At 44.1% G+C, this 137,954-nt stretch overlaps 12 protein-coding genes and 4 long non-coding RNA genes across 29 annotated transcripts in view; 5 read left to right on the forward strand and 11 right to left on the reverse strand.

Annotated features, from left to right (window-relative positions):
- Positions 1 to 21,132: 21,132 nt before the first annotated feature.
- On the reverse strand, positions 21,133 to 22,499 carry LOC6503627. Its single transcript, XM_001964003.4, has one exon. The coding sequence runs from the start codon at positions 22,269 to 22,271 to the stop codon at positions 21,420 to 21,422; it is 852 nt and encodes a 283-aa protein (XP_001964039.1). The 5' UTR covers positions 22,272 to 22,499; the 3' UTR covers positions 21,133 to 21,419.
- Positions 22,500 to 36,975: 14,476 nt separating this feature from the next.
- On the reverse strand, positions 36,976 to 42,392 carry LOC6503626 (zinc finger CCCH domain-containing protein 18). Of its 5 annotated transcripts, none has more exons than XM_044716695.1 (7): positions 42,004 to 42,392; positions 41,422 to 41,886; positions 40,031 to 40,811; positions 38,367 to 39,963; positions 38,141 to 38,299; positions 37,835 to 37,969; positions 36,976 to 37,773 (listed from the first exon to the last, which is right to left on the reverse strand). In XM_044716695.1, exons 3-7 carry the CDS (start codon positions 40,775 to 40,777, stop codon positions 37,415 to 37,417), a joined length of 2,997 nt encoding a protein of 998 aa, XP_044572630.1. In that variant the 5' UTR covers positions 40,778 to 40,811; positions 41,422 to 41,886; positions 42,004 to 42,392; the 3' UTR covers positions 36,976 to 37,414. The 5 variants fall into 5 exon arrangements, with proteins under 5 accessions (XP_044572630.1, XP_044572629.1, XP_014760997.1 ...); XM_044716694.1 differs by having other exon boundaries at positions 41,422 to 41,937; XM_014905511.2 differs by lacking the exon at positions 41,422 to 41,886.
- A 685-nt stretch (positions 42,393 to 43,077) lies between these two features.
- On the reverse strand, positions 43,078 to 45,724 carry LOC6503625 (solute carrier family 35 member E1 homolog). Its single transcript, XM_001964005.4, has 4 exons — positions 45,151 to 45,724; positions 44,781 to 44,989; positions 44,589 to 44,714; positions 43,078 to 44,213 (listed from the first exon to the last, which is right to left on the reverse strand). Exons 1-4 carry the CDS (start codon positions 45,479 to 45,481, stop codon positions 43,746 to 43,748), a joined length of 1,134 nt encoding a protein of 377 aa, XP_001964041.1. The 5' UTR covers positions 45,482 to 45,724; the 3' UTR covers positions 43,078 to 43,745.
- Positions 45,725 to 46,044: 320 nt separating this feature from the next.
- Positions 46,045 to 48,011, reverse strand: LOC6503624 (tektin-3). The gene is made up of 3 exons (XM_001964006.4): positions 47,436 to 48,011; positions 46,752 to 47,339; positions 46,045 to 46,695 (listed from the first exon to the last, which is right to left on the reverse strand). Exons 1-3 carry the CDS (start codon positions 47,864 to 47,866, stop codon positions 46,158 to 46,160), a joined length of 1,557 nt encoding a protein of 518 aa, XP_001964042.2. The 5' UTR covers positions 47,867 to 48,011; the 3' UTR covers positions 46,045 to 46,157.
- Positions 48,012 to 49,011: 1,000 nt separating this feature from the next.
- LOC6503623 (NFU1 iron-sulfur cluster scaffold homolog, mitochondrial) lies at positions 49,012 to 50,190 on the reverse strand. Its single transcript, XM_001964007.4, has 3 exons — positions 50,035 to 50,190; positions 49,720 to 49,976; positions 49,012 to 49,668 (listed from the first exon to the last, which is right to left on the reverse strand). Exons 1-3 carry the CDS (start codon positions 50,100 to 50,102, stop codon positions 49,133 to 49,135), a joined length of 861 nt encoding a protein of 286 aa, XP_001964043.1. The 5' UTR covers positions 50,103 to 50,190; the 3' UTR covers positions 49,012 to 49,132.
- A 74-nt stretch (positions 50,191 to 50,264) lies between these two features.
- Positions 50,265 to 53,177, reverse strand: LOC6503622 (double-stranded RNA-specific editase 1). 2 transcript variants are annotated; one of them, XM_032452538.2, is made up of 5 exons: positions 53,007 to 53,165; positions 52,778 to 52,794; positions 51,598 to 51,976; positions 50,944 to 51,533; positions 50,265 to 50,881 (listed from the first exon to the last, which is right to left on the reverse strand). In XM_032452538.2, the coding sequence occupies exons 3-5, from the start codon at positions 51,767 to 51,769 to the stop codon at positions 50,684 to 50,686; spliced, it is 960 nt and encodes a 319-aa protein (XP_032308429.1). In that variant the 5' UTR covers positions 51,770 to 51,976; positions 52,778 to 52,794; positions 53,007 to 53,165; the 3' UTR covers positions 50,265 to 50,683. The 2 variants fall into 2 exon arrangements, with proteins under 2 accessions (XP_032308429.1, XP_032308428.1); XM_032452537.2 differs by lacking the exon at positions 52,778 to 52,794 and having other exon boundaries at positions 53,007 to 53,177.
- Positions 53,178 to 53,316: 139 nt separating this feature from the next.
- Positions 53,317 to 57,265, forward strand: LOC6504030 (neutral alpha-glucosidase AB). The gene is made up of 5 exons (XM_032452546.2): positions 53,317 to 53,458; positions 53,858 to 53,990; positions 54,053 to 54,802; positions 55,013 to 56,498; positions 56,558 to 57,265. The coding sequence occupies exons 2-5, from the start codon at positions 53,881 to 53,883 to the stop codon at positions 56,984 to 56,986; spliced, it is 2,775 nt and encodes a 924-aa protein (XP_032308437.1). The 5' UTR covers positions 53,317 to 53,458; positions 53,858 to 53,880; the 3' UTR covers positions 56,987 to 57,265.
- Positions 57,266 to 67,814: 10,549 nt separating this feature from the next.
- On the reverse strand, positions 67,815 to 68,693 carry LOC6503620 (protein FraH). Of its 2 annotated transcripts, none has more exons than XM_014905509.3 (3): positions 68,370 to 68,693; positions 67,932 to 68,316; positions 67,815 to 67,866 (listed from the first exon to the last, which is right to left on the reverse strand). In XM_014905509.3, exons 1-2 carry the CDS (start codon positions 68,503 to 68,505, stop codon positions 68,063 to 68,065), a joined length of 390 nt encoding a protein of 129 aa, XP_014760995.1. In that variant the 5' UTR covers positions 68,506 to 68,693; the 3' UTR covers positions 67,815 to 67,866; positions 67,932 to 68,062. The 2 variants fall into 2 exon arrangements, with proteins under 2 accessions (XP_014760995.1, XP_014760996.1); XM_014905510.3 differs by having other exon boundaries at positions 67,815 to 67,878.
- A 4,111-nt stretch (positions 68,694 to 72,804) lies between these two features.
- On the forward strand, positions 72,805 to 74,004 carry LOC6504031. Of its 2 annotated transcripts, none has more exons than XM_014905676.3 (2): positions 72,805 to 73,850; positions 73,904 to 74,004. In XM_014905676.3, exons 1-2 carry the CDS (start codon positions 72,953 to 72,955, stop codon positions 73,918 to 73,920), a joined length of 915 nt encoding a protein of 304 aa, XP_014761162.1. In that variant the 5' UTR covers positions 72,805 to 72,952; the 3' UTR covers positions 73,921 to 74,004. The 2 variants fall into 2 exon arrangements, with proteins under 2 accessions (XP_014761162.1, XP_001964047.2); XM_001964011.4 differs by having other exon boundaries at positions 73,910 to 74,004.
- Positions 74,005 to 75,184: 1,180 nt separating this feature from the next.
- Positions 75,185 to 75,821, reverse strand: LOC26514441. The gene is made up of 2 exons (XR_001408512.3): positions 75,463 to 75,821; positions 75,185 to 75,335 (listed from the first exon to the last, which is right to left on the reverse strand). It is a non-coding gene; the product is annotated as an uncharacterized LOC26514441 (long non-coding RNA).
- Positions 75,822 to 82,603: 6,782 nt separating this feature from the next.
- On the reverse strand, positions 82,604 to 86,910 carry LOC6503619 (stress response protein NST1). Its single transcript, XM_001964012.4, has 3 exons — positions 86,676 to 86,910; positions 86,437 to 86,616; positions 82,604 to 86,097 (listed from the first exon to the last, which is right to left on the reverse strand). The coding sequence occupies exons 1-3, from the start codon at positions 86,765 to 86,767 to the stop codon at positions 83,088 to 83,090; spliced, it is 3,282 nt and encodes a 1,093-aa protein (XP_001964048.3). The 5' UTR covers positions 86,768 to 86,910; the 3' UTR covers positions 82,604 to 83,087.
- Positions 86,911 to 96,153: 9,243 nt separating this feature from the next.
- On the forward strand, positions 96,154 to 119,253 carry LOC6504033. The gene is made up of 3 exons (XR_001408513.3): positions 96,154 to 96,313; positions 96,398 to 96,563; positions 118,811 to 119,253. It is a non-coding gene; the product is annotated as an uncharacterized LOC6504033 (long non-coding RNA).
- LOC6504032 lies at positions 103,259 to 104,805 on the forward strand. 4 transcript variants are annotated; one of them, XM_014905679.3, is made up of 6 exons: positions 103,259 to 103,398; positions 103,463 to 103,746; positions 103,811 to 104,073; positions 104,137 to 104,230; positions 104,300 to 104,536; positions 104,600 to 104,805. In XM_014905679.3, exons 2-5 carry the CDS (start codon positions 103,479 to 103,481, stop codon positions 104,317 to 104,319), a joined length of 645 nt encoding a protein of 214 aa, XP_014761165.1. In that variant the 5' UTR covers positions 103,259 to 103,398; positions 103,463 to 103,478; the 3' UTR covers positions 104,320 to 104,536; positions 104,600 to 104,805. The 4 variants fall into 4 exon arrangements, with proteins under 4 accessions (XP_014761165.1, XP_014761163.1, XP_014761164.1 ...); XM_014905678.3 differs by having other exon boundaries at positions 103,260 to 103,398; positions 103,811 to 104,081; XM_014905677.3 differs by having other exon boundaries at positions 104,137 to 104,536.
- Positions 119,254 to 119,601: 348 nt separating the features above from the next.
- The window catches only part of LOC116655165, a 57,078-nt gene continuing 38,725 nt past the window's right edge, over positions 119,602 to 137,954 (reverse strand). For 3 of the 4 annotated variants that reach the window (XR_004310310.2, XR_004310309.2, XR_004310311.2), the window contains 2 exons: positions 135,569 to 135,658; positions 119,602 to 119,914 (listed from right to left, as the gene is read on the reverse strand). This is a non-coding gene — a long non-coding RNA (uncharacterized LOC116655165). The remainder of the gene's footprint in view (positions 119,915 to 135,568; positions 135,659 to 137,954) is intronic. The other variant, XR_004310312.2, reaches the window with a different exon arrangement.
- LOC26513825 lies at positions 131,231 to 132,248 on the reverse strand. The gene is made up of 3 exons (XR_001408514.3): positions 131,992 to 132,248; positions 131,814 to 131,939; positions 131,231 to 131,746 (listed from the first exon to the last, which is right to left on the reverse strand). It is a non-coding gene; the product is annotated as an uncharacterized LOC26513825 (long non-coding RNA).
- The window catches only part of LOC6504034, a 789-nt gene continuing 45 nt past the window's right edge, over positions 137,211 to 137,954 (forward strand). The window contains exons 1-2 of the mRNA XM_001964015.4: positions 137,211 to 137,621; positions 137,686 to 137,954. The exon at positions 137,686 to 137,954 is cut by the window's right edge and continues 45 nt beyond it. Of these exons, the coding sequence (XP_001964051.2) occupies positions 137,351 to 137,621; positions 137,686 to 137,852 (438 nt within the window). The 5' untranslated portion in view covers positions 137,211 to 137,350 and the 3' untranslated portion in view covers positions 137,853 to 137,954. The remainder of the gene's footprint in view (positions 137,622 to 137,685) is intronic.

Here is a 137,954-nt window from a genome sequence, read left to right on the forward strand (position 1 = left end):
GCAGCACATGTTGAAATTTTTATGGCAACAGAAGAGTTGAGTCCTGCGATTTGCATAGCCGCACGTTGCATAGCCAGATCTCACCTGAGAAATCAGGCAAGGCAGGACGGGACCCTTTGCTAATTAAATTCCACACTTGGGATGTCACTCGAAGGTTTCTATTAAGTTTTCAATTTCAATTTAAAGGGTCCTGTTTCCCCTCCCCCTCTTTGAGGACATAACAATCACATATTTTCCACAAAATTATCCACTCTTTATCCACAATAAATTACCCATTTAATAAGCTTTTTTCAGAACAATACCATCCCCCTGGCAACGAGATGCTAATGATGCTGAGAGCATCATTGAAATAAAGGATCCAGGGGTCAACAGGTCGGTCGGACAATGTCCAGAAAAATAACTAGTTTTTAAGCCCATTTGGAGAGTGATGTTGCCACAGCTTCCGGCCGGAGATCGAGATCGAGATCATTGGGGTTAATTGGGATGATCTCTGAACCTCAGAGTGGCCTGGGTCACAGCCTCCCTCTGGACAGGACAGAAAAACCAGAAAATATCTACAAAATATTGGCCACTTTTTCCATGGAATAGTGGTAAAGTCAACCCTCTCTGGGGTGGGCAGGACACGAAGGACGATGCTGGAGGCTGCTAGCGGCTCTGGCTCTGGATCCGGTTGTGGTTGGATGCCTTTTTGCTAATGTCGCACTATTTATTAGCCCAAGGATTAATAAATTTTATTTGGTCACCGTCTTAATGAAATCAGCAGGGCCGGGCCAAAGGATCCTGCGGCAGGATGGGACTAGGATGGGGGGGAAAAAAGGACTTTAGTTTGAGGAAACCATTTCAATCTGCTGGCTGTTTTTTGGGCTGCCCAGGGGGCATGCCCCATGTGTCTGCCAGTGTTTGTTTGTATTCCTCACGCAATCGCACTGCCAAAGGATATTGTATCTTCACGCACTTGTGGACAAATAAGCCACACACACATAGACTAACACACCCACTAACACACAGACAGGCAGGACAGGACAGCAGCCTAGAAGAGCTCAGAAGTTGCCAATTTGCCTTTTTGAATTTACGCATAGCTAAGAGTATCCTTTCGGTAACCACAAATATTTACCCAGCTCAAGGTTTTGGTCCTGCGGTTTCCTCTCCACCAGCCAGTCAGCCATCCAGCCAGCCATCCAGCCAGCCAACCAGACGGATGTGTGGCTGTGGCTCTGGATGTCCTGTCCTGTGCTGTCCTTTTTCCTTCTCCATCCCCCCCTGGGGCAACTTGCAACTTCTGCCCGACGGCTGGTAATTTTGAAAATCTGTCGGACCATCATTTTCAATCTCTCCCCCAGAAGAACTTATTTTTCCATCACCATACTAGCCAACTTTAGACCAATGCTCATATTTACACACACACACTTGCCACAACCAATGTATATGTATGTATGTGTGGATGTGGCAAGGACTTTGGAAATGAGATTAAAAACGGTAAATTCCTGGCCGAAGGGAAGGCGAGAAGTGGCCCGGACTCTCTCTGGCCCGGCCAAGAGTAATGAATGTGGTTTCTGCCCAAGTCAAATTTTAGAAAGTGTTTTATTTGACTAGGTCTGTGCCGCACCACCCCACCACTCCCCCCTCTAAGGATAAAATAGAAAAAAAAAAAAACAAACATCTCACAACCAGATAGAACCCATACATATACGACATTTAGAGAACCACACACACGCTCACTTACACAAGAGCATGTGCAAGTTTCAAATTGAAAAGAAAATAATCACAAATGAATAAATAGTTTTGGTAATAAAATATGAATATTCAATAAGGAATGAGTACTACAATTTATCCATATAGATTAAAATAAAAATATGCATTCAAATAAGGATAAAATGAAGGAAGGAGTTGACCAGTTGAATTAAAAATTTCTTAGTTTCCGAGAGTCCATGGGACTATAAGGAACAATAAATATTTTGAAGATCAAAAAGAAATTTGTTTTTGAAATTAAATAAGTAAAGAAGGAGTTGACCCAACCGAATTAAAAATTTCTGAGTTTCCGAGAGTCCTTGGGATTTAAAAAAATTAAAATATAAATGATAGTGTTCAAAATAATATTAGAAAATTAGGAGGGACAGCAGAATTAAAAATTTCTGAGTTTCCGAAAGACCATAGGATAAAAAGGGAAAAAAATAGGTTGACAATTATAAATAGAATACAATTTTTAAAATGAAATAAGAAAATAAGATTAACAAAATAACCGATGAGCAACTTGATGTTGGAGAAGTTCCCACTCTCTTTTTTGTAAAATAAAAAATATGTTTGATAAAGTTTATAACTAAAAATAGGTTTCATTAATAATATAAAAAAAAATAAGAAGTTCACCCAGTTGAATTAAAAATTTCTGAGTTTCCGAAGGTCCATGGGATTATAGAAAAAATAAATAGATTTAAAGATTAAAAAGAAAAAGTTTTTAAAATTAAATAAGAAAAGAAGGAGTTGACCCAGCTGAATTAAAAATTTCTAAGTTTCCGATAGTCCATCGAATAATAAGCAAAAAAATTAAATTGAAGATTAAAAACAAATACAATTTTTAAAAATGAATAAGAAAACAAGAATTGCAACCATCCAATGAGCAACTTGATGTCGGAGGGCTTCCAACTATCTTTAATGGAAAATAAAAATAAAAAAATATATTGAGAAAATAAGATGTGAAGGAGTAGAACCCTTCGATGTAAGCCCGTGGCGCGGTGAACGTTGACTGGCCATCTTTTGGGAAAATCAGAGATCCATCATTTTTCGGACCAAGAAAAGCCTACTGGTTTGGAATTATTTCGAGCCACAGCCTACTTCACTTGCTTTCTTATATTTGAAGCAATATTAGTGTGACCTTTCACCAATTAACTAAATATTAGTGTGGCCTTTCCATCAAGAGGTTATGAGAAAGTAAGCTTTTAAAATAAAATAAAATAAGAAAATGAGAAGTACTGCCATGATGGCCATATTCCAACTTTGTTGATTGGAAAGCAAAAAACTCTAGGTTTCTGCGGAAAAAATAAAATAAGAAAATCAGGATGATCTGCTCTCGTTTCTATTCATCAACAAGAAGGATGGAAATACGTTTTTTAGCCTTAAAATAAGTTAATAAAATGAAAAATAAATTTAAATAAGGAAATAAGGAGGAGGTATCTTTGAAATCAGAACCGAGGCGCGTTCAAAGTTCATGAACTGCTTCGGGGCACTCTGCTATCGAAATGTTTATCGAGATGCGGCGGCACAATCGAAAACATTGAAACATTTTGTTGGCATTTATGCAGCTCATAATGATTTACGATGCGATTTGAAAAGGAGCACGTACATGCCACAAGCTGCTTCCCGTTCTGTTTTTGATTTAATTTTTTTTTTTGTGTTTTTTTTGGGCAAGGTCGCGAGTGGTAACCTTTAATCTCTGCGTGCGTGCCTCCAGTTTTCCTCCAGCAGGACACGAATCCTGTTTCTATGCCGATTTCCAAGCAGCTGAAGATCGAAACTTGTCCGCCATGGCGAGGAAACAAGTTTGCACAGGGGGTTGCAAACGCCGAAAGCGGCATCGAATGTCCTGCCAGAGGTCCTGCCAACTGTAAAGCCCTGGCTCGACGAATTACCAAAGGCCAAACGTGCCACGGCTGACCGGCCATCCTGACCGGCCAACGGGCCAACCCACCACCCCCCTGGCAACTGCCACAAGGACCAAGGACTAAGGACTGAGGCCTGGGTCCTTCCCTCTCCGCTGGAGAGTCCAGGCTTCTTGGTCGGTTGTGTGTAAATATTTTGAGGCATGCGTGTGTTTCTTGCTCTCATTATGAAATTAAAAAAGCAACCCCGGTTGTATGGAAAAATAATTAAAATAAAAACTAAACAAAATCAGAAAATCAGGAAGACTAGGACTCTGGATCTTCGACTTTAGCCAGCTGTGTGCCTTAAACTTCAAGGCTCCCCAATGGAAAATAATAAAATAAAATAAGTTTTAAGTTAGTAAATAGTTGCCTTGATTGTGACCTCGACTATGAGGATCCAGGAAATATTAGAAAACAATTAAAATAAGAAAAGAAGATACCATTTGTGGAAAGTCCTTGCGATTGTCCCACCACCTGTGAGACTCCACAGTTGTTTATAAAATATTTTAGAAATATATTTATTAAAATAAATAAAATAAAATAAAAGGATACAAGACTTTTTAATGAAAAGTCTGATGTTGGCCGCTGAAGCGGCGAACGGCGACTGACTATATTTTGGGAAACACTGAGGGACATCGTATTTAAAGGCTATCCACAGCCTACTTCGTTCGCTTTTAAATCAAAATTAGTGTGATCGAGTTATCTGGGATATTATTAGCCAAAATACCCAAAAAATATCGACTGGAATCGATTGGGCGCACTAATTAGTTGCCTAATCGGAACAAGTGCCTCATAAGCCCACAAATGAGATGTGTACAACGGGCCTCTCTAATTATTGGTAATCCTTCGGGCCAAAGGACATCTCGCAAGCCATTCAACATTCGTGGGTGAAGTCCTGCAGACAGAGAGGGAGACAGACGGAGAGAAAGAGACAAAGAACAATGGCGGTAGCGGGTGGATTTACGGTCTCAGAGGTCCATGTGTCCTTTTGTGTCCGTGTGTCCGTGTGGCCGCGTGTCCATGTGTCCGTTTGTCCGCTGAGGATAGCCGGTGGTGTTTGCTTGCCGGCAGCATTAACCCTTTTCCAACTTGTACACTTGAAAAAGGACTCGCACACACACACACACAAAGACACAACTCACACTCATACAAATGCAGAAAAGCCACCCACTTAGTGCGCCTGCCTGTCCGCCATCATCAGGACGCAGGACCCTTTCTCATTAAAAGATTCTGACCATTTGAAAGCGAATTTAACCTTTTGTTTTCCCAGGCATGTATGTCCTGAGAGACATCCTTCCTATGTCCTTCCTATGTGTGTATATACACGCATCCTTTCATGTGTGTGCCTTCGACTTTTTTGCCTTCTAATTGTCACTTGATGGCACTCGGGGTATCCCTGTATCCCTGTCTCCCTGTATCCTTGTGCGTTTGGGTGTAAATTAATTTGGGGACTACATGAAAAATATTTAAATAGGAAACTCGAAGGATGTGTGAGCGGATGATGGAAAAAGTATTCCAAACAAATCACAAACAGATATTCGGCCTTCATTGTCTCAGGTCTAGACAGCCCATTGCCATTGCCATTTCCATTTCCGTTCCAGCCGCCATTGCCCCGCCAGGATGCGACTTCAAGGATAATATTAATATATTTAAATATTTGAGGCATTCTTCTGGGATGGCATGCCTCTGCTGTTCCTTGTTAATTGAAAAATAACAAGGACATAACCCTTTGCGATAACCATCTTGTAAACTACATTGTAACCATTGGAAATGTTAATTTCAATTTGCGAACTCCCAGTGATCGTCTTTTGTTCACTTCCTGTAACTTAATCCGATTATGTAAATGCCCCACGATCTGAAAACTGAAAGGATATTCGGAGTCAGAGCCACCCCTTCGCCCAGCTATATAGTCATCTCTCTCCCGCCCGATGCGGCTAGGGGTGGATCAAGGATAACGATCGCCAGTCACCCTTAAGTCGTCGAGTCCTAGGTGCGATTGGTTGGCTGGAAATTCTGATCAGATCGGGGAGGTGACTATTCCGTGACCCCTACCTGGCCTGGGCCTGGGCTGGGGATCAATATTCGGGACACGACTGTCGAAAGGGTGGCGGAAAAGGGATCTTTTCGGGAACTGTAGGTTCCCGGAATCAGTTGAACATAAGGTACGATCCTGGTACGATCGGGGCAGCTGTTTCAATTTTTTGTGAGTTCGAGGGGTACAGTTTTGGACTTTATTTAAAAGTGAGGCTTTTTTTCAAACAAAAAGTTCTCAAAAAGAAGTTTAAAGAGTTGTCTGGCTTATTAGTGTGTGTTTTTGAAAGAGTACCCAGCCTTAAGACACTTTTTCATAAATGTATTTGTTTCTTCCGCAAGAACATCCCTTCCACTTTCCTCGCCTTAACCCTAGAAGTCCCTGGGCCATTTGAACTTTGGCTGAAGACTAATCAAGATGACCAGATGATCCTGGAACATTAAAGGCCAAGATGGCCATCAACCCCTCGTTAAGGAGGTGAGAACTGGTTCCTTGGGTCCTTGAGACAGCGCCGAAGGTGACCAGTGGTCAGTGAAAGGACCAAAGGACAGCCACAAGCCAGGGCCAAATGGCAGGAACCCCAATTAGGCTTTTCATTAGCCCCGGCTTTTCCGGCAGTGGAAAATTCAGATGATTGATCGCATTTATTCCACGACAGCCAGACAAATCAAAGTTTAAATTAATCATGTTAGGAGTGTTTCTGTGGAAAAATAGAAACTGAAAAGTTTGAGGTGACAGGACAACAGGACGCAGGGTTCGAGGTGTCGAGTTACAGTCCGCCAAAGGATGGAAGGATGGCAGTGTTATTGCTTTTTTATAAGCCATAAAAAAGCATAAAAATTGCAAATTTACTGGCCGACCATTTGCCAGATGTGGGCCGTGGCGGGCCGGGCCGGGCTGGGCCACTTGACGTCCAAGGGAATTCCCGGCGGGACCTGCCACTCCCTGGAACACCCGTAACCGTAACTGTAACTTTTCCGGGGCCATAACTCTCACGGATAATTGACAGATCGCAATTAGAAATCGATGCAGGAGAGCTGCCCAAGTATCAGGTTACACTTTCGGAGAGTACTTTTTTTCGGGGTGACCTAGCCTTGGAGTATCGATTGGAGTGTCCAGGTGTTGGGTCACTCCTTCCGGGTGTTCCTCCTACCTCCTCCCGAGTCCCTTTGGGCCTCTCAAAGTGCCATTTGATGTTTTCCAATATTTATGTGGCTTTTATATTTTGAAGCGGTTTTAGGATAATCGATTCCAAAGAGGTGTGAGGGGTTTTTATTCAAGAAATGGCTTAAAGACAGGGCAGTTATCGCTTAGAATTTAAAGGATTGGAGATTAAGTCCTTACAGATAGTAGTGAGTAGAAACTCAAACTCCTAATCCCCAATATCCTGGCAATAAAAAAGAACTTCCAATTGATTTAATTTGTGAGTGAAATTATATGAAATCACTTTCCGCTTGTTGCCAGAAATCGAAATGCGTATATCGAGTTACAGTTAATCACAAAATAAGCCCAATATCCCGGTTACTGCGTTACAATTCCTTTTCGCCTCAAAGGATCCTTCAATGATACAACAGAAGGACACAGAAGAGTAGAAAAAAAAAGGAGTAGACCCAGACATATATACGAATGTATGTAGGTAGTGGTAGAATGGACCCCAAATAGAAAATGGACGTGGGGCAGGGACTATTCAAATAAGTGAATGATGGGCAAGGATATGGAAAAAGGACACACTGAAAAGGGGATGTTGGGATTTGCAGTGGCCAAGGCAACGGCGATGAAATATCAAGAGGCGAGGGGCGAAAAAATGCTTGTTGCCGCAAAAAGCTTTAACAGTGGCCATAAAATAACCCCAACCAGTTTTCCAAAAACTGACATACCCACCCTCTCAGCAGGTCCTTCGACCCCTCTGTTTACCCCCCTCTGCTGCCAATTTCTTATATATTTTTTTGGGTTTATCCCTCGTCCAAACATGCCGGGGCCGTCCGAAGTGACCGTCCGAATCGTAAAAATGTAAGACGAAAACGAGCTCAAGAATAAAAACACATTAGATACAAGCAAATATCCTTTCCACAGTCGCATGTCCTTTACCAACACACCGACAGGGATGTCAGTGTGTATGAGTGTGTGTGTGTTTGCAAATTTATCTCCATTTGACCCTCTTCAAAGTGCTTTTTATAGTCATTTAGTGTTTTGGCCCTCCCGTCAAGTACTTTTATTATACACGTATAAATCCAATTCGGCATTCGGCGGCCCATATAGGGTCCAAGGATATGCCACACACACACATACAAGCAGATACACGAGTGTGTGAGTGTGTGAGTGGGCGAGGAAAAGGTAAACGAAACGAGAGTCCGACTAATGAAACGGAACCAAGTCGGTAAAGGACCCAGGACCCGGGACCAAGGACCAAGGGTCTCTCTCTGGACCGCGGCACCCAAAAGGACCACAAAACACATGCATACACAATGCCCCCCAGCAGCAGCAACAGCAACAACAACAGCAATTTGGTTGTCAAAACTACACCCAAAAAAGGCAACCCACACGCATACACTGACAGAAATTTATTCAAATATTCTTAAGGCCTTTATACCTTCAATAGAAACTTGGAAAGAATTTCTCTCTCTGCTTATATGCTAAGCAGATGCCAAGGTCCTTTGCCAGTTGGCGTGCCAGCCCCATCCCGTGTGTCCTTTTTAAAATTTTAAGACATGTAAATATAAAAGGTCCTGCAACGTCCTGCGCGGCGAGTTTGAGTTCGGCAGTTCCAGTTACACTGGCAACCCCCCAAAGGTCCAAGGATGGGTCCGTTCTCTGCCGTCCTTTGCCTCTGAATATGTATCACCCGACTCGATCTATAGTCCTGAATAGTCCTGCAAAGTCCTGCCACTGTATATGTGTGTGTGTGGGTGAGTTTATGGCCTTGTATGTTGCCAATGTTATGGGATTGGGTTTGGGGACTCGACTGGAGTCGGGGATATCTGTTCATTCGTTTGTTTGTTTGCTTCCCTGTGTCTATATGCGTTTGTCCTGTACTGTACTGTCCTGTCCGGCCTTTTCCAACCACCCCCTCTCCATCCCCATCCCCATACCCATCCCCACCCCCACCCCTGGGCTTTCCCACCCAACACCACCGCAACTCAAAAAAAGGGGAGAAGTATCTGCAAATGTTGTTTTCCTTTGGGTTGTTATTATTTTAAATTTCTGTTTTCGGTTGTATTTCCTTTTTTCTTTGTTTTCCCTTTGTTTTTTATTTTGCAGTCGTTTTTTGTCTTATGTTTTTTTGCATATGCTTTTCCCTCCTTTTTCGCCATCGCCATTCCGCCTCTAGTTTCATGTCCTCGCAAAGGATATTACAATTTTGGTCAGCAGCCCAGAATACGCAGTACTTTTCCCATACTTTCCCGTACTTGTCATAATTTTTAAAGGGGTCCCATGAAACATTCTTGTTTCTGTATTTTTTTGCCGATTCATGAAGAATTTGATGATCTAAGAATCAAGATAGAATCGGATTCCCAAGGAGGATATTTTGGCACTCCTCGATTTTCCCCATTTTTAAAGGGGGTCCATCAGAAAATTTTGAAAAATGGGGATGGAAAATTTTATTTTTAGGTTTCGATGCAGATCGATGGAGAATCGATCCAGAAATCGATTAAGACACTCCGCTTGGGGATCGGATGTATTTTCGATAAGTTAGAAATAAAACGCCTTGCATAAAGGATGTGTTTCGTCGGAAAACGAAAATAAAACTATGCCTATTGCTTTTAATTTATTTAAGGACGAGAAACCTCAGGGCAAATATTATCCATGTCGAATTGCGAAGCTACAAGACGCTAGGAGTGAAGCCGCAGGAATGCATGAGGCTGCTACCCCATGTCCTTAACAGCAAAATAAAAAAGGAGCAGCTTGGAAAAAAATGGAAACCCTTTAAAAAACAATACACGAGCTGTAACGGGGCCATTAATTTCCCAATTTACAGTCTATTCGCAAGCCGTTGCCAAAATTGTTTAAGGTTTTAAAACCCACACACACACACACACTGGCAAGAGATACAGATACGCATCCTGATAGATGTGTGTGGGTGCAGAATAATTTTGGGGGAGGGGGAGGAAGGATGGGAAGGAGGTATGGGCCAGGATATGTGTGAGCCAGTGGCCATATGTCCATTTTGAAGAAGAATTTTAAACGAGGTGAGCGTGTGGGTGTGTGGGTGTGTGAGTGTGCGCGGGTTGTCTTCAAGGACCAAGGACCAAAGCCCAAGGACCGCCTGCGAATTGCGAATGGGGTGGTAAATGCTGCCCAAGGGACTTGTAGCTGGATACCAACAAAGTTTTTCAAAAAAATAAATAAACGAAACGCAAAAGCAGGAGCAGAAGGAGAAGATGCCGCCAGGAGCGCAGCCAGGACATTCGGCCAGGATAGCATTGTCAGAAGCCCTACTGTACCAAAAAATCGGGAATTATTAGAGTTAAAATTTCAAGTTCTTAGAGAAGACTTGATATCCGTTAGTTCCCTTGGCATCTCAAGAGTTATCCTTTAAGGATATAAGTATAGGGGATTTGAAAATTCCATTCAACTTGAATATTCGTCGACCGGCAGATGAAACGCAAAAAGAAACGCCACCGCATGGTTTTATTATATTGTGAATGTGATTACCTTAAGGATATGCAATAAGCACACACCCACACACCCACACACACACACACACACAGCCAGAGAAAGAGAAAGAGATAGAGAGAGAGAGGTCCTGGGAATGATGTGTGGAGATAACCGCGTCGGTGGAGCAACAACAGGCAACCCATTTTGAGGCTGGACAGACGACGACCCATCTCCATCTCCATATCCTTTTCCATCTCCACTTCCACATCCTTTTTCCATTTCCATCTCGAGTCCATCCCCATCGTCCTTTTCAGCCGCATTGCATGCCCAACAATCAGAAGGAGGCTGGGCTGTGCTGGGCTGTGGGGCTGTGGGGCTGGGGGGCGTGGTGGCTGAATGAAAAGCCAGAGCCACAAAGATGCACGCGATACGAATGCAGAAAAAGTATCTCACAGATACAGATACTGCGCTGCGCTGAGCGCTGCATGAGCATTTTCAATTAGTGCAGACAACACAGCGGCCAACGGAGGTGTTCTATTCGAGTTGTAGCTGATTTGAAAGCTATTGGACAAGAAGTACTTCTCTACTAGTATATACTTCAAGGGTTTAAGGAGTTAAAAGTAAGATTTCAAAGACCAGTTAAGGTTAAGCAGGCCTAGAGCTACAAAGGACATCAAAAACTATACCATACCCGGTACTTCTCTGGTAGTTCTATCAAAATAAATAAAAATAAGAAAATAAGTACTTAAGAAAAGAGTTTAAAATACACAAAACCCTGGAGATAACTAAACTAAAATTAACATGAAGCTTCTCCCTTAAACTAAAAGCTTAAAAAAAAAAACTTTAAATTTGTTTACTTAAATTTTTAAACTCTTGAGGCCACCCTCGCTAATGGCGGAGTGCATGTGTGGGGAATGAGTTGCAGTTGAAGCGAAATATGGAAAGAAAGAAAGGAGGGGAGAAAAAAGGATACGAAGGATATGAGGGAAATATGCAGATGTCATGTGGACCGTGTGCATCACGTAGCATCTGTGGACGGTGGGCCCACCTTGGCGAGTCCTTCGTATCCTTTTTATTTTAACTTTTATTTCTTTTATTTTTTTTTTCGTCTCGTTTTGCACGTTCATGCTGCCAAATGCAACTCCGTGTCTCAGTGTTTGTATTTCGTATCTGCAAGATGTATCTGAAGCTGTATCTGAAGCTGTATCTGTATCTGTAGCTGAGAGATTCGCCGTCGTGTTGTGACTAAAAGGGTAAAAACCGAAAATCGAGGATAAGAACGGATAATCTAATGTTGCAAGTATCTGCCACTCAGGGCACGAATGGGTCGAGTCATGCCACACACACATATATCCTTGCACAGGATACAGGAGTCACACACACACACACACAGTGGCACAGTCAGGCCTATAAATAACTGCAAATAAATCAAAATCTATCAATGCGAACAATTCGATGTGTTACAATTGACTTCACCGATCAAAGCCGTCCTGCCTTCAGCCTTCAGCCTTCGTCCTGCCACTGCTGCATCCTTGCGGGTCCTTTCCCCCCGTCTTCTGCTTTGTGATTTTTTTTTTGTACCTTTTGTGTCGAGTACGCGACCAGTGAGTATCCTTTGTGTCAATATTATTAGCGAAAAAGAGAGTGAGAGTAAGAGTGTGTGAGTGTGAGTGGGACAGGATAATGGTCGAAAGGGTGACAGGGTTATGATATGGGATATCCTTCGCCCTCCAGCCACCACTCCCATCCTTTCCAGTGAGTGTGCGAAATTTTACAGTAATTTAAAAAAAGAAAACTGTTTCACCAATTTAATCAATATTACACACACAAATACACACACACACTCACACACTCACACTCTCACACACACACACAGACACAGACACCAGGCGTATCTGATATCGATGCGCTCCTAATGGACACTGCGCTCTAATTTTATTTATGATCTAATGTGCGAGGAGTGCCCTCACCAAATCCCCGCCAAAAAGAACGAGGGGTAGCTGCCGTTCGGAGTGCGAAAGGGCATGTATCTGCGGATTGATATCCCATTGTCCTTGGCCTGTGTATCTGTATCCTGTCACTGGGCGATGGGCAATTTTTTAAAATAACTCTCCTCCTCGCCACTCTTCTGTTGGCTCAGCTCACCGCAAAACAAACGTATTCGAGAACAAAAACCGTCCATAAAGACAAAAACAGTAGCAACAGGGGGCGCCCGAGGGGGCAGGGGGTGGTGCCAGCCAAAATAGTGAGGGCCATAAATTCTGGCCAAAAGGACCCTTTTGTTTGGAGGACCCTAAGGCCCAATAAGAAATCTATTGCAAGTATTCAAAATTAAGATTTAGATATTAAATAGTTTATAATAAATATTTAAACCATCAATTTGACTAAAAAACTATTAGTCCTTAGTCCTTTAATACTTAAACCTTCAATGTTGTTATTCAAAACCAATTAATAAACACAAACTGCGGAGGAAAATATCTATTATTCCTTCACGAGGACCTCAGCCCATATTAACTCGCGAGTAATTATAAAAATATTAAAAATCCCTGGCAGGAATACATAATTCCGAAGATTCCCCCAAGCCGGAATCCGCTTCATGAATGAAAACTAATCCAACTAAAGTGGATAGCCCCCTTGCCAAAAATTCGCACATATTACGAACAAGGATGCTCGCAAGGATACGTATGTGAGCTTGGTGAAATCATTTTACCTACCGGCTGGATAGCTGGCTGACTGGATGAAGGGCATGCTTAATCAGGAAACCCACAGGACACAGGAAGGACTTGGTAGGAAAAACCGAAAAGGCGAAACCAAAACCGAAAGAAGACCGATGGCAAGGATGTCGAGGATAACCCCGAAAAAGGGCCCCCCAAGGGCCGTTTTGCACTAATTAATAACTGTGGATGCCCCAGGACAGGGCTCGGGGCAGGGTGTTCCTGGCCCAGCCCCGGCCTGTTCCATTTAAGGACACTGTGGCAGTCGAGTGGCAATCCTGGCGACGGGTTACTTCCACACTGACAGTTAAAAATGTTGCATAGTTTTTTACGCCTTAACGAGTGTCAACCACCGGAGTCAGGACGTCAGGACTCCGGACACAGGACACAGAGCTAACGAATTCAAAATTCAGAACTCACGTGACTCAGAATGGGGGGGTCCTGCAGGACATGCGCATGTGTGTGATGTCCATCGCCAGCAGATTCTCCCTTTTAGTCAAATTGGCAAAATCCTATTCAACGATGACCCACCCAGCCACCCAGCCACCCAACCACCCACTCTAATACAGACAGACATACTCTCGAATATCCTTGGAAGTATCCTTGAATACCCCAAAACGAAACGATGCTAATTCATATTCAAATGAATGCGAAATAAACCCCAATCACAATTATTATGAGACATGTTAAATGGACCAAAAGTCCTGACAATACACACTACACTACACTACACTAGCCAGGATAACAGGACACAGGACACTCACACACAGACAGACACAGACACAGACAGGCAGAACATATGAGTGCAAGACGCGCATGTCCTGTCTGAAAGTTGTCGGACCAACGAGTGGACATGTGTGTGAATGTCCTGTGGGAGGGGGCGGTGGCCGGCGATGGCGGAGATAAAGGGGTGGGCCGCAGGACAATCCAGGTCCTGATTTGCATGAGACAGGACTTTGGACGAGAGTCCTGAGGAAAAACTACAATGATTCCGCTCAATTAAGTGCTTCAGATTGAATCTCCAGATTGTTTTTCAAAATATTGAGGGATATTTCCAAAAATAAAGTATTAGAAGGATTTTTAAATCATTTTTTTAATTCAGAGAACTAATTTCCCAACATTTTTAGGCAGGAAATTAGTCTCAATACTAAACTGGCTTTTCAAAATAAGTACTAATAGTATTAGTAATAATAATATTATCAAAAGCAGTAGTACTAATATCAAATTATTATATAAAATACTACAACTTTTATAAAGTTGATCACAATTTTTAAATGTGATTTTCGAAAAGCCTGTGGGTTGGGGAGATTTTCGTAAATTTCTGCCTTTTTTCGGCCGGGGTCTGAGGCAAACAAATAAACATGCTGTCAACTGCCGTATGACATCGCACGTTGCTGCCACCCTGCCTCCTGCCTCCTGCATCCTGCCTCCTGCCACGGCCTCCTTCCACATTTGCATACGTGCGGCCAATGTCCCAGGACACACACACACACACACACATCAGGACACTCTCACATACACCCACACTCCTTACGTGGGAAAAGCCGTAGAAAGTTTTTGGGAAAGAACTTTCATTAAACAATGCGACCGGGTACATTTGTGCCCAGCTCAGCCGCCAAAGGTCCAAAAATTGTGGAGCGCAGGACTCGGGATACAGGAGGCAGGAAACAGGACACAGGACATAGGACACAGGAAGCAGGACAGAGGACAGAGGACTCCGGACTCGGGCCCATTTATCGCTACGACCATTCGTCTGGCACTCCTTTTAAAAACACAAAGAAATAGTTTGTTTAAGGAGACTCAAGTTTAATTTTAAATGCAATTTATAAAAAATAAATTAAAATATTCATTCAACAATTATTATCCTAAAATATTGAAATAATAATAGAAATATTTGTCCTGCAACTATTTCTCGCAGTGTCCTTTTGTTGAGTGCGTGATTGTTGATTGTGCGTATGTGTATAATGTTTTTGGTTTGTTGTCTGTTTTGCCAAGGTCCTGCGGGGCAGGGGGGGCGTGGCAGGACTTGTTTGGACTTTGGGGGGCGTACGTCAGGGAGGAGGGGATCTGGAGGAGTTTTTTCCGCGGCTAGAGCTTCCAGCGCCACTCAGTCTGTGCCAGTCAGCCCCCCCACGAAAAAAAAAAATAATATACACAGATATGAAAATAAAAAGAGAATGATTTTAATATTAGCTAATGGATATCGCGCCAACACAAACAGGGCGCACACACATGTGTCCTGGCGTTCGTCCTTAGTTCCTGTACCCCCCTCCCCCCCTCCCAGGACTCTCCCGCATGACGGTATGATATTTCAAATGCTTAATAATAGCACTCGAAAAATAAGGAAGAAATGACACAGCCATTATTCCGTTCTGCTCTCTATTTATTTTTTATTCCATTTTTTCGCGTTTCACATTTTTAGATTCAGATTCAGATTCATATTCAAATCGCTGACAGCGTCGCTCCTGTTTCTGTTTGTGGCCCAATTATCCTGAAATTGTTGGCGTTTAGTTTCTGGGGCGAGAGCTGGGGGGGCTCCAGCTCCAGTCATCAGGACACTAAATAGAATATAATATTCGGGGGATAAGCTTCTGCAAATAATTCGCCACACGAAGAAAAACCTGTGGCCAACCGGCCGGAAAGGACACACACTCGAAATCCAATCGAGCGAATAAATTATGGCCAGTTAACCTGGCCCCAAAGTCAAACAGTCGCACTCAATCATGGTCAAATCCTGACAAAAGTATGTGCCCACATGCCCCCGAATTATGTTTATCCTGCATGCATATTTCATGGGTCTAATGGCCATCTTAGAGTCCTCCGGAAGGGTTCGAGGGACATATCAGGTAAATGGAATGCAAACAAACAGATGCCGGGACCAGAATGGACTCCCCACTCCACCCACTCACAAAAAATAAGGCATATATATCCGGGACAACTTATTCCGAATGCTAAATCGCTCGAATCCTTTTTCCGGCACACTCGAGCGAACAGAAGAATCACGCTCAATAGCACAAGGACAAATGCAACTGGCCCTTGTCCTGGCCTGTCCTGGCCTAGCCTGGCCTCACCAGGATCTACGGCATCCATTCAGCCATCGGCATTCCCAAGGACCTCCTCCAATGGCCCCCAACTCCGGCACATGTCCCATCCATCATCACACAATCACAAAATGAGTATCATGAGCCCAGTCCGGCCAGAAAGGTGTGAGGCGGCTCCTTGGGAGTCCTGTGTGTGTCCTGGCAGTCGCACACGTAGCATTCTAAGGGCATAAAGCGTACTTATCGGCTTTTCCCCGAGCTCGGCCCAGCCGAAGACCGAAGGACTAAACAGGACCTGAACAGCTCAAAATACCCAAAACCAAAATCTCGAATGTCCATTAGCATACGACGAATCTTCCATCTATACTGTTGATAGCAGGGGCGTGGCAGGGGTTTTCTTAAAGGGGGTTATCTCCTCTAAGGTTAAATAATTGGACTCTCCGTTTTTTGGAAATAATTTAGAACAACTAGGCTAGAAACAAGTTGGGTTTACAACGAAAGAGGAGTGCTTTTTATAGATCCTATCCTCTTGAAAATAAATCCCTGTTTTTAAATGAATTTGTTGCAGGATAAAGACCCCCCTTATTAACTAAAAGCTCCATCACTACGCCCCTGTCTTAACCCTCGAATTTATCCTGCCCACGTCTGAAGCCTTTGGCCTGAAGTTTCTTTTACTCCTTTTCGGCTTCGAACCACTCAGCAACTTACCACCCAAAATTGTGGCAACAGGGGGGGCTTTAAAGGGGTTAACAGGGGCGTAGGTGGAGGGGGGCTGGTCCTGGTCCGGCACAAGCACACCCACACACTCTGACACACACGGTCAGGGGAAAATCCACACCATCTGCTACACCTTACACCTAACCCAACAATCCAATTCCGAGCCAACAATATGCTTCCAAGTTTCTCCCAAAAAAGGGGGGGGTGGGGCTGGTGGCAGGGTCAGGGGTGTCGCCAGAGGGGTATGGCAGGGTAAGGGGGGGTGTAGGGGAGAGCAGCTGGTAAGCCGAAAGGGGCAGCCATATTGCAATGTATGGCCAAGAAGCTTTTGGCCAAGAAGCACGCAGCCCGATGTGAAGGCGAATGTGAACGTGATGCTCGAGCCAGCCGCAGACCTTTTGCTTTCGTTTTCAAAGCCAGTCCCCCCCTTCTCAGCCTCTGGCAGGCCCCCGCTCCCCCCTTACACCGCACACCCCTGACAGTGTCAGTGGCGGGCCACCCCCTTCATCATTTCAAATTTAAATTTAACCTTTTGTCTTAATACGAGGAAGCGAACAACGAGCACGAGCTTCTGTCCGGGGCATCATAAAACCATCGTCAAGTCGAAGGGATATAGTCCAGAGTCCTGGGGACCTCAGGTCCTGGATTGTCCTGGACGTATGTGCTGTGGAACTTGAAGTGCCAGCCGGCTTAGACCCGTATTATTTTTTCGGAGTGGGGGTTCGACTAATTTACGGATTTTCCGCCCACACCTGCGACTTAAATGGTGCCAAAGAGCTCAAGGAAGTGACCAAAAGGGTTAAGGATATAGATGAGTACATGGGGGAGAAGGGGTTAACTCCTCAAGGGGGTGGATGCTTAAATCGTTTCTTTAAAAATAGGAAGAAGTTTCAAATAATTTAGATTAGGAAATGAGACTTCAAGAAGTAAGGGGCTGTCTCTCCCTCTTTCCCCTTTATCTATTTGTTTATTATTTAATTTTAAAAAATATATACTCATGAAATTCGAATTTAATATTAAAATTCAAAATTAAATACATAGTTATACTATATTTTTTTCTCTGTATATCAGCGTCCTGGTCAACTGACTTTCCCGGGAAATTAACAAAACTGCGTTTACCTCAATCGATGGAATCCGCGGAAGAACCGAGGGAATCCGGAGGACCAGAAGACCACAGAGGAGAAAGTGGAGAAAGGGAAGAAAGAGGAGCTAGAGAAGTGATAGAGAAAGGAGGTGTGGGGGGCGGACTAAACGATGAAGGTGGAAGAAATGGCCAAAATTCAAAATGGCCACTCGAGGGATGAGAGCGAAAAGTCTGTAGTGGACAACTTGTACAAACACGGACACAAGCACAAATACACACACACACACCTACAGAGAGAGAGGGAAAGGGGGGAAGTGGTTAAGGAGGGGGAGTGGCAGGGTTAGAGGCAAGGGGTGGCCGACAACAGGAACAGGACGATGCAAAATACAGCAACAACGGAGTTATCAACACAAAAGTCAATCTGCTGAAGGGGGTTGAATGCTAAAAACAGTCCAAAAACCACGGCAAGAGGGGGGTAGGGGGGTGGTGAGGAGGGGGGGCGGTGTGCCGGCCAAGGGGGCTGTCCAAAAAGGGGTGGCTAACTGGCCAAGTAGTGGGGCATTCGCAGTCGTTAAGGCCCCCAGTATTGACCCCTTTGTTGGAACGCAAAAACGAAAACCAAAGATACACTGACAGAAAATACAAGAAATTACTAAAATCTATACTTAAATTTTAGTTCTAAATACTAATTTTAAAACTAATAATTCTAAAAACAAAAAATGTATAATCAAAAGCTAGAAATAAAATATTTCTGAAGAAAAGTAAACCCACTTCGCTCTGTGTTTCAACTGAAGGGTTTGGCTCTCGCGCTCCGGCTTCTGACCACCCCCGGCAGGAAGCAGGAAACAGGACGAAGGACACTGCTTGGGATGGTGATGGACGACGGCCCTTGGAGATTCTTGAGCTGGCGCTGGAGCTGGAGCTGTTGCTGTTTCTGGGAGTTGGTTTTCGGATTGAAATCGTACATATTTCACCTCCGTTGCACCGTCTCGCTCGCTCCGCTTGGCCGGGCATGTCCTGGCCGGGCATATCCTGGCCGAGCTGGCCGAGCTGGCCGGGCTGGCCATATTGCCAGCGCTTTGAATCGAAATCGAAATCGAAAAGTCCACCCCTAATGGCCAGTCGAGAGCGAAAAAGCTCCGGACATCGGCCATTGCCATTCAGCCCTATGCCAGCCAGTGGCCTTTAGAGTCCGTGTCCTTGGAACAGGACAGCCCACACTGCACCACCAGCTACAGGACACTGGCACGACCACTACCACTACCACTACCACCACCACCACCGCCACAATCACCACCCCTTCTCACACTGCCATTTGCACAATTACATTTATAAATGCCGCGCCAGGATATCAAACAGAAACTACCAGAACAGGACAATCGAGAGTCTCCAAGTTATTTGGTTTTCAAGGGGCACAGGACACCCCTTCACCTCCCACCCCTCCTCCGCCGAAAATAATGGCTAATTTCGAGGAATCAGAAGTGTATAAATTGGCGCTTATGGGGCCAGAAACTTTAAGATTTTCGTCCGAGAGGGATTTTATAAAAGCCATAGAAACTCCAATAAAATAAAAAGCAATATAATTAAGAGAAAAAAATATAGAAATTAGATGGAAAATATGGGAAATATATACTTTGTTTTGGTGGTTTTTAAGGGAAAGGGTTATAAAGACTAGATATCCTTGCTGACTTCTTAAGAGTTCTAAGTTTGAAAACTACTTGATGATTTAAACCAAAACAGGATTCAAAATAAGCTATCTGGATTATACCTTTCTAATAGATAACTTTTAGATAGATAGATAGATAATAGATAGTTTATAGATTGTAAGTTACAAATACTATTTATAAATGTTTATAAAAGTTAAGTCTGTTTAAAAGATTCCAGAAAATTACTATCATTTCTATTTGACAAGAATTCCGAATTTCTATTTCAATAATTTTTTTTTTAGTTTCGAGATTAAGAAAACTATCACAATCTGTTTAAAGCTCTCAGATCACAATGAGTATTTTTAAAAAATCTCTTACACTTCAACCTAATATACTTATTAAATATTTGTAAAGAGTTATAGATTTTGAAATTCCAATCTTAAAAAACACCGAAAGCCCACCAAGCTCTAATAGTAGAGCTATCTCCCCGTTGAGATCTCAAGGATGTGCCGGCGGCAGGGAAAAGGTCCTGTTTCCGGCTAGCAGGGCCGAGAACAAAGCCCGGTATTGGCTAATTGATGGCACTCCGGGCGAGGCCACTTGACTTGATCGGAGAGTCCGATCGGAGCCGAGTCCGTAATCCTCGAAAAACTCAAAAAGCGCAATAGCCGATCGAACAGGAGCGATAGGATGAGTGCCTTATAGGTGTTTGGGTGATAATTGCAGAGTTACGATAAAATCGCGTCCGATCTTGGCGGCAGTCGATCGAAATGTGAATGCTTCTGTCTGAGGATGAGAGTGCATCGAAATGACTCGCGGATTTGCCTACCGCGGTTTCAAATAATCCCGAAACCCTAAAAGGACGAGGGTTGGCTCCTGCTCTCGCTCCCGCTGCTGCTGCTGCTCCTGCAGATCCTGCCGGCAATTTGTAAGCACTTTCCCCTACCCCATCGAGTCGGTGGAAAAAAAAGGGTTTTCAGTTTTGCAGTTTCAACTACCATCCCCTACCGCGAATCGCGAATAAGTTCCCTTGCCCCGTCTACCTGGGAAATGGTAATGTGTCCTGTATACAGGACACACATTCTGTTATTGGGACATCCTGGATGCATGCGTAACCCTTTCGGGTAAAGCGAGTTAATCTCCGTCCCGGTGAAATTATCATTTTTCATTTCGTCCTGACATCTGGCTGGCATGGGTTAAGGGTTCGCCAGGACATTGCACAAGATCGCTGGCTCACAGGATCTGGCGGAGTTGGATCTGAAGATCTGAAGTGCCCACAAAGGAGCTGCCAAGGGGAAAATAATGTCAACGCAATCAAGTCCTTAAAGGGGGAAGTGGAAATGTCAGGGTTTACAGGATTCTTCGGGGCAAATCAAGGTGAGCCCTGTGACATGGGCATGGGCCGGTCAAAAAACTCTCCTTCTCTCTGACTTATTCAACTCGCCTAATTGAACGCGCCAGTCCTTTGTTTCGTCCTTTTCAAAAAGCGCCAAGTACGACCTGTCACATGTCACCAGGACACAATAATAAAAACGGAAGTAACTCCGAACAATACAGCATACTTGAGTTCTACATTTTCAGAAACTAATCCAAAAGCAGGGAGCTTTTAAAATTAAATATTAAATAAATACTGATCGTTTTTGTGATTGAATTGAAAGAAAAACCTCTTTAAAAATAAGGTAGAAATTTAATGCGTCCTAAGTGTTTATAATGCCATCATAAATTTGGATCGTTTTCCCAATTAGAAAGTCTTGCACTCATCCTTGAGATCAGTTTTCCTTTTGGTAACCATGCTGTGCTCTGGGAGGGAGATTCGAAAGGCGCTTCGAGCTCAAAAAGGTAACAAAAATGATGTCAGGACTAATTTGAATACTGGATCCTTGCAGTCTCCTTGCAGTTAATCTGCAGTAAGTCTGCAGGATGTTAACTGTATGTCCAAATGTATGTCCTGTCATCAGGACGATGCATGATACTGCTGTTGCTGTTGCTGTTGATTTTGTAGTTTGCGGCGTCGCGACTCCTCCAGCTGCTTCAAATACCTAGCGGCAATGGTCAGGATCGAGGGCTCCTCCACGTCGGAGAAGTCATCCTCGAGACTGTTGTTATCCATCGAGCTGAGGATTTGAGTGGGCGATATTGCCAGTGAAGGGGGCGGGGCGGAGGCCGAGGCCGAGAGTGGCACCTGATTCATATTCCCAGTCTTCGATGGGACATTCATGCCCTTGTCCTGATGCAGTTCCCGGTGAATGGGCTGAACGGTGACCCGCTGATGACGCGTCGTCCTAACCGACTTCCTCACGAGCTCACCCTCTGAGGCGGTCACGGCATCCTGGCCGGCCTTCTTATGCCGGCGACGTTGAGCCGATTCCAGGGGCACTGCCATGGCCACCTTTGATCTGGGCTCCTTGAGTTCCTTCCCCAGATCCTTGAGATCTTTGCGCTCCTTAGCGCTACTTCCGTCCTTGCCGTCGTTTTCCTTTTCCTTGTCCTTGACATCCTTGCGGCGCTGACAGCCCGGCGGCTGATACTGACCGCCGAAGCCCGATGCCTGGTTGCGTTGTCGCTGAACGCGACTCGGCTGCCGCCTCTCCAGTATCCTTTCCACCTTCTCGTCCACCATCCGGTTGAGGCTCTCGCTCATCTGCTGCAGCTTCTCGTCCACAACCTCGTTCACCGCCGTCCTGATGGCCGTGTATATCTCGTTCATGTAGCTGGATCGCACACTCTCCGACTGGGATCGGGGCCTCAGCTTGTCCAGGACATCCTCGGTGATCAGTGCGAACCGCAGTTTGGTAGCCTTCGACATTGCTTCGATATGACACTTACTTAGTACACTACTTACACTACCCGATTAAAAGCCGATTAAGGTCTGAAAATTTTTGGGGTCGAAAGTGGGGGGATTCTTGTTTGCGTTATTGCGTTGCGGAATTTTGGGCTTCTTTTTTCGGAAACAAAAATTATTACCGAACTTCTTCGTTGCTATCACACATCTGATTTTTTGGGCCGAACTATAGGGACTGAATGGGCCTTACTTTCATTTCCAGGACTACTATGCTTTGCATTTTTTATAAAATTATAAAATCTTCAAATAGAGTCTGAACTCTCCTCCATATATGTACTTGTATGAACTTCGATTTTCGATACTGCCTCGCCGATAAATGTGTCCAAAGACTAATCCTTGAAATATGTAAAGTGAAAAATTGAATCGCAGGCAATTGCTGAAAATTCGCAATCCTGGCTAACCGTTAGCCATAAGGACGGGGTGTCCTGGCAAGGGGGTTAAAGGGTAGCAGTGGCATAGTCTCTGCGGCTTATCGAAGGACTGCAGACAGGGCCGGGGCATCAATCAAGAGTTTCCAATGAATGGCTATCGACTGGATGGTCGGACCATCTAGCTTCTAGCCCTCTAGCCCTCTCTCTTTCTGGCCCTTCCTGGCACAGCCCTCTCTTTCTAGGTCCTTTCTGGACCACCACCCAAAAATAAAAGGCACTGGCACAGGGCGAAGGCAATATTTTTGCGGCTTAATATGTGTTTCAAAAAAAAAAAAAAGATGGCAAAAAATGGAAATAAATAAATGTGAATTTTTTTGCATGGCAATGCGGGTAAGGCGGGGGCGGGGGCGGGGTAGAGCGTCCTGGGGAGTGTCCTGGGAGGCTGTGGCTGGCTTATCGCTCGCCTTGTAGCCAGTGACAGGACATAACATAACCCCTGGTATCTCCAACAGGCCATGCGTGGGTGCTCCCTTTATTTTTTTCCTCTTACAAATATTTTCAACAAATGAGGCTGACAAACTAACTATATATTTTAATGAGAATATATATAAATATCTTAAATATTTATAGTATTTTTTATTTACAATTAAAGTCATGTGGGAAGTCCTTGCTTCAAATCCAAAAACATATCAAGTCTGGATTCTGAATGCTATTATTTTAGCCGCGACTGTGGAGCGTGTGTGTGGTCACCCTGCCTTGGGGATGGAGGGGAAGGCAGGGGGGACAGAGGGGGGAGGCTGCCACAGACAGCAGACAGGGGTGGAGACAGGGTCGGCTGGCTGCGGAAAAGGGGTTTCGGAAAACTTGCTGACTAAGTACTTTGGAAAATTGCTTACATGTCTTCTATCTTCTGGCCGTTGCCCGCCTTCGTTTAGCGGTAATACAATGTCATTTAAGGGGGAAGGGGGGCGTCCTTAAGGGGGGGGGAGGGGGGTGTGGAGTGGTTGCCCCACCACATCCTGCCGCGACAGAGGCTGATTTTCTCAATCCATTTGCCAGGCCAGTGGACAAGTGTTGGATGCCATGTTTATGTTTTTCCGTTGTCTATCATTCAGTTGTCCTTACAACAACAACAACAACAACAATAGCAAAAACAACAACAAAGAGTAGAGACACAAAAAAAACAAACAAGAATACCCCCAAAAAGCTTTACATTTTCCACGCTTCCAGGACATTTTCCTTTTGAAGCCAAGTTGGCGTTTGAGTTGTTTTTTTTTTTTCGTCCTTGTTGGTTCGGTAATATAAAATCCACAAACGCGAACAGAACTCCACATATGACAGCCGAAGGACAATCGAAGGAGGAGCAGCAGCCTGCCAGGACCTCCAAGGATCCAAGGAGGATGGCGGCGAGGGGGGCCAGGACTTGGCCGCTTCTTGGGATGTTTGTGATTTTTGAAGCGGAAAATCAAAGTTAAGGGCTCTCTGCACGAGGCAAACTATGTTTTAAAAATAAAATACAAATAGAAGCAAACTTAAAAAATAATAAATAAAATATTTAAAATTAAGATGAAGCTAAGAAAATTTTAGAATTATTTTTGAAAGAGTAGTAGTACTTCATAATTCAAGAATGTTTTAAAAACATCTACATACTCCCTGAAGAAAATTTCTTTTTTAAATTTTTCTTATAAGAGTCTTAAAAAAAAACCCCAAACCCTATATCCTTTTTCCATATGCTGGCAGGAGTGTGTGTGGGAATGTGTGTGCCTTCGTTCGAGTTTCAGAAAATTGCATTTTTTCATATCATTAGGTTTTATTGGTTTCTTCCTGTTAAATATTCTCCAGCCGGCCCACTCCCCACGCCCCACTCGCCATGTCCTGTGCCCCTGTCCTGTACTGTCAAAACAACAACCTGAACCGTATATAGACGCCATACTATATATAAGTATATATAATCATGTATACTAGATACTGATACACATGCGGCACGCATCATATCATTCGGAAGCGAGTCCTGCGACAAGGTCCTTGGCAGACCGACAGCTCCCTCTGAATTTTCCGCACACAGTTCCCACAAATGCAAGTTGGCGATTTCCCGCCTTCTCTCTGCCTTTGTTGTTTTTCCCCACCAACCAATGACAATGAGGTCCTGCAGGAGGTGGAAGGAGGTCCTTTCGCAGTTTCTCCACCTGTGTAGAACAATGCGAAATCGATTTGGCTCGAAACCGCCCCAATTAAGGACCATCAGTGGAGCGCAAAAAAGGTTTGAGGTCCTGCGGGGGTCACTCACTCGAATAAAAATGAATAGAATTTGCAAGGAGGGCTTAGTTCAAGGAATATGTGTGAAGGATCCATACGAAATGGATGGAAAATTCAATTTTGTTTTTCAGCTGACAGTTTCCGGTTGCAGTTCCTGAATCAGGACTCTTTCAATTCCATTCACCAACTTAGCCCACTAACTGACTGCGCAGAACAATATTTGTGTATTTGTCCAGGCAAACACATTAAAAAACGGTCAGGCAGCAAAAAAATTGCGGAGAAAAAATCTGATTTCCATCCACCACGGACCAATGCCTATGTAAATAAAGGTGCTTATGTACACACACACACACACAGTCAGGACACAGTCAGGACACACGCAGGACACATACGTGAGACATATGGGCTGGTGGGTGGAGGTGTTCGACAAAGGGATGTGGGTCCCACATCAAATGTCCTGGCCACGAAACCAACAATGCCAATGGCAGGCCACCTGCGTAAATCAGGATCTGCAGGACCTTTGATTGACTGGCTGACACTTTGAGGTGGGTGGGTGGGCAAAGGATAACTGGTCAAGAGGCGAAATCGAGACGAAAGTCCTCAGATGCTGTGTCAGCGCAATATGCCACCAAGTCACCGAATCCAAAACGGGCCAAAAAAAAGGCAACAGCACCTGCAGTGGCTTGGTTGGTCCTTTTCGTCCTTTTTGTTGCCACTTTTTTGGACCACTACACTGGCAGAATGTGTCTCGAGGAGAATATGCTTCGAGTATTCCCCGTCAAAGGGTTCGGCTTTAACTTTTCCGCTGTGTTCCTTGGGCTCTCCTTGGGGTCCTTTTTGCACATATGTGTGTGAGGTCCTTGTTGATGATGCGCTTCGGTGGACGCCGCCCAGCGGTAAAGGAAATGAAAATAAAAAAGAAAAATACATACACACACATATATGCAGATACATATAAAGGTATATCCTTTATGGAAACAGTCCGTTGTCCTGGCCGATTCCGCTCGGTTGGTTTGCAAAATTTTTGAATTGGATACTCTGGCTTCTTTTCTTCCCCTTCCCAGGCCTTTTATCCTGACCGTAGGACTACGTGTGCTTGTGTCTGTGTCTGTGTGTTTATGGCCATGTCCTGCGTACATACTTGTGTGTGTGTGTGTGTGAGTGTAGTATTCGAAATTTTGCATATTAAAATATTGTCGTGCATGCAAAGGTCGCTCGTTTGCCAGAAAAGGAAAAAGGCGCCCGGCGCCCGGCGCTGTGCGTTTCCCGCACAGTGGGCACTATTCTTAGATACTTGGCTTCAAAAATATATATATTTTTAAATTGGATCTAAAGTAGTATCCTTAATGAACAAAATTCAGGCCTTTAAGGACAGGATCTAGTTCAGACTCTCTAGTTTTTAGACTTAAATTTAAATATCTAGACAGACACCACTGTTTAGTGTGTTATTACTCGCAGAGACCTACGAATGTTGACGCGGCACTGAGTGAGGGATATGGGGCATGAGGCATGGTGATGTGGCAGCAACATTGGGACACAGACACATCGCCTGTGGTAACACAATAACGAATTTCCGTAGCAACTTCATCGCCAAGTCCTGCTCCTGTTTCTGCTTCTGCTTCTGCTGCTGCTGCTGCTGCTTCTCCCATGTCCTGTTTGGTCCTTTCCTGTGTCCTGCGTTCTTCGTCCTTTTCTGATCCTTGGCTGCCTGGATGCTGGATGTTGGATGGAGTAGTGCCTCCCGCTGAAATGTTATCCTACTTACATGGGGTCCTGCCTCATTTGAAACTTCTGCCAATGCGCTTTTATGTCCTTTTTTGCGTCTGTTTTCGGTTACATTTTAATGCAGGCACAAGGACACCCAAAGGAAATGAAATTATACACTTTTCCCAAGACAGCAGACCAATAATACAAATACCTATAATAGTAATAATACCGATGTTTTAAAAACAAACTGAAAATCAAACCACAAAACAAGTAACTAGGATGTATTGGTTTTCGAAGGACAGAATTTAATAAAAATAAAATGAAAAGGATATTTCTAGTTTCAGAAACTGCTAGGCAGCCTACAAGAATGTTTCTCTTTGGTCCTTGAAGCCTAAAATTATTATGAGAACCTTTAATAAGAAAATTCAACACAAATCCAACAGACAATACTTTTTCCAATTCTAAGAATGTCAAAGATTTCCCTTTCAGGGAGAAGGAGAAAGGCGAAAGAGGCTGAAGGGGAGTGAAAACCCGTTACATTCTTCTCCAGGATAACAAAGAATCATTCCCAAAGACATTCGACAGTTCGATCCGTTGTATTTAATGGATTTCCATTTTTTATTTGATGTCTTGGGCTCTCCTCGATGCCTACTCCTATTTTTTTCGGATCGTGAGAAAGTTGTTAACCCCTTCGAGGCCACACATCTATAATTTATAATTTATAATGATTAGGTACCGTTCGAGAGGGAAAAGGTAACAGTTGCTGCTGCCAAAAGACGATCCTTTGCGGGGTAGATCCTGCCAAGGATAAAAGCGGCTGAGGCGTCATCCCTTCTTCGCACGAGGAGGTCCTTCGCCGAGGCCAGCTGTGATCCGTATTTTCGCAGGTTTGCAGCATCTCCCAGGATAACAGTCCTCGAGCAGACAAAGGTCCTGCGGCAAGATCCCTAACGAGATGATTGATCCACAATCGGTTCGGTCGAGGGCAACCCCTTAAGGGATTTCTCCACAGGACCACGACACGTCGAAGGTCCTTAAAAGGGTAGCTCTTCGGGTTTCGTTCACTTTCCTTTTAAGGCTTCTTGGTCTTAAGCTATTGAGTTTAAGCTAAGTTTGTTGTTTAGTATTTGAGATCCCAAATATATATCATAAAATATACAAATTAAATATATTATGGGGAATAAAGCTATGGGTCCTCGCGAAGGCCATATCTCGGCCAATTCTCATCCGATTCTCAACCTGAGTGTCTTAAACGATTTCTGGATCGATTCTTCATCGATCTGCATAAAAATCCAAGAACAACATTTTCCATCCCATTTTTCCCAAATTTTCTGATGGACCCCCTTTAAAAATGGGGAAAATCGAAGAATGCCAAAATATCGTCCTTGGGGAGGACATATCTCGGCCAATTCTCATCCGATTCTCAAGCGGAGTACCTTAAACGATTTCTGGATCGATTCTCCGTCGATCTGCATCAAAACCTAAAAATAAAATTTTTCATCCCCATTTTTCAAAATTTTCTGATGGACCCCCTATGAAAATGGGGAAAATCGAAGAATGCCAAAATATCGTCCTTGGGAAGGACATATCTCGGCCAATACTCATCCGATTCTCAAGCGGAATGTCTTAAACGATTTCTGGATCGATTCTCCATCGATCTGCATCAAAACCTAAAAATAAAATTTTCCATCCCATTTTTTCAAAATTTTCTGATGGACCCCCTATGAAAATGGGGAAAATCGAAGAATGCCAAAATATCGTCCTTGGGAAGGACATATCTCGGCCAATACTCATCCGATTCTCAAGCGGAGTACCTTAAACGATTTCTGGATCGATTCTCCGTCGATCTGCATCAAAACCTAAAAATAAAATTTTCCATCCCATTTTTTCAAAATTTTCTGATGGACCCCCTATGAAAATAGGGAAAATCGAAGAATGCCAAAATATCGTCCTTGGGAAGCCCATATCTCGGCCAATTCTCATCCGATTCTCAAGCGGAGTACCTTAAACGATTTCTGGATCGATTCTCCGTCGATCTGCATCAAAACCTAAAAATAAAATTTTCCATCCCATTTTTTCAAAATTTTCTGATGGACCCCCTATGAAAATGGGGAAAATCGAAGAATGCCAAAATATCGTCCTTGGGAAGCCCATATATCGGCCAATTCTCATCCGATTCTCAAGCGGAGTACCTTAAACGATTTCTGGATCGATTCTCCGTCGATCCGCATCAAACCCTGAAAACAAAATTTTCCGTCCCCATTTTTCAAAATTTTCTGATGGACCCCCTTTGAAATGGGGGCAAATGCCAATTCCCCAGTACGCTGCTCCTAAATTCCTCAGCAAGGACACGAGTAGAGGGCTAATAGCACCCTCCCCCGCAACGTCAACTGACCCGCGTCCGTTAAGTGACCCCCCGTGGCCGAGTCCCTGCTCCGGCTAATTCATTAATCAAGCAATTAGTCAGGTTTAAGTAGCCGAGGATAAAAACACGCACACCCCGACTGGCGGGGAGGGGGAGGCCTAGTCCACGGTCCTTGCAGCTTCGTCCTTAGTCCTTATTATACCATAAACGTATAAATATCAATTTGATCTGTCAAATATTGACACATCAAACCCTAAACAAACCAATGACAGGCAGGGGCTACCCCCTGTGCCATTTAGCGGCAATTTATGAGCAACAAAACACCCAAAAAAAAGGACAAAAAATTGGTGGAAAAATAATAAATGAAAACAGAGAGAAGAGCCGAGGATGGATGGGGTAGCGACGAAAAAAAAGGGATTTTTTCAGATCATTTCAAGGGTCCTTGACTCTGAATGAAAATGAGAATGAAACGAAAATGATGCTGCCGGGCCGGGTCCCATGAGCCGGGCAATTATGTGTATTCTATAACATCATGTTTGCAGTTTAATGTCAAAAACTTTGTTTTTTACCCCAAAAAATAGCGATGGAATAGAATGGGAAGTGCCAAAGGTTAGGGATGCTGTGTGATCCGCATCCTGCAATCCTGTTTTTTTCTCTATTTTTTTGTTGTTGTTGCTTGTGGATCATAGGGTTCAAAGTGCGTGTGAATTGCTGGAGGATGCTGGGCAGGACTTTTTGTGTTATTTTCGGTTGCGGTATTGTTAAGGTGTGAATCGGACGATTAGGGCCACAAAAGGCACAGGTAATGCGATAAGGCGCCTCTCGGGTCAAACTCGGAAAAATGAAAATAAAATATAGGGGAAAATACGGGAAATTACATTTGAGTTATCCTTTAGCCCCGATGGCAGCTATCCTTTTTCTGGTAGCAATTAGTCAAGTGGTTAATGAGTTGAACAAAATCGGATCGGATAAGGATACAGCCCAGTACTGTACTGTTTACTGTACGGGGATTTCAGGATTTTAGGATTTCTATTTTTGGTTTCCCTTTCCCTTCGCTGCATTTTCCGGCACTGCATTCGCAAAATTTATTACAAATTTTTCGCAATGGCTGGCAGAAAAGGGTTAAGGGCTTAGGGGGTTAGTCAGCCCACCGAAGGGCAGGGGGGAGGTAAATGGACAAAAGGCGAAAAATTATAAAAAATTACACAACAGGCGAATTTTGAATTTTTTTTTGTTTTTAGAAAGGGTTGAAAAGAGTTGGGAGTTAAAGGATCTAACATTAAAGTCCCTACCTATCTATTTAGTCATTTAAGGCAACCTCTCGAAGTATCTGTTAGATACTTTTTAAATTCTGCTCATCCAGCTCATCAATTCAAATCAAACGAACTCCACAACCCCTTGCTGCCCGCATTTTTAATATAATTCCAAAGCTTGCGATTGAATTTCGGATAGCAACTGTCCGCAGATATCGCGGATATCGATTGCCAATCGATGGTGGCCAGGTGTGTTTGTATCTGTATCTGCGTTCGGGAATATTGGCACCAGCACCCCGCTTCTGGCCGCCCCTCTCTAACATTTATGGTATAAAAAAAAAAAAAAAAGGAGAAAACCGAAAAACCCTCAACCCCTAATACCCACATTGTATCTACATACATTTGCATGGCCTCATTTCTTTTCATCCATAATTTCAAATTGCGAGCAAATTTTCCCCGCTGCCGTGGCATAGTTTTTCCGAACACACACACACACACACTCACAGGGGGGGAGAGGAAAAAAAAAAAGGATTATTTATTTATTACGAAATTTTCGTCATTCGATGCGCGGCTGTGGCGCGTGGAAAGGTGGAAATCAAAGGTGGAAGGACTATGAAAAGGACTTCCCCCCCACCACATTACCCGAGAGCCGCAAATGTCGAATTATTCAAATGATGATTCCAACCCCCGAGCACCCCTTTTTCCCCAGTCCTGCCACTGTGATATGCAAAAAAAATTGAAATAGGTATATGTTGGAGGGAAAAAAATAACAGAGCGAGAGCAGGAAGAATAAAATACGCACAGGATTCAGGCTACAGGACATAGGAGATACCGAGCGCGTCGCGTTGATTTTGTGTGCACTTTTTTTTTTCTGCTTCAGCTCCTGCTCCTGCTCCTGCTCCTGCCTTACCTTGCGGCAATCTGGCGGCTCACACACACACACACACACACACATGCCCTAGCGAAAGGACACGCACGTGGTGTAGTGGAAATGGCCCTCATGTTCCTCCTGTTTTTGTTGTTATTGCTCGTCCTTTGTAGTTTGCATGTCCCGTTTCGTCATATGAGATCGCGAACGTTTACAAATTTTTCATTTTATTCCAAAAACAAGAAAGGCACGTCATTAAATTTCAGGCACAGACACACCGAACTGTCCATGCTCTAAGGATCATAAAGGATATTAATGGGGATTATATTATTTAGATATTTTGTTGAGTATCTATAGATACAGTAGGTCCTTCAATATTTAAGGCTTAGGAAGGTCTGATGATTAAATAATTATAGGAGAGTGTATAGTTCTTTTAGAAATTTGAATATTTAGGGATATTCTTAATTATATAATATTTATAATTAATTTTTAAAAGTCCTGAAAACATATCCCATCTATAAACCACATATACCCCTCTACAACACCTCTTCTCATATGGACAGAGAGGAACAGGACTCGTTTTGGAATGTGTCTGTGTGTTGTTTATGAAAAAAATCGCTTTTAAGGACATCTGCGTATTTTCGCCGTCCCATATGAGGACACGGGACATCCCATATCCATGGAACCCCCTCAGACAGTGGCCACCGCATTCAAAATTTCAATTCTTTAATTTGCACCTTGTTGGGCAATTTAAATTTATTATTTTTTTGGCTTTTGTTGGTAATTTTATATTTTATAGAGGCCCAGAAACATCTGTTCTTATTTAAAAATTATTTTAAAAAAAATATGTAAACAAAATGAAGTCTGGATAATATTTTCCAAGCAACTAAATCAGTTAGCATTTTATTTATTTTACTTTCAGTTGATTAACCATTTCGGGGAGACCTTCACAAATATTGAGGAAGAACCCAAATCGAATCGAAATCAAATTTGAGTAAAAGCCACCAAATAGACAAACACACCACCACCCACCCACTGCCCAGGCCCACTCCCACTCCCACTCCCACTCCCATTCCCCCGGAAATTGGCCAAAGAAATGCGAAAAGTTTGCATAAATGTCCACAAACATGTGGGCCAGTCCGCAGTTGCCTTCATTTTTTTTTCTTTTTTTTTTTTTGGGGGGGGGAAACTCCCATTGAAAATATACCCCAACCCTCCAATCATAAGGAACTCTTTTATTTTCCAGGGCATTTTTCTTTCTTTCTGCTTTCTTTTCTTTTGGGGACTTTATAAAAATGTTTGCCCTTCGGTTTGTTTGTTTGTTTGTTTGTTTGTTTGTCTATGCCTCGATTTGTTGGTCTGTCTATATATGTGTATGTGTGTGTGTGTGCGGGCGTGTTATTATTACACACACACACACACATATATATAGATCCTTTACATCAACTTGTTTGTTTGCCCGACTGCGTTTCGTGTCGTAAATTTAATGGGCAGTATGTGTAGCCGATTCGAAGGATTCCAAGGAATCGGAAAGGAATCGAAACGAATTGAACGGCAAACGGGAGCCATGCATAAAAAATTGCCAAAGCCAAAGCCATCTGGGGGTTGGGCCTGTTGGGGTTAAGACGCAGGCTTGGACGCAGCCAGCCAAGGGTTAACTTCGATTAGCCCGAAATGTTGTCATGGCCTGTGGTCGCACATATGTGCCTTATTTTTTCTCCTCAAAAGGGTGGTGTGTGTGTGTGTGTGTGTGTGTGTGGTCATGAGGCCAAAGCACAAATAATAACAGTCACGCGTTGTCCTTGTTGTCCCCATCGTCCTTTTCTCCTTATCCCTCCCCGCCCCTCATAGGCCGAGAAAAAAAGCAGCAGACGCGGCAAAAATAAATAATAAAAAAGCAAAGACCAAGACAAAGTTAGCCATTGCTGAAGAAAGTTGCGGGAAACATGAAAAAGGGATGCGACTGGCTGCTGCCCAGGACGTATGCAGAAATGTATGCTATGAAAATTGTGGAATGGGGGATGGCTAGTTAAATTGGGTTTAATTGATGTTTTTGATAGTTACCATCTAAGACTAGCATCTAAATTTATTTAGATAATTGGTAAGAAGCTTCTTAACCAAAGGTAACTATAATTACTCGGCATTTAAGCCTTGAAATGATGTAATTTTCATAATATTAAGATAATATTAAGAAGATCTTGGAAGAAAACAGGTGAGAGTGCATGGAAGGAACAGCAGGTGGCGCCAAAGATGACACTATCGATTGGAAAGCGATTTAATCCTCACTAGGGTCTTGGCGCGAATTTCAAACTAAAAGCCTGGCTTTCCATATCACCTAATCAGGAATAAATAAAATAGGTTCGGAGATAAACAATATTCTAATACCCCCTGAAGGACCATAACCAGAGCTTGAAGGACGAATCGAAGCCCCATTGTGACTACATACGAATGAATACGAAAGCGTGCCTCTCCCAGGACCTTTCGTCCTTTGGCGGACAGCGTCCCCACGCAAAAATAGGGCCATTGATCAAAATTGCTACAATAATGGCGCAAAAATCCACCCCATGTGCGCGACGGGCAACTGGACTCGACCTCCCACCACCGTCCGCCCACCACCCCCTTGAGCCGCCTCCTTTTATCACCACCCCCTCCTCCTCCACCACCGCCTCCTCTCTCTCGTCCTGCCACACACATTTCATTTCGTTTCATGGCGGAAAGGAAAGCAAATATCGCCATTGCTGTCCAACATGGCAACGTGGAAAAACGGACAAACGGACGCAAGGATGCAGGGACTTGGTGGGCGGGGTGGGCGGTGTGGACGGTGTGGGAAGTGGAAGGAGGGCGGCCAGGACCTCGTCTACCATTGAAAGCCTTTTTTGATGGCGGCCCTTATTGTTGTTGCTGTCGTTGCTACTTGTGGCAGCAGTGGTGGTGGTGCTGGCGAAAGGACCTCGGTGGTCCTCGGTGGGCGTTGGATTGCTGCTGGGCGGTGCTAGGTGGCAAGGTAGCAGGCGGTTGCCCGGAATACTCCTGCCCGGAATGTCCAAAAGGACCAAGGGACTCACAGCACTGTGAGAATTTCTTGCAAGAAGTTTGATTTTAAAGAAGTATGGAAGTCTATCAAGAAGGGACCCCTAATACCCTCTTAATTATTTCCTTTTAAGAAATATAGTGGAAGTAAAAGAAAACCCTCTAGTTTCTCGCAGTGTCCTCACATGTGTGTGTGTTCGTATCACATGCTTTGGCTTCGTAATGGCCACAGTTGTTGTTATGGCCAAAGTTCGTACGTGAGGGTCGAGTTGAGTCGCAGAAAGCGAAGAAGAAGACGATGGGGAGGGCAGGAGTGGCAGGAGGAGCAGGGGGAGCAGGGGGAGCAGGAGGAGAGCCGGCTCACAGGACAGCAGCCATTCGCATTTGGTCCTTTCTGGTGGCCGTTAGCTGGTCGGGTCGTTTGTACATATTGCATCAAAGAAAACTTTTGCCTGGGAAAAATAAAGCACACACACTCTATCACACACACACACACACACACACACATACGCAGTCGCAATGGAAATGGGGAAAAACCAGAAGGAAAACTCAGAGGAGGCGGTAGGGGCAGGGGAGAGGGGAGAGGGGGTGGGAGGTGGGAGACGGACAAACGGACAGGGGACAACGCCAAAGGACATGGCCAACTACGTGTGTGGCAACTAACACATGTACATCCTAAGGACTTTACACATACATATGGACAAAGTATATAGGAGCTATTAGGAGGAAATCTTAAAGACAGACACGCCTCCTTTCGGGAAGTAGAAATTAAGAGTTTATGCTTTTGAAAATTAAATAATATTTGAAAATTACAAAACCATTTCGAAGGAGAGCTGAGAAAACCACTAACACACACGCACACACACTAGAAATCCTTCCAGCCGAACCCCCCCAAACCGCAGCCCCAACTGCCAACCCCACCACACACACACCCTCACACCCACACCCCTTAAGCCCCAGCTCCACCACCCCCTTCTGGCCAAAAAAGCAGGCAATCAGAGAGTCCAGAAAAGAAGGCCAACACATCAGGAGCAGGGCCCCTGATCTCTGGGACAAAATATTAGTTCTGTCAAAATAAATTTCTTTGAGTAATGTAATCCCATTTTGCGGTCTTCGCCCACCGACACTGGGAGGGGCGGGGCGGGGCCATCCAAGGGGGGAGTCTCATTTTTTCAGGACCAGGACTCACCCCCCCGGGTCACATACATACGATTCTGAATATCGCATCAGCCTGAATATGAACGCGATAAATCTGTTCGCGATTGTTTTTTTTTTTCCTGGGCCTCCCCCTCTCAGGCGGTTGTGGTGTGTGTGGTTGGGTGGGTGGGTGGTTGGGCGAAGAAGGAGCAGGAGCAGGAGCAGGAGCAGGAGGTGTCCAACGCAAAAAAAATATAAAAAAATGGCAGCGGAATTCGCTAATCCCAAGCAAAGGGGTCTCCGGCTTCAGATTCAAAATTCAGCCGAATCTCAATCAGAATCTGAAGCTTCAGCTGTCCTTTATTACACTATTTTCTAAGCAGTCCGTGAGTTTAAAGCACTGAGAGAAATTTCTAAAGAAAAATTATACATCAAAGCTTAAAAATCATATATCTTTAATATTGGTTTGGGAATTAATATTTCAAAAGTAAAGTATTAAAGTAGGGCCTCTAAAAGGTGGTGTCTTAGGTGATTTTATTGTTAACTTTTAAGTAATAAAAAATATACTATTTATTTATGAAGCTTTTCTTTTCTTCCAGTGTAGACTGCGGCAAAATCAGAGTCGATTACGGACACATGTATTGTCGTTTCACGCACACGAGCGACGTGACCAGGTGGGTGGATGTGCCTCCACCCCCTCCAAGGACATGCCACATGGGGTGGGTGGCTAGCTGGCTGGCTGGCTCTTGACTTGGTCGCTGGATGATGACAATGTCTTCTGACAGCTTTTGCGGCCGCCTGTGATTGCCAAAAAAAAAAAAAAAAGAAACTGCGACACGATGACGAGAGATTGCAAAAAAAAAATACATATAATATATATATATTTTTTTTTGTCATGTATAAAAAATGAAACCCTGAAATGTAATACACTCAAAGCCATACACGCACGCACATTTTTTGATCCCGGGCCACCAGACATTGATGAGGCCAAATTTCTGTGATTCGTCATCTAAATAGGTTTTCACACACCACACACACACTGCGCGGAATTGCCAAGCATTACACACACACCCACCATACCCACTACACACACTCGTAAAAACAAGAGGGGGAAAATTGTCCAATCTATGGGAAAAATGGTCTGCAGCTGGGCAGGTCCTTGGGGAGAAGAGGATGACATTTCTGGCCTCGAATATCATCATTTAAATATTTATAGTATTTTTCATCCTTCAAATATTTTCCCACCTTGCCTCTCAAATGCATATATTTTTTAACGAATTTTTAAGATAGTCTGAAATTTAAATTCTATTTATTTAAGCCTCAAAGTTCAAACTATCATCTTTAAACGGTTCAAACGGGAAACGGTTTTTTGAATATCGTATTCCAATGAAATCAACGGTTAACAATTCCAATTAGAATTAAATGAGATTCCTCTGCCAGCCGATAGGTGGCTTTTCTCAGAATTAATTAAAACGTTATTTAAACTTATCCAAACAAATTAAAATAATCATTAAAAAATTCCACTCCTTTATATAGAATTCATTAGCTAAAAAATCAACCACTTATATTCAAAAGGCATTCCTAAATATATTTTTAATTTCAATTAAAATACGATAAAGTTTCTCCTGCCCTCCGCTAGATGGCTTCAAGCCCCACCGCTGCATAATTAAAAACAAATACATTTTATGTTTCTTGGCTTTTATTTATAGTCTATTATTATAAACAACTTGTTTTAATGCTCCATTGTTGGTGGTAAGTCAAGGTGGAGTCGGATGTGGTTGGGTAAAGGAAAAGCTGGGGTGTGGAAAAAAAAAAGTTTCGACAATATGATCATAATAGTCTACGTTTTCTGCAGTTTACTGCAGTTTTTTTTTTGGGGCACGGTGGAAATATGGAAATTTGCATGCTGCTGCCCCATCGAAATACGATGCGAATGTTATGTAACCACTAAGGTTGATTGGTGAGGCTATATCCGGAGAACCGGATACACTTAATCGAATCCAAAAGGGGTGGGGTGGTGGTGGTTTAGAGCTGGACAGTGGGGACTCAGTATGATGGAAGGGTGGATAGAATGGGTACGCGCTTGTTCTCGTAATAGGATGGATGGTTGTCTGGAATAATTAGGTCAGTTTGGAGCGCTTCTTGGCAATGGCATCCTCGACCGCACGGAGCTGCTTCAGAAGTTCTTCCCGGCGCGACTTCTTTCCATCCTTGTTGTCCTTATCCTTATTGTCCTTATCGTGCTCCTTGCTCTCCTTCTCCTTCTCCCGGTCCTTGTCCTTTTCTTTGTCTCTGCCGCCGCTGCCGCTGCTACTGCTGTTGTGCTCCTTCTCCTTGCTGTGGTTGTCCTTGCCGTGAGGATCCTTCTCCCTCTCGGAGTCGATTGAGTTGGGCGAGGCCAGCGCCGACACACCCACCATGTTCGACGTTTTCTTAATCTCAATGGAAATGGGCGAACGCTTCCTGGGCACCTCAGGGGCTGTAAACGGATTCCGATTGTGAGAAAATATTTTTAAATCTATCGATAGTAGTGGACTTACGCTTCTTGATCAGCTTACGCTCGTTCAGGGCCTTGTCGGTGGAGCGGACTCGCTTCTGGGGCGTCTGGGATCCCGACGAGCTGTCCGAGGAGGATGAGCCCGACTCTGATTCTGAGTACGAGGTGTCTGATGAATCTATTGAAATGTTCTTGATTTTAACCCAGTGTTGCAGTGTTACCCGGACTTAGAATTTAAAGCTACACCTCCTGAATAATAGAAACCCCAACCACGAGCCACCTAGCCATGCAATAAATCCCCCTCTACCAATCTAGGACTGTGTTTAACTGTGTGATCCGCTGAACTCACCTGAGTCCGATGAACTGGAGCTGTGCCGGCGCCTTAGCTTGTCGAACTTCTTCTGCGAAGGCGATGAGAGCTTCTTCCGCTTGGACGCGGGACTGTGACCTCCACTGTGCCGCTTGTGCTCCATGGCAGCTCGCTTGTACGACGGCGAGTGGCTGCCCTCTGGAAGATAAGCACAAAAGGACGGATATGAGTAACAAATACTACTACTGGGAAGCTTAGGACCCACTTGATGTGTGACGACGTCGGGCTGCCTGACTGGCGGAGCGCCCATGGCCCGAATGCCGGCGCGAAGAGGCGCCAGGGGCACCTGCTGCCTTGTGGGAACTGCCGCCATAGCGCCGCTTGTGCTCCGAGGGGCTGCTGGATCGCGAGGTGCTGTCGGAGGAGTCGCTCTGGGAGCTGTTCGTGGTGGAGTAGGACGAGTTGGTGCTGTAGCTGCGACGCTCCCTGCGTCGACGGTCTTCCCGCTCGTATGATCCCCGGCCCATGGACTTGGAACGCATCCAGGGATCGCTCCACTCGTCGCCGCGTCCGGCGGCCTCCACCCGCTGAACAATCACCTCGCGCGCCGGCCGCAATCGCCGGTCGTCCTCGTAGTGGGGCATCCGGTGCGGCGGCAGTTCGCGATACCGCGCCATCCTTCCATACACATCCACATCCTCGTACGGCTGATGCATGTACTGGCTGCGACCGTAGCGATCCGTCATGGGACCGTACACCGAGTACTGCATCGGAAGGAGGGCACGGGGATTGCCGTGGCTCAGGCCGGCGTGCGGGTGCATGGACATGGCCATGCCGTGGGGATTCATGGGCGGCTCCACGCCTCGGGAAGGCGGCGGCGGTGAGCTGGCCCCGGCACGCTCCTTGAGGTAGTACGGATCCTTCTCGAGCTCATCCGGCGAGAGGGTAAGGTTCATCTTCTTGTCCTCAAAGTCCATGTCCTGCTCCTTGCGTTTGTTCGCCTTGCGCATCATCTCCTTGGCAGTGCGCAGACCGCGCTCCCAGGCATTCTCCACAACGACAGGCCCTCCGTCCGGCAGCATACCGCCGCGGGATTCGTGCGCGTGGCCAGCGTAGACACTCGACGGGTGGTGCATGGCAGAGCGGTGGTGCAGAGCCGGACGCTCGTTCCTATAGTCATGGTAGTCCGCCACCGCTGCAGCATGGGCGGCACTGTAGGCACTCGCCGCTGAACGCGCAGCGGCAGCAGCAGCTGCGGCGGATGTAGACGACCCGCTCGCCGTGGATCCACTGGCGGCGCCACCCTGCATCGGCACGGAACGCACCAGACTCTCGAACATCGTATAGTTGCCCTTGTCGGTGACGCCCGGGTGCAGGAAGCGACAGCTCATGCCCCAGGTGCACTGGCCGCGGGTGTAGAACCGGCAGACTGGCTTGGGCTCCGTCTCTTCGGGGCGTTTCTCGTCTTCGTCAGACACCTCGCCTTCCTCCAGCTCCTCCTCGTCCTTCTTCTTCTTCGCCTTCTCTTTCTCCTTTTCCTTGCTGGTTTCTTCTCCCTCCTCCAGACTGCCATTTTCCTCGGCGGCGTTCTGGCCCTCCTTGCTCTTCTCTTCGCCCTCCTCGGCATCCACCTCGCCGTCGTCATCGTCGTCGTCGTCCTGTGCCGGCTTGGGCGTGCCCTTGGCCTGGTTTGATTCATTGGCTTTCGTGTCGTCTTTCGGCTGGTCTGCGGACTCCTTCGCTACCGGTTCTGCGCACTCGCCCTCCTCAGCTTCGAAGTCCAGGGCGTCGTCGTCGTGCGTCTTCACCAAGTCCTCTTCCAAGCCGCCTCCTGCTCGACCGTTCGACGCGGCATCTTCAGGCTGAAACGGATGAGACAGAGAGAGCCATGTTAGAACCATGATTTTGTTTGCTTAACACTTCACTCACTTTGGACTCCCTGGCGGTGGCGGATGTCCCCTTCTCATGTCCACCACTAACCGCAGCCTTGCCATTCAGCTTGGCCTCCTTCTCTCCGGGTCCTGGCAGTGAGTCATTGGATATGGCCCCGTCCTCCTCCTCATCGACTGGACGCGGCGATGAGTTCTTTGACGAGGCGCGCTTCTCCGTCTCCGCCTCGATGTCGCTGACATCGCTGAGATCCTCGTGGCTAATGTTGAGATCCACGGCGGCCTGGTTGTACAGCTGCTGATCCGCCGGACTGTTGCTCCGGCTGCGCACCGAAGACAGAAATGAGCTAGGCTGCGATTTGGCGCTGGGCGAAGGAACTGGCTGATCCTCTGAGACGGCAGCCTCTGGCTCGGGCTGATCCTGGTGGTCCAGTTTTTCCTGCGACTGCTGCTGCGGTGGCTGCGGCGGTGGCTCTTGGTCGGGTTCGTCCTCGCTGGAAGATCCGCTGGATGAGCTGCTGCCACTCCCGCTGCCGCTGCTGCTGGACGAGCTCTTCTTCATGTTCTTCGATATGGCGCTGCGGCTTGAGCTGGAGCTGGAGTTCGAGGAACTGGAGCTGGTGGAGACGGACCGCGCCGACCGGGCTGCGGCGATGGGAGGGCGCGCATCTGCCGCCGCTTCGTGTGAGGCGGCATCCTTGTTGTTGGCGGGCGAATTGGAGCGCGACTCCGAGGAGTTGGACGGAGAGCTGGCACGAGAATCGTCCGACTCCATGTCTAAGACCATGGGATCTCCTCCGGATTCCTCTCAAGTCGCGTTTCTGCAGGAGATTACGGAGCAAACGGTATGGCGGATTAGCGATTACAGCATTAGACAGTGGTCGTTACAAAACTGCAAGACAAACACCCTGGACAAACATCCTGGAGCATCTCGGCGGGATGGGGTGTAACCGAGATAAAGAGAGCTGGAGTGGTGTGGAGCAGGTCGATCATTTGTTGTGGGTTGTGGGTGGCGGGTGGCGAATCGCGGGTTGCGGGCAATGATTCAGATTCGGGACGGACAACTTAAGTTCTTGGGGGAGCGATATTAATATCGATAGATATCGATAATTTCATTGGAAAGAATCTCAAGACTGCGGAACTTCAGACTTTATGAATTAGTTTGGGCTTGCTACTGAAGGTTACTCATAACGAGGACAGGGAGGGACAAACAGAAGAGACAGAAGAGATGCAAGGGCAAGGTCAAGGACCCGGACTCAAGGACCCCAACAAATGTCGATGGGCTTTCGATTGCTCCGATAACACACTGCCAATCGGTATTAGTACATTCATTATTCGTATTATGGCAATGAGTGGTGGGTTGGGGGGAAAAAGAAAAGTTTTGATCGATCAATTTTTCATTTTCTGGTTGACTTTTTATGGGGTTCTTACCTTCATTTTTTATAAGCTTTAACTTTTTAATTTATTGATTATGTTCTGTGTGCTACTGTTACTTTTTACTCGCGGGAGAGAGAAAGCGAGGGAGAGAGAGAGTGGCGGAGAGTTAAGGTCGTGCACAGTGCTGTGCACCAACAACAACAAGAACAAGAACAACAATTGCAATTGCAATTACGGGACTTATCAAAAAATTGGGGGAGATCTGAGCACCACCACCTCCCGCTCTCGCTTTTCCTCTGGCAACTGAATGTACACACACAGGTAGGACACGAACACACAGACACAGAAACACGGGAGAGAGTTATTGTTCTTTAAATTTTTTTTTTCTTTTCTTTTTTTTTTTTCTTATTTTACAACTTTTCTTTTTTTTTTTTTTCTTTCTGCGGACTTTTGCGCACTTTTCGCGACCGACTACTTGACTGAAGAACTTGAACCACTTTTCACTTTGGGTGACTTTTACTTTTTACATTTTAGTTCGTTTTTCGTTTTGGAGGGGAATAGAATAGAATACTTGAAAATATCAATTTGTTGTTGTCTGGTTTTTTGCAATATGTAGATTTTGTCGTTGCCGCTTACCTATGGCTGAGTGGTTGCCTGATGCGAGAAGTAGAGAGATCCGAGTGGTGGAGTAAGAGGAGAGCTCCTGGAAGCCGCCGCCGCTTCGTTGATGCTTCTGCCGCCGCTGCCGCTGCCGATGTCGCTATCGGTGTCGCTGTCGCTGTCTATGCCACTGCCGCCCTTGCTTCGCTGTGTGAATCAATGCTTTTTCCCAGCCGGTTGCTTCTTTTTTCTAAGTTTTCCGATTTCCGTTTGTGGCAGGACGGGCGTAGGGCCTTTTACCTGCTTGGATGATCAAGTTATAGTTTCGTTTTTTTTCGATTTTTGTCTGGCGTTTGGAAAAACGCTATATCCGCTCGAAGAATGTGACCAGTGGTGGTGTGACATTCATCGAAATATCGAAGCTGGTGTATTTTTCTAGTATTTTTACTCTTTATTTTACTTTTACTTTTTTACCGCACTATCGCGCCGAAATATCGGTTAAATTGAAACGATACATGAGCATAAAATTGCTTACTTATATTATTTAAGAAAATTATATAAAAATATAGAGAACAAACCTTGTTTTATTCGTCTTACATTCAATTTTATTAGGTTTATGTATTAAAAATTATTTTTTGAAGGTCAGACACATATAAATAGATTTATTTTTCATACGTTTAAAATATTTATTAAAATAACGCTTTTAAACTGTTTTTGCCTTACTTCTGGAAAAAGTACATAACAATCAATCCATTTTAGGTCAAACAAAGAAAACGGGGGCACATAATGTAAAGTTTGTTGTATAAAAAATAAAAACCGTTGAGGCGCCAAGTTCAAATTCATCATAAACTATTAAACATATTTAAAAATCTATAATTTCTCTAGAAAACTATATATATATGAATTGCAAACTGGGCCCCAGACGTACATACATATCTCCCCCATCTGGACACCAGATTTTTGGCGCTTGAATAACTTTATCTTTAAAAAAATGCGTGAGAATGAGTGCTTCCGGAATTGCGATGGGAAAATGACAAGGATAAACATATGTATATTCCCATACGGAAACACATAGCACTACAAAATAATAGAAAAAAAAACATTGAATTGTTGGTTTTTCATTTGCCGGGCCTATGTACATGGTCAACAATTTTATTTTGGGTTTCAGAATACACTTTTCCGCTGATCAAATTCAGAAACAAGTTCGAAAACAGGTATAAGGTTGGGTTACAGGGCTGTAGGGATATGAAAAGTTACCCAAATAATTATTTACACACTCGCCTGGCATTGGACAATTTACAGTATTGCTTTGCATTTTGGGGAAGGGACAGGACTCCTACAATACAAACACTATAATAGGCTACAAGAGACTAACTTTTAACCCAAAAGGCACAACTCAAAATACTTGGTTTTCGAAGCTTTCGAACATTTCGTATGAAAAATCATTCATGTCAATATATTTAGTGTCATCTTTTTTTTTTGTTTGCAATGAAAAATATACAATCTTAGATAACTATTCTTCAATGCAATTGGAATCAAATTACTCTCTAAAATATAATACATAGCAACTCAAAAAGCTCCAATATCATAAACTCATTGTGTCTTAGTAATTTCCGAATTGCGCCTCTTTAGTTAAAAAATATAAGCTATATATTTACACGGCTAGGGGACACAGAGAGACAGGGGGTCGCGGGTCGCGGGTGTGGGCAAGTTGTCAGGGATTGGGAGGGACTGCCGACCCGCTTATTGGATTGATATACAGATTCTCTAACTACAAACTAGACAAAGAGCAGCCGCGTGGCCGTTCCGCTGGGCATCCCGCTTCCGTTCGCCAGCAGGCTGTTTCCCGTCGACTTTTGTTGCACGCCGTTGGTCAGCTTCCCGTTCACGGATCCCCGATAATAGGGATCACGATTATGATGCTGCTCCAGCGGGGCGTACTTCACATGGCTGGGTTGCGACAGGGGCAGCGTTGGCGGTTCTCTGCCCTTGGTGATCTGCTTGGCGCGATTATAGCAGAGTACGCCGACGATGGCCAGCGTCATGCCCACACAGTTGACCCATGTCACAGGGTTGCCCAGGATCAGCAGGGACACGGCGATGACGAAGATACGCTTCGAGGCGCTGGCCACCGCGTAGGTGAGCGGGGTGACCAGGGAGAGTACACTGAAGGCGATAATGTTCTGCAGCCAGTTGAGGACTCCATCGGCAAAGAGCAAGGCAATTACCCTGTAATCCAGGTTTTTCTACAAGAAAGGTAAATAAAATTTATGATTGAATTAAAAACAGTCGCTACTGGAATAGAAACTGAAACTTAAAGCGGTACTGTATCTAAAATGCTTTAAAACTACACCAAAACTTAGCCCCAAAATGCAAATACAAGTGTTTTTTATGTGACTAAACCAACAGCTCTCTATCTGGCCAAACAAATGACTCTTTTCGATAACGTGGAGTTTGGCAAAACATGAAATTAGTTGAACCGAAGTCGCCAATACTCTTTCTTCATCAGTGAAGGTTTCACAGTTCCGAGTTCTAGTTAATTTCCTATCAAGGTTTCTTCTTTATCAAGATTGGAGAAAATGTTCTCGAGATAAGATTGGTCTGCTGAGATCCCAACTTACGATGGCGGTGTGACGGAAAACAGCGAAGCTGTCCATGTACAGCCAGAGGGGCAGGAAAATAAACAGAGACAGCTTGCCGAGAAGGTGGAGCAGCCGCAGATGGTGGATGTTTGTGTCCTTGAGCACCTGTAGTAAGAAAAATATGTGTACATAGATTTTCAAGGGGGCTGGCCAAGCCTTCTTCTGACTCACCTTTTTAGAGAAGATGTTCTGCATGGAGAAGCCCATCGTAGAGATTAGGGCGCTGATCAGACCCATCATGTCGAAGGAGATCTCCGTCACGGTGGCAATGCCCACGCCCGTAATGATGGGCAGCAGGCTCAGGTACACGAGCGTTGGTTGCTTCTCTCCGAAGAAGAGACGGGTCAGGATGACGGTGAACAGTGGCATGGTGGCCTTGACTGAAAGGAACCAATTGAATTCAACACAAAACATTAATTACTTCATATAAATTATAGTATTATTAATAAATCATAGAGGATATCCCACTGTCGAACCTACTCCGCACTGCTGACGTGTTGAGGTAGGAACATTTGGCGGGGAAACTCCCATCACGACTCACCCGTGTGCGCGTAGGAAACTGGAACCTTCCACAGAGAGATGTGCGAGGTGACCGAGGCCAACAGCTTGCCCACGGCCAGCGGTACGATTAGGCGCCAATAGTAGGAGCGGGGGATCTCCTGATACTTTCGTATGCGCCACAAATTGAAGAACGGACCGCTGTAGAGCGTTATGCTGCACAGTTGCACCAATGTCACGGTCATTGGAAAGGGAAACTCGTTGAGGACCATCTTCCCGATTACATTGTTGCTGGAGGAGATCACGTACCAAAAAAGGCACATCATCAACACCACAGCCACATGCCGTGTACCAGTTCGTTTTCCACCCAGCATTGTGTTTCCTTTCCTTTGCTCGTTCTGGAATTCCCGGAATGCAGTCCGATCCCTCCGTTGTCCGGCTGCGGATTTCCGTGCGCCCTAGGTCTGGTGGCGGATGGGAGGTCTTTTTACCCGTCTGATGGGTCTGCTAGCTGTTAATCACACGGAAACTATTGCATTGCGCTTGGTTTTAAATAAAAAACGTCGTCTGTTTGTTTTCTACGTGTACCTAGTGTGACCAAATTTTCAGCAGCTCGAGATGACCCACATGGGCAGGGAAAGTCCCTATCGATGTTTTGGGAGTTATCGTTGAAAGACCATAGGTTTTTATTCAATATTTAATTAAATAATTAACCGCTAAACCGAAATCATGTTAAAATCGACTTAAAAAAAAACATGAAAAGCCAAATTTTATTCATCGTATGCCCTCTGATGCCCCTCTGTTTTCTATGCAGATTCAAAAATACCATCTCTAATGTGTACTATAGCTTTAAAACGGTTTTCTCAACTATAAAAAAACTTCCACTATTAAAATAAGTGAGTTTCTGGTTTATGTCAAAAAATGCACACAATTCTGATTTTTTATATTGACAATCTGTTTTATTCTGACATTCAGTGCTACGGATAAAAGCGGAAGCGACTGTGCGACTGTTACCTACAATTTAAAGATACCCGTCTCTTTTTACAAGGATTAGTACTTTATGAGGTTGCTGACGGGGAACGAGCGCCTTAAGCTCATGCACTTCTCGCGGTCGATGAACAGGGCATTGACCTTGTTGCGCAGATCCACCTCCAGACTGCAGCGGGTCTTCAGGAGGCCCTGGTGTGAGGCCTCCGCCTCCTGGAGCTTGTGATGAAGCGAGTCCACGGCACCCTGGATATCGAAGACCTCCTGCACCAGTCGATCTTGGGCATAGTCCTTGCACAACTCGATGCCCTCTCTATGGGAACGAGCCTCCAGACGGGTCTGGGCCACTTTCAAGGGTCCAGACTTATCCTGGATGGCCTTCTGCAGCAGGAACAGATGCTTCTCCATGTCAAACAGCTCCTGTTGCACCTTCTGCAGATGCAGCTGCACCCTATTCTTGGCCTCGGCCATTTCCTGGGAGCGTCGGTCGAAGGCGTTGTTTGTATTGCTCCAGAAGTCCCACACGGTGGTGGCCACAGCGTTGACCACGCTTTGGGAGTCGCTCCGGAGCTGCGACAGCTTTGCCCTCTCCGCCTGGGAGCTGTAGATCACAGGATGAACACATACTGTTTGTACAACAATCGGAAAAATACTCACCGCCGGACGTGCTCGCTGCTAGCCTGAGCCCAGGACTCCTGGGTGCTCACAGACGGATCAAACTTTTCGATGCCGCCGTAGTAGGTGATGCCACGACTATGGTTATTCAGCTGGTGACACATCGAGTCTATGCCCAGAGACGATTCCTTGTGGGCCACGTCGTCCTCGAGCAGATGCTGGGCACCGCGGCAGTCCAGAGCCTGTTTCGCAATCTTCTCGTGAAGTCCGCCCAATTTGTCCCGAGAATTGCGCAGATTGTTGATCTCCACGAGCAGCGCCTTCTCGACGATGTCGTGCACCTTCTCAGTGCCCTGACGTGACTCCCGATGGAACAGGCACTCCTGGGCAATGTGCAGGGGGATCTCAAGGTCGAGCAGGGCCTTGCCGCACTGCCGCTGCAGTTCATTGATGTCGGACATCTCGGCGATCAGCTTCTCCAGCTCGGCGTTCAGCTCGTTACGCCAAAATGTGAGGTCGGTGATACGTTCACCAAGGCGTCTTCCTGCGTCCCGTTGGCCGGAGGTGGCCTTCTCGTCCGTTTCGCGCATGAGACGCACTGCATCATTGCGCATGCGTTCAGACAGGTTCCTAAAAGGTTTCAAGAAAAAGTTACAGCCATTAATGTCTTATATTTCAGAAAAAAAGCCATTCATATCGAGTCAAGGAGTCAGGAGGATCACTCACCGGTTCGTGTTTGATTCTGAGTACTTGGTCATGTTGTTGTTGTACCATTCGTTGCTAGTGTATCTAGTGTAGAGGGCAGCTCGGGCGGCGTGCTGCGGATTGCGATCAAATCCGGTGACCAGATTCGGAAATATCATACCATCGGTCTTCATGCCCTTGGGCAGGAAGCACTGCTTGGTCAGCTGGTTGGTGACCGGCTGCTCCGGCAGATGCTTAACCTGGATCAGTTCGTAGGCCATGGCCGGACGCCAAGGATGCTTCGTTGTCGTCTCGTAGGCGGTGCCCACCCGGGGCGGAATCGATGGCCCGGTGACGGGCTCCATGCACGGGGGAGCGCCCGCCTGGCTCCATGGCTGCAATTGGGAATACATGACCGTGGTTTGTGGTATTCCCGATCCCCCGGATCCCCCACCCGCCCCATGTTGTGCCATATTTTTTTAACAGATCCCGGCTTTCAAGAAGCGAAACGCGAAAGTGGTTAACTGGAAATTTTTTCCACTTGGAATTTGGATTGCTTTGAATTTAAATAATATTATTTTCTACGCAGATACGCAGATACGAGCTCGTTAACGGAGCGGAATCAACTGAAATCGGAAGGGTAGGGCAGGTGACAGGTTATCCAGAACACCAGGAATACCAGAACACGGCCTGCTTGATGTGATTTCTCGGATGAGAAGTGCCAAGATGATTCTGATTATGGATATGATTGAAATATTTAATCGAAAAGAAAAGAAAGAGTTAAAAAAAGCGTTTTCTAATCTCTAACCAAAGAGAAGAGATAAAATCCTGTTGAAGTGAATCCTTTCCAGAACCTTACTCTTATAAGGATAATAACTAAATAATGTGTGGATGAAACTAATGGTTATTGATTAATGATATGTGGCTGGTACATAGGACTCCATTAGGTTGCGATGGTCCTTGCGCTCGTTGTACTCGTTCATGTCCGCCGTGGGCCACTTGTCCAGCAGATTGTCCTTTACCAGGCGGTGATCGAAGATGCGATTCTCGAGATATGAGTGCTTGTGAAACTTGAGGACCTCCTGCCCCTTGAGCGGTGCCATGGTGGTGGTATCGGTGGACTGGGGATTCGGATTCGGTTTCGACGATGCACTCACTATCGGCACACTTGAGCGGAGGAGTAGATTCTTGAGGGTTTCGGGCGCCTTCTGCTGCGGATTCGGATAGCGTTGGCTCAGAAAGTGATCCTCGTTGGCCCAGCAGAGCATTGGTTCTGACACACAGCTTTTAAATGCGACCAAGGTATCCTGGCACTCTCGCGTTGGTCTTCGCCTGCTTGGTTTCCTGGCTCCGGATAGAGTGATGGAATTCCATTGCAGTTCCAGGCAAGGTTTGAATTTGAAATTATTGATTAAACATGGTATCCTGGCAGCGGAATCGGTTGGCATTGGTTTTTGGCGATGTTTTGTGGAATCAATGGCAATGACACGGGTTTATTGACCCACTTGCCCGCCCGCCGATTGGGGTCAAAGTGGGTTAAAGTCCCGAATCGGGAAATCTATTTACGAATTATTGACCTTGCTCAGCGAAAAGTTAATTATGCATCCCCTTCAACGAGTATTGCTTAAAGCCGTAGATTTATTTTAACAAACACTATGTATACGGGGCTAAACGGGCTATTCCACTAAATAATTAGCAACGCAAAGGAACTAGAAACATAAAATTAGGTCCTGGCTTTCTTAGTTAGTACCGCCTCCCGCCGGCGCCGCCGAATCCTTCTCCTTGAGGGCCTTGAGGTTTCGCTCGAAGCGCTCGAACTCGCTGTCCGCCATCTTGTCCACCGCGTCGAAGACCTGCTCCACGGACTCCACCTCTGGGATGTAGAACTGCAGCATGTTTTGGACTCCGTTCTTGAGCGTCACGATGGAGCTGGGACAGCTGGAGCAAGAGCCCTGCATCTTTAGCTTGACGATGCCATTCTCGTAGCCCATGAAGACGATGTCGCCGCCATCCTCTTGGACGGTGGGTCGGATGCGTGTATCGAGCAGTTCCTTGATCATCATCACCGTCTCGTCGTCATCCTCGAGGATCTCGGTATCGGCATTGGGTGTGGACTCGTGCAGAATGGGCAAGCCGCTGGCAAAGAAGTCCATGATGACGGCGAAAACCTCCGGCTTAATCAGGCTCCACTCTGCGCCCTCCTCCTTCGAGATGGTTATGAAATCGGCGCCAAAGAATACAGCACGCACGCCTTCCACGCGGAACAGGAGTTTGGCTGGAGAAGAGAAGGTTATGTCAGGTTCTAGCAAACGATTCGGAAACTTACCAAGGGGACTGCCATGTGCGGTGGTGCCACTGGGAAAGTCGTGGGTATTGCCCTTTCCAAGAACCTCCACGCCGGGCAGGAACTTCAGACTCTCCGGGTTGGGAGTGTCCTGCGTCTGAATGAACATGTTGCGTGCTCCGCTCAGCTGTATTTGTCGCTGCTGTGTCTGCAGGAGTCCCTTCTTATAGTCCAATCCATATCCGGCTTTCAAGTTTACCGGCTGTGCTGTGGATGCAATGCCTCCAAAGTTCCGGGAGCTGTGGCAAGTTATAAGGGTAGTGATTTAAAGGATTAAATGGTCCTGGGAGTGCTTACAGTTGACGGGCGGCGAAGCGGGTACTCCGGAAGGTGCTTAACGCCGTGTTTGTTAGTAATTTCGACATTCTTCTATATTTTTAATCAGAATTGAACGGAAAAGTCAGCTGTCAGAGCCAGCTGTTATGTGACAATCGGCGTGCTATACAAACTATCGATATACATCGGATGGGATCGTGGTTCTATATGCACAATCTATATATATTTTCAATCCAATAAATAAAAAACGCTTTTTTCAGTTTTGAAATAGTTTTATTAGTCTTTAATATAATCTCTATCCCTTACGAAACGGCTGCTATATTTGAAAATTAAAAATACATTATGCGTATCTATATATGTATGTGTATATGAAATATTCACTATTTAAAAATTAAATGCTATCGCATTTCCATACAATTCAAATTAAAAAATAAATTTAAATAGTTTAAATCAAGATAGAATCGGCAAATCGTTTTATACAATTCACGGCGCGTAAAATGAACATGATACTATGCTAAAATTAAAGAATATAACTATAGGGGGAGTTCTTCACAACAACGATAAATACTTCTAGGTCCGTGCACGACGGTTTATTGCTAAGAGTGTGTTATATTGCGCATTAGACAATAAGCCGTTAAGAAGGGTATAGCTGCTAGCAGAGCAGTTTCTTTTAAGCGGTGTTCTCGTACGAGAAGTTGGTGTTGAACAATGAATTGCACACATTGACGGCCACATTGCGGCGAGCTATCTTCTTTGACCTGCCGCTGGCGGTGAACTCCTGATCGTCCACCACAATGCCAAGGTGCTGCACCACGTTCGGCTTCTCGCCAGAGGTTCCGTAGTCCACGTAGGTAATACCCGGACGCATCTGTTGGAAAATATTGCAACTGTTAGCTTTCTGTTTGGTTTTCTAAGCCTACTAGCACTTACAATGCACAAAATAGTTGCCGGATGCATGGTTTCCCAGTTGGGCGGCAAATCGCTTCGAATTGGCGGCTTCTTAGGCTCCTTGGGAGCAGCTGGCGCTGCTGGAGCAGCATCTCCGCCGCCAGAAGAATTGGGATTGGGTGTGGAATTGGGATGCATTTCGGGAACTACATATCCCTCGCGCTCCCACTCGGCGAACAGTTTGTAGATGGCAAACGAGGCCAGATTCAGCATGGGTAGATCATCCTCCGGCGACTCCCCCTCGTCCTCGTTGGTGTCCATGGGCTCCACGCCGTTGGTTGGCTCGTTCGGCTGCGAGCGAGTCGGTTTTGGAGTCATTTTGGCTATTATGAAGTCGCGCCAGGCTTTCTCACATGCCGCGTTCTTGGCGGACATCTTTGAGAGTCCCTTGCCCTCATATTGATTTGAGTTCACCGTGACGATGGCAGTGAATCCCCCATCGGCATTGCTGTCAATGGTGAAATCGCTGATAGTCACGCCCTTGACTTCGTTGAGAGCCATGAGGGCATTCTTGGGAAGCATCGACTTCCGAAGCTGCCGGTTCTGACGCTGCTTCTTGTCCCGAGTGCGTTCTGTAATTGAAACAAATTCCACATTGATCGGCATTCCGACCTCACTGTAGTTTTCTAGACTTACCCGATGACTTCTTGCGCTTCTGAAAGATTTTCTTAAAGGGAATCTTGCCGCCAGATGTATTTTCCTCACTTAAATCAATGGTCATGTCCCGCTCGGACTCGTTATCTTGGGAAGATTCCATCACTGGGTCCGCATCCGCGTCGACAGGCTCCTCCTTTACGAGTATCGGCATGGGCAGCTTGGCGGCGATAGAGGCTGCATCTGTCTTCTTCTGTGGCGGCTCCTGCTGCTTCTGCTGAACAGGAGCTGGAGCTGGAGCTGGAGCCGGAACCGGAGCGTTAACCGGTGCCGGCTGCGAAACGGTATCTGGCTGATTCTGGACCACATTAGCGGCCTGCAACGGAGGCTGGATCAACGGCTTGGCGTTGGCATTCGGGTTCTGTTTTTGCAAAATGATTTAATTAGTCGAATGGGTGAGAGCCCCCTGAAGGGGCCTTGCTTTGTCTAATATATGCAATCCATATAATGGATATATATTACAAAAAAAAAAAAAAATAGTTGCTGTGCCAACGGAACCCATCGAGTCTCATCATACACGGAAGCGTCAGGGGCTGTCAAGCTGTCTGGTTGGCTGGTTAATCTACTAAAAACCATAGTTCAGGAACTAGCCATGGCCATTCCTGCGACCCGAGTGCACCGAACCGTAGCTGAGAGCCGGCGGAGTCCGAACCACGTGCCCAGCAACGGTGGATCAGTCGCCCCCGGCCGAGGACCTCGAGATCCGCCAGTCCAGATACCCCTCGCTAGCAACGGGGAGCACCGGTGGGATCTTTGGGTCCTTGGCCTGTATCTATAGCCGGCGTCTCGGTTCGGAGACACTTTCGGTGGAGAGAATGGGCATTGCTATCTGACGCAAAACTAATAATTTTAGTTACAATTTCGGGTGAATGCATTTTCAGTAGCCATTTAAGTTGGGGGAAATCGCAAGTCCAGCTTCAAACGAATAATTATTCGTGTGCTGGCCATTTTTTTAGTTGTTCGAAAACGCGTTCAGCGGATTAAATGAGATAATTAATTAGTAGTTCTGTATGCGGCGTTGATGGCGAAATGGGGTTGACGATGTTAAGTGAAAAGGGTGGGGGGGGGAATGCTGTCGGGTGTCGGACAACGGTCTGCACTTTCGATTAACCCGCTTATAGTGGCTACTGCAAATGGATTCACAATTGGGCTGAATACACACATTATCATTTTTGTGCGCTGCAAATTATAGAAACGAAAACAATCTCCGTTATTACACGAATCAAATGCAAAAAAATGAGTAAAACAAAATGCTTTTCTTTGCACCTTGGGTGTCTAGCACACACACACACTCATTCACGCGCGTATACATTTTCCCAGATGTGCAAAAAACAATCAATTTGTGGTCTATTCTTTTGTCTGCAATTAATAATATGGAATATGAAACTTACGTAAACGCCTCCGGATACGAATTGCTTGTTTCCAGCAGTATTAGGTCGACGAGTTCGCTTCATTTTTTCTTTCTTTCTCTTTGCGTTTTCTCGATTTTTTCTTTATCTGTCCGACTTTTTCCAGCTGCTGATTAATAGTGAAGGTGGGGGATGTGAAAATGTCTATTTATATCGATATATTAAGATTCTCCCTATTTTTCGCCAAACTATCGTATATATTTTCTAGTATTTTTTGTTTGGTCACACTAAGTTCCACATATATCGATAGTGGAACGTGACTTTCTGTCCATTACCCCATCGCTAGCTTCTACCGATTGCCCCATTTTACAACACTGTTTTCGATAGCTGTGATCTGACCATCTCTAAATGTAGCCAAAGCCAGTTTTCTTGCAGTTTTTAATAAAACGTTATTAAGGCAAATTCACCGTAGGAACTGATTTTCCATAAAAAAGGTTGGATTCGGAAGGAAGGCTTAAAATCCAAAAGATCATGGGTGGGAAATTGCGAGAGAGATTGTGTTGGTGAAGCCATAGTCCACATTAATAACCGGCGACAATATTTTTTACGACCATTTTAGAAACTTTAACTTTGTAGCGGTTTTGTTCTTCGTTTGATGGAAATTTCCACATATAACATTACATTACGCATAAAATGGGGTCAGTTGGAAGCTTTATTGTTCAGTCGTTGGCACTATAATAGAGAGTTTTTTGAAAAAACTACCATTTTAAATAAACAACTGCATCTCTGACGTGTACATTAGGGCTGACTTTACGTTTGAAGTAGGCAACGGGATTGTCATCAGTTTTTTGCTGTTTATTCATGTATTCTGTACAATATTGAATTACTTTCAGGTCAAGAACAAGGACTTGGCAAAATGCGTTGTGCCCTTGGCGTTTTGGCCACCCTTTGCGCTCTCTTTTTAATCTTCAGCGATGCTGTTGATCCTTCAAATTTCAAGACCTGCGAGCAGAGTAGCTTCTGCCGGTAAGTTACTCTAGTCTAAAGGCTTACAACTTCGCAACTAACCAATTAAAACTGTTTGGCAGTCGCTCTCGTAAGGTCCAGACTTCGGGAAGCAAGTACGCCCTTATCCCGGGCACTTTGAACACATACGCCGATTCGCTGACTGCTGATTTAGTTAACAAGGAGAACCACCATCAGTTCGCCTTCAAGTTGGAGGCTCTTGTGGGCAGCTCGTTCCGTCTCCAGATCGATGAGAAGCAGCCCCTCAAGCCCAGATATCGCGTGGAGCACGCCCTGAAGGGACAACCCCAGACGGGACGCATTCGTGTCCAGCGGGAGACTGACGGCGAGATCGTAATCACATCGGAGGGCAACAAGGCCGTAATCCATGGCGACCCCTTCCGCGTCGACTTCTACGAGAATGATGTGTTGGTTGTATCGGTTAATGCCAAGAACTGGCTGTACTTCGAACATTTGCGCCAGAAGTCCCAGGAGCAGCCAGCCGAGCAGGCTGAGCATGAGAATCAGCAGGAGCAGGATGCTGCTGTGGAGACACCCAAGGCGGCCGACGCCATCGACGATCCCGGTGCATGGGAGGAGAACTTCAAATCGCATCACGATTCCAAACCTTATGGTCCTGAGGCTGTGGCTCTAGATTTCTCTTTTCCCGCCGCTGAGATCCTATTTGGTATTCCCGAGCACGCCGATAGCTTCGTGTTGAAGTCCACTTCTGGCACGGATCCTTATCGTCTGTATAACCTGGATGTTTTCGAGTACATTGTGGACAGCAAGATGGCTCTGTATGGCTCGGTTCCAGTCATCTACGGCCATGGGTGAGTGAACTTTATTAGGGTTACAGAATTGGCAATGTCATTAAAATTAATTGGGTGCCTAGTCGTTGATTCAATTCGAAGATATTGTAGAAGACTTCTAAAGGTGTATGACCATTTATTTTGGTTCTTATTTTACTACAATCTCTGTTTTAATTACGGACACTCTTGGCAGGAAACTGGTTCATTATCTTCTCCCCGAATCTCTTTCAGACCACAGCGCACTGCTGGCGTCTACTGGCAAAATGCTGCCGAAACCTGGGTGGACATCCAAACGACGGAAACAAATGTGGTTTCCTCGCTGGTCAACTTTGTCTCCGGCTCGCGTAAAACTCCTCCGCCAGCTGCCCACTTCATTTCAGAGTCCGGCATCGTAGATGCCTTCATTTTGCTGGGACCCAAGCCCTTGGACGCCTTCAGGCAATATGCTGCCCTGACCGGCACCCACGAGTTGCCGCAGTTGTTCTCTTTGGCCTATCACCAGAGCCGCTGGAACTACAACGATGAGCGCGACGTGACCTCAGTTTCGGCCAAGTTCGACGAGTTCAACATCCCCATGGACACCATGTGGCTGGACATCGAGTATACCGACGGCAAGCGCTACTTCACATGGGACAAATTCAAGTTCCCCCAGCCGCTGACTATGATCAAGAACTTGACGGAGCTGGGACGCCACTTGGTGGTGATCATCGACCCCCATATCAAGCGGGACAATGGCTACTTCTTCCACAACGACTGCACAGAACGCGGATATTACGTGAAGACCCGGGATGGCAACGACTACGAGGGCTGGTGCTGGCCAGGATCAGCCAGTTATCCGGATTTCTTTAACCCGGTGGTGAGGGACTACTATGCCAGTCAGTACGCCCTGGACAAGTTCCAGACGGTCACGTCGGATGTGATGTTGTGGAACGATATGAACGAGCCGTCGGTTTTCAATGGTCCCGAGATCACGGCGCCCAAGGATCTGATTCACTACGGAAACTGGGAGCATCGCGACGTCCACAATCTATACGGACACATGCACTTGATGGGCTCCTTTGCTGGCCTGCAACAACGTGATCCCAACCAGCGTCCCTTCATTCTGACCCGTTCCCACTTTGCCGGATCGCAGCGTTATGCTGCCATTTGGACTGGAGATAACCTGGCCGACTGGTCGCACTTGCAGCACTCGATCAAGATGTGCCTCACGGAGGCAGTGGCCGGCTTTTCGTTCTGCGGCGCTGATGTCGGTGGCTTCTTCGGAAATCCTGATGCTGAACTCCTGGAGCGTTGGTACCAGACCGGCATCTTTCTGCCCTTCTTCCGGGCCCATGCCCACATCGACACCAAGCGCAGGGAGCCGTGGCTCTTCCCGGAACGCACTCGCCTAGTTATCCAGAACGCCGTGCTCAAGAGGTATTCCTATCTGCCGCTGTGGTACACGGCATTCTACGAGCTGGAGCAGACCGGCGAGCCTGTAATCCGTCCCCTCCTGGCTCACTACCCCCTGGACAAGGAGGCCTTTGGCATCGACAACCAGCTGCTGGTTCAGGACCGTCTGCTGGTCCGCCCCGTCATGCAGCAGGGCGTTGGCAAGGTCGACGTCTACTTCCCCTCTGTGGATGACAAGAAGAATGGCGATTTGTGGTACGATGTCGACACCTATCAGCGCCAGGAGAAATCTGGCTATGTCTCCGTTTCAGTGGATGAGTATAAGGTGAGATCAAGGCTTTCCTTCTCCACTAGTCTGAGAGTTAATCTCTTGTTTCCTTTCAGATACCCGTGTGGCAACGCGGCGGCAGCATCCTTCCCAAGAAGGAGCGTCAGCGTCGTGCCTCTACCCTGATGATCAACGATCCCTACACCCTGATTATTTGCCTCGACAGGCAGGGCAAGGCCACCGGCTCCCTGTATCTGGACGACGAGAAGTCCTACGCCTACCGCAAGGGCCATTTCATCCACGTCGACTATGAGTTCTCCAACGGGCAGCTGATTAATCGCTTCATTGGCAAGCCAAACTACAAGACCGAGGCCTGGATCGAGAGGATTGTGATTGCCGGGCTGGAGCGCGTGCCCAATGGAGCTACCATCACGGTGAATGGAGTCACCCAGCAGCTGGAGGTGCTGCCGCATGAGGGACATGTGGTTGTCCGCAAACCGGGCATCAAGATGGACGTTGACTTTGCCCTCAAACTCAACTTTTAGTAGTCTGTAGTGTCTCCGAGGTCAGGTATTAATATGTTCTTCATATATTTGCATATTTCAAAGTTGCTATTAAACGAAGTGATTAGAAGACGCGGAGCCTTTGGACTCGTATTTTATGTAGAACACGTAGAAATCTATGGTAGCCACCCAGCTAGCCATCCTTCCCCTAATCTTAACGCTGATATCCTTTCCATCCTCACTGATCAAATTCCAATGTACGACGAGTGTAACTCAATTTGAATTTGAAATGTTTCAATAAATATGAAATTTTAGTGATAATTGAGACTTTTTATTGGCTTCCAGAGGCCAGAGGAGGAACTCTGACCTTTTCCCTGCTGGTTTCGCATAGAATCTCTGCCCCTGGCATGTTAATTTCGCATTTTCTGCTTGGTTTTTCACTTGCATTATCAAAGCTATTTCAATTAAATTGTGACCACATGAACCCCAAGCCGCTGACCTCTGACCGTTCGAGTGGATGGGAATTCAGGGGAGGGGGATAGGGCTTCTGTATGGGGCATAGTGGGGGCGGGAAAGAAGTAGCAAGACCGGAACCGGGAGACGGATTTAGATGAATATTCATAAAATGTTTCATAACTTTGCGTTTCGGTTAAGCTTAAGAATGTTGTTGGATGTTGCCTTTCTCCCTCCACCCCCATTCCCTTCTCCCTCATCGCCCCTCTCCATCGCACTTTCTCCATGCTATATGTATGTTTATATTTTTATATATGTACATATGTAGTTCCCATCTGGCCATGCGTGCATATGTATGTAAGTCAGCAAATTTTCCAGCAGCATAAGCATAATTATTTTTAATGCGCTCTACAAGAATTTCCAGCCAGAGAACAGAGAACAGAGAACAGAGAACAGAGAACAGAGAACAGAGAACAGAGAACAGAGAAAGGGGTACAGCGACAGAGAGGCAAGATGAAAGAGAAAGGGACGGGGACGGGGATAGACTGAGAGTGGAAAACGCGGAAAAACAATATTAGCAACAAGCATATTCTTGGCATTTCTGGCATCCTTGGCTTCTCCGTGTCCCTTTGGCAAAGTCCCTTTTGGAAACCGACCGCATTACATTGCGAAATTAGAAAATTAGCTCAGCTCTCTTGCCGCCAACAGACACACCAGACAAAGATTACATCCTCGGCTTAAAGGAATGGGCCAGGACTCCCACACACAATGGTCAAAAGAAAACATTTAAAAACAATCCAAAGTAAACAATTGAAGATATTCCTTTTGTTTCTTTTTCGCTTCATGTATCAAAAATTCATGAATATGGATCCAAAAATAGTTTTCAAGATTTAAATGCAGATTTTCGGGCAATCGATGGACGAATCGGAAAAGGTATTCCGCTTGAGGATCGGACTCTTATTGGCACAGTTATAGCCATCGGAAGGGGCCAAGAGGCGTTTTCAATTTTTTCGATTTTTTCCAAGGGGTACCCCTTAAAAAATGCCAATTTTCGGGACCCCCCATTTTGCCCCCTTCCGGAGATCATAACTTTTCTAATTCTAGTCCGATCTGGAAAAGGTATACATTTCTATAATCAGGGAACCGAGTAGGTCATTTCCTCATTCAAAACTTTTCCTGAATATCGTTTTCAATTTTTTCGATTTTTTCCAAGGGGTACCCCTTAAAAAGTGCCGATTTTCGGGACCCCCCATTTTGCCCCCTTCCGGAGTTCATATCTTTTCTAATTCTAGTCCGATCTGGAAAAGGTATACACTTCTATAATCAGGGAACCAAGTAGCTCATTTCCTTATTCAAAACTTTTCCTAAATATCGTTTTCAATTTTTTCGATTTTTTCCAAGGGGTACCCCTTAAAAAGTGCCAATTTTCGGGACCCCCCCATTTTGCCCCCTTCCGGAGATCATAACTTTTCTAATCCTAGTCCGATCTAGAAAAGGTATACACTTCTATAATCAGGGAACCAAGTAGCTCATTTCCTTATTCAAAACTTTTCCTAAATATCGTTTTCAATTTTTTCGATTTTTTCCAAGGGGTACCCCTTAAAAAGTGCCAATTTTCGGGACCCCCCATTTTGCCCCCTTCCGGAGATCATAACTTTTCTAATTCTAGTCCGATCTGGAAAAGGTATACATTTCTATAATCAGGGAACCAAGTAGCTCATTTCCCAATTCAAAACTTTTCCTAAATATCGTTTTCAATTTTTTCGATTTTTTCCAAGGGGTACCCCTTAAAAAGTGCCAATTTTCGGGACCCCCCATTTTGCCCCCTTCCGGAGATCATAACTTTTCTAATTCTAGTCCGATTTGGAAAAGGTATACACTTCTATAATCAGGGAACCAAGTAGCTCATTTCCTTATTCAAAACTTTTCCTAAATATCGTTTTCAATTTTTTCGATTTTTTCCAAGGGGTACCCCTTAAAAAGTGCCAATTTTCGGGACCCCCCATTTTGCCCCCTTCCGGAGATCATAACTTTTCTAATTCTAGTCCGATTTGGAAAAGGTATACACTTCTATAATCAGGGAACCAAGTAGCTCATTTCCCAATTCAAAACTTTTCCTAAATATCGTTTTCAATTTTTTCGATTTTTTCCAAGGGGTACCCCTTAAAAAGTGCCCATTTTCGGGACCCCCCATTTTGCTCCCATCTGAAGATCATAACTTTTCTAATTCTAGTCCGATCTGGAAAAGGTATACATTTCTATAATCAGGAAACCAAGTAGCTCATTTCCTTATTCAAAACTTTTCCTAAATATCGTTTGAAATTTTTTCGATTTTTTCCAAGGGGTACCCCTTAAAAAGTGCCAATTTTCGGGACCCCCCATTTTGCCCCCTTCCGAAGATCATAACTTTTCTAATTCTAGTCCGATCTGGAAAAGGTATACATTTCTATAATCAGGGAACCGAGTAGCTCATTTCCTAATTCAAAACTTTTCCTAAATATCGTTTTCAATTTTTTCGATTTTTTCCAAGGGGTACCCCTTAAAAAGTGTCAATTCTATTCTGTGGAATCATATACCTTTCAAAACTTTTTGGGCAATAGCTTAGTAGCTCCAAGTTCTCGTCCGTTTAATTACATTTGTTTCAGATTATTTAGCCGAGTTGGTGTTGTTGCTTTTAATGTTGCTGTTGCTGTTGCTGTTGCTGGTCCTGGCACGTTGTGGTGTTTGAAACTGTCAGGAAACAACCGATTCCCACCCACCTTTCCGCTCCGTGGAATAGGCAATATGTATACCATATATTCGCATATATGTATGTCCTTTGTATGTATGTGTGTTCGTAGTACGTATCAGTGTGGGTAGGACTGTGCGTGTTTGCAACATTGAATGCAATGTCAGCAATAGAACAAATGTCAGCGGCAATGTCTCGTCGCCCATTATTTCAGGCCCCATCCCTTGATCCGCCAGACCCCAAACATCAGACCCCAGACTCTAAAACCCCAGAATCCAGGCCTCCAGGCCTCCATATCCAACATATCCTACATCCCCGATTCCCACATGGATGACAGCTTCCAGCATCAGCAGACACACCATCCATTCCCCACTTTTCCTACCAGGGATGGGATTGCATCTGGATGCTGGGAACTGGCCTGGACGTGGTGCGTCTGTGGCTTAGGAATTATGTGCGTCATGCTCAGGGCGTTGTACAAATTCTGTCACCGGCAATACCCGTACAGTCTTAGTTACATAAAGTATAGGGATTTGGTTCCATATTACCCCATAAAGTATAGAAAAAGGTACCATTTTTCGACTTCTTTTCAATGTTTATATATAATATATTTTATTTTAATTTTAACAAAGAATACTGATTCAAATAGAAATTGTTAGTGAAGTCTCAGTGCTTTGGTTGTTTAATCCTTATATTTATGTTGCTGACTGTCGAGGCTTTACTGTGGGCAAAAGTGAGTGTTGCAGGGAGCGACAGTGGCAAGAGGTGGCAGGGACTGAGGTTGAAATGACGGCAGCACTTGGCTGACTTGCTGACTGTTAAGTGCGGCGCATGCACCACCAACCCTCCACCCACCACCCACCACCCAACGCCCCCGTTCCATGGCCTCGTCTGCCTCCTGCCACCAGGACACGCGTTAGTTTCGGGAGGATCAGCCGCAAAACACAGTAAAACGCGCGCATATTTATAACGAAATGCTCAATTTAAATTCCCATCAATCTTGGTCGAACTCCACACAAACCCATATATATAGACTCACACGCACACAGATAGCTGCTTACACGTACAAGTCTCGAATTCGGGAATTCAGCTCGCCCCCGCCACCCACCAACGCCCACTAACACCCACCACCACCCACCACCACCCACTAACACCCACCACCACCCACTAACACCCACCACCACCCACGGCCACCAAATGATGTAGACAGGTTTTTATGAGGCAGAGTTTTTTAAGCCAACTATTCCTAAACCGATTTATTTATTTCTTGGAGGATTAAGCCTCCACATATATGTAGAGCTCCCCATCCTGCTCCCCACCCCTCCGAAGGACACCCCTGACTGCGTGCTATATGTTTTTGAAAGTAAATGCAGATATTCTATAAAAAAATCCCCGCCAAAAACAAAAAAATACGAAATCGAGAATGAAAATTCAAAACGTAACGCGGCAAAAGCTTATTGAGCGTTAAATTAAAAAATTCTTATGGAAAAACCAAGAAAAGTCTGGAAAAAAAGGCCAAAAGATAAAAGAAAATGTCGTCGTAAGGGTCTGACACACAAAAAAAAAGTGGAAAATTGCAGAGAAAATAAGCATAACAAGAAAATTTGTTAAAAGGCGCTGGAGATGGCCAACATTAGTTGTGGAATTTGGCATATGCAGTTGCAACTTTTTATTATAAAGGTTGTGGTGTGTTATTCCATTAAGGTTTAATTCATTAAAGTAACAATTACAAATTGTAGAATTAGAAATTGTGAAGGAAAAACTATAGGGATGATGAGGACGAATAAGTTTCTGGACGAAAAAAAACATGGCCTACTTTTGTGGGCTCGTTGGGATTTCTTTCCAATCGCCTCTCATTTCGATAATTTTTGCCAAGTTTTGAAATTAATCTGCAATCGAAAGACAAAGAAAAACAAAGCTAACCGCAAATTGGATTGAAATGGCTGAGCAAATAAATGTAAGCGACTTTCCTCCATATTAAACAAAGCCAACAAATTGCAATGCAATTGGTCAAATGGAAGTGGGTTGCCTGGTTGCCTGGTCGTCGGGTTGGTTGGTTGGCGGACTGGACGGTTGGCTGATTCACTTGGTCATCGTTTGGTGAGATGCAATACAAATATTATACATGCGATGACCAGGGATGACCACGGATCACGACCAGGGGGAGCAGCAGGACCAGCAGGACCTAGAACAGTAGGAGTAGAAACAGGTCCTTGTAGCTTAGCAATTGAAATTGAAAATGAAATTGTGGCAAAAAATAAAACGGAAAGAAGTGAAAAGAAAGTAAAGCAGCGGGCAAACACACCCAGTCGCTCATATTTTTTACTTTGAAAACCCCAGCTCGGCACCCACACCCACACCCGCAGCCCCTCTTAGCTATGACCCCCTTTGGAAGTCCTCTTTTTGGTCCTTGAAGAACACACGTCGCGCTTTTTCATTACGGGTCCACGCACACAAGTGCTCCACTTGACCATTGAATGCAGGGGCGCAACCAGGGGGGGCGGGTTGGTGCACTGAAGAGGGGCGTCACTTTGATCTGTGATGCAGGTGCAAATAGACAGAGCGCCAGAATCGGATAGCAGGATAGCCAGGATGGCCAGGATGGCAAGGATGGAGCGGCAGTCATGGGGACACTAGGACATCACGCAAATGCCACCGTCAGCAAGTCAAAGTTTATTGTTTCACTTTTTTTTTTTCTTTTTTTTTTTTTTAGCCCTTTTCTTTTCTAGTTTTGCGTTATTTTCCTTTTTTTACGCTTGTGTGGCATTTATTTTAATTGAAGCTCCCTCTCTCGCCATCCCTGTCTATAGGATGTCTAACTCTGTCTCTTTCCAGCAAGGACACTCTATATCAAATACAATTTTTTTTTATCTTAATTTCCAGTGGCTGGATTCCATTTGTGACAGCGGTACCATTGAGAGTACTTACTTGAGGGGATTGCAGGATCTCAGTAGGCTAGGGATCAGGAACAAATGTTTCAAATTAAATAAAAAATAAAGGAAATAGTTTAGGGGTATCAGTATCTTTGAAAAAACAAGAGTAGTTAGCTCAGAAGGACATACTTCTTTTTACGAAATTCCATGCCTAAATTACATATTACTTGATTTAATTTTTATTTCAAATTTTGCCAAGTGTAGTACCCCCTTTGTTGGCGCAGCACCTGAAGAGTCTCCTCTGCCACTGCCACTTCCACTGTTTATTCAGCATTTGGCTTCTATTTAGGTTGCACTTCCCGCTGATCAAAGCCATCGCTCCAATAATATTTATTGATATCCGATCGCTGTCAGGCAGCCACTGCCACTGTGCCGGCACAGATGTTTGTTTATTTTCCGTCTAATCTCTTTCTCACTTTTCCACCAACCAAATTAAATATTCCGCACAAAAAATAAAGGAAATAATAAAAAAGAGTCTCACCCATTCCAGGGCATTGTTGCCGCCTGAGAGCTTCGCTTATCGCTTTTCTGGTGGCGTCTCAAAAAATAATGTATAAATAAAACTAAAATAAAAATTGAAAGCCAAACAACAGGGCGACATTCTATAAACTGGCTACTTGCGGTACGCTCAGTCTGTCCCCAAAAATGTTACGTCAAGGGGTGGAGGTGGAGTGGCAAGGATGTGGCAAGGCAGGGTGCAAGGATGCTGATGCCGTTGCCGATGCCTGGGCCAAGGATGATAACTTGCTAGCTGGCTCGAGTGGCAACCTCCACGCTCGTCGCCGCCTGTCATCGTTTTATGCAAAAGCAAACATGTCAAGTCGATGCGGGGAGTTCCCTTCTAGCTTCTGCACTGCGAGAAATTGTAGGGGAAATTCGGCTCACATTATTACATAATTTTAATAAGATTATACTCATTTTTATATATTTTTTATAGTAGCTTATAGATTCATAATAAATGTTTTAACAAGAGAGTCAAAATTAAAGACTAGAGAGATTTCTTATAAATAATAAATATATCTTATCTCTTATATCTTATAATTTAATAAATAAGATACTACCTTAATCTTTAACCTTAACCTTAATAGCCTTTTTTTAGTTCAAGCTTTTAATTTTAATATATTTAAGAAATAGCCCTTAATTTCAAATAACTAAGTCTTTAAAGGTCTGTAGATATGATCTGTAGATAAAAAAGATATGATAAACTGAAAATAAATATAATTTTTATTTAAATGATAATTTATAGAATTATTTCTCAGTGCAGTATCCGTTACCCTATCGAGCTCCAGAAGCATAATGTTTATCCAGCTGGCTAAGTCAGGCGAAAGATGTTTTGCGTGATTCCGAAGGACGAAGGACGAAGAACGGCGGATGGCAGAGTGGCAGCGTGGCAGGGTGGGCGGGGTGCCTTTTTTGGGCAAAGCCAGAGAGAGTTCATTTCGGGTTAATGTTAATGCCGTTCTGGCGCTGCAGGATGCGTGTGTCCTCGCAGATTTCATAAGAGTTATGACCCCGGCTATGCCAGGATCTGGATTTGGCTCCGCAGTCTGAAGTTGTGAGTTTTTGGAGCTTTGTTTGACTTGCCAGGCCATCAAAGTTGACGAGGAAAGTCGCGCAGGAGGAGCGGCAAGGACGACACGGCACCTTGAAAAAGGCGGCAACAAAATTGGCAGAAAATTGAATTTGCACATTTTACTGCACTTTGTCAGAAGTGCGTGGCAGGACGAAGGAGGAGGAGGCGGCGACGACGACGCCGACGACTTAAAGCCGACAGCCAACATGACGTATGCGCAATATATGAGGAAGCGTGTAAGGACGAGTCCTGTCTCTCCTGGTTCGTAAAATTTAAGTACATTCTCCTTCACAGAACACGGGAATGGGCCTTGGGGTATTCAGAAGAAAAATCAGCCACAGTCTGAAAAGTGATGCTTTTGTTTTGCGAAAGTATCCTTTGTTGCAAGTGCAACTGTGCAACGTGCAACGTGCAACGTGCAACGGATTCGAGGCGGCTCTCCGCAACTCTCCACACTCGAGTTTTTATTCCTCACTTGCCAGCAGCCGCCAGGTAGTTTTCGCGTCAATCGTTTGTTTATTGTCCTTGTAAAGTCCGGCAAAAAGCAAAAGAGCCATGGAGTGTATCCTTTTTATCCTTTTTTTTTTGTTTCATTTTTTTTAATGCCATGCAGCATATACATACATAGGTGGAAAAAATTGCGAAACGATTCCGCGCTTTTGAATTTTCAATTGGCCAGAAGTCTGATTATAGAGCCGAAAGTGGTGGGATTTTTATTCCTTTGTCACGCAACTCGTAAGGCCTATGGGGATTAAATATATTTTTTTTCAGCTATACGATACCTGGTACTTGTGAATGCACAAGAGTATATTTTTATTTGTAGGAGAAGAGGAAATTCCCACTCTGTTTTGTTTGTTTTTTCCATCAGCAGAGTGGATCTAGCCATGTTTGTTCGCGAATTTAAAGATTAAAAGCTATTATGATTTTAATTTATTTATTTTCTGATAAAAATTAATCAAGATTCCAGCTCAATCCTTGAAACTTAATGAAGAAAACACACATCCTTTGAAGTCACTAATTAAGTTCTTTGTTAATCCTCCCAACACGTGTACTAACTTATTTCCCGCCAACTGAACTGAAACCGAAAAAAGCAACTGCCAACTTGAGGAAATGGCTTTTATTTTTTAATTTTCTTACTCTCGGGTCTTGTCAGAAGTCAGTTTTGTTTATTTCAAATTTGAAATTTGAAATTTCAGCTTCTCGAATCATTTTGTTGGAAAATGTTGCACATAATTCTTGTTTAAGTATCTTGTAAATTGCTTAATAACGCCGAAAAGGACCTCCACACACACACCCGTTGGCAATTACCCTTTTGGAGGGGGATGGCCTCGGGCCTGGGGTAAGGGTAAGGATAAGAGGCGTGGCAACTTTGTATTCAAGTGCGAAATGTAAGGAAAGGAGCTCGCTCGACTAACAATTTAAGACAAAAAGTTGGGAGCCAAGATGGCAACAAAAAGGCAGCCAACTGAGCAACTTCAAATTAATAACAGGACTTTCTTTCTCACTCTATCTGTGTGTGAGTGTGTGTGTGCAGAATACTGTGTATGTGTGTGTGTGTGTGTGAGGGGGGTGGAAATTTTGGGCCACCGACACTTGTTAAATTTAATAACAAAATAAATGTTCACGCGCACGCTAATTTATGAGTGGAAAATGTTTTCGCATTGCACACATTAACACGTAAGTCGTCCTTGGGGGTGGGGGTGGGGGTGGTTTTCTCCAACCCGAACTCCCCTCCTCATCCCCGGACTCAGACCTCCAGGACCTCCTGGACCTCGTGCCCCTGCCAGGCATATTTGAGGCATAACTCTTCCCTTTTTTTTTTTCTTCCTTCCTCAAGGACTCCCTCTCCTTGGCGAAAGGCGAAAATTACTTGGCTTTGAGCCTGAGGTATTTGCACAGATTAATGGTAAATTTAATTGTTCCAGGAAGTCTGTCTGCTTGTTTGAGGAATTTTTTAAATTGTTTTTAAGACTTAATACAAGGATATGGGGAGCACAGCATCGATGGCTTTGGTTATTTGGCTTTTAGTTGCGAGATTCGAAGAGAAATACAGGTTTCTTAATGAAAAGTAATTTTATTTAATTCAAATAGATAGTCTTAAATGCCAGAGAGCCCCTGGTGAGTGGAAGTCTATTTAAAGACAGGTCCTTAAGCCAAAATGTCCAAAATGGATTGAAGCCAAAAGCAAACTCCGCTGTGAAAATTATTAATTAACAAACACAAGACGCTGCTGTAGCTGCTGCTGCTCTCAGGATTTTCAAGATTTGAGGATGAGGGAAGTCTGCCTGCCCAGTCTGCCTGCCACATGGCACTCTTAGTGCCTCTACCCCAGCCACCATGCCACCATGCCACCTTGCCACATCGTTATTCCGGCCAAGACGTGCGGCGGTGGCGGCGGCGGCGGGGAGACCAAATTATGCAAAGTGTTTGACAAATTAGCTAAAGAAACTTGTTAAAAGCGGAAAAGCGCATGCATAGCAACGAGATCCGGCCAAATCCTGCATCCCGTCGCCATCAGTTGAAAATTGTTTTCATAATTAGCATTTTAAGCGGGCCAAGTTAAGTGGAGAGTTGAAGCCACTCCACTAGGTCCATACGGGCCAGGACGAAGACAGAGGCTCTTAAAGCCTTGCGACTTGGATCATATTATTACTCATATGTTCAGGTCCTCCAATAAAAAGCAAAAGTTCAGTTCGTCCTCTGGTTAACATATATTATGACCTCGTTCTCACTTTAAATTTATTACGCCTTTTAGTTACAGAGACTCATCCGATGGACTAATGGCCGGAACTAAAAGGTAGGGATCGGGTTTGCGATTTGTGACTTCTGAGCTCCTTTGGAAGATCTTTACAAACTGTAGAGTCAATTCTGCCTGCCAGATACGAACTTTCCTTCGTTTCACGAACTTGTAATTGTCCAATGTAATTGCAAAATGTCCGTTCCTCTTCCTTTTTGTATGTTATCTTCCAGGGAATCCTGGAGAATCGTCACATCAACGCTAGTGACCAGGATACATTTCGAGAGAGCCGAGTCTATTAGCATAATATCTGAGCATTTCTACCATTCCGTCAAACGGATATGTTCTATCTTTTCTTCAAATCCTCAGCTTCCGGGCAGAACATCAATGCATATTTTACACTGGCTTGGAGAATGTATCTTTGTATCTAGACTATTTGTTCCTACTTCTTTAAGGGCTAAGTCTATTATTCCTTCGTCACTGAAATTTTGAAAAGCCATTCTTTTGTGAAAACTGAAAGGATAAGTCTTTTATTTATATTTAATTAAATAAATTTAATAATTTACTTAAATTTTCCTAAAAAATCTTGATCTTCCCTCCAGCTTGGAGTCACTGGAGGTTGCAGTCCCCGTTCCCGCTCCCGTCAAACTGTGAGGTCCTGTCCCCTGATCCCTCTTCTGACCCTTCCTCGGGCTCCTTATTTGGGTTTCTCGTAGTAGACACAGTCCTTGAACTCGCCAGGGAAGAGTTGAGAGTTCTGCTCATCACCATCCGGAATAGAGATAGTTTGCCTTGGTGGGACTGGGACTGGGATTGGGACTGGGACTGGGATTGGGACTGGGACTGGGATTGGAGTAGCTCCGAAACCATAGGAGAAAGAGAACGGCTCCCTTGGAGGGGGAATAGGAGTAGTGGTTGGCAAGACTGGCTGAGCTTCTTGCGGCACCTCCACTAAAAACTGAAAGGTTAAAACCATTCCTTAGAATGGTTTAAGAGACACTTACTTGACCTGGGACGTCTGCGGTAGATGGTATCATGTTTGTGATGGTGGCAGAAGGAGCGACACCTTACAGAGGCCTGGATACGCTTTGGGAATCTGGGTTTGCGATTCTTTTGAATTAGAGGCTTCTTGTCGGACATTTTGGGCGTCTCTTTTGAGCGTTCACTTTTTTAAACAAATTTGAAACTTTCTACCAAAATTAAATCAATAGAAAAAACTGCACTTTTGGACACTATTAAAAATTCACTTTCCAAAATTATTTATTACAATTTTTATAGCTCTAAGCGGTGTTTACTCCCCGAGAGGCAGTTGTAGAATGAATATGAACAGTCCAGAGCCTGGGGTCTTGGATTTGACATGAGGTTTCTAAAGGACACAGCCTACTTGTTGGGGAATATTTTCGAAAGCAAGGGTTGCTTGATTTTATGCCAAATTATATTTTAAAGTTTTGAGAGCAAGAGTCCTTGGCATCACTTCAACTTTTATACTTTACTTTAAACCCATCTTCACCTTCAAATGAATACTTTTATTCTCTAATTTCTTCAACTGTAGATTGTTTACCGTTCAGGTGTGTCTTTAAAAAGGATATACGAGCCAGGAGACGAGCTTTCGGAGCTCTTATTTGAAAAGCGTTTTATTTTTATTGCAGGACTCCCAGGCGACGAGTGCTCAGTGTCAGTGAATGTCATTTTAGCTTTGCCGGAGTCGGAGTCAGAGTCGGAGTCAGAGCCGGAGACGTAAACGTAACCGTTTACGGAAAAAGAGACAGACAGGATTGTCACACATCCTTTAAGGACTTTAGATACCCTAAAAAGAAGATGTTTTATTTTATAAATTAAATAAAAAAATACTTTAATTGAATGTAGTGTTCTATATATCCTTTATATATTTAGAAATAATTTTATATTATTTTTTAAATATATTTCCAAGAGTATTCTTAAAATCAAGAAGAACAAACTTTTTGAAAAAAACCGCCACAAGTGTCAGGGCGGCTTCCTTGTGGAAACCCTTTTATTCCTTTTTTTTTATTGATGTGGGAGTGTGTCCTGGTGCTTTTTTTCCTTTTTGCATTTATCCGCGTCTAAGGACTCCGATGTCTGGAAGGAGCATTTGACGAATCAAATGCGGATCAAGTGTATGGACTGGGAAATGAATTCCTGTCAAAAATGAGAAACGCCGAAGGTTAATACGATGCGATTTGGCTTCTTTTTGGCGCCACCACTTATCCTCATATCCTCGGTGAGGTCCTTTCCGGTGTCATAAAATGTCCCAGGAGGTCCTGATAGCTCGCGACTGAAACTGAAATGAACATTCCACACATCCTCGTAACATATATTTTGTACTTTTTTTTTTGGGTCAGGCCAAAGTTGGCATTTATGGGCCACAAAATCACTGACATTGCTATCTGGATTTTTGTTGTTTCCCTTTTCAGTCCAGTTTATTCCATTTACTTAGGCTAATTTCACGCCATATTCAATTTACCGCATCATGACCGCATTCATTATTTATTCAGATCATGAAAAATCAATGGACAGCCGGCTCCTGAAATGGTGGCAAAAAAAATCAGGTCCTTAGGGCCTAGGCTGGGTTGGGGGGAACAGTGGGAGGTGTTGGAAAAATATGGGAAAATTAATAGATAATTTAGTAAATAGTTTGAGGAGTAATATTACTATAGTAATAGTATAAGAAAATATTATATATTGTAATATATAATATTTTTCTCATGAATAATATCTGAGATCTTTAAACTTTCCTGAAACGGAAACGGAAATGGAAACAACCTCGGAAACGAGTGGAAGAGGAACGTGCTGGAAAACCGCTATGTGGCTAAGGCCATGGGTGTGGGTGTGGGTGAAGGATGCAGACAGGGGGAGAGGGGGGGAGGAGGCCAGAGTCCCTGACAAAGCCAAACCCAAGGGAGTGCATTTCTGAAATTCCCAGGACAGAAGCCAGTCTAGTCATTCAAGGTTAACTCGCAAACGAAACAGGATTTAAGGCTTTAATGTTCGGAGAGTAAAAACTAAATGAATAACAATTAAGTTTAGTGAAAAGTATGTGTATAGGACGTTGGGGACAACGCAGTGTACGGTTAGTATTTCCATTCGTCCTGTTTCTTTTTTTTTTTTTTGCTTTATGGTCAGGATATTCAGAGTCGAGCGTGGACATTGTGTAAACAAGTGGCATAGGCCCAGTCCCAGTCCCAGTCTCAGTCCCAGTCCTAGTCCCAGAGTCCTTGCCACCTCTCGTCCTAGGACATTCCGGTTCCCGGTCAGGTAACGGTAACGGTAACGGTAAAAGCGCCAGGTGTTTGCACGGCCGTCGCCGTGGGAACTGGAACAATATTTGCGTAACGTGTTTGACAAAGAAATGAAAACTGAAAGCGCCAGCTTGGAAAATCAAATGAAAGCACACAGAGTCTGAAAGCCCAGAACACATACTGACACCCACACCAGACACCCACACCCAACACCCAACACCCATGGATATCCTAGACTCCTCCCATAAGCCAGTAACGAAATTCAAGTGAAACAAAGAATGAATAAATAAATAAATAAATATATAATAAATAAATAGATAAACGAACGGACACACAGAGCACTATTAATCTTCGGTCTATAAACAATGTAATGCAAATGCCACTTGACGGACAGGACATTTAAAGTCCTTATAAATAATACAGCCTCGAATTGAAATCATCAGTCTAGGTCCAGGGCCAGGATAAGGCTTCCTATGAATATGAATATTTTCAGGATGCTCCGATGAGTTCTCAGCCTAAATGTGGGCTAAAAAAATTGAAATATTTAGTATTAGCAGTCTATTATTATTTGTAATTTTCTCGTGAAAATATAGGCCATTAAAATAGTCAGAACTCAATGATTTCCTCTGGGCATTCATTCACACATCATATCGCAGCCAGTCAGTCGGGAGGAATAGCACTGAATGTTGGCCTAAAAAATGGCACTCACTTTGGCAATTCCATTTCCGTTTTTCATTCAGCCGGCCAACAAAACAGGCACACATGTCCCATGTCCTTTTATACTCCTGCCAGTCTTCATCAGATTTTTCTTTGCTTTTTTTTTTTCAATTATTTTATGGGAGAGCTTGGTAACAACAAACAGATTTCAATTTGATTGATAAATACGGCAGGGCGTGTAAATGATGTTGCAATCGAAGAAAGGGACACCAAGAATTACAAGCCAGTCCCACAGCCACAGGACCCAACAAAATCATCATCGATGCGATGCGATGGGATTTTCCGGCCAACCAAGGGGGGGGGAGGGGGATTGGGAAACTGCAGGGGGGGATGCCACCATCTGATACGCTTGACGTTTCATGTGAACCGGTACACTGCGAGAGAAATTGTTGATTTTGGTTGGGATTTTAGGTCTGGATATCGGGTATTGTCAGGCACTGGTCGGAGGAACTTGTAGAGTTCGGCTATATTATTGGATATCATAAAGTAGTGGAGTTGTAAGCTATCTATTATATATTCTTTTAGGATAAATTCGATTTTTGGCAATTTAAAATCACATAATACCATATATTCTATATTATCCTGAAAGACATAGAGTTTTGAGATGAAAGCAAGGTCTCTAGTATCGGGTATCATAGAGTCTACATGGAAATCTCTATTCAATTAAAAGGTTAAAGGATGTTATATATATTATATATATTTTATTATAATTTTAAAGATTAAAGATTAAATACATATATACCATATTATCCTAGAAGATATATGGTTTTAAGATAGAGTAGAGACTCATAGAGTCTACATGGAAATCTCTACTGATGTCAAAGATTCAAGTCTAAAAAGGCTCTAAATCTGAAACTCTTTCTTATATAAAATATTACTAATTTTATGAAAAGTTGTAGATTTTTTTTCAGCGTACTCGCACACAATCACAATAAGTGGCTGTTACATTTCACACCAAGGCACTGATGAAGCGGCAAGGAAAATGAGAAGAAGCTAGAAGACAAGGAGCAGTGGGGGCAGAAGAAAGGAGCAAGGACCTATGAGGCAAGAACGAGGCAGGACGAGAAGGACAAGAGAAAGGAACAAGCCACAGAATGGACAAGCCGAGTGAAATGGCTATATGTGTTTTGTGGCGCAAAAAAAAGAAAAAAAAACGCTACGAAAAATCAGAGAATTTTCACAAAGATGTTTATCATTTTCACTCGAAAAGTTTTTCCAACCGAGGGCGAAGACGAAAAAAAAGGGAGGATGTGATGTCGTGGGTGATGGACAAAATATTTTCTGCATACAGATTTGGCCAGTAGATAGAGTGCCAGAAGCAGCAGAAATAAACTAAAGAAACTGGCCAAAATAATTCAGAAAATAGGGACTAACAGATACTGACGACTAGCAGATACCCAGATACCAGATACCCCCCAGATACTCCCAAGTAGGCTGTGGCTATATCTTTCAATCCCATAGCCCTGTGTCGGAGCCCTTCTACCTCATTCCTTAGACAGATTTTATAGAAGTGGTGTTGCTTCTAGCCAAAATTACCAGTATATTTTTTGATCTATAACAGTGAAAATATTTAAAAAGCAAACATTTAGCTAAAAAATAAAATATTAATAGAAATGGAGAACAATAACAACCGAGTAGCACCCGATGACGATGAGATGGAGGCTTTGAATCGCATCTTCCGGCCACATCACCGCTTTCGGCTCAGACCCGAGCTGGATGTGAACTGCTCCACGGACAATGGGCTCTTCACGGAGGACGTACGCCGATCCGATTGGCGTCTGAGGAACGTCAGGTCGATCCACCAGATGGCCTCTCCCCCCAAGGTGAAGGCCAAGCGGAAGGCCCTCAAATCTTCAACGAAGACCCGTCCGAAGAAGAGCGGCAAGACCAGTCTGAGGAGCGAGAAGGCCAGACTGAAGATGGCCCTGAAGAAGACCATCTATCGCCAGTTACTGGAGCGGCTGAGGAGCTCAAATAAGAAGGCACGGACCCGCACCAAGCACACAAAGCCTTCGACTAGGCCAGTAAGACCTCCGACTAAGCTAAAGCCACCGACTAAGCTTAAGCCACCGACTAAGCAGGTGAAGAAGCCAACTAAGCCTCCAGCAAGGCAAGCACCCGACGACCGGTACTCCCTGTACCCTTTCCTGATCAACACCTCCGGAGATGGTGTCCAAGACGAGTCCAGCACCATGTTCGGAGCCCCACTGATGCCGAAGTTCGGACTCTTCAATATAGTCGGCCAGGACAAGGAGTTGGAAAACAGGGTTCTATTGATACCGAAGGAGTACGATGCCAGGGACATGCCAGGGACTTCGAGGAACACGGCCCAGCGAAGAGGTCGGAGGGAATCGCCTTCAGAACTCCTTATATGTGCCAATGGTGCTGGGTCCAATCATTCCTCTGAAGTCGATTCAGGGCTGTACTCCCTCCTGTCGGCCAACGTAACGCCCAGTGAGGTGCAACTGGTACTCGATCATCGTTTAAACAAGCCATCTAATAGCAAAACAGGTGAATAGTATCCTCATAATCTTAGATACAAAAATATCATATCTTGTGTGTAGTTTCAGGTCCTTGTTGAATGTCTTAAAAAATTAACACTCTTTGAATATAGTTTCGGCCGTTTTTGGATGCCTTTTTGACCACAACAGATGCACACTAACACTAGGATTCGATATACCCTCGTCCTTGGCGGAAGTCCTGGGTATAAGAGCATGAAATAACCAAATGCCGAAGGGCCCAGGACGAAGGGGGAGGAAGGAGGAAAAAAAAAAAGCAGCAAGGAAGACTGGGGAATAATGGCAAAAGGCACCCAAAGGACATAATCGGCCATTGGGCCAAAAACTGTGCGGACGTTGTAAACTGCCAAGGATACAGAGGAAGGAGCAAGAAAGGAGCAAAAAAAAAAAAATATATAGAAACAGTAAAGGAAAATCCAAGTGGTTTGGGATTCGGAAATAACGGCAAACAGTAAAAGTGGCAGTTAAAATTGTGCTGGGAATAAATCTATCATCTAATGCAATATTACATCGTAATGCCATTCAGCACAAGGATCTCACTCCCCTTTTATATTCTTGAGTAGTTTTGCAGCTCAGCTGTGTTGGGGTGTTTTTCAGTTAAATGAAGTCGATTATTCGAGTGCCTCGGGGACTGCTGGAAATATGATTGAACGAATGATTGAGAGCCAGATAATAAACTGCTTGACGCGTCCAATATGGTTGCACAGGGAAGAGTTCGTTTTTAATGGCAGTGTGACCAAGGCGCACATTGAGGGATCCTCTTCCAATTACTATGTGACCAGTTTCCCTGAATATAACACCTGATGATAATAGCCAGAACATAACGGTAGACGTTGCGGCTAATGTGACCAGCACATCGAAGGACAAAGCACGTCCTGAGTTGGCCATGATTGGGGTTAGACATTATTTAAACGAGAAGGCTAACAAGGAGGGAGGAGCAATCTGAAAGGGAGGACATCAGTGTGCATATCCTGGAGCACAATTGAATTAGGTTAGACATGCTTTAATGCACATCAACATACGTGCAGCGAGGCAGGACCTCCTCCTCCTCCTCCTCCTGCTCCCACTGTAGCATATCCTTGCTGTGTGTGAACGAGTTTCTCTCATAAATCTCATTGTCAGTGTTTAACTTTCTTGTTGGCTTAACTTCTCTTTGGGCCAACAAACAATAACAGCCAGAAACAAATACAAAGGCCAAGAGTCATTTGTCATTCCAGTTGGCAACAAACCTGTATGTCATTTACATGCAAGTAGTGCATAGTTTTTTATTTGTTTTATTTTATTTGAAAACCCAACTCCCCTCAACTGCCATTAACTCTGCTGTACTCTGGTTGGCCAAAATTTATATTTTTACGTTTAACATTATCAAAAGTTTTTACAACAAATTTTGTTCCAATTTACAATTTAGTGTTCCAATTTACAGACCGACATCCTGGAAAATTTTATTGAAATGTAACTTTCAATTCCATAACTGGTTCTGTAATTAGAGATTAAGGGATAATTGGGGATAAATATTTAGTCCTCTAAATAATGGCCTCCAATTATTACTCTGAATGTTTATGATCCTAAAGTTTCAGGTCTGAGCTTTAGATAGTTCTACTTACTATTGCATTTTTTTTCAGTCTTTTGTTGTTCTTCCATGGAAACTACGGGAGCATTCATGACAACAAGGGGGTCTATTTGAGTTTCTCCATTGTTTTGGTCGTCAGATGTCGCCGTTTTTTGTTTCTTTACTTTTTTTTTTGAGAAACTGGTGAAACTAAAATGTTTGTATGTAGATACAGTGTTATCGTCAGATTCTGACATTTTAATAAAAGCAAAAAAAATTAACTTAAAATTTTCTTATTTACTTCGAATTTCGGTGTGTCTCATTCAATGAGATTTTATTTTATGAAGTTCTAGAGCTCGGCTCACCAGGGGCTCGATTCAGAGAGGTGACAGCTTCGATTCATGGACTACTATATGGGCTATGGCAATTATTCTAATTATTCAAGGCGAGTCAAGGCTGGCTGGATTTCGTCTTCGATTTTGACGACACTATTTCTTCTTTGAGTTTGTGCCTTAAATGCTACTGGCCCAGCCCCATACACCCCCCCCCGAAAATACACAAACTTTTTCGATTATATGCTTGTGAAAGTTTTTGGGTGTTTGTGCAGTAAACATGGAGGGAAGAGGACATTTTGGCCATCGAATTGGGCCAAGAACGAACCGCAATTTAACCGCACATCGACAGTAACAAAAACAGAAGGAGGAGGAGGAGGACCTGGACCTGGAGCAGGAGCAGGTGCAGGAGCTGGAGCAGCCAGAAAACCAAACTAAACCTCTCATTTTGCCACTGTGTTGATATTGGGAGTGATAAAGACCAGAAAGTTTGGGTTAGAGGGCGGAATGTGGTGGGGGGGGGAGGCCAAAGGACACACGACACACAGGACATGGACATTGAGATGGAGATGGAGATGGAGGGAAAGGACTAAGGGCAAAGGCTACCCCAAAGTCAAGTAAAACCGAAAAGCAGCTCGTAAACAAGCAATAAAATTGTAAAAAGGACAACGCCGCTGCCGTTGCCGTTGCCACCAATTGGCATTGTCAAAGGATATGGCCAAGGATATAAACACATACATACACGTATATGGCACTGGAAAGGACACATACATATGTAGGTTCTCCAACCTATTCGCTTTTCAATAGTTTTTGCTTTTCCGGATTTCTTTTAGGTCGGGCGGTTGGGCGGTTGTGTGTGTGAGTTTTTTACTCCCAAAGAATGGTTAAAGGATAAAGAATAAAGGCTGAAGGATCAAGTGTGAAAGGGGATTAGAATTCGAAGCAAGAATATCATATTAATAAGCTGTGGTCTCAGGTCGGAGGTTGTTTATTTAATAAGTCTAATGGAACTAGAAGCTAGCCTTCGATTGAACCAAGAAAAAGGACCTGAGTCTGAAGTCCTGATGCCTTCGCCACTAAATGTGTCATTAAAAAATTAAAAGCAAATTTTCCAACAGCAACAATGTTGTGGCACGGATGCCAGGATGTTGGCCAAGACGTTGAAAGTTTGGCCAGATGTTGCATGAGTCCTGCTGAAAACTAAGGCAAAATTTGTGGGACAATGTAAGGATAAGGGTGAGATCTATTAGTTTTTAATCGATTTATTGAAGAAGTATTATTCTAAGAAAAATAACAATGTTAGAAATAGAAGAAAGCTAGCTATTCGTCCCTTTACATACATACTTTTTATATTTTAATTAAAATACCTAAATAGGGAATTTAAATTTCGCCTATATCGCCTTGAAAAAAATGAAACCTCCCACTCGTTAATGGGCATCAAGAGTCGAACTCGTGCGCGGTTCATAAATGAGAGGCGACCAAAATCGAATTACATGCCAGTGTCACTCAATCGCGGGCTCTATCCCATAGCCCCATAGTCCCAGACACCTGACCCCCGGACCTGGCCACAGACTGACGTTGATTGCTTCCGCTTCCACCAGGTGGGTGACGAGTGGGTGGTGGGTGGTGGCCCAAGTACCTGCCCCAAGGGAGTGAGTAGAACTTGCCTGCTTTTATGCTTTTAAAATATTTTATTAATTCAATTAAATATATAATTATACATGTTATGCGGTCTGGGTCTGGTTATCCTGAAAATTGCAAATAAAATATAAAAAAAGAGGAGGAGGCTTCATAGACCTTTTATAGACTTTAAGAGTACAAATAAAATATAATTTAAAGGCGGACTACCCGTCAAGAGTACTCAAGCCATTGGCAATTGAGGGATTTGACCAAAAACTTTGCCAGCTGTATTAATTTAATTGAATTTAATTTACTTACAACGTGGCCAGAGAGAAAGTGTCAGAAAAGTGCCAGAAGTCTGAGGACATGGATGGCTGAGGTTGGGGCTGAGGCTGAAAGGGGGGTTAGACTTCGCAAAGTGTCGTCCGGAAGTTTCGATTTATAATTAGCATGACACACACTCCGAGTGAAAAACTGCAAAGAAGTCGTGTCTGGTGAAAAATGCAAAACTTTGGCCTCTCAACTCTTGAGGCAGTGGTAGGGGTCCTGAGAATTTTCAAACCAGACGAGAGAATCAATATTTCCGCAGGGCAAGCGACTGACTCCGGATCACTTCCCTCCTCTTCCTGCCCTGCCCTTCCCTGGCCGGGGGGAGGGAGAACTCCTTCGGGAATCAGGACAAAGACTGAGGACTGGAGACGCCCCCACATTTCCGCCATAGACAAAGTTTGCAATTTTCGTACCTCAATTGGTTTTCTGCTGCTTTCCAAGGGTAAATGGTCTTGGGATAATACACTGAGAGAAATATATATTTTCTAGAGGAATATAAGCTATCTCTTATGTTCTCTTATGTTTAGAAAAGCTAGAACCAGTTGGGAATTCTAAATAAAAATTCGAAAAAAGGAAAGGAGTAAGGTAAGTTCCCTTAATTAGCAGTAATTTGATTTTCTTAGAACCTATGGTTCCTAAAAACCATATAAATATTTTAAATGTTACTCCATAACTAATATACCCCCTTAGCTAAGAAAAATGCTGGGTATGACACTGACTTGTTGGCTTTGTCGCGACTTTGCTCCAAGGTTTTAATTACAACTTTCGACGCGTTCTCGCCTTGAGACAGTTTTGAGATCCCCATCCCCACGACCCCATTCCCATTCCACACTTGCCCCTCCCACTACCCATCCGGTTAAGAAATCAATGCGAATCAAGTGGTGGAAATATGCTTACTCCTTGGTTACCCCTTTTTAGCACCTCCGCCACCGCCCATGACAAAAAATCGAGAGTAAACTTTATCTGGCTTGGCTGGTTTTCAAGTGCTGCAAGATTTTGGCTTTTTATGTTAGTTTTCAGTTGGATTCTTCCCCCCCCCCCCCCCCCCCCCAATCAGTCCCCCTTTGAATGTTTATATAGTACAACCCCCTTGCCGCACGCCACTGTTTCGGTCTGCAACGGCATTTAAAACTTTATCTAGAGAAATTTTTCGAAAGGGGGTCTGGATGGGAGGGAGTTTGCTTTATGCAAGATTTCCGTTGACTTTTTCCGACTTTTTCCCCAGAGCCTTACCCATTTTGGCCTTACTTTTCGGCGAAAAAATAATTTTATTACTCCTTTTTCTTGTTTCTTGTTTCTTGTTTAAAAGCCCAACGGCAAAGAAATGTATAATTTTCAATTTGCACTGATTACAATTGAATTTCGCTGAGGTTTTCAGATTTATTTTATTCTTTTTTTTTGGGGGGAGAGACTGTGAGACTGTGAAACTCTTAAAATAATAAACAGAAATATTTGTGGAAGCGATCGATGAGATCGCAATCAGTTTGATTTTTGGTTTTGTGACGAGAGGACGGAAAGAATAGAATTCGTGACGAAACACTTTGTAAAGGTCGTGAAAGTTCCTCAGTGCCCTAATAGAAATATTGTGGAATGTTTTCGAGACCTTTGCGAAAGTGTTGGGTCTTCGCCATCGGAAAGTTATTAGTGGCTCTCGGATTAATCAATTTCAGCGTAAATTAGATGGAAGTGGAAGTGGGGGGTGTGATTTCTGTGCCATTGTATCAGTCAACAGAATCAACAAATCAACGAAGCCGTCAACGGAAAATGTCATTAAACTTGTGGTCATTTTATGGAGGACGGTTGGCTGTTGGCTGTTGGCTGTTGGCTGGCAAACAAAAACAAAGGCGCCAAGAAATCTATTATGACATTTGTGCGCTGACAAGTTGACGGAAAGTCATTAATGATTAAGTTCGCCAACATAGCCGGACCATGGATGGGGCTTTGCCTTTGGTAATTATTGTATTACCAAATTAGGCAAAGGTCCTTCGTCCCTCGTCCCTCGTCCCTCGTCCCTCGCTTTTGGTCATAACACCACCCACACCCACCAAGGCGACGAAAATGTCATAAAAATTCCAACACGAACATCAAACATTGAATGGACTGGAAAAAAAATACAAACAGGTGCTGGAAGATGAAAAAATTATACATTTTTTTAGCTGATTTTATAGATTCAAATATTTTAAAGGTAAGAGAAATTATATCCTTTTTGATAGATATTATTTCATCCAAGATATATGCCTTTTCTAGCTAACTATTTTTAAACCTTAAATGACAGACTCTCATTATTTTGTAAATTATTTAAAGCCTTGGAAACTTGTTTATAATTTTTGTAAAATTTCCTAAAATAAACCTTATCTTGTCCTTGCGAGAAATCACTAAAATATTTCCCAGAAAGGTCACCCATTTCCACTTGTCATTCATTCTGTGGGTGTTCCTTGTATTTCTTGTGTTATTTTTTGAGTGACAAGTCAACTATTTGGCAAGGTCGTTTCCTTTCAACAAAGAACGATATTTTTTGCCGGCTTCGGATTCTTTTTTGTGGCACTTCAAAGGCTTTGATTTGTTGTTGCTGGTCATGTGCTTTTCACTTTGCAAAATTGAATCCTTTCGCCCGCGATTTTGTCTTCAGATTTCAAAAAAAAAAAAAAAAGAAAGAAAGTACGCAAGTTTTTCCTTGAACGATTTCTCCTCCGACTCTTTGTATTATAATGTTTTTTCTTTATTTTTTTTTTGATCTTTTAAAACTCAGCACACACATATATGGTGTATGGTGTATGGTGTGGAGAAAGGATCTGGGAGGGGTTCTCTGTGAAAACTTAATCGGATTTGGCGTGCGTTTTCTTTCAAAGAAAGGGAAAATTTTAAAATTCAGCCGGCATAAATCAAACACTGGGACGGCAATTTTCGTGCCCTGCCTTGGAAAAAAGGATAAACAGGATTCTGGAGGATGGGGGCTCAGAGCTGAGGGCTGAGGGTCAGGGGTCAGGGGTCGTGGCAAGTAAGGCTCCGGCTGCCACACAAAATATTTACGCCTCACAAAACTTTTCCCCCAAAAAACTCATATTTAAACTTTGCGTGTGTGTTATATATCCTTTTTTTTCCTTTATTTTTTAAGGACGAGGTCTGGGGAGGGGGGAAGTCAACGCTAATGTCCTGGTCGTGGAGCGCGCGTGTTTGTTGTTTATTTTCAAAATCTAATTTTGACTTAAATTGATTTTTTTCGAACTCCGTTTTCCCTCAAATTTTAAGATAAAATATCAAAAATCATGTGTACATATGTGGATTGTGGTTATTTATTAAATTGTTGAAATCCTTTTGGCCTTTATCTACGCTTCAGAGCGCTTATCCTTTGCGGCCACTTAGGCAAATTGAAAGGTCCTTGCGGTCGGGTTCGTCTTTTCTGCTTTTTTCGGCCTGAGGATTTCGTTACACATTTAATTTGCTAATTAAAAAACGTGAAATTACAAAAGCATATATGCCAAGCCGGTTGGAATTAATTCAAAAGAAGGCAACTTTACAGCATATTCCATAAAAAGCGGAAGAGACTATTCTCCAGGCATGTCCTGTGACTTTAAGGATAGTCACCGACAGTTTATGGGCGGACATTCGGTCCAAATTAAAAGAACTAAAAATAAGGAAGATGAATAATTTAAGGATGATGCAGGTACTGCTTTAAAATTTATCTTCTACAGACACACACCTGGCGAATAATGAAATTCTTGATGCTTCCGGATAGCATTTGGTGAGAGGTTAGAGGTTCGGGGTTAGAGGTTCTGGGTTAGAGGTCAGAGGTTAGAGATGAGGTGGCGCGACCTGGGCTTTGAATACCAAATAAATAAATGAAATGAATACTATTCCCCTACACACCGACCGACACACTTCCAAAAAAAAAAATAAAGGCACACAGATGGAGAATTTGAGAGTCCTGGTTGGAGTTCTTTTTTTTATTTTGCGGTAGAGTGTGAGAGAGTGGCACCCCCGAAGGACAACAAACAGCAGGTCACGTGAAAAGGAAGAGAAGGTGGTTTGTTCAATTTTTAGCAGCCACAATTTGAAATATTTCTCCAGCATATTTGACAGACAGCTAAAGTTGTGGTCCACCAGGGGGCAGGGAGCAGGTGTGGAGAGGGCCAAACAGGACCTGGCTGACACATTGCAATGCAAAAGGTATCGCCGGGCAGGACTCGCATCTCCCAGTTGTGGGCCAAGCAAGGACCAAGTACCAAGTACCAAGGACCGAGACCGAGACCGAGGGCCATTCCCTTTGTTTACGTGCCAAGTGTGAAAAGAGAATGTGAAGGACAACAAATGAAATGCTGTTGTCCTGTGGCCAGAGTGTCCTAGTGCCAGGATGCCCAGTTTCCAGTTTCCAGTTCCCAATCCAGTAGGTTTCATTGAAAAATGGGGTTTAAAAAAAGGAAATTCAAATAATACTAATATAATTTATTAAGGATAATAAAATAAGGCTTAAGGATAATAATTTCTCCTCCCTTATTTATCCTTTTTTGCATACTTAGTACTATTTTTTTTAGAGTGTATAGACACGTGCACAATCGAGCGCAATAATGAAGTACTTTTTGATGCCTCGCCAAGTGGCAAGAGTGGGGTGGGGGGTCTATACTGCAAGGGGGGGCGGGGCTAAGGAGGCTAAGGGCGCAGGGGGCGTGGCTGGTTGACAATGGGCAGGCAACTCACTGAAAAGGACAGCCGGCATGCTGCACTGTGTACTGATGTGATTTTCGAGTTAAAACCCGAATTCTTACCGGAATGCTCACATCGCTCAGTAACATCCTCCTCCCTGGAAGCCCCTAACCACCAAACCCAAAACCTAGTCCTGCACCCCCTACCCCCCCTAAAACCCTCTCCTATTGTAGAGATTTTTGGTTTATTTTCGTTACGTTTTCTGGTTTTTCGGTTCGTTTTATTTTGTCTATTTGTTGGGGAGGAGGAGGAGGAGGAGGAGGAGGAGGGAGGTCCCTCCAGGACATCCCCCCCCCACCAACCGCCAAAACAGTCAGTCACATGTGTAGGCCAGAGAGGGAGCTGGAACTGGAGCGGGATCCGGAGCCCGGTGTGCATTGTGTGAAATTCCTTGCTTCCACTTCATTTAGCATTTTGTTTGGAGTGAATAAGGACGAGAACGAGGGCCGACAATAAAAACAATGCCACCAGAAACTGGCCAACAGCAAACGCCAAAATTTACTTCAAATATTTGGCCGAAAAGCATTTGGATTTGTGTCCCTTTTGGAAAAAGGAAACAGGGACATTTCATGGCTTTTTTTGTTGCGTAACATTTTGATCCGAAGATCGTGGAATTTATTCGAGCGATACCAAAAAGTAGAAACCATAGAAAATTTGAACTATCTGAACTGGGGGACGGAGGTCCTTGTGTCCTTTCCTAATAACGGGGCCGCTTGCTGGGAGGAAGATCCTCCTCGTCGTCTTCCCGCTTCCTCTTCCTTAGGTTCGGGGAGAGCGACGCGCTCTTTCCTCTCTCAGTCTTCTTCTCATCATCATTCTTAGCCGGGTCTTCATTCTTTTCCTCTTTCTCCTTCTCCTTCTCAGCCTTATTTTCGTCAGCCTCATTTTCCTTGTTTTCTTCAGCCTCCTTAGACTTATCCTCAGATTCTTTTTGTTCCGCTTCTTTTTTATTCTTTTCTTTGGCTTTTTTTTTCTCGGCTTTCTTCTTCCTTTGGTCCTCTTCCATCTTTCTATCCTCTTTAGCCTTTTTCATTTCCTGTTCTATCTTCTTAATTTCCTGTTCTATCTTCTTTCTTTCCTGTTCTATCTTCTTTCTTTCCTGTTCTAGCTTCCTTTCCTCTTCGATCTTTCTTTCCTTTTCTAGCTTTTTTCTTCTCCGTTCCTCTTTCTTCTTCCTCTCTTCTTTTCTCTTCCGTTCCTCTTCTCTCTTTTGTTCTTCCTCCTCTTTCTTCTTATCATCATCATCGTCGTCGTCGTCGTCGTCGTCGTCGTCTCTGCCGCGTCTCCCCGAACCATCACCCCTTCCGCCTCCATTACCGCTTCCGCCGCGTCCTGGGTCTTCTCCTCCGCCGCCGCCAGCTCCTGCAGTTTGACGTCCTGCGTTGGCGAGTCTCTTTTTGAGTCTTTCTTCGCGCCATCGCTCGTACCGCTCCCGCCTCTCGCTGTTCGTATCAAAACCGTCTAGCGGTTCGTTCTCCTCAGCGGCAGGTCTCCTCCACTCTTGGAGGAGGCCACTTTCTCCGGGCTCCTCTGCGCCTCGTCTTCCGGCAGTGTCATCTGAGCCTTTGGCTTCTTCGCTGTCGTCTGAGCTGCGCAGCTTACGGAATCTTCTCTCGCAGTCCTCTACAGCACGGTCTTCATCGAATTCTTCAGAGCCACGGCTTCCTGTGCCGTCTTCAATGACAACGCCGTCGTTCAAATCTAGCAATCCACCGTATTCGTGAATGTCCTGTGAGCCAAGGCTCTCGGCGCTGTCTTCCAAGACACGGCCTTGGTGTAAGTCTTGTGGGCTACGACTGTCTTCATCTAGTGAGCCACGACTGTCTTCATCTAGTGAGCCGCGACTGTTTTCATCTAGTGAGCCACGACTGTTTTCATCTAGTGAGCCACGACTGTTTTCATCTAGTGAGCCGCGACTGTCTTTATCTAATGAGCCACGACTGTTTTCATCTAGTGAGCCGCGACTGTTTTCATCTAGTGAGCCGCGACTGTTTTCATCTAGTGAGCCACGACTGTCTTTATCTAGTGAGCCACGACTGTCTTTTAGGCTGTAGATTTCATCGTAGTAGTCCTGGCCATGGCCTTCCTCCAAGTCCTGTAGGCCACGGGATGCATCGAAATCTTGTGAGCCTGAGCTCTCGTAGTCTTGTAAGCCACGTCTTCCGTCGTATTCTTGTATAAACCCATGGGTTTCGTGGAAGTTGTGTAGTAAGCCACGGCCTTCGTCGTAGAATTGTAAGCCACGGCTTTCTTCGAAGTCCTGTAAGCCATGGCCTTCGTCCAAGGCATGTAGGCCACGGATTAAATCAAAGTCTTGTGAGCCAGAGCCTTCGTCGTAGTCTTGTAATCTTTCTTCAAAGTCTTGTAAGCCACGGCTGTGGTCGTATTCTTGTATAAACCCATGGGTTTCGTAGTTGTGTAGTAAGCCACGGCCCTCGTCGTAGTCTTCTAAGCCACCGCTTTCGACCAAGTCTTGTGAGCCAAGGCTTTCGTCCAAGGCTTCTTGGCCACGGCTTCCCTCAAAGCCTTGTGGGTCAAGACCCTCTGCCCAGTTTTCAGTGGCACGGCTTTGCTCTTTATCTTTTGATCCACGCTCTTCGTCTTCGGAGTCTTCTGAGCCACGTGACTCTTCCCCGCTTAACTCCTCGTTCTCGGAGCATTCGTCCTCACTTCCAACATCAGTACCTTCCGATGAGACTTCAGTGTCTTCCGCATCATTTGAGCCTTCCTCAGACTCCTCACTCTCTCCCCCAGAGTGTCCTAGGCATCCTTCTTGGTGTCCTTTCTCGGTGTCCTTATGCCCAGAGCGTTTAGTCTTTCGTCCACGACGACGACCCTTCCTGTGCTTACCTCCTAATCTGTGTTTGTGGTTTTTGGTGGAGCGCCTGCGATCGGGACTCTTACAGGGCCCGACGCTTTTCTTGGCGGGAACAGCGGCCGGACTGGTGCCATGACGTTTAAGAGGAACGGCATCAGGACGAGTGGCCTGCCCGTCGAATCGCACTGTTCTCTGGTTGCGGGCTTCTGGGAGTGGTTCGCGTCCTACGAAGCCTTTTCTACTTCCTTGCCCATTGCGCCATATCTCCACCTCGCCCTGCTGGTGACGGGGCTTCGGATTCCACTTGCCGCAGTCCTTCGGAAGAGTGTACACAATATTGTCGTACATATCGGCGACCCAGTGCACGACGGTGCTCAGGACACTGGTGGAGCCTGGCTGGATGTTGATGTCAAGGACGCGGTCGACACAGTCGTCCTCCCGGCTATCTATTTCGAGGTTCACAGTGTAGTCCTTACGGATAATGCAGATGTGGGTCTCATTCCCGGAGAACGGGTCATTCAGCAATCCGGCTGCGACGGCCTCTACGATCAGGCCACGGGCCGCCGACTCGCTCATCCGGCTTTTGAAACGGGTCTCCAGTATGCCCATGGCGGGCATGCCTCCCGATCCTATGGTGGCATAGGGCAGCACGTCGGTGGTGCCATCGAATCGAGTGCAGAAGAGATGCGCTCCCTCCTTGTCCACGCCGGCGATGATGAAGTTGGCTCCGAGGGCGCCTCTGTAGCGGAAGAGGACCTGCTTCACGAACTGGTTGGCGCAGCGGACGGGCACCACCCGGCCTCCGGTGTTCATGCGATGGATGTTCATCTGGGCATGGGTCAGGTCCACCAGGGCGCGAATGTCACGGGCTACTCCGGCTCCTCCGGCGCTGGAAGGGGGGGGTTAGACAACAGGGATTAGAAAGGATTTCGATGGGATTTAGTGACTATGGAACGATACCCGTCTTAAATTACTTAAAATTTTTGGGTTTTAGAAGAAATAAGAGTGGCATGCCAGTTTGGAATTTTAAATAAATTTTGTTAACATTTTACAACCAAAGTTTCTTCGGAAGAACGCGATGAACCGGCGGACTAGGAGGGCGAAGGACTATACCGAGTACGGGGCAGGACTACCGAAATGACCAAAAACAAGACTCAAATTCTGAATAATTTTGTACAATTTAGAACCGACACCGACAACCGAGATGTGTTCTGGATAGCATACTCACAAAATATTGTCCTGGATCGGATGGATCTTGCGGCTGCTCTTCATGGGAACCATGTTGCCAACGGTGGCCCTGGAGTCACTGGCGATGATGACGCCTCCGCGATAGATGAGGCCCACGACGGTGGTGCCAGTGTTGCAGACGTCGGGTCCTTCAATGCCCTTCTGGACCAAGTCTCTATTGCTGTGAGGGATGATGTGTTGGATGGGGGGGAACTATTTATGAATTGAAATATATCCTACCGAGTGCAGTTTTCGAAACTAAAGCCCGTCGAGCTATTTTGAACCGGGGACTGCGCGTCCAACTTATCGCCTGAATCTATTCCGTTGAACATTTTTAGTTTTCGGATTTATTTGATTATTATTTGCGGCTATTTTTATTTTTGGATAAATGAAAATAATATAGAGATAATATTATTATACTGCTGTTGCTCCGACTGTTGTCTGAGATTGAATGAGGTATCACATAGACTTCAAAGGCAACGTCCCAAGGGAATGGAGACTTAAACACACAGGCCTACTTGTACTTCGATTTTTGCCTTTAAACTTGTGCGACTTTTCAGGGCAGCCCGTGAGGCCAGGAGGTTTTTCCTTTTTTCCTCCCTGCTCTCCCTGGCAACGTATGCGGGTCAAAATACTTTGGCCAAAAGGACTCCCTCCGGAGGATGGAAGCACGGCTGATGTTGCACTGAAAAGAAATCGCAGGAAAATGTGGCAGCTGCTGAAGGTCAGAGCAATGGGGGATGTGGACGGGCCGGAAGCCGCCAAGATGAACCGACATCATCGCCATCAGACATCAGTGCAGTATCTCCACCTCTTTCTAGCCGGCTCTGGGCCTCTCTCTCTCACACTTTTCAGGCTTTTCCCGGGCCCTGGTCCTGGTCCTGGCCCTGTGCCTGTGATGAGCAAATGAATTTTTAATAAAAGCGCCACATGTTGCCAATAGAAGTGCAAACAGAGATGGGTGGATCCATTCCCGGTTCTTATATTTTTTTTTCTATTTTTTTGTAGCCCCCCCCTTCGGCCCACGCCCCTGTTCCGTCTGCTGCTGCTGCAATGACGAGCCATTAGTCGAATGAATTTTTATGACCCACACTCCTTGGAGCTTGGAGCTCACTTTTTTCCACTCGCAGTGCCAAAGGATTGCTGCTTTATCTCAACTTGACAACAGGATGATCGGGGGATCACGGGATTAGATCAAAAGCTTAAAGTCCAAACTATATATAATATATGGGGTTTCCCGGAGTCTAATTGAATAAACCAAAGAAAAGCAATTGGATTCCGCCTGAAGGGGTTTTCCGCTCCGGCGGAAAGTTCTCCCCCAGACTTTCCCAGACACAGCCAAGTGATTTTTCCGCGTGAAAGGCTCTGTTTGTATTACATTTGGCCAAGGATTCAGGAGCTCTGCAGGAACAGAGTATTTGTTTTCAACTTTATTTTAGACTAAGACTAAGACACGGTTATTGGGTTTAAGATTCAATCATTTATTTATTTTTTAACAAGTATTCTCTTCATTTTTTTTTCGATTTTCCTTTCGGATTATCCTTTTTTACCAGCATTTTCTTATTTATTTTATTAAATATATTAACTGTGGAGGCGATACGATTAGTGAGAAATTATTTGTAGGTTGGAGGACTATACTACCTTATTTGAATCTGAAGAACCTATTTTGGAAGATTCAAGGCTTCTTTTGGCTCCTTGAAAGGATATGGGTCCGGCTTAGGAGGCTTAGTCATTTCTTTCTTCCTTGGAGTCTTCAGGCTTTCGGGCTCCTCCTCGGCTTTTCGCTTCTTCGCGCTCTTTGGAGGAATCATATTCTTCGACATCTTCTTATTTAAATAACCTTTAGTTAGAAATAATCTTTAGAGCTCCTTTAGAGTCAGATTTTTCGGTTTTTTTGGCAGAAGTTTTTTATTATTTTTTATATTTTGATTCAATATGTTCACTAGCCTGACGTAAACTGATCCCACAAGGCAGATCTCACCAGGGGCTCGATTCCAAAACTTGACACTTCATTCCAAGGAATACTTTGGCCCGAAAATTATTCAAAAGTATTCGCTGATTTTAATTGGCGCCTCCACTCTTAACCTGCCCCCGACAGCTTCGATTGTGTTTATTGTATTTAAATTAACTTATTTATTGTTATGGCCCAACTGTGGTCCTCCCATCAAATGCCCAGCGCCGGTGTCAGTGTCTTTATTTTTTACTTTCCTCTGGGACTCTGTGGGGGGAGGAAATTCGTGAGTTGGTGACCCCGAAAAGCTCCGTGCTTCGTGCTCCGTGCTCCGTCCGAGGAAAGTTGACAATAAAAGTAATAAAAACAGAAATTTGTCGCCGCATGTAAATGGAATTGTTTAAAGGTGAAACGGCAAAAGGGCAGAGGGCAAAGGGCAACAAATAAACAAATTAAGACGATGCACAATGCGGCCAAAAAAGGAGCGGCCTGGACTGGGGTCATCAACCAAGTGGGTGGGTGGGAAACGCGAAATCCGTAACGGATACGTATTATTTTTGCCCTGCCAGGGAACAGAAAGTGTCCAGAAAGTGGTTCTCCCTCCGCGGAGGTTGTTGTTGCCAACAATAAGCCAAAAGGGCAAAGGAGGAAGGTGGGATGTGGACCGGCTAGTGGGTGGGTTGAGGCTGGGATAGGGCTTTCCTTGGGAAAATGGGAAACGTCTGCGAATTGCAGACGGCGGCAACTGCCGGCTCATGGCAATGGTGATTTAATCTTTGCAGACATTTTTATTCAAATTTATTTTAATATTTTTCCTTTCCTGCCAGCAATGGCGTTGTTATTGCCGCACTTTTTACCCAGCCAGCTACACAATAAACAAATACGGGTGGGTTCATAAAAATAATACGAATTGAAGCTAAAGAAAATGATGTAGAATGTTTTTAAAATGTGTCTTACATTTATTGTTTATTGTTGTATTTTTTTAAACATTTTATGTGATGGAATGTCTTTGATTTCGATGATTTTAATGCCTTGTGGTTTTTTATATGACTTTGCTGTTGCCTTTTATATTTTTTCCGTATTCATACCCGGTACTTATGGAGTTTAAAGGGTATATCTAGTCCCCAAGGCCCCTTCCCCCCCAAGGAAACTCCCAAGATCTGTATATCCTTACCTGAACTGACTTTTAAGATAGGTTCTTCTAATTTCTTTAATAAGACATCATTTAGAAGGAATTAAACTAATATCCTGATAAGTAACTGAATCCTAAAAGCACCTGAAAGTAGGCTACAAAAATGTAAAAACTCAAAAGAAGCTCTGGTACCGGGTATCTATAAAGTCATAACCTCAAACATCATACCTCTTGCACTTTCTGCCCTTATTGGCCCGATGTTTTTATTGTTGGCTGCTATTACTTCTGGCCATTGTCGTTGTGGTTGTTGGCTGTTTCTGTTGCCACTTTGGCGGATGTGGACGCGTCGCTTGCACAATGCACGGGAATTATGGCCAAGATCCGGGAGAGAGAGAAAGAGGTCTCTGGACAAGTTGCAGACGCAGGTCTCCACTTTCTCGCCTTTCTCCATGCCCTCCTTTATTTGTCCTTATTTTCTCTCTCTCTCTGTCTTTCTCTCTTTCCACTGCGTCGGCACTTTATCATGCAAACAGGACCAAAAACCAGGCAGGTCCTGGCAATTCACCTTTAAATTGTCTTACCGGGAAATACTTTCCCATTGTCCTGGCCATTAAACAGAAAAAAAAACAAACATTTATTTGTGCGCTATCTTTCGATCGCAATTACATTATTTTACGGGCTTTTATAATTAAAATGCTGGGGGAAATTGATCTGGAAACCTTAACTGGTTTCTGTTGGCCGGCATTTGTTTTTTTGGCCAAATTAGTGGCTGAAATACAGAAATACGAGAGTAAGCCGTAAGCCTAAGCACACACTAATGGGTCGGGACGCTAAGCCAACTTTAAGGACACGTTGGCAGGACGCATATGATGCCAAGCCGGGCCAGAGCCGGTCCAGAGCCGAGCCGAGCCGGACAGCCAAGTTGTCAACTTTGCAAAAAGCGGAAGTTAGAAATTTCACAGTGTGCTGCCAACCCTGCAGATGCCACACTCCTCTCCGGCTGCTCCGGTTACAGTTACGTTGAATTCATTACGGCGGAAAATGTAAAAGGCATAAACAGCATCGCACAACATCCGCTTGTCCACTCACATGTGAGTGTCCTGCCTCTGAGTTTGTGTGTGTTTGTCTCTGTGAGTATCCGGGAGTGCACGGCAGCGAGACGGACGACCTGCTCCTCCTCCGCCTCCTCCTCCTCCGTACGGAGGAGTCCTGTTACGGCTACAAAAGCCGTGCTGCTGCCCCGCTTAATATGCTAAATGTTGAAATTCGTCTGAATTTAATGCGAGTTAGCCAAAGGTCTGCTGCCAGACAGCTGGGATTGAGATTGCCGGTTGGCAATAGTTGGCCAGGTTAGTACACAGTGACAAAATGTTAAGTAGCTTAGAGACTCATTAAACTCATATTAAAGATAAATGCAACCCTGTGGGGGCTTTCTGTAAAATATAGCACTTTAAAACACTGTTTAAGGTAGTGTTTCAAAATGCCATAAAGTAGTAGCTTCCTTGCTTTCAGCAGTCTGTTTCAAGAGTTATACAACACTATTATCGTTTCTTATATCGAAAATAAACCAATATATTAATTATAATTAAAACTTAATGTATAAATTTCCATCAGATTGCATCCAATAAACTCTTTCAGTACCAAAGGAAATAAAAAGTATTTAAACTGAAATGACGGCAATCCGTTTAAAGTAATAATTTCAGCCTAGCCAAATATTAATATCCCGCTCTAGAGGACACTCCGCCACTTTTTTATTTCCCTTTCTGACTGTTAACTTTTCGGTTTAAAGCCGAAAACCGATTTTGGCCCAAAGCACTGGCATAAAGCGAGTGGCTTAAAAGCGATGAGAAGCCGTCACTGCACCATTAATCAAACGATCCGAGTCCTGTGGCAAGGACTTCAGACAATTAATTAATACAACGACTACAAGCCGAGGTAATTAAATGCTGACTATGATTCGTATTTCGGATTTCGGATCGGGAATCGGGAATCGGAATCGGTATCGCCAGTGTTGAGTTGAAACTTTTGTGCATCGATAATGTGCGGAGTAGTGGGTGGATGGCGATGGTGGGTGGTATCTGGGTGGTTTGATGTTGATTTTATTAAATGCCAAGCTGTTTATCGATTTCATTTGAGTGCATGTCGCGCACAGGCATGCCACGCCTTCGGATTTATCAGCGCCCCCCTTTTTAATACAACCATACCACCAGGCCATATGCAAATTCGGCAGCAATTTGTGGCCTCAAGGAGCCGGAGAACTGCAAGCAAATCGAAATCAAAATAAAAAATCTTCAACTTTTTTTGGGGGAGGGTAGTAGGAGAGTCGGTTAGGGCAGGAAGGAGCAAATTTTTGCACAAATCCTGAGCTGAGTTGGCTGCGATTCCTTTCCAGGACAAAGCCTATTGTCAGGCTAATTCATGTGTCGACTGCAGGATTCGTTGACTTCCGGCGTTGGCTACGGAATCGATTAAAAAGTCAACGGAAACGGATACGGATTTGGTTGGGGGTTGTGGTGGGTGTGCTTTTTGTACCCTTGCTTGGGGTCTCTTTTTTATAATTTTGGAAGGATTACCTTGGGGGAGAAGCATGTCCTTCGGTCCGCTTGTTCCTTAAACTTTTTGTAAGACATCTAGTGGCTTTTTGGCTAGGCCTTCTTTGTATACCATTGATGAAAATAATGCTTCTCAATTATACACCTCCTATTTAATTAGATAGAGATCCTTGCCCGCCAATAAGCAAACTACTCCCTCAACTCTTAATATTTCTTCAAGGACATCCACCCCTACCCTATAGCCCCTTGTGGACTTCAAGTGGACTTGAATCAATTTGTAATTGTTTAAAATTAATTTCAATTACAGCAAACAAGCCGCAACAATTGGATTCCACTAATACTCCATATACACACACACCTTCCACAAATACAATTTGTATATTTTAAAACGCAATGTGTGAGTTACATTTGTAAATTTCATAATTAAATGGCGAGCTGATGCTCCTGCCATTGTCGCTTAATATTTTTGTAATTGTAATACCATTGATATAGGGTTTCGATGTGTGAAATAACCCCTCTGGGGCTTATCCCAGGGGTGTCCAGGAGTGGTGGTGTAACCAAAATGTCAATACAATCGTGGCCTCGATTTTGATTTAAATAAAGCTTCATTAGCAACTGGCTATAATGAAGCGTTAGTGATAGTGTGCGAAATGAATATTATTTTTTGACTAATTGTGCTAAATAGTTGTTATTAAAGCAACAGATTTAATAGACACTTTTTAATTAAAACTGAAAAGCTCTTTAAAAGCGTCCTGTTTAAAGAGACCTAGTTGCAGGCCTTTATCCTGGCTTATATCCTATTGAAACATGGCCAGTGTCGAGTGCAGGTCCTGCACACTCACACAACTGGAGCTCTTGTGGCTGGCTACATTTTTACCATACTAATTAGCCTTTTGTAAGATTCATTATCATAATTGTAATTAACAAAACGCGAACAAAAACGTGACTCGCTGGAGCCGCCGTGTCACCTTTAAGTATGGCCCTCCAAAAGGGGGTGTATGGCCAGAATGGCTAGCAGAGAGTTGGCTAAAAAGGGAATAGCGAAGCGAACGCCTGTTGCTGTGGCTTCCTAATCCCCGACAGCTTTTACTTTTTGTTGTCAGAGCTGGCCTGAATAATGTATGACTTTTTTATAATACAATTTTATGGGAAAAAGGAATTATATTGTAAGCAATTTTTATAAGACATTGTCTCGAAAAATATTTATAAAATTTTATGAATAACTTTAAGCCAAAAGACATGGCATCTCTTGACTCTTGAAGCCATTGTGCACTAAGCCCCTGTGTGAGCCAAGATTTGCATAAGCACTTAGCCGTTTTAATTTCTGCTGCGGAACAGGCCACAAAGGCCCATCAATTCAGGGCTCAGCCTGTCGCCGGACTAATTCCCGCCTCAGGAACTACTCCCAGATATCGCCAATCAGTTATTAAATTTTAATTACGACCAATTTCACAGCCCAGTGAGCCAAGAACAAAAAAACTGTCACTTCTGGTCACAGCCAACAATAACAAAAGACGCCAAAACTTGTCAATTTTTATCGTGAACACATTAGCCACCATTATCATACGCTTTTAATTCATAATTTTATGAAAATTTCCATTAAATGCGAATCATTCGTGGCTGCAAACGAGCATTCAACAAATGCACAATTTTACCAAAAAAACAAAAATATAAAAACTAATTTGGCTCAAAAGTCGAACAATTGTCGGGCGGGGTGCTGGCCTTTTATTCAGTCATCGGTAATAATTTATTATGTAATCATTTTAATGAACTCTAATTGAATTACAGCGTAAACTGGGATTGCTGATATGATTACTGTGAGGACAGCAGACCATATTTGTCGTGTCCTGTCCGTCCGTCAGTCCGTCCGTTAATGTTTATTTGTGATTCCATTTGTCGCCTGTTTGCTTAATTAGAAGTGCAGCCAGTAGTGTGTACAAATTCGCAAATTTATTATATATTTCTGAAATCCACGGTTTCTGGGGATTTTGATGCAGATTAATGCGGATTCGGTTCACAAATCGTTTAAGGCATACCCTTCAAGGGTCGGAAGCCAACTTGAAAATATGCAGACAAAGTTTGGGGAGAAATCCAAATATCCTACCCTATTTTAAGAAAATTTTGTGAACAAATTTTGATGCCGAATAATAATCTATCCAGAAATCGTTTGAGGTATTCCGCTGGACGATCGGATCAAAATTGGAGAAGATATAGTCATCGGCGTGGGCCATATTGGGGAATATCGCGTTTTCAAGGGATCCCATCAGGAAAATGGGACGAAAAATTTAAAAAATTTTACGTGTTCAGATTTTGATGCAGAATGATGGGGAATCGGTCCAGAAATCGTTTAAGGTATTCCGCTGGACGATCGGATCAAAATTGGAGAAGATATAGTCACCGGCGTGGGCCATATTGGGGAATATCGCGTTTTCAAGGGATCCCATCAGGAAAATGGGACGAAAAATTTAAAAAATTTTACGTGTTCAGATTTTGATGCAGAATGATAGGGAATCGGTCCAGAAATCGTTTAAGGTATTCCGCTGGACGATCGGATCAAAATTGGAGAAGATATAGTCATCGGCGTGGGCCATATTGGGGAATATCGCGTTTTCAAGGGATCCCATCAGGAAAATGGGACGAAAAATTTAAAAAATTTTACGTGTTCAGATTTTGATGCAGAATGATGGGGAATTGGTCCAGAAATCGTTTAAGGTATTCCGCTGGACGATCGGATCAAAATTGGAGAAGATATAGACATCGGCGTGGGCCAAAGGGGGGAATATCGCGTTTTCGAGGGATCCCATCAGGAAAATGGGACGAAAAATTTAAAAAATTTTACGTGTTGAGATTTTGATGCAGAATGATGGGGGATCGGTCCAGAAATCGTTTAAGGTATTCCGCTGGACGATCGGATCAAAATTGGAGAAGATATAGACATCGGCGTGGGCCAAAGGGGGGAATATCGCGTTTTCGAGGGATCCCATCAGGAAAATGGGACGAAAAATTTAAAAAATTTTACGTGTTCAGATTTTGATGCAGAATGATAGGGAATCGGTCCAGAAATCGTTTAAGGTATTCCGCTGGACGATCGGATCAAAATTGGAGAAGATGTAGCGAGCGGCGTGGGCCAAAGGGGGAATACCGCGTTTTCAAGGGATCCCATCAGAAAAATGGGACGAAAAATTTAAAAAATTTTACGTGTTCAGATTTTGATGCAGAATGATGGGGGATCGGTCCAGAAATCGTTTAAGGTATTCCGCTGGACGATCGGATCAAAATTGGAGAAGATATAGTCATCGGCGTGGGCCATATTGGGGAATATCGCGTTTTCAAGGGATCCCATCAGAAAAATGGGACGAAAAATTTAAAAAATTTTACTTGTTCAGATTTTGATGCAGAATGATAGGGAATCGGTCCAGAAATCGTTTAAGGTATTCCGCTGGACGATCGGATCAAAATTGGAGAAGATATAGTCATCGGCGTGGGCCATATTGGGGAATATCGCGTTTTCAAGGGATCCCATCAGAAAAATGGGACGAAAAATTTAAAAAATTTTACGTGTTCAGATTTTGATGCAGAATGATGGGGGATCGGTCCAGAAATCGTTTAAGGTATTCCGCTGGACGATCGGATCAAAATTGGAGAAGATATAGTCATCGGCGTGGGCCATATTGGGGAATATCGCGTTTTCGAGGGATCCCATCAGGAAAATGGGACGAAAAATTTAAAAAATTTTACGTGTTGAGATTTTGATGCAGAATGATGGGGGATCGGTCCAGAAATCGTTTAAGGTATTCCGCTGGACGATCGGATCAAAATTGGAGAAGATGTAGCGAGCGGCGTGGGCCAAAGGGGGAATACCGCGTTTTCAAGGGATCCCATCAGTAAAAGTGGATCGTACCACGCCAAAACTGAAAAAAAAGAGAAAAAAAGTCCTGTATTCAGAAATTAATGCAGATTTATAGGAAATTGGTGAAAAATCATTTTAAGCCGCTTAGTGATCTGTTATTCAAACATCGGAATAGATTGGCAACACTCGAAGCCATTTCCAATGGCCGCCCGCCATTGGCAACGCGGCCATATTGGAAGTGCCGTCGCTAAGTGGTCGCCTTTATCGCCATTCCCCTGATCCTCCATTCGTACGCAATGATGTGTTTGCAACGCAATTTATTTAAAATGCAGAATTTTGGGAAGATTGGCTGATAAGAAATGTGGAGATGATCAAAAGTGATCTAATAATGAGGTTAGTGGTATTGGTTATTGTGATTTTCTATTAAAAACAATAAAAGCTGCTTAATTTCTCCCCTTAAATTGTTAAATCTTTTAGGGCTGACTAATTGGCGAATGAATGGAATGCCTAGACCTGGATTAAAGGATGAATTAAAGAAGTTACATGGAATTATAAGTAGAAGCCCCACTTTTAATGCTTTTGGAGAAGAAGCTGCCTGTGGAGCACCCCTTGTCAACAGAAAGAAGAAGACAACGTATTTCTGGTAAGTTGGATTTATTTTTCACATATAACGGTGCTTCACATGCATCGTTCCAGAGAGCTTACAATAACAACAAAAACAATGCTTATTAAGAAATGGTGGCAGTGAAGGGCTTAGTTAGAAAGAGACAACTACAACTACAAGTTTTATTAGAAAGTTTTGTTGTTGGAAGTTAATTTATCTTGTTTTTGTTTTTTAAAAAGAGAAAGAGGAAGCACAGTAGAATTGATTTTGTTTTTGCTTTTTTCTTTGTTATTTGTTTGTTTTTGCTTTTATTTTTAAGTGCTTTTGGTTAATAATTTTATCCATTTTTTATTGCCACATATTCGATTTTAATGAATAATTAAAACTATAATTAATTGACTATTTTGATGGCTTTAATTTGTAATGTTTACCAAAAAGTCGTAAGTTAAGTTTTCGATTTTGTGCCAAACTTGCAATTTTAGTGACCCTTGAACGCACACCCACACAAACACACACACATACACGCTTAATGAAATGTTGTCGAAGAAATGCCACGCCCCTCAAGCCCTATGCCACCCCCATCCCCCACCCCGAAAGAGAAGGACTAGCGCAGACAAGGAAACACAAAAGCCATAAAATTTCAATTAGGCGAACCATTCAAGAAATTAATTGACAAACCTCCTTGAGATCCCACCAACCTCCCTCCCACCACCCAACCACCCATCGCCCAGAACCATATCTCGTTGGTGGCAGCTTCCTTAGCAGCCTTCCTTGCAATTTGCAGCTTTTCAAAATGAAAATTAATTTTCGACAATTTACTGCGCAATCTTACGCAAAAGTTCAACAAAAGCGGCGCGGCGCGGCGTGGCGTGGCGTGGCGCGCACTTTGGCCCAGAACCGGAGCGGCAGGACCACATGACTTTAGTCCTGCACCACCTGCTCCGCAAGCGAGGAGGTTCTCCTCCCTCCTCTATCCTCACTGACTGACTGGCATTCCGCGCCACAGTTAAACCAAACAATCTGCCAGGAAGCCTTAAAATTCCTTTACACTTGGACTGATAGCGCGAAGGATAGCGCAGGACGAAGAGCATCAGGCTCACAAAAATTGTATGAAGCTCGATGAAAAATTTCCCGCTCTCCAGGAACTCCCAGGACACTTGCCTTCCACACACACACATGACCCCGTGAAGCTATCTACCTTACACCCTGCCACCCTGGCCCTGCCCGCCCTCCGGCTTCCGTTTCCGCAAAAATCATCCGCATCTATCTCCGGTTACAACAAACTTGACTCCCACACCCCCTTTTTCAACTACATTGTCATTTAATTTTGGCAATAAATGTGAACCGCTTTCGGGTGGCAGCCACTGGATTCGGGATTCGGGATTCAGGGCTCAGGACTCAGGATTCAGGACTCTGGATCCCTAACTTTGTGTGCAAACTGTCTGATAATCGTCTTCCGCCTATTTTAACGGGCTCTGCCACCCCCAGCCTCGGTGGCATGCCGGAGCACATGTGTGGCGCTTAAATAATTCAGAGGAAGCAACTCCAGCTCCTCCAAACTCCCCCTGGCTCTTATCCTGGCGCGTCCTTGTCCTTGTCCCAGTGTGAAATATGACATTATGGCGCTCAAATAAATTACGCGGAAAATTATTATGGCCAAGTGGCATGTCTCCCATCTCCCATCCCCCATCCGCCATACCCCTCCTCCCCCCATAATAGTAATGTAAAATTAATGCAGCTCCAGGATATCCCCATCCCCATCCTGAGCAAGATGTCCTCTGTCAGAGTTGGATATTTTATTGGAATGGCCATCGGATGGGGGGAGTTAGTGAGTGAGTGAGTGAGTGGAGTTCTTCTTTAATAAATATCCTCCTACTTGGCAACTAATTAAGTGCAGGATGCAACAAGGACTCTGTAGGTCCTGGCCTAATCCAAAATAAAGCCAAATCCAGAGAAGTATAGCTGGCAATTGAATGAAATCGAGACCGCAATGTAGTTGGTTAATAATGCAAGAGCCAGACATAATTCCGGGCGGCAGGACCTCGTCCAGGACTCTTCAACACCTCTGGCTCATCAATGGCCTCTGACCCACGTTAATTGCACACAAATTGAGGCCCAAATATTGGCCTAATTCAGGAGCCAGAGATCCAGCCAAGACAAAGGACATGAAGGCAGGTCGAGGTGTCCTTCTGCATCACTTTGAGAAAACAAGTTATTTGTTTTTTTTTTTTTTTTTTTTTGGGAAAATGTTTTCTCGATTTGCACCGAAAACATTGGATAAGAGGAATGCAACAACTGTTGCCCAAGGACTCTTGAGCTCTCACTTTTAAGGACCACTTTCTCGGAAGGACTCGGGGCACAGGCACACAGTTTTTCTTTCAGTTTAGATGGCTCTGGCCAGTTGAGTTGGAAATTTGTTGGAAATGCTACCCCATTGACCCGACAACACAATCAAATATTAGCACTCGGGGTTAGGCCGGGGCCAAAGGGTTCTCTGTCAGAGGAGAACTCTGGATTCTGGCATGAAATGAGCTGCAAATCCTTTCGACAACAGACCTCCTCCTCCTTATCCTCCTCCTGCCTGCCTGGTCGGTGTCGGTCAGAGGAGCTCTCTCTTTTGGAAAATTTACTCTGCTGAGCCTCTGTAATCTCTGCTGTTGGAGCCTAAGCCCTTAACGAAACTGCCGTCAGCAGTAAATATTTATGCTTGTGTTTTATTTATTTACATTGTCAAAACCAATTTTGCCCAAGGGTTCAATTGTTTTTCACTTTTATGCTTCGGAAGGCCATGGCAAGGAGGCAGGCAGGGAGGCAGGACCTCCCACCCACTCCCATCATGGCCAAGAGGCAGGTTTCACTTTCAAAACACTCTGGTGGAATGGCTGGTCGAAAACTTTAATCCGCCCCCACCTAGAAGAACCCTTCTCGCCTTTGACCTTAGACGAATGCCTCTGGTTAAGAGGTCCTGGATTCTGGAGGGAGTGTCCTTCCTTCCACACCACCAATCCCGAATGTCAACGTCAGCGACACGCATGCAAACAATCGGTTGGGACTCCACGAAAATAAAGAATGGGGATCCAAAGTTGGCTCAAGCGTTGTTTGTTTTCAATTAAAAACCTTCAAGAACCTCATGCCTCTTTTGGACACCGAACTAAACTGGGAAGGCTCCTCCAGGATAGCAGGATGTCATGGAGGGAGGGAGGCATTCATTTTTTATGACAATTGGGCGGACTTAAAATCAAAGAAGCTGCAAAGAAGATTGCTCCCCGGCCGGCACTCAATGCGAATTGCATTACACATTTCCCGCAATAGGCCTCCCATCTCGACCTGGCCTCTCTCTGACATATGACTCAATTAGCCTGGAAGCCCATGTGGGACACATAAGATACTCAGTCGTATCTCATCTCGCTCGGATAAGTGGAGAACTCGGAGGGCTCTCGAAGGGATATCACGTTATTCCATTCTATGGCATTATTTCTCAACTTTTTATTGTTGAATGGAACTTTTGGTTGCTTTCTTACACTTTGTAGATCTTAGAGCTCTCTCCATGCAAAGTGGGTGCCCAGTCCTCTGGCCACAATCGAAGGAAACGGCGGTGGGGATTGGATTTTTCAAATCCAATTTACTTAGTCATCCCCCAGTAACGAAAAATAAAGAAGAAACCAGTGAGGAAGGGAGGGGTTGGGCCATCGAGTTCAATCGAGGGACGGTTGTGTCCGGCGGCGGGTCTCTGTATCGGTGCATTAGGCACTTTATCAGGTTAAAAAGATTGAATACGCCTTCTCCCCGGCACTATTGTTGGGATAATGGCCCAAACGGCACAACACTACTCCCAAGTAATGGCTCCCAAATAGAATTCCCATTGGAGTGGCCCGAATAAAGGAGCTCTACATCCTTTTTTGGGGGTTACTTGAATGCATTCGGGAGGGACGACTCGCTAATAAATCGATTTATCATCCCGGGCAGACAATTAATATTAGTTTTATTTCGTCATGGGTCATGGTCCGGAGGGAGGGAGAGTGGCTAAAAAAAACAACCTTCTTGGCGGTATCCTTCTGGCAGGATGCTTCATTATGCGCCTGGAATTATGCAAGCAACTTTAATCCCTGTCGCAGTTAGATGGTGTTGGGGGGGGGAGCCAGATCCAGAGCCAGAGCCGTAAAAAGCTAAGAAAGTGTCACGCCCACTCCCCAAGGACTTATCTCCGACAGTTTGTGCATTAATGGCGCGACTTTGCCGCTGACGTTGCCCGCCTCCCATATATATCTATTTATTTTTTTTTAGCTCTTTTGTAGGTACATAGATAAATCAAGTGCAGGAAGTGCTATCTGAAAGATACATAACGCAGAGCAGAGCACGGCAGAGCAGGGCAGGAGTGAGCTGGGAGGAGGCTGCTGTTCCATCTGCTCCTGGGCATCAGGACATCGATGGCTTAACCAAAATGCAATTAGTGGCCACAATATGGCGTCGGGCGGTTTTATTGACGTCACTTTGGTTCGACCCCGGAGGGCCAAAATGTAAATGTGACTCAAGTGAGCCTGAAAACTGGAAAACTGAAAGCGCCAATCAAAATGAAAACGAAAATGAAAGATGTGGCAGACGGCGGCGACCGCCAGTTTCAAAAATCACTAATGGATTTTTAATATAATAAATAGTATGCACTAACATAAAATGTCCATAAAACGCCATCCATTTTGTCATCCATTAGGAGACACTCCATGCTCCATGCTCCATGCCAGTGCTGGAATGTAGCCCCGAAAATGTAGATCCACTTTTGATGAAAAAGGCAAAAGGCAAACGTTTGCCGGAGGAAGTCGGAGTCGGAGTCGGAGAAGCTAGAAGCAGGCTTCGATATAATTGAATAGATACACCATTATTTCCATTAACCTTCCGATAGATAGCTCCACCCCATCCCAAGCACACAAAGTGCTATTTTAGGCCACAAAAGCCACACAAAAGTATCGCCCACACAAAGGACACGGCACCTGAAAGGCTCCTGAACAACAAGGTAGGTGGTGGTATGGTGTGGTGTGGGAGTGTAGGAAGAAAGCAGTTGCCAAAACAGATTGAATTGAAATTAAGCATTATGAGTTATAAGGAAATGGATCTAGAATGCCCTTGCCGGAAAGGATATCATGACTATCATGAATCTTAAATCGCACGTCTATAGTATAGGGCATTCGGCATTCAACAGAGTAAGAGTTGAAAGGCCAGGAATCGAACGAAATCAATAATTCATTAAAATAATGTATGCATAAAGGATGGATGTTTATGGTCAATGGCTCTGCTCTGCTCTCGACTCGCATACAGAAACAGGAGAGAAATATCCTGGAAAAAGCAACAGATCCTGTGAAATATATTCACATTCCGGATAATCCATGCAAATCGAGCGAGTGTATGCACGGCAGAGGAGATATAACTACATATTTATTGGCTCGATGGCGGCCAATTGGTGACAAAATCCCAATGTAATCCCCAACAATGTTGTTAACAAGCGAAGTGAACTCTTCTCTGATGCTGTCTTCTTTTACTTTATTTTTTATGCGAATTGCACAAAAAACTAACTGGCTGTGAAAACGGATATGCGGATCTGCAACCAGTTGCCAGTTTGGACAGAGTTTCGAGAGTTAAAAGTTGGCAATAAACTGATGGTTACTACGGCAGGACGAGGACGAGGACGAGGACGAGGACAAGGCCAAACAATCAGGCAAGCACTTAACCGAATGAAATACAAGTAAACAAATGAAAGTAAGTAAACACAAGACAAGCCATAGAGCAAATAGCCTAGCCTAGCCTATCCTAGCCGGTCCAAGGGGCACAGATAAAGATACAACTACAACCAAGATACTGCGAGATGCAGATACGGAGATAGAGAGCCAAGACCAAGTCCAAGTCCAAGTCCGCCCTCGCGACTCTGGTCAGAAACTAAAGCAATGAAATAAAATGAAAATGAAAATGCATTAAGTATGCAGATGGAGTGCTCTGCACTCTTCGCGACGATAAAGCCCAGACCCTACACTGCAGATAATAAAGTTTTATTGGCTCTGTATTCTACGAGAGTTAAAAGTCTCAAGCGGACTAACCTTTCAAGACATTCCATTTCATTTTTAACTCTCAATCAAATAGAAGAATTCGAATAAAGAAAGGAACTCCTTGTTTCGGAGAGTGCAGAATTGTAGAGTCCGGTAAATAGAGCTGCTAACGGTCATAACGAAGTTGCCACCACTGTTTGCCACCGGGCGGCCATCAAGTTGATACATGGCCTCCAGCAAGGAACTTGTCACTCAACGAGAGCTCCATCGGAAAGAGAAATGGTCTCCGTTCCAACTCCGACTCTGAACTCCGGGAGTTTCAAGTCCGTACTGCATTTAAATCATTTTTATGTTGAACTCTCGAGAACGGCTGAAATTGTTTTCACTATTTAACCTTAATGCGCGACTCTGGCAGAGACTGCAGAGCACTTCCCCGAAAGTCCAAAAAGAAAAGTCACACGAGACAACAGCGGCTGCTTTCGCAACTTTTTCTATTAGTTTCGTGTTTGATGAATTCTGATGTGTCTTTAATGTCCGTTTTGTTGTGCTTCCTGCTGATGACAATCCGGAAACATGTGGTGTATCACCATAACTCATATCGAGTTCAATAGCTTCTGGAATTCGTTGTTCCCGTTGGGGGAACAAGTAGTCCATGGACCCACAAACTCAACCAAGTAGTCCATGAGCCCCAACTGTCAAGCCCTTCGTTTGAGGCCGTCGGGAGATCTGGGATAGAGCCTCATTTTGTAACTAGCATCCAAGCGAGTAGGTTCCTATAGGAGTGAAGTATTTGATAGACACAGGAAAGGAAGCCGTTTCGAAAACGTACTGCAGTCTTTTTGGTAATTGGTGGTGTTATTTGTTCGTTAGGCTAGAGATCAAAAGTACCATGTCTGCTCGTGTCAGTCCCAGTGCATAGAAGATGGTATCGAGAACTAAATCCAAAAAGGTGCGCTCCACCCGGAAGTCCAACCCAGCCGTGCGGGCTTTCAAGCGAGGTCCCAGGACTACCGTTGGACGGCTGAGCAAGAGGAGTGTCATCCAGAAGAGAAGGAAGTCCACTGTCTCCAGCAGGGTGAAGAGGACGTCTGTGAAGGGGAAGCCCAGGAAGTCGGTGGCATCACGAAAGCCCACTGTCAGGGTCTCAGCGAAGGCCAAGCCCAACAAGCGAAGGATTCGCAGCAAGATTGGTCTGTTGGTTGTCCTTCGAACCGGTTCCGATACCCATCTGTGTCCTTCTCTGTGTCCCTACAGCTGCCCCAATACCAGAGAATGAGACCGCGGAGGTAGTTCTGCTCACGGGCTCGCACTCACCCGTACGCAAGAGAGTCGCCAAGACTTCTTCCAAGCCTCTTGCGAAGACCACCAGGTCTAGGCGTGAGCGCGACGGTTCCGTGGTGTTCTTACCTTCGCGGGCTCGCAAAGATCCCTTCAAGAAGATCAAGGTTAGCTCGAAGAAGATGGGAGACTTGTCGCGCGTCTCTGTGAAGAGTTCCAAGGGCAAGCCCAAGCCGAAGGTCAGTGGGTAGGTTACTCATTTTGGATAGTGTGTCCTGGTCTCACCCCGAGATCCTCCGCAGCCTGAAGAAGCCAGTGGTTCCGGGCAAGCATCGGGTCGCCAAATCCAGAACTGCCGTTTCAAGGGTCCTCCAGAAGTGCAAGAGCTCCAAGTCGGTGAGTTCTCCAAAGGCGAAGAGGACGCAGCAGATGCCGGAGGGGCCTCTTATTGAAATCGCACCGCAGGTGGATCACATGGAAGCTGAATCGGCATCTGGCCCCAAGCGGAAGGAGAGATTCGCGAAGAAACATTCCAAGGTGGTGCGCAAGCCTTCAAAACCCAAGTCCTAGACGTTTCACGGCAAAAAGAATCCCACTGTGACATGTGATATTTTCAAATTTTCTTTACGTAGTGTGACCAAATTCAAGTTGTAAGCATGGATATTTTTGCAATTTTTTTTTACCCAACAGTAAGCTAGGGAGGTGAGAACTAGATATTGTTCTAGAGAATTTTATTCATCCCTCCTGTCTCTTACTGCCTTCCAGTTTCAAGAAAAATTCATAGTTGTCTCGGATCTCGGAGTGCCGAATGGAAATAGCCGCAGGAAGCCCACTTGCCGACTACAACCTACAGGAAGCTTGTGGAATTTTCATTTGTTCGCACCCAGCCGTGTCTTTTCACATACTTTTTGCAGTATTTTAAGCTTTGGATATACATTAGCTACCGCAATACATTTGTGTTTCAAAATTCAGACACCCAAGTCGCATTCCTTAAGACAGTGGGTGGGAAGGTGGACTGTTCTGGCCTGTCCTGGCCAGGCCAATTAGGCCAGTGTGCGTGGAAAGTGGTTGGCTTTGGGTCTGGGCGCAGGCACCTGGGAAGACCTGAGCCCCCTGGGGGAGGCGGTGGTGCGCCCAATTTGATGCTAATTAACGCAAGTGGCGACTGTGGTTGTGTGCTTTGCAGAACGGCTGACAGTGCAACTGTTTTGGGCAAACACAAACGCGGCGCTTCCTTTCAAACAAATTGCAAGCTCGAGTGCATCCAGTATTGAGTTCATTTCCGAGGGAAAATGGCAGTCCTCGCGCTAATTGGGCTACAGAGCTTATGATTGGGAGTTTGTGACAATTTTTTATCCTCTTGGAAAGAATAAAGCTAAAAAAATACAGAATTTAAATGTTAATGAGCCAGTTTATGATTTTTTTTTAGGAAGCTGGTCACTCAGTGGCGAGTGTCACAGGGTGGTCTTGTCAAATCTCAAAAATTGAAGGCCCTAAGCCCAAAGAAACTGGTAGTCTTTGATCTTAATGGGCTACAGAACCTATCACCAATTTGTGGCAATATTTCATACTCTTCTGAAGAAAAAAGCCATGAAAACTAAAGAATTAAAAGCTAATTAGCCAGTTTATGCTTTTTTTTAGGAGGCTGGTCACTCTGTGGCGAGTGGATTACCCTGTCACAGGGTGTCTGTACAGGGTGCCTATAAAACGAAAACTTTGCAATCAAGTAGGCCTCGCCTAAAAACCTAAAAATTGAAGGCCCTGGACCTCGGTCCAACAGAGATTCAGTCTGGCGGAGGAGCTCACATCGAACAGACCTCCTCCCCAGTCTCAACCTGATTTTCTCCTATTTTTTACTTAAATATTTTCTACTAATTTCCTTATATTATTTAAAATATTTTTATTTAAATGGCCTGGGACCTAAGAACCAATTTCGGCCGGTCATTTCGCCTCGCTGCTTTCCTTCTTTGTCTATTTATTATTTTATTTTTGTTTAATTCCAAAAGTTGGGACCTAGAACCAATTTCGTGCGGTCATTATTCTGGGCCCTTTGTAGTTCGGGTTCGAATGACGTCCCCCTGATTTCCCTCTGGATTTTTCCCATTTTTCTTATTTTTATTTGGGTACTTTCAGGCATAAGCCTAATTATTTTATTTTATTTTATATTTTTTGAGCTAATTGAATAACAGTTCCTATACTATAGAACTGCTCCTGAAGCTTTCATCACCAAACAATCATCGCTTTTAAAATGCAATTGGAAATGTCTGATTTTCAATTAAATTATTTTTATTTTATTATTTTTTTTTTTACAAGCATAGCTTTAAAATGTCACCACTGTGGTTGGATCGGGCTGCCTCACATGCAGTTCCATCTTGGATTCTGGTTCCTGGTTCCTAGCTATTATATAATTTATTTTAGAATGAAAACCGGTGGAACTCGGCGATAGTTCTTAGCCAGTTCAAGCTCGGGCTCTTCTCTTCTTAAATATATTTTTATTTGATCCTTTTTTGTTATCCTGCCATGGCTCTATGTCACCGCTGTGAGAGAAGACTGACCCACATGCAGTTCTATCTTGGGTTCTTATTCCTAAACCTTAAACCTATATTGTATATTGTGGTACTCCTTAACTTGAATTTAAATCTAAAAATCTTTCAATAGTGCTAATACCTTGGCTTTTTATTGAAATTCACTTGGGTCGCGTTCTTTCTTATTTTCTTATTTATTTTTAATGATTTAAATTCAAATAACAATGGAACTCTGCGATAGTTCTTAGCCAGTTCATGCTCGGGCTCTTATTTTCTTATATTTTATAATTATATTGTACAAATTTTAATTATTATTATTGTACCATGGCTCTATGTCATCGCTGTGAGAGAAGACTAGCTCACATGCAGTTCCATCTTGGGTTCTGATTCCTATTTATTCCATTTTAATTACTTTATTTATTTTGTGCCATACCATAATACAATCATTTACAATTCATACTGACTCTTTTAATTCTTATGTTTTTTTTTTTGTTAACAATTTTATCCACTTTCTTCTAAGACCTCTTAATATTTCTTATTTGGTTCTGATTATTTTATTTATTTCCGATATTTCTCGATAACTTTTATTTAAATCCTTATCTTGCCATCGCTATAAAGTGTCACAGTGTTGGGAAACGATCTATGAGTTCTGATTTGTTTATAACTATTTACAACACTGTTTCATTTGAATCGTCCAATCTTGGACTAAGATGCGGCTCTCCTTTCTTGTTCCTTAACCTTTTAATCTGTATTTGATTTATTTTTTTCTGGCGGAGAACAGGAAGAGTTGCTAATTTATTTGGCCAGCCAATGAATCGCCTTTTTTAGATCTTGGACTAATTAAACTTACACGAAAAATATTTGATTTGATTCTTAGTTTATTTTATTTTTTTTGCGAACTATTTTATTATGGAATCTCATTGGGCACTTCTGCTATCCAAGACCTCTTAATATTTCTCATTTGTTTCTGATTATTTTTAAAATTTTTTTCTTGCCGTGGATATCGATGTATCGATATGCCAAAGGCACGCACTGAATCGAAAGCGATTGCTTCTTAGAGTGCCGGAAACGGAAATGGATATGGTGTATATATAATGGTGGAGGGTGGAGGTAGAAGCGGTGGCATATAGGGGTCAGAGGTGCAGAGATCCGATCCAGGTCCAGGTCCAGTTCCAGTTCCTGTTCCAGGAAACCCTACCAGCAAACTCAAGGTCCCCCCGAAAAAGCATTTCATTTTCTCTCGTCCTCTCGTCCTTTCGTCCTCCCGGCTAATTTTGCATGCAGCGCACAAAGGCGGTGTTGAAAAGGCGTGAAGCATGAGGCTGAGATGGCGGAGGGGTTGGCGGTTGGAGGTCAGAGGACGCAGGTCGCAGGTCGCAGGACGCAGGACGGTCACGCAGACGATTGATTTGGAAACGGGCCATTGTCACGCCGTCTATGAAATGGCCAGACGGATACGGATACGGATCCAAAATGGTTTCGTTGGATGCGGGGAAAGTGAGTGTGGACTGTCCCGAAAAGGATTTTCTTAAAGCCCACACTCGCGTGGTGGTGGGGGGCGTTTGTGTTTCGTCCTTTTTAGGTGGAATGCACGTACGCCGCGTGTATTGAAAATAAGGACAGACATCCTTCCTTCCACTCCCACCTCCACTCCCACACACGCCGACATTGAAAAGTTTGTTAGTTCGGACACGAAATATTTTATTATTATATAAAATTTGCCATTATGATGATTATGGCAGCTAGTCCTGCCCCGTGTCCTTGTTGCGGATTCAATGAGCACTGGGTCGTGCTCGTGCTGGTGCTCGGTTCGGGTGTTGCATACTTTATGTCCTTGGCGCAATCACAGTCCTGTCTGCACTCCCGGAGGGAGATCCTGGGCAATCCGATTGAATCCCCCAGCGCCCACACCGGCCAGATGATGACAGACCCAGCCCCCAGCCAAGAGCCCCCTGCCCCTGTCTCATTCTCTCTTTGCATCTTAAAGCAGAATGCCGAAGGATTCAACAGGATAATAGGTGTGTGAGGCATGAGGATTTTGGCTTTTTTAGACTGGATTGAAGGACAGAGGACTGTGAGTCTGTGAGCAGGGAGGAGGCCAAGTATTTAAAAGCAATGAATTGTAATTTTCGCAATTATGCCGCCCGCCGGAGCTGGGTGCCTGATTGTCCTTGTTGGGATTGGGATTGTCGGCTGATTGTCGTCGCTTTGACATGGAAGGACTCGCAAAGTTTCTCCATCTTTTTTTCTGAATCTGAATCTGCATCTGCATCCCGGCATCCCGGCATCCCGCGATGACGGCAACTCAAGTTTCACTTAATTAACTGCAATAAGAAACTGAAATTAACCTCGAACGCACTCTCTAGTCCTTGTGGCGGGTGACGAAAGTTTCGCAATGCTTTAAGGATGCTACCACGATGATGATGATGATGATAATGATGATGATGATGGAAAGTGCACAAACTTTGGCCTCTTCCCCCGGCCGCCACTCATAATTCCTCTAGCTGATTTGCATCGTTATGGCCAAAAGGACTGAAGGACGTGACCCGCGGAAAGGATACCCAGCTATTTCTTCTTTTAATCAGCAATTGTCGGATGGCATTCCCTAATTTGAAGAAAGGAATATGTGTCCTCGATCGGGGGATGTCATCCGAAAAGGGAATATCCTTTGAGGAGCCGCTTGGTGGGGCGGCCGAGTGTTGCCGGGTGGCTTGGTCGTGTTGCCGGCAACATGTTGCCAAGGAGGAGCCGCCGCCTCGTCCAATTGGCTCGTTGGGGTTCGTGGCTCGTTTGGTCGGCTTCGGTGGTCGGTTGTCGGTTGTCGGATGTCGGGAGTCGGGAGTCTAGAGTCTGTGGCGGCAAAGGCAGCCAGCCGCCTTCTGTGGCACAGTGTTCGTGCAGCAACGAGACGATTCGGTGGCTGCCATCACCGCATCTGTTGTCCCAGGCCAGGCCCGCCACTCAAAGGCGATCTTCGAGCGATGTATCTGTTCAGAAGGCCGTTTTAGATTCAGGTTCAGGATGCAGGATGCCCTGAGCATTCCTCCAGAGGAGGTCGGAGCGAGGTGAGGCGCATTGGGTTTCTGCATTCCGCGGCACGCAAGGCAAGGCACGGCAGACAGGAGAAAAAGGACTCTCGCCAAGGACTCGCCAAAGGAGCAGCAGTCAGACTGCTGGGGATGGAGGGGGAGGAGGAGGGATGGTTACGGGAATGGATAACCAAAAACCCGAAACCCCAACCCGTAACCTGTTACCCGTAACCCGTAACCCGGAACAGAACCGCAACCGAAACGAAACGTAACGAAATGAAATGAGGAAATGGGAATGAGAATGAGAAGTGGGAATGGGAATGGAAATGGGAGGAGTACTAGCATGTGGCATGTACTACTACTAGCACTAGTAGCTCTCCTAGTAGAAATGGAGCTCAAACGGAGCTTAACTTAACCTTTTGGCTCTAACCACAACCGCTTGGAGCCGCAGTTCCAGTTCCAGTTGCACTTTCTGTTGCATCATCAGCTCTTAAAGCCGCCAGGATCTGGATCTGTGTCTGGATCTGAATCTGGGGAAGGAATTTCAATTGCCCAGCCCAGCCCCAAAGCTAGTCAGCTGAAGAGCCCCGGCTATTATCCCATTTTCCGTATGAATTTTTCATCGCAAGAGTTTTTTCATCAGACCCACTCCCACTCCCACTCCCCACTCTCTTCAAATGGCTCGTCATAAATTGCTTGTTGTGGTTGTCACTTTGCCAGAAATATCCTGGCTTATCCTGGTAGGACTGGCAGAACATTTCATTAAAATGACAAATATTCTCGCATTAGTATTTATTGATTGGTAATTCCTTCGCCCCCGCCCCCGGCTGGCAGTCACTGAACGTATTATGCATTTTCCTCAAAACTCTGAACTGAAACAATTGAAAGTCCTTTTTCTGGGGTGGTGGGGGGAATTAAGGATAAGCCCAGAGACTGAAACTGAGAAACAGACAGGACTTGCCGCGCAGCAACTTCAACTAAAAGTAATTCCACTAAAATGTTTATAACAAATCCAAACACAACTGGCTAGGTGGAAGGATAGTGGTAGGTTGTGGGATAAGGACATACCATCCCTAACCCTTCCAAGGATAAGCCAAGCTGAGCTCCGAGTTGGCGCATTATCCTCCGTGTATTTACCTCCGTGTCTGAGCAAGCAGACGAAACGAAATTTAAAAGTGAAATCAAACAATGCGAAAATAACTTGCAAAACAATGTCAAGTGTTTTGCGAATGAATCGGCGCGTGTGTCGGCAGGTGGCAGGTGGCAGGAGGACCACTAGGACCTGGGTAGGGATAGAAGAACCCACCTTGTAGCCACCGAAGCGGAAACGGAAATGGCACGACAAGAAACAAGAAAACGAGAAATGAATTGGACGAACAGAGCGAACTGAACAAACAAGTTGGCCACGGAATTGTTGGCTTTCCTTAACTTTCCTCCTTAACTCCTCCTCAGTTTCTATTTTTTTTTTTCCCCCTCCAACTCTTCAACTCTCCAATTTGCATGGCACATATATACATATGTTGGTTTTTGGCTTTTTGTTTCTGGCATTGGCAAGGCTGAGGCTGAAATCTATTTAGCCAAGGAACAAAAATGTTTCCCCATCGAAACTTTTGATTTGCAAATCTTCGAGTCGTTTTGCCTGCCAACTTCTTCCATCGGGACTATTGAAATTTTGTAATGTGTTTATACCAACTTTGGTTGGGAAAAGCGAGGAAATTAGTTCAAAATCATATGATTGTTTAAAAAAAGTAAGAGTTTTTAGGGGTTTAACTTGGTTTATGGTAATATCACTTGAGATTGTTAGTACTATACCTTTTATTGAGGCTCCTGGGTTGGGGTTTCTTGAGTTCTAGTTGGTATAAGTATAGTAACTAGTACTATATATAAGCATAGTATAGTAAATTAAAATTTCTATACATTTTTCAAGACATTTTATTAAAGAATCAAGCCTAGAAATAAATTATAGATCTCAAAAAGGTTCAGATTTGAGATATTTTAGGGTTTTGTTATGTCATTTATTATGAGTTCTCTTGAGTTTTAGTCTAAGAAAGTAATAGTTTGCTGTTTCTTATGCTTGAATACATGAAAGTGGAAAGTTTCATTACTTTTCATAGTGATTTTCATAAAAAAAATTCCATTTTTAAGACTAGTTTAAAGAATATATCCTTAAAAACCAAATATTTCCTGCACTGTGAAGATTTCTTTGAGTGTTTTTGGGAAAAGTCTTAGCAACCCGGCCAATAGATTTGCTTTTGGTCTTGTTGGTGTTGCTTCTCTTGTTGTCCTGGCGGCAAGCCAGGTCCTGGCTGTGCGTGTGTGTGTGTGTATGGGTGTATGGGTGTGGAAGCCAAACTCTCCGGGCTTGCTGCAGCAACAACCGCAACAGTTGCGGCGACACTTTTGTCGCTTTGAAGCAGTCGAGAAGGCCACTTGAGTCAAGTGCAGCCAGGGCAACAGTTGGCGACAGCAGCAGAGGCAGTAGGGGAGGCGAGGGGGGCAGGACTTCAGGACTCCAGGACTCAGGGGGGCAGAGACCCCACAGCAGAGAAGGTGAAAAGGTATGCCCGCCGACGACCTTAGACCCCCCTCCCTTTCGAAACACATTCCTGGCACAGCGCTTCTTTTTTGGCTGCTACCCCCCTTGAGTCCTTGCCCCCCCTCCCCCTAGCCATGGCAGTGTCTGGTTCGCTCGTCCTTACCGCTGACAAAGCAAAGTAAAAGTTAACTTAAGCAGCTGCCAAGTGACTTGAAAGTACTTGAGCGCATCCTTAAGCAGGATATCAACTGGCAAAAGCGCTGAAAGGAGCAACCGCCCCTGCCTCTGCCCCCTCGTCGTCCTGCGCCATCCCTTTGGCTTTGTTTCACAGAATCGCATGAAAATATTGTAAGTTCGTCTCCGACTCTGACTCCGACTCCGACTGCCGGAAATCACAGTCGGAACACATCCCAGGCATTCCCAGGCTTCCAGGATGCCGGAGGATGCCCCGATCCTCCTAGTGACATTACTTGTTTCACTTCCTTTGCTTTTAAGTTAATTAGTTGTAGACCTATTTTGGATTAAAAATATTAAAAAATAATTAAAATATTCCATAAACTGAAGGAGTAATATCCATGACTTCGTTTCGCATTTCCGTGATTTTTCCGGGAAGCTGTGACTGGCGGGCTGGTTCCTGGCTACTGTGGACTCTCTAGACTGGCGACATCTGGAACGCATCTCCGTCGGACTGGGCGTCATCCGTATCCGCCATCCGCCATCCGCATCCGCCATCCGCCATCCGCTAGCCGCCATCCTCCCGCGACCACCATAGCGCCATGGCATCACGTTGTGGCCTTTTATTAGATACGTGCTGTATCTCTGTTTACCAACTTTGATGGTGTTAATGCTGGTTTGTTGAGCCAGAGACAGAGCCAGGCAAGAAAATAGAGAGTAGAAAGTAGCAAGGACGCAGGACGAAGGACGAAGTGGCGCTCTGTCTGATATATATCTGTCGGACGCATACAATATCCCCCTTAGAAGGCAGGACAGGATGGCAGTAAGAAGTGCAGCAGCCTGTTTTCAAAAAAACCAAAAAAATGTCAAAAATATTTTTTGAAAATGGGGAGCTAGAAGGACGAAGGATAATCAATAGAGAGATGGGACGGGCAGTTGCCTTCGTCACGAGTATCTGGAGCCAAGGGCAACAGCTCCTCCAATAGAACGGAACGGAAACCTGTTTACAAATTTAATTAAAAGTGCAATTGCGCCTGATTTCTGCACCGAGTTCTCCGGCAAGCAGTTAGTATATATATTTGAATGTATATAGTGTTGTAGTGGGGTTTCAGGTCCTGTTTCTGTTCCTCCTCCTTCCTCCTCCTCCTGCTCCTCCTCCAGGACCAAAGTACATGCCGTACTTGTGTATATTTTTGCTGGCAGACTCACCGCAGCCACACTCCACCTCCAGAGCGCATTGAAAATTCAACAGCAATTGTGTTTTCGGGTCGAGTCCGGGTCTGGAGTCCAATTGGAGGTCACCAGTGGCTCTGGAACTGGGCATTAGGTGGGGGGTGGCTTTAGTGGCCAAACACTTTCCAGCTTAGCGAGTGCGTTTCAAAGAATTCTTAAATAAATATTTCAAGTTTTGTGTTAAAAACTAAAAAGTAAACATTAAAATGATGAAATGTATGAAAGGATGTGAGTGGCGTCTTCGTCACTGGAATCGCTGGGAACCGGAAATGCGCAAAACTACAGGATAATGGATAACGGCGCTGCTGGTAACTGAATCCTGGCGCAGTCGAGTGTGGCCTTAAATGGGCCGCCAACGAGAAAGTTTGCTGCAAGGGAAGGGAAGGGTAGGGATGGGAAGAGAGCATCCTAGGGCATCCCAGCATCCTAGCATCCTGCAGGATATGCATAAACTCCCGAATAACGCTAAATGTCATGGTTATGTTTACAGGCGCGGTGGAATTAAGCGGAAGTGGCCGTTAAAGTTTTTTTCTCCTCAGCTCCACTCGCAGCAATTAAAGCAAATTAATGCTGAATTAATTCATAGACGGTGGCTGCCTCTCTGTCTCTGCATCCTGGCAGGACGAAAGCCTGCCTGCCTGCCGCCTGCCTGCAGGGCAGGAGTGTAGCGCCAGAGTGAGTCTATAGGCGGATTCTCCGCAACTCGCACGGATTATGGAGTACGGATCCCAATTTCGATGATGTGTTTACCGCGCCCGCCGATTATATTGGCCATAATGATGATTCTGTTCGCCGAAAAGGAGGAGGAGATGGAGGAGGAGCTGCTGTCCTGCCAGGAGGTGGCCATGTGGCAAGAGGAAAGTGCAATCAGCAGAGCTGTAAATTATCAAAAGCATCTTTCGCAGCGCCCCTCCAGATGTTGCCCTTCACTGGAAAGAAAAGGACAACACTTTATGAGGATATATCAAATCAAAAGGAGGCTCAAGGACATTCGACTACAACTATTATCCTTCGATTAGTGCTCGATTAAGTCGATCTAGTTGCCAAAAAGACGATAGTTTCTTGCAGTGCACTGCCAGGTGGCATTGCAGCACAAATTCCGGATGAACCGGGGGTAATGAAGCAAATGCTTCGGTTCTGTCCGGGTCTGCCTCCCAGCCAGCCATCTAGGGGTGTAGGTATTGCGGAATGGATGGCCGTACAGACGGATGGATGGATGAATGGATGGATGGATGGATGGATGGATGGATGGACTGTCGAATGGTCAACAGAGCCCCGGCCGGTTTTGCCCGGCAAACTGGCAAACAAGCATCAATTATTCCGAATGTTGAATTTGTATTCCGGATAGGAGGGACAAGAGGGGGCAGTAGAGGCTGCATGGATTCCGCTGCAGGACACCTGGATAAGTGCTAGATGGTGCGCTAGATGGACAATCGCCAGTGGGGGTGGTGGGGCAACAGCCCTTTCATTACCACTTCATTTCATTTTCCTTCAAGGATAAGCCATAAGCCCCCAATTATCCGTTCTTTTTGATCATCAGACCAGGACCAGAGACACGGAAACAGGGAGACCTGTTTTCCGATTGATAGACAAAATGGATCAAGGGCGTGGAGGCCCAGGACTCAGGACTCAGGACCCGGGACCTAGGGCGGCCCAAAAGTTGGCTCAATGAAATCGAAATTGTGGTCACACAGCTTTTGGGTTGCCAGGATTCCTGCCCCTGCCCCAAGAGTCCTGGGATGGATGGATGGATGGAGGGGGTGCAGCAAGTGCGTGCTGGACGCGTGCCTCCAAAGTGTCTGCCCCATTTTGTGGCACGTGCACGCACATTTCTTGTGGGCTGCCTGGCTTCCTGGCTGGCAGGATGGCAGGATATTTGGCTTTCGGGAGGTGTCGCACCCGATAGCTTGTCACCAAAACTTGGCTGGCTCCTTAATTGCTATTCTAAACAGGCTGCACTTTTGTTGTTCTTGCCTCATGGGAGTGGAGTGCCTGCCACGCCCATCCCATCCAGCCAGCCCCCTGTGTTGTGCGGTAATTGAATTAGCCAACTTTGGGAAATGGAGCGCTTGTTGCTGGGTGGCTGGGTGGCTGGGTTGCTGACTTTCTGGGAAGATGATCCCGATCCACATGAGCTGTATGGGACTCCCAAGGACTCTCAGTCTACAACTCTTCTCTGGCATATTTATTTTTGTTGAATAAAATTGAACTCCGGCCGTAAATAAAACAAAGACAGAAGCAATCTTCTACTGCACTTCCTGCCAGTAGACATCAATCAGCCAGATGGACTGTGGCCCAGAGCCACCTCCTTGCCATCTACATATATCCTTTTATATCCTTTCGAGCTGATGGCTTTGCCATTTTCAGTTTCGAGGCACTTCGAGAGTCGATGCAAATACTTAATATTTATTTATTTGCCATTTGGTTTTGTCTGTTTGTTTGTATTGTCCTTTCTCCAGGATGCGTTCAAGTTTATTTGACTTTGGTCGTCAGATGTGTTGCAGCTTCAGGACCTGAGTCCTCCTGAGTTGGAGATCTGGAAAGCTTTCTGGTTTTGCGTTTGACCGAAAAGTTTGTCGGCAGACAGGCCAGACTTGCAAATCGCTTGCTATTTTAATTAGTTTGTCCAAAAAGGCCAACAACTCGGCCAAAAGCAAACAAACAAAATGCTCCGGAGGGCCGGGGCGGGGGCGGAATTCAATTATGCCAGCTTAATTGCCTGAAATGGTCCTGGCTAGGAGTGAAGCGGAGAAAAAGGACTTACGGCTTACAAATGGGATCACAATAGTGGATTAACCGACTCGGTATGACTTATTATTTTGGCAGCCATGGTGTTTATTGTTCGTATGTCCACACAATACAATATTCATTTCCATGGCAATTGATCCGGATTTGAAGGACTTGTACAGGACTCAAATAGTGATCATTAGAAAGGAATCATAATCCTGGCGCACGGCCACCAATAAACTCTAAATGAAAATAGGAATTCCTTTGCACTTTATTGCATTCTTTGTGAATTAAATTTACAATTTTAATCCTCTTCCTTGTTTAGGTTTCATCCTTTGTGTCCTGTGTGTCCTGGCTGTCCTGGCTGTCCTGGCTGCCCTCTGTTCCCTATTCTATATGGTAGTCATCATCATAGTTGATATCGCCCGGGGCGATTTCTATAACGCGTCCGATTTTATTACATATTGTGTGTTTATTGTCGCACACACATATCCTGGCATATCCTGGCACGGACACTACTGAAATTTTCTTAAAAAATATATATGAAAGGACCAAAAAAAAAGAAAAGGGGGGGGCGGGGGGTGACCAGAAAAAGAATAGGAAAAGGAACAGAGAACAACAAAAAAAAATTGGAAGCAAAATGCCCCAGAGCACAATAAGGGATGATGGGAATTTTACTAAGAATTTTTCATTTCCTTTAACACACACGGCCACAGGACACACACACACACTGTCCTGTGTGTTAGTGTGTGGGATAGAGGGCGGGGCATAAACATGTCTGATGATATGGCTGCTGGGCCCTTTTCTCCAGCTCTCCTCCAGTCCAGATCTCCAGATCCAGACAACGACAACCAACGACGACTATTCAATATTTCCTTCAGCAATGGTCCATGGACGTGGGCTTGGAAGGGGGGCTGGGGCTTGGGGGCTGGCAAGGAAAGCCAATGGAGTGTGTCTCCTGGGAGCCCACGCCCCCAATTGGACAGTGTCGGCGCCGGATATTGGCCAGTTCGGTGGCCCAAAATTTATTCATCGCCTGGCCGGGCTAGCTCCTCTTGGCTTTTAGCTTTTAGCTCTCAGCCAGAAAGTAGAAAATTACAGAATTTTTCATGTGAATGGAGCAGTTAATTTGTTAGAATTAGTTGGCCGAAAAAAAAGAGGGGGGGGGTCTATGTTACAAAGTAGACTGTTTTCTTCTCAACAGGCCATTAGTTGTGTTATGATTTGGTGAGGAGAGGGACTATTCAAGGGGTTATACTACTAGATATTACTATAGATAGTACTAGATACTACCAGATGTCCTGTGGATATATCCTTCTAGTCCTTAAACGACCCTCCTCCCACTGTCATGTACAATAAATGAAATCAAAATGGCAAAAACCGATTACAAAACTTGTCAAACTTTCGGCTGACCAACAACAATCTACTGATAATTACTATCTGGGGAGCCCTAACTTATCTAGCCAGGACCAGGACGAGGACTCACCTCCTCCCTGTTCCATGACAAGGACATTTTTCCGCTTTTCCAATTTCAAGGCAAAAAAAAAAAAAAAAAAATAGAGAAGAAATGCGAAGGGAAGAGGTCAACTTGCCGACAACTTTTGGCTTCTTTACTTCTTTTTTTTATATATTTTTTTATTTGATATTTTTTTTTTTGGCTTTGGTAGCAATCAAGAAACAAGAAATCGCAATACGTGTGTCGGCTAAGAGAGAAATGACTGACCACGCCTCCTGTCATGCCCTTACAGAAGTTAGTCCTCGGTGCGTGCAATTATTTTACTTTTCATAACTCGTACAAACTAATAATGCAATACAGCGACAAATATTTGTTGACAACACACGCACACACACACAGACAAGTAATGGGGGCAGGGGTCATGACCCCACATGCGTGCCTAAAGACAACAACACTGAGAGAAAAACTATATCTATATTAATGGCATTAGGGAGATCTTTAGGGAAAGATTTTGAGCCACTTAGTTTAACTTTCTATGAAGTCTATTAGCTTTACATTTTATTATATATATTAATATAATTTTATTAAATTATTTCTCCAAGTGTAGACCAAGTGCAGCAACATTGTTGACTTGTTTCTTGTTTGGCAGTGTCGAAAATTACTTTATAACAGCCAAGTAAATTTGGCTGACTAACAAAGTACAGATGTGGCGGGTAAAACGCGTTGAAAAGGGGTGCAACAGGGTGTACAGATGGGGGGCAGGGTGGACCAAAAGGATTCTCTCCTCACTGGCCATATTTTGTTGCACTGCAACACTCGGTTTACTAATTAAATATGATAAATATGAGACGATGAGCAAAAGTTTTGCGCAACTCTTGTCGCCTCCCGCCTCACGCCACCCACTTTTCACTTGGCTGTCAAAGCTAATAAAGTTGCAACTCGTGTTGCAGCTGCTTTTTGCCGGATTTTGTTGCAATGTTGATACCCCAAGCCCCGCCACAAATTGTGGCAATTGCTAGTGGCAGTCTCGAGCGGTGTAGAATTACAGATCCCAATCAAAAATAAAACACAAATACAGTATATGTCTCTAGGGAAAGCTCTCCAAAGATTCTTTTAGGGTATTCCGTTTAAGGATCAGATAGATATAGGCCAAGTTATAGCCTTCACATGGATCATATCCTTGCTGATTAATAAATAGGCTTAATATATTAATTAAATTTAAAAATCTGCTTAGAATTAGATATAAAAAACACTTTATTAAACTTTTATTAACTTTTTTTTTATTATTTGTTTCAGACACCTATTGATGTGGATATGGACGAAGCCAGCCGACGAGGACTCATTTGAATCTGGACGAGGACGAGCCCTCAATTGGATCTGGACGAAGATAAGGGCTTATTTGAATCTGGACGAGGACGAAGCCAGCAGGATGCGTTGAGCACTCAATTGGATCTAGACAAATTATAAACTATTTTAAGTGACATTGTATTTTATTTTTAATCACCATATTGTAATTGTTTCTCTTCGTGGAGGCCAGTCCCAAAAAAAAAAAGGACGGCCTCCAAATATATTCTACCCTCCGTTTGGTGTTTCCTTTCCGCGCGACTGTATGCAGCTCCAGAAGAAGAAAAACGACTCTATCCTATGCGGATATACGTTCAATTAATTTTTTTAGAACTGAATTATTATGATTATTGCTTGACACATACAGTCGCGTGCAAATTTTTTTTAAAACGAAATTTTTCTGAATTTTTTTTTGGGAATTTTACACTGACTTGCCCTGGGGTCACGCTCGATTTTTTTTTGGAGATTAGAACGACATACCTTTAAACTGGGTCGAAAAAGTATGTCGCTCTAAAATTAGAGCGACATACCCAAAAAGTGCACATTTTCGATGGGTATGTCGCTCTAATTTTAGAACGACATACCTCCAAAACTGACACACTTTTGGGTATGTCGTTCTAATTTTAGAGCGACATACTTTTTCGACTCAGTTTAAAGGTATGTCGTTCTAATTTTCAAAAAAAAAATCGAGCGTGACCCCAGGGCAAGATACAGTAAAATTCCCAAAAAAAAAATTCAAAAAATTTCGTTTAAAAAATTCTGCGCGCGACTGTAGGTGCCAGAATGGTAATTCAGGTCTAAAAAAAATATTAATATGAAAATTTCTTCTTGAGCTGCATACAGTCGCGCGGAAAGAAAACACCAAACGGAGGAGAGAATATATTTGGAGTCCGCCCTTTTGGGACATAGCCTCCAAAAAAAACCAAAACAATACAATAAGTTTACATAGAAATTCAATACAAAGTCACTTAAAAATAAAAATGCTGATCCAGTTTGGTCCTTCTAGCCTCGCTCAGGTCTCGCACTGGCCTAGTCCTCGATTATATCGATAAGTTTCTGAAACAAAGAACGAAAAAAAAGTATTTAGTAAATATTCTTTAATAAAAATTAACGAAAATATTAACAGATAATTTTTTTTAGTTTTTATTGAATGGGAAAATGACAATATCTCAGCCAATGGTGGGCCGATCGGGAAATGTTATACCTTCCCGGTTTCAGAATTCTCAGTAGAATAAATCCGTATCAAAAACTGGGTGCAAAATTTTTTACCCATTTTTTCAAATTTTTCCAAGGGGTACCCCTTATGATTTTTGACCAAAAATGGTCAAAATTTTGTTTGTTTGATATTTGAAAAGTTTGGATGCAGATCGAAGGGGATTGGTTCACTGATTCCTAAATGGTATTCCTTTTTTAAATCGGCTGCGAAATAGTTAAAATATTGCCTAAAAACTGCATCAATAACTGCAGTTTTGGGAAAATAAAAATGTTTAAAAATCGAGTTCCAATTTTTTAGTTTTTTGAAAGGAAAAATGTGCATAACTCGGCTAATATTGGGCAGATCGACAAATGTTATACCTTCCCGATCTCAGAATTCTAAGTAGCATAAATTCCAATTAAAATCTGAAAATAAAATTTTTGAACCAATTTTTCAAATTTTTCCAAGGGGTACCCTTATAATTTTTGATAAAAATTGGTTCACATTTTTTTTCCATTTTATTTGGGAAGTTTCAGTGCAGATAGAAAGGGATTGATGTCCTTAATCAAAATTGGTATTCCGTTTTGAAATCCGATGAGAATTAGTGGAGATATTGGCCAAAAAGTACTAAATAGTAGGCATTGTGGCCAAGTCTTGATGAGGTCTGAAAGTCCAACTCTACTGCCTTATTCCTGGGTATAAACACTCCAAGTGCCAGGACCCTCTCACCACCTCTTGTTGAAAGAAATTGGCCATGTCTGGCCGAGAATCAAAAAGTCGCGCACACAATTAGCCAGGCCCAAAGGCAGTGGCGGCTTAAACGGTTGGCCAGTTGGTCGTGGGGGAGGGTCAAGGTTGCCAGCAGGGGGTTAGGGGTTAGGGGGATGGGGCATGAGCCGAATTGTCGCCTGATGTCAGACTGTGCGTCAGAATGGGCAGCCGTGGAAAAGTTGTCCGGCTCCCATTGTTGTTCCCGGCTACGGTATTATTTTTGTTTTTGTATTCAAAGCAGCTGTTAACAACAGAAGTGGGAGAGGAGTGCGGTGGTAGAGGGGGGGACTTGCACATAAAGAAGATGACTTTAGGCTTTTTCCGCCCCGCCAGGAACCTCCAGCCGCTCTCCAAAAACACCCCTGGAAGGGAAGTTTTTCGATTATGCGCTCGTAAAAAGTTCACCGTGGGTGTGTGTGTGCCTTCCTCCATACACACTTAGTCACACACACACACTCATACACACACTCTCACATAAAACAATAGGAGGAGGCACATGTTGACAAAACTCCATGGGCGTAGGCTGGTTGGGAGGTAGGGGGTAACCCCACTCAACGACAATGTCATAAACAAGCAATAAAAAAGCATAAAAAGCTGGCGAAAGCGTTGCGAGGCGCACTGATTACCATGTGATCATCCGACCATCCCAGCATCCCACCATCCTTGCTCCTTCCTTGATGTCCTTTGGCCCCTTCGGGGTCTGCTGGCGCTCCAGGACTCCCACTCCCCGCAGCTAAGGGTATCCTGTCTGAGACAAAAGCCGAAAGCCAGCATGCCATCAGGTCGCGATTTAGTTCTCATTGTAGTGGGTTATCCTGTTTCCTTTTTAATCCTTGCCGGCAAGGATACTATGACTTGTAATTCTCATTTATAATTCGTCATTCTTCATTAAAAGATATAGTAATAGGAGATATAATATAAGATTCTTCTCTTTATCTATAAAGGGACAGAAGTATTAGAAGCAGAAGCTTTCAGGAGAGAGGTAGGAAGGTCCTTTTTCTAACCTGATCTATAAATCAGAGCCCTTTAAACCATTATCCTTAATAAAAACTATATAATTTAATAGCTTCATAAGTCATTAAAGCCTTAAAGTCTCATTTTCTTAGCCATTTAAGAGCCATAGCTGGAAGGCATCTTCCGAGGAACCTCACTACCACCTCCTTACCTTATCCGACGCCCATTAACCCCCGAGTCCTTCATGGACTATATAGCTTGCAGGTAGGACTGTCAGTCCTACGGCGGACTAGGATTTATTGTAGGCCTCGGGTTTGATTTGCGCTTTTCCAGCCAGGACTAAACACTTTAAAGTCCTGCCGCAATGAGTTGCAAGACACACTTGTTCTAACTCTCATTCTAAACCCGCCTACACAAACACAACTCATTTTTAATGCAAATATTTAGTTTTTTTCATGAAGCCAGGTGGTGGTGAGGAGCAAAAAGCAAAGCAAAAGCATACAAAAGCATAAAAAAGCAAAAAAAGCAAAGGCAGGAAAGCCAGGGTCCTGATCAAAGGTTAAAATAAACTGGAGCACGTCATGTAAATGTTTACACATCATCACCACCATTCAGCTAACCAAACATATCGACCTCATCGGGGGCAAGGATGGGGGCAAGGACGTGGCAGGAGCTAGTAGCTGAAGCAGGTCCTGTGAATATCCTTCAACCTCCTAACCCCCTCTCCATTCCATGTTCCATGGCAAGGGGTTCTCAACATTATTGGCGCATATGTTCAACACAAATTCCACAGATTGATGTTGGAATTTTTTTATTAGCATTTCTATTTGCCTCACCCCCTTAGAGCTTCCCTCCCCTCCCCCCTTAAAGTCCTTTTTGTTTTTTGTTTTTTGTTTTTTTTTTTGGATGGCATACGCCGAAAATGTTCATGTCTGTGCCATTGTCCTTGCGCTCCAACCTTCCTGCATGTATTTGGGAGCTTCCCTTCAAACAAAGGCATTTTTAAATTGTGCGTTCTATGCCTTTTTATTTTTGCTTTTTTTGCTTTTTTTGCTTTTTTGTTGCTCTATATTTCCCCTGACAAAAAAAAAAAAAAACAATAAAAAACACACTCACACACACACACACTCACACCATGTAGAATAGAAAAGGGAATAACTGAGAAGGGAAATCGAATTGAAAGCTAAAGAGTAAATCGATTGATTTCATGTTGATTACCTTGATTTGTGTTTCTGGCTCGCAGGCATAGGGGGGGGGGGGGGGGGGGGGGGGGGGGGGGGGGGGGGGGGGAGTGGGCTAAGAGGCTTAGTCCTTCCATTTACAGGCTTTCCCATGCGATGTTTACACAGACCAGGAAGGCACAGACTCCTGCTCAGGACATTCAGGACCTACTCAGTGTCAGTACCTTCCCGCCTTCTCATTTCAGATCTAATCAAAATCAGAATATGCGTCAGATTTGAAAGGATCATAGGGGGTTTTTTGAGCTAAATATTTGACAGAAAAGGAAGTGACTCTCGAAGGACATGTCCCAAAAAATTGTCCCAAAAATATGGGACATTAAAGATTTTTGCTTAATTTTTGAAGGGGTTTTTAAAGAAACTCTTAGAAATTATTAAAAAGAAAAGCCTTAGCCTGAAGAATTTGGCAAATTGAAAAGCTAATCCTTAAGGACATGCTGCAAGAGGGTTTCTACCAAAATCAGAGTGACAAAAAAGGACTAAGAGCCTGCCAAAAAAACAAAAAAAAAAAAGTGACTTCATTAGGCATTCCAAACACGAATTGAAACTTAAAAACTTTGCTGGCTGATAGCGACAAGGTCAGGAGGGGCATGGTATGTCCTTCCTGTATATATATTCGGATATATACAAGGATATAGCTGGAACTAGAGGCGGAGGACTTGGGGCTGGCGAAGGGCGGGGCAGATCCCTTCGATGGGTGCCAAATTGTCGGAGATTGTCAACTAAAATTGGCATTAAGGTGGAAAATCACGTACGCCGCCGGATTCTGACAGTCGGAGGTCCTTGCATTTTTTTCGTCCTTTTTCACAGTTTTTTCAGTTGTTTTTTTTTTTTTTTTTTGGCTTAAAATTGGAACGTTGAAAGGCATGATGACGTCGTTGTCTTCCAGGCCCGTCAACAAATTGAAATGAAATGGAAGGATATACGGGCCATGTCTGAGTATAATTGTATCTGTATCTGTTAGCTGTATCCTTGGTGTATCCCGAACAATGCTGTATCCTTGAGGACGATGATGAAGTTGTTAATAAAGTTGTTAAGTTGATTGGCCCCGGCTAAGAAGCGGAGGCACGGTCTTTGGCTTGAAAGTTCCTTAGTGGGGTTAGTTTTTGGGGCTCATGTGGCATGAGCTGCCCTACCACCCCCCCCCCCCCCCCCCCCCGCCCCTCTCAGCCTGTTATCCTTCGTCCTTTGCATAAATCCGAAGAGGAAATCATCTTGAAGAGGAACCGCAGCTTCTGCCAGGACTCTTCTTGCTCCTCCTCCTTGGCCCGCAGTTTTCTCTTCTCTTGCTCTTACTTCTCTTTATGTTTCTTTTTTGTTTTCCTTTTTTCTTTTTTGCTTTTTGTTTCTTTCTCCCACTTGCTCCGCACTCTACCCTTTGCTCTCTCATGCAGCAGCGTTAAATAAACACAATTTTCGCAGCTGCAACGGCCACCACCCACCTTGCAACCACCCAACCACCCACCTACCACCCACTGCCTCCTTCTTATTGCTGCGGTCGCCTGTTTCATAGTTTCCAATTTCCAAGAGTCCAGCGGTTTTCTTTCTTTCTTTTTCTTTTTTTTTTTATCCTGCATCCTGCATCCTGCCTCCTGCCTCCCAAGGACTCGCCAAGGATCCATCCCTCCCTCCTGCGGCTGCGTTCCATTTGTTGGTTTCGGCTAACGAAAATTTTATTACAACTTTTCTATAATCGACTTGCGAGCTGTGGTCGCACCAAAAAATGTGGCAAGTGGCAAGCTCTTCCTCTTCCTCTTAAGCTCTTAAACCCCCCAAAGGATAATATCGTAAAATTCTTATCGAAGGGATGTTTATGCAAGTATGTTTGCACTTTTCCCCACCAACCGATTATTAAAAAGGATTTGCTTTCTTCCTCCAAGATCGAAATAGTGGCGAGTTACGAGTGTGTGCTTATTGAAAGCAAAGTCCTTAATGTCCTTAAACAAAGTATGCAGGATAAAGTATAAAGATCTTAGATCTCATCAGGCTATGCTGCAAAAAGCTGGAGTTGGGAGAAGTCAGTGAGTAGTCTTCCACGAAAAGTTCTAGCAGTAGAAGTACCGGGTATTAATAGTTTTTACTAAAAAATGCAAATACTAGCTACTAATACCAGTTAGTTGATCCTTTTATCTATAGAAAGGACTATCCTTAGATGTCCTGAAAACCCAAAAGAGGTGTCAGAGATCCTCAAGATCTCTAGTTATCTTCAAGAGATATACTTTTAAGGGTAGAGTGACGAGAACCGGGTATTAATAGTCTTCACTCAAAACTACTATTACTGTCAGTTAGTTGATCCTATTTTTGTGAAAAGGACACCCCCCTGAAAGTCCTGAAAACCCAAAAAAGGTGTCCGACATGGCCGACATTACAGACACTTGAACAAAACTGGAAAATAAAAAGCTCCAAACAGAAAATAGAAACAGAAATAGAAATAGAAACGTGTTAAGTTCACCTCCGGCTGTTTTGTGGCATTTTTGTTGATTTTGTAGGCTTGTGGGTGGCCAACAACAAATTGCGGTACTTGTTATTATCCTGACAGCCACACACATACACACAAGGACACACACATAGACATAGGCATTGAGAGAGAGAGAAACACACGCACAGTGGGAAAGTGGAGCGTGAGGCACTTGTGTCATTTGTAATTGAAAATGAAAATGCAAAAACAACAAAAGGATATGCCAGGCAATAAGGACACACACACACACAGAGAGCGGAGAGGGGAGGGAAGGTGAAGAAAAGGATGAAGTAAGGGGTAAAGAGCACACACAATACGAGTTGCTACTTTGACGTAAACTGCAAAGGGCTCCAAAGGAGCCACCATAAAGGATATAGAGAGGCTATATCCTTGTTATAGTGCTCTCTCTTTTACCGCTACACCCCCTCCCCCCGCTGTATCATCCCATTTCATATCCTTGGTCCTGGCACGCGAAAACCCGTCAATTTATATGCCGTTAGCGTGCTGTCAATGAGCATGAATATGAAGTGCTGCCAGCTAGCCGCCCATTCACCCACTCAGTCACCCACCCACTACCCATCACCCACCACCTACCACCCAGTCAACCACCCACTCATCCCTGTGTGTGTGTTAGTGTGTGTGTAGAACGGAAACGCATTCGTCAGTTCCATCGGAAGGCACTAAAAACTAAGGACACACTAATCAACAAACATTTACGCCGACATTGCGTGCATATTAAACAGTTTACACAGCCTGTTACACTGCAGGAAAAAGGGGGTATATTATTTATTATTAATTTTAGAAGAAAAGTTAAAAAAAATTAAACCAACTTGACTCTTTTCGGACTAATATAGCTCTGTCTAAAAGGATATATAGTTCCAGACTGTATGATAGTTGGTACTTCTAGAGGGCTATCTTTTCTATTGCCTACTTTTCAGGGTCTTAGACTCTTAGATCTCTTAGCTCTCTTAGCTCACATCTACTAGACCTCAATACTTCTCTTTAAAGTCAAATCCCTTTTCTCCCAGTGTAGTCTAAGCCCCAAGGCAGTGGCATAAGACTTATTAACTGAGCATGCCAGGACGTCAACTGGGGAAGATAGGGGAAGGGGCCTCGGAAGGGGTGCCACGTAAAGGGGTGCCACAACAGGGGTGCCACGAAACCTTTGCTTATCCTGGCACCCCTTTACAGCCCCCTCTCCCCCGCCCCCCTGACACACCCCCTCATTTAACTGGCAAACGTAAATTATATTCCGCAATTTATCATTTAAAAGTTTAATGTACTTCTATAAATTTAAGTTGCATGACTCAAGTGTCGGCTCAAACGGGGGCTCAAGAGGGGGTAGCAAGCGCTATTAGTTGCAAAATAAATTGCTTCCCCCCTTAAAGAGAGAGAGAGAGAGAGAGGGGGGGTAAACCAGTAAACCATCAACCAGAAACCAGAAACGAGAAACAGGTTCATGTTCGGTTCGGTTTTTGGGGTTAAGTTTTGTTCCTCAGTCCTTGGTCCTTAGGTCCTTGCTCCTTGGGCGTCCACCCCCCCTCTCTGAAGGTCAAATGGCGTGCCAAGGTGAAATGTATAAATGCCCCAACATGAATTTCAATTGGCAATCGAGGAGGTGGCCATTCTGGTCGGTCTGGTCGGTCGGAGGAGGAGGTGGCTTCCGAAATGAACAATTTTTTGAGGCTTCGGAGTTTGGATTTCTTTCTGGCTAGAATCTTGAAAAGATTATCCTTTCTTCTCCTTAAATAATTGATCCTTGAACTTGTAAAGTTTTGTTTAGATTGTGAGCTGGTAGCTGGGAAGGTAGATCCTTCGCACCATAGTCCGTAAAGGAGAAGAGAAAGAGTTGCTCGCGCATCCAAGTCAGCGGAGCATATTATGGAAACTATTTGCCACCTCGATGGCAGGATGGCAGGATGGCGGGATACTGGAGAGGAATGTGTTGCCAGAAAATGGTAGAAGGGAGAATAAGGACAAAGGACATGAAGGGTGTTGAAGGAGCAAAAGGACACTTCAGTCTGTCGGCATGTAATTTGTTTAGTGTGTGAAAATTAAACATTTTTGTTGCCGCCACTGCCGCCGCCGCCGTCGCTTCCCCGAATCTGTCGACTGTCCTGTGAGTCCTGTGTAGGAAGGACGAAGGACGAAGGACATTGTACTACACGGCGAATGATTGATGGTTTTTCTTAACGAAGAGCGGTACAAACAAATGAAACTTTTGTTTCTTGAATAATAAAATAGCGTAAACAGTGGCAGGATGAGATGCTGATGCCGGCAGGACTCCTTCAAGGAGCAACAGCCACCACAGCCAGGACATACAAGCCAAATCCAAATCCAAAAAGAGAACAGAGTAGAGAACAGAGAAGAAAAGAAAACCATAAGCAAGAAAGGACGAAAAAAAAAACAAAAAACTTACTCTTAATTCCTTAAACAAAAGAATTTTTCAATTTTACGCCAAAATAAGTTTGGCCATGCCAGTAATTTTTCACTTCAAGGGGGTGTGGGGATGTCCTTAGAGGGGGGGGGGTGGTCCTTGGTAGTTGGTATGGTACTTGGTAGTGCAGTAGTCCTTCGTCAGAAGTCGGTCTAGGGACTAACCCCACTCCCAGTGCATCCTAATTAGTTCTAATCATTTCCATGCAAGGATAACACACACACATACACCTTTAAACAGGTCCTAGAGGGGGGATGGGGTTGGGGGGCATGTTACCAAAAACCGAAAGTGTCAAAGCTTATAAACGTCAGGCATAATTATGCCTGCAGGATAATTGTTTAGACACATGAGCATAATGAAAACATGACATGGCATCCTGCGAGAATCAAAATGTGCCCAGCGACTGCCACGCCCCCCACTGCCAGACTGCCAGAGTGTGTCTGTGTGTGTGTGTGTGTGTTAGCTGATGTGTAAATATTTCCTAGGGTGGTATTCTGGTTCCTGGCAACACTTGGGCCCATAAACAAGCAGCCCAAGGTGGCTTGGCAGCGGGGTGGATGGGGTGGAAGGATGTGGGATATCCTGGCCCAGGAAGTGCTGCAAGTGTTGGCTGACAAAAGCGCAAGAAAGCAGGCATACTTAGAGGGAAATGGTGATTTTAATAAAAATGAAAAAAAAAGTCAATCAAGTTAAGTAATTTTTAAAACAAAATATTATAAAAAGTTTCTAAAATCAAATTCATGATCTAAGACTAGTTCATGATCTTGCCAAGTTCTTGATCTTCTTAACGGCATAAACATGACCACTCATCAGCCATTGATGAAAAAGAGACAAAAAAAAAAAAAAAAAGGGACAACATGGTGGCTTCTGGCATTGTTGTTGCTGTTGAGCTTTCATAATACTCTCTCCCCCCACACTCTCTCTCTCTCACACACACACACATGTTAATTACCGTTATCATTATGAATCGCATACAAGACTAATTAGTGTGTTACACTTTCATTTATTGTCGAGGAGGGCGGAGGAGGAGGGCATGTAGGATGACGAAGCTGACAAGAACTCTCATGTACAACAAGGATAATGCACACAAATAAACAAACAAGGACACACACACACACACAAATACACATATGTATATATAGACACCCCCAACATGTTAAGTGTTTAACATAATGAACACGCGTATTACGAGGGAATTAACATGACATTTAACAACGCCACCGAGACCAGATCCGGCCATCGCCAAATACGAATTGTTCTCTGTGATTAAAAGTGTGACACTTTCCGGCAAAGCCTGTCAGCCTTTCCCTTCAAAAACTTCAAACTCTTAGAATCACTTCCACTTCCGTTTCCGGCCAAAAAAAAAATATATATATATAAAAGCCAGCCAGCGAGGCATCATTATCTATTGGATTTTATTGTTATGCTTATGTGGCACTTTTTGGCGGCAAGTTTTTCAGTTTTTTGAAAGAAAAAAGAGTCCAAAGAAAATGGAAAAGTGCCAGACAAGCCGTTACATTGCTTTTAAGCACTTCCGCCGCCAAGGACAATGACCAGAGCCAAAGGATAGCTCTCTATTAGATACAGTTTCTAGGTTTAAAGTCAGAAATTGACAATTAAATCAGGAAAGTGACAGGTTTCGTTGAAAAGTGTCAGTGGACATGGGAAAACATGATTAGACATGTTGAACATGATCAAACATGACTAAAAAGGTGTAAAAAAAGATTTCCCAGTCCAAGGACTATGAAAATTATAACTAAAAAACAAATAATTACCATCTTTGAATTAAAAACTTGCCAAATTAATGGTAAAAATGGCAAATTACACTCAAAACTGTCACTAAACATAACCAAACATGATGAAGCATGATGGAACATGATTTATCCATAATTACATGTAAAAAAGGATATAAGAGAAGAAGAGCAAACGACTATCCTTGAATAGAAAAAAGGATGAAGAAAAAAACAGGGAATAGCAATCAAAAATGCAAAATGCAAACATTGTTCGGCGTTCGCAGTTAATAAATGACGTGAAAAGGACATGTCCGCAAATATGTCACTACGAATGTGTGCGTTAGTGTGTTAGTGTGTGCGTGAGGGACACATTGTTTTTTGATTTTATTTCAGATTTAACGAATATCCTTTCTTCTTTGTCGCTCCAGCTCCAGCTCTGGCTCCGGCGGGCGAATGTGCGCTGAAATATGCCAGAAATGTTGGTTGGCCCCTCCTCCCAAGCTCCTCCCGCTAATGTTTGGAATGTGTATGAGTGTGTGTGTGTGTGTGTCCATTATGCAAATTAATTTTTGGTAACTCCAACAAACACCTCCACACCCACACACACCAAAAGCAATTGCAAACACAACAATGGCTCCGGCTTACCACAAGTATGACGACAAAGTGATGACCAAAAACGCAGTCAGCAACTTTGTGACCATTTAGGCAACAAATACTAGGTCCTGGCAACTCCCCACCCCTTCACCACCTCTCCCTTCAATGGCAGAGCACCCCAGGAGCAACCCTGATCCCCCTGACGATCAAGGTCCCAGAACAAATTCTCATTTTCATTCCAGGTCCTGGTACTATTCCTGCTCCTGTTTCTAAATGCAATGGCCAGTGTCCTTTTTCGACCAAGCAGGGTTGCCTACATCAAAAATAGTCTCTCTAACCTCTAAAGAAAGTATATTTTTCTTAAATTAATTTTTTTAAAATTAAATTTTAATTTAAAAAACTTCTTAAATTCCAAAAAAAGAATGAAACATGAATAAACTCTAATCTTTTTTTTGCAATCATTTTGCGGCCAAAAGTCCTTTCCGCTCCCCTACCCTTTTGCATACACATACATATGCATGTGTATATGTATATATGCATGAGTGTGCTAGTGTGTGGTGGTGTGTGTGTGTGTGTGGTCGCCATCAAAATTGACAAAAATGCAAATTTATTTACAACTGCAGCCAGCGGGCCAGGGTCGAGTTGACGATGGCACTGCCAACTGGTAGGACGGGGGGGTGTAGCGGGGGTAGTGTTGTGCCTGAAACAACTCCACAAAAATCAACAAACACACAAACACCCACACACACACTGATAGCACACATTGCACTGACAGTCGGAGCTGTCAAATGTTGGAAAGTGTATTTGAAAAACGAAGCTGAAAAATGCGCAAAAAAAAAACAAAAACTTTCCAGAAAATTTCCCCAAAAAACCTTGCAGGTTTGTGTTTTCCCAGAAAATAAAAAACAATAGTATACCTGTCGCTACAATGAAAAAAAAACATTAAATAAATGGATGGCATCAAAATATTGCAAGTGAAAAAAATCGTAGCATACTTTTTTGGGTCTTTGCGAAATGTAGGTTGCAAGAAAATCATAGCATACTTTTTTGGGCCACTACCAAAAATAGCTCGCGATATTTTCTTTTAAACAAATATCGAGAGATATATATTTTTTATAATAAAAAAAATGAATTTTTTTTTTGGTTTTTATTTTTCATGGCGAAAAAAAGTCATCAGCTTCACGGAGAAGCCAAGTATCAGGCATCTTCAAGTGGAACCTCCATATGTACGCCTTCACCATCAAGGACACTTTGTGGCAATCCTGTACCTCCCAGCTGCAGGAATCGAGCCTAAATGTCCTTGTAAGAGTTATTCGGCAAATCGCCAGTTTCTTGTATTCCAAAATACAGGTAACAGGTAACAACTTCGGCACCAAACGACGTTTTTTTGAGACAAAGAGGAACTTCAGGAAGAGGAGACGACAGCGAGGATGGAAATAGGTTCTAGACTCTGATCCTTCATCAGAAGACCAGAGGCAACAGAGAGTCCTCCCATCCATTAGTTGTACCTAGAAGACAGTTATGAGCTCTTTGAGGTTGAAGCTCCTTGAAGGAAGAATCCTTCCAACTACTCACACATGGCGACCGTGACACAAAGACTCTAGAACACTCACAGGGACTTCAGAAAGAGGATGACAGCGAGGATGGTCTCTGATCAGATGACCAGAGTGACCACAGAGTCCTCCCATTCATTAGTTGTACCTGGAAGACAGTTATGAGCTCCTTGAAGTTCAAAACTCCCCCAGCTACTCACACATGGCGACCGTGACACATAGACTCTACGAATTCAAGTATTCCACTTCCGCGACTCCACATTCCAAAAATATCACTCTTTTTTTCCAAACATGACACGAAAATTTAGCCAAAAAAATTACACAAAATTTAGGCACAAACAAAAAACAGAAAAAAAAAACAAAAATAAAATACGTTTTTTAGTTTCGAAGACGAGAATTTAGGACCGACATTCTCGAAACATAGCCCCCGAATGAGCTCAGTTGGGTTGGGCCCTGGCCCCTAGACTTTTTTTGACAGAAGCTGGAATTGAAAAAGAAGCCATAGCCTACTTGTTAGGGAAATTCAAAATAGTGTCCTTTAAAGCTTAGTCCTTGGCCCGAGGCCCGATGGAGGATAAGAGAGCCAAAGGATACACAATGGAAGAACAAACTCTTCCTTGCCACCCAGAAGATAAAGTCAAATTAGCTCTGCATGGTTTTCTTTTCTAGTTTTTCTTTCTAGTTTTCGTTTTTTTTCTCTTTTTTCTTTTTTCTTCCAGTCTCCAACGCAATGAAAAGCGATTAAGTGAAAAGTTTGCCACAGTAGCTGGCAGCCAGAGCGCTTTTCTACTCGATTTGATGGCAGAGGCTGCATTCAAATTGTGTTTGCACTTTGCACTCGCTCGGAACAGAGCTTCAGCTTCGATTTTATTTCACGTTTTTAGGCAAGGTCGTCAAAAGAGTTTTCCCCCAAAAAACCGAAGGGGGTCGAGGCAATTGGAAAATTGCCCAAGAGAAAGCCAAAGCCAAAGCCAGAGCCAGAGCTAGAGCCAGAGCCTGAGCCAGAGAGTTCAAAGGTCAGCGAGGAGAAAGGTTGCCTCGGCTAGACTTTAACTTGAAAAGGTATTTTGGGTTGCAAGTCTAGGCTCTTGAATATGCAGGCTACTATATGTACTGGAAGGATATATATATATATAGCCAGCCGATATTCAATGTCGTGGAGGTGGAGGTCCTTGTCGTCCTTGCTACCATGAGCGCCGGGAGACGGGCGACGGGCGACGAGCGCCGGAAGTGGCAATGATAACACGCCAAAAAGGGAAATGAACACTTTTTGGGGCAAATGGGGTGCGACGGAGTTAGTATAAACAACAACAACAACAATAATAAGAGTAGCAACAACAACAACAAGAGTGGCAACTACAACAACAACAATGAGGAGGCATGTCTATATTTTTAAACCAAATTATTCAACAGCGAAGAGCCAAGACTCTAATTAAATTCTTAATTAATTATTTAAACATTAAAAAAATTAAAAGAATAAAAAATAAAATATTTAAGCTTAAAAACTTAATAAATATTAAGTATAAAATAATATAAAAATAATAATAATAATTAAAAACTAAGAAATATGTTCAAAAAGAGCCTTCGAAAGACACCCATACTCTATATCACTCATCCGCCCCGTTGTCTCAGTTAAACAATATAATATTTTCAATTAATTATTTAATCATTAAAAAAATAAATTAAAATTAAAAACTAAATAAATATTAAGTAAAAAATAATATAAAAATAATAAGAATAATAAAAAACTAAGAAATATGTGAAAAAAGAGCATTTAAAGGACACCCATACTGAATATCACTCATCCGCCCCGTTGACTCAGTTATCTTTTTGCCACACCCGTTGCCCTCTCACCAAAAACAGCCACTCCCCCGCCCCACTCTCCCCTCCCTCGCCAACTGTCTGCAGCCTTTGGGCGTAAATTTTATTGAGGTCGAATTGAAAATGTGGCCAAGTGGGTGGGAAGGCAACAAATGGGGGCCCGAAAGGCGTCGAAACGGTGGCAGGAATCAAGTGGCCAGCTGACAGAAGGGGGGAGGTGGTTAAGAGGGGAGGGAGTCTGTGTGAAAAGCAACAACAAGAGGCAAGTGGCAAGTGGCAAGTGGCAAGAGAGATACAAAAACAGAATGAACGACAAATGTAACGAAAAATTAAAAGCATTTTATGCGCAAATGGCACGCGGCATTTAAAACGAATGCGAAATATGGTAACACGCGATTTGGCGGCGACCCCAGCTGACAACAGGCGCAGTCTCATCCTCTTCCTCTCGTCCTTCCTCCGCCTCCTGTCTCCTGATTCCAACCTTGCCACAACCTACCCTACCACCCCCTTGCTACTGGCCCCCGAAAAACAGCCATCACAGTGCGTATAATTTATGTGGCATTTAATGAAAACGGAATTGAAATTTAGTGCGAATTTATTAAATGATTTTAAATTGATGTTGGTCTGTGGACCGCATGGCCTTCGCTCCTCCCTTCCCTTGGCCATCGACCGAAAAACATTTAAATTATTGGCTAGATGGCGGGTAGAAGGGGGCGTTGGATGATGACAGGGGCGTTGAGAGGAGGGGAGGGGAGATTGTGAGTGATTTTTGGGATTTTGGGACTAAATTTCATATTCAAGATCATGTTAGGAGCATGATTGATCATGTCTGTGCAGGAAAAGTATGACAGGGTTGGCAAGAGTGTTTAGAGTGAGGGGTTTTTCAAGCTCTAAGCACATTTAGAGGAACGGTAACACTTTTTATAGGTTATGGCTCATAAGGAAGATCTTCTTTGAACGTGATTGATCATGACTGTACATGACACTTAAGAAGAGGATAGAAAGAGTGTTAAGACTTTAACTTTAAGGAACTAGGAACTTAAACAAGAAACAAGTTAAGATTTGTTTTGAGGTTATGGTTGGTATTTATGATCATGTCTGTACAGGAAACCTTAAGAAGGACGATAACCAAGAGCTTATAAAAGAAAGTAAACACTTTTTATAGGTTATGTGTCATGTTCAAATAAGTATGACCAGAGCCTTGAAAGTGAGATCTAACAAGCATTACTTTTAAAGGTTATGGCACATATTCAAGAAAACGTCTGTACATGATTGATCATGTCTTAAGCAGAGACCTAAAATAAGTATGACCAGAGTCTTGAAACTGAGACCTTGTTGTTTTTTTTAGAGGTATAGATTTGAATTTGAAAAAAACCAAGAACTCTACAAAAAACAAGTAATATTTTTATAGGTTATGGCTTACATGATTGACCATGACTGTACCTGAAAAATAACAGCCTTAAATTACAGCTTGCAAATGACGAAAAGCTAATTAAATGTTATTCATCGGATTGGTTAACAATAATTGGAATTGGTAATGGAAATGGAAATGGTTGTGGCAGTGGCAGGGTGGCAAGTTGGCTACTGGGCTAAAAGTGAAAATTGCGCATTAATTAAATTTATAAGTGAGCGGATACCGCGCATCATTAGAGACGCACAATTAATGTGAATATTGTTGGAAATGCAACCTATCACCCACCTATCACCCACCTATCACCCACCTAGCACCCACCTAGCATCACCCTAGCACCTAACCCACCCACCTAGGGGGTAACCGCAAAAAGTAAACTTGTTGGCCGGCATATGTACAGGCCGGCATTTGTGTGCAGGAGGAGGTACGATGTCTGCGGCTCGTGTGTGCAATTAAATTGTATAATTTTACACAATTAACAAACAAACAAAGTGGAAAAACTGAAAAATCTCTTTCCAAACAAAACGGTTAACATATGTACTTACTTTCTCTCTCTCTCTGACACTATATCCTGTATTGAAATACAAATATATTTTAATTGTACACCTTGCTTTTTTCACACACACGTAATGCATCTGAAACGAAATAATTTCAGGTGTTATTAATTTCAAAAAAAAAAGAGGAAAAAACATATTATTAATGGAATAAGTGAATGGAATAAGAGACTTCCATTATTCATGTTTGTTTCGGAATTTCATAAGGACACGCGCGTGTGCCGTGGAATTTTTGTGGCATAACTACTTTGTTTGCCGAATGGCTTTGATTTAACATTAATTTCCAAGAATTTTAAACTAGATTAGTAGCAGGATGTCCATCTGAGACTTTAACTCACAGCAGTTGCAGCTGCAGCTGTTGAATCATTAAGCATTAAGCCCGTTGTCTGCGGCACGTTTGGTCGCATTTATGCAACATCTAGTGGCACGGGTGGCACGGGTGGCACGGGTGGCAGCCAACTCGATCGCATTGTGGAGTCATATTTGAGGGCAGCTAAAAGTGAAAATCGGCCAGCAAGCTATCCCATGGTAGTCATGGTAGAACAAAAAACCACAATGGCACAGCCATGACAATAGTGGGTCCTCCACCACCCCACCAGGAGGACCTCCCTGTCCTGTCGCCATCCTCTCCCCCTCGTCGCCACATCGCTAGGACTCCCTTTTAATTTCGAAATGCCGCCAAACGCTGCCGCAAAATGTGAGTTATTAAAATTGTGGACTATTTGTTTGCATTTTGCAATTCCGTTCGCCGTTCGCCGCTTCTGCTGTTTCCAGTCGCCCATCATTCTATATTTTTTCGTCTATCTCCTTCGTTTTTTATTGTTTAAATGCTTTTTTCTTTATTTTTTTGCGTCCTAGCTGCCCCAGTTTCAGTTCCCAGTCTCGTTCTCTTCCGTTTTGTTCGCAGGCAGTGAGCCTAAATATGTTTTATGTTCTCCGCCGTCGAATGCCGAACGAACGCTGCCGTGCAAATAAAGGACTCTGTGACAACGAACCAGATCACAGTGATGCCAGATCGTGCGATTTTTCATGTTCAGACTTGAAATTTTCGTGTTCAGACTTGTTTTTTTCATGTTAAGACTTAAACACATAACAGTGATGCCAGATCGTGAGTTTTTCATGCTAAGACATGCTTATGTTATGTTTAGACTCTCTTTTTTCATGTCTAGACTTGTGCCAGATCACAGTGATGCCAGATTGTGCTTTTTTCGTGTTCGGACTTGCATTTTTCATGCTAAGACTCGAATTTATCATGTCTAGGCTTGCATTCTTCATGTTTAGACTTGTATGACGCCGAACCATATCACAGTGATGCCAGATTGTGCGTTTTTTATGCTAAGACTTGAATTTTTCATGTTCAGACTTGCTTTTTCCATGTCAATACTGGCATTTATCAAGTCTACGCTTGTAGGACGCTGAACCAGATCATAGTGATGCCAGATCGTTCTATTTTCGTGTTCAGAATTAAATTTTTCATGTTCAGGCGTGCCTTTTTCGTGTATAGACTTAAATTTCGGTCAGTATATCTGTCCCAAGTAATCCATGACTGAAATTGTTTGATTTTTTCCAACTTTTTCCCTCCCAAGTAGGCCCTGACTGGAACTGTCAAACTTAAGAGCCAGATCCCTAGCCCCTTCCCAGTCATTCAACACCCGCACTCCGAGCAGTGAGGTCGTTTTAAAATTTAGTCCAGTATATTTGGTGAAAATCCAAAAATTATCCCCTGTTTTTGTTTCATAAGCACTTTTCTGGTATTATTTTCGAACTGGGAACATGGAATTCCAATCGCTCTTGGATACAATGAAAAAATCATCTGCCAGGACCCGTAACTCCTCGAGGACCTGCAAGCGAGGACCTGCCGCAGAGAAGCGATCGAAGCACAAGAACAAGAAGGAAGTCCGAGTGGCGAAGAAGCAGAAAGCCAAGGCTCCCATAAAGAAGACGAAGACGAACCGGAAGGTCTGCGCCAAACAGGGCAAGAGTGGAAAGAAATTGAAGTCGATTCTGAAGTGTGGGGGTCAGCGTGGAAAGGTGAAGAATACACGTGAGTTCTAGGGATCCAAGGATCTATAGATCTAAAATTTTAATATTTATTATCCTTTTTCCAGAATGCCGCGTCCGCTTCGCTGGCTGCATGTGCGCGGAAGGCAAGGCCGCAGGACAGGCGATCTGCCTGCAGTGTTTGGGGAATATCTGTGATCTGGTCAGAGCCGGGGTGACGCCCAGTGAGATGGAGATGGTACTTCGCCATAGGTACCACAAGTGGCACACATAGGCGCATCAGAACACAAGACACTTTCTCTTAGTAATAGGTATTAGATTAGTTTCAAAATTGTTAGTTTTCGAATTTTTTTTTATTTTTTTTTTGGTAAAAAGT

The sequence above is a fragment of the Drosophila ananassae genome, chromosome XL (assembly GCF_017639315.1).
Source record: "Drosophila ananassae strain 14024-0371.13 chromosome XL, ASM1763931v2, whole genome shotgun sequence".
Taxonomy (NCBI): Eukaryota; Metazoa; Arthropoda; class Insecta; order Diptera; family Drosophilidae; genus Drosophila; species Drosophila ananassae.

What these genes read in the sequence shown, in the direction of transcription:
- LOC6503625 (XM_001964005.4), bottom strand. Translation starts at nt 45,481, where the DNA reads ATGCTGGGTGGAAAACGAACTGGTACACGGCATGTGGCTGTGGTGTTG. An exon ending in AGAACATCTTCTCTAAAAAG is followed by an intron (nt 44,715 to 44,780) that starts GTGAGTCAGAAG and finishes TTCTTACTACAG; the next exon opens with GTGCTCAAGGACACAAACAT. An exon ending in TTTTCCGTCACACCGCCATC is followed by an intron (nt 44,214 to 44,588) that starts GTAAGTTGGGAT and finishes CCTTTCTTGTAG; the next exon opens with AAAAACCTGGATTACAGGGT.
- LOC6503624 (XM_001964006.4), bottom strand. Translation starts at nt 47,866, where the DNA reads ATGGCACAACATGGGGCGGGTGGGGGATCCGGGGGATCGGGAATACCA. An exon ending in TCAGAATCAAACACGAACCG is followed by an intron (nt 47,340 to 47,435) that starts GTGAGTGATCCT and finishes GAAACCTTTTAG; the next exon opens with GAACCTGTCTGAACGCATGC. An exon ending in AGCAGCGAGCACGTCCGGCG is followed by an intron (nt 46,696 to 46,751) that starts GTGAGTATTTTT and finishes TGTGATCTACAG; the next exon opens with CTCCCAGGCGGAGAGGGCAA.
- LOC6503619 (XM_001964012.4), bottom strand. Translation starts at nt 86,767, where the DNA reads ATGTTCAACGGAATAGATTCAGGCGATAAGTTGGACGCGCAGTCCCCG. An exon ending in AGTTTCGAAAACTGCACTCG is followed by an intron (nt 86,617 to 86,675) that starts GTAGGATATATT and finishes CATCCCTCACAG; the next exon opens with CAATAGAGACTTGGTCCAGA. An exon ending in CCGATCCAGGACAATATTTT is followed by an intron (nt 86,098 to 86,436) that starts GTGAGTATGCTA and finishes CCCCCCTTCCAG; the next exon opens with CGCCGGAGGAGCCGGAGTAG.
- LOC6503622 (XM_032452537.2), bottom strand. Translation starts at nt 53,069, where the DNA reads ATGAAGCGAACTCGTCGACCTAATACTGCTGGAAACAAGCAATTCGTA. An exon ending in GAAGCGCAAGAAGTCATCGG is followed by an intron (nt 51,534 to 51,597) that starts GTAAGTCTAGAA and finishes TTTCAATTACAG; the next exon opens with AACGCACTCGGGACAAGAAG. An exon ending in CGGCAACTATTTTGTGCATT is followed by an intron (nt 50,882 to 50,943) that starts GTAAGTGCTAGT and finishes ATTTTCCAACAG; the next exon opens with ATGCGTCCGGGTATTACCTA.
- LOC6503623 (XM_001964007.4), bottom strand. Translation starts at nt 50,102, where the DNA reads ATGTCGAAATTACTAACAAACACGGCGTTAAGCACCTTCCGGAGTACC. An exon ending in CGCTTCGCCGCCCGTCAACT is followed by an intron (nt 49,977 to 50,034) that starts GTAAGCACTCCC and finishes AACTTGCCACAG; the next exon opens with CTCCCGGAACTTTGGAGGCA. An exon ending in CGCACATGGCAGTCCCCTTG is followed by an intron (nt 49,669 to 49,719) that starts GTAAGTTTCCGA and finishes TCTCTTCTCCAG; the next exon opens with CCAAACTCCTGTTCCGCGTG.
- LOC6504031 (XM_014905676.3), top strand. Translation starts at nt 72,953, where the DNA reads ATGGAGAACAATAACAACCGAGTAGCACCCGATGACGATGAGATGGAG.
- LOC6503627 (XM_001964003.4), bottom strand. Translation starts at nt 22,271, where the DNA reads ATGTCGAAGGCTACCAAACTGCGGTTCGCACTGATCACCGAGGATGTC.
- LOC6503626 (XM_014905511.2), bottom strand. Translation starts at nt 40,777, where the DNA reads ATGGTCTTAGACATGGAGTCGGACGATTCTCGTGCCAGCTCTCCGTCC. An exon ending in CCACCGCCAGGGAGTCCAAA is followed by an intron (nt 39,964 to 40,030) that starts GTGAGTGAAGTG and finishes CATCCGTTTCAG; the next exon opens with CCTGAAGATGCCGCGTCGAA. An exon ending in CTCCAGTTCATCGGACTCAG is followed by an intron (nt 37,970 to 38,140) that starts GTGAGTTCAGCG and finishes ACATTTCAATAG; the next exon opens with ATTCATCAGACACCTCGTAC.
- LOC6503620 (XM_014905509.3), bottom strand. Translation starts at nt 68,505, where the DNA reads ATGTCCGACAAGAAGCCTCTAATTCAAAAGAATCGCAAACCCAGATTC. An exon ending in CCGCAGACGTCCCAGGTCAA is followed by an intron (nt 68,317 to 68,369) that starts GTAAGTGTCTCT and finishes TTCAGTTTTTAG; the next exon opens with TGGAGGTGCCGCAAGAAGCT.
- LOC6504032 (XM_001964013.4), top strand. Translation starts at nt 103,479, where the DNA reads ATGGTATCGAGAACTAAATCCAAAAAGGTGCGCTCCACCCGGAAGTCC. An exon ending in AAGGATTCGCAGCAAGATTG is followed by an intron (nt 103,747 to 103,810) that starts GTCTGTTGGTTG and finishes GTGTCCCTACAG; the next exon opens with CTGCCCCAATACCAGAGAAT. An exon ending in CCCAAGCCGAAGGTCAGTGG is followed by an intron (nt 104,082 to 104,136) that starts GTAGGTTACTCA and finishes GATCCTCCGCAG; the next exon opens with CCTGAAGAAGCCAGTGGTTC.
- LOC6504030 (XM_032452546.2), top strand. Translation starts at nt 53,881, where the DNA reads ATGCGTTGTGCCCTTGGCGTTTTGGCCACCCTTTGCGCTCTCTTTTTA. An exon ending in GAGCAGAGTAGCTTCTGCCG is followed by an intron (nt 53,991 to 54,052) that starts GTAAGTTACTCT and finishes ACTGTTTGGCAG; the next exon opens with TCGCTCTCGTAAGGTCCAGA. An exon ending in TTTCAGTGGATGAGTATAAG is followed by an intron (nt 56,499 to 56,557) that starts GTGAGATCAAGG and finishes GTTTCCTTTCAG; the next exon opens with ATACCCGTGTGGCAACGCGG.